This window comes from Drosophila eugracilis, unplaced genomic scaffold (genome assembly GCF_018153835.1).
Source record: "Drosophila eugracilis isolate 14026-0451.02 unplaced genomic scaffold, ASM1815383v1 contig_445, whole genome shotgun sequence".
NCBI classification, from domain to species: Eukaryota; Metazoa; Arthropoda; class Insecta; order Diptera; family Drosophilidae; genus Drosophila; species Drosophila eugracilis.
Window position 1 is genome coordinate 3,264,662 of NW_024573311.1, and position 102,131 is coordinate 3,366,792.

General features: G+C 42.4%; 18 protein-coding genes and 2 non-coding genes across 20 annotated transcripts; 14 read left to right on the top strand and 6 right to left on the bottom strand.

Annotated features, from left to right (window-relative positions):
- Window positions 1-5,070: 5,070 nt before the first annotated feature.
- On the bottom strand, window positions 5,071-5,266 carry LOC121530267. Its single transcript, XR_005993881.1, has one exon. It is a non-coding gene; the product is annotated as a U2 spliceosomal RNA (small nuclear RNA).
- Window positions 5,267-5,545: 279 nt separating this feature from the next.
- On the top strand, window positions 5,546-5,665 carry LOC121530268. The gene has a single exon (XR_005993882.1). It is a non-coding gene; the product is annotated as a U5 spliceosomal RNA (small nuclear RNA).
- Window positions 5,666-7,103: 1,438 nt separating this feature from the next.
- LOC108112411 lies at window positions 7,104-42,820 on the top strand. Its single transcript, XM_017222255.2, has 2 exons — window positions 7,104-7,932; window positions 42,750-42,820. The coding sequence occupies exons 1-2, from the start codon at window positions 7,104-7,106 to the stop codon at window positions 42,818-42,820; spliced, it is 900 nt and encodes a 299-aa protein (XP_017077744.2).
- Window positions 42,821-43,564: 744 nt separating this feature from the next.
- LOC108111304 lies at window positions 43,565-43,742 on the bottom strand. The gene is given in 2 exon segments (XM_017220701.2): window positions 43,565-43,672; window positions 43,674-43,742. Coding segments are annotated over 2 exon segments (177 nt in total).
- Window positions 43,743-46,542: 2,800 nt separating this feature from the next.
- On the bottom strand, window positions 46,543-48,336 carry LOC108111295 (mitochondrial sodium/calcium exchanger protein). Its single transcript, XM_017220689.2, has 5 exons — window positions 48,310-48,336; window positions 48,039-48,256; window positions 47,379-47,985; window positions 46,799-47,326; window positions 46,543-46,743 (listed from the first exon to the last, which is right to left on the bottom strand). The coding sequence occupies exons 1-5, from the start codon at window positions 48,334-48,336 to the stop codon at window positions 46,543-46,545; spliced, it is 1,581 nt and encodes a 526-aa protein (XP_017076178.2).
- Window positions 48,337-49,192: 856 nt separating this feature from the next.
- Window positions 49,193-50,469, top strand: LOC108111378. The gene is given in 3 exon segments (XM_017220814.2): window positions 49,193-49,651; window positions 49,797-50,056; window positions 50,058-50,469. Coding segments are annotated over 3 exon segments (1,035 nt in total). The 5' UTR covers window positions 49,193-49,233; the 3' UTR covers window positions 50,415-50,469.
- A 1,790-nt stretch (window positions 50,470-52,259) lies between these two features.
- On the top strand, window positions 52,260-57,107 carry LOC108112380 (mucin-1). The gene is made up of 3 exons (XM_017222222.2): window positions 52,260-52,331; window positions 54,746-55,833; window positions 55,927-57,107. The coding sequence occupies exons 2-3, from the start codon at window positions 54,747-54,749 to the stop codon at window positions 56,859-56,861; spliced, it is 2,022 nt and encodes a 673-aa protein (XP_017077711.2). The 5' UTR covers window positions 52,260-52,331; window position 54,746; the 3' UTR covers window positions 56,862-57,107.
- A 1,855-nt stretch (window positions 57,108-58,962) lies between these two features.
- Window positions 58,963-60,021, top strand: LOC108111500 (myb-like protein U). Its single transcript, XM_017221016.2, has 2 exons — window positions 58,963-59,574; window positions 59,663-60,021. Exons 1-2 carry the CDS (start codon window positions 59,055-59,057, stop codon window positions 60,019-60,021), a joined length of 879 nt encoding a protein of 292 aa, XP_017076505.2. The 5' UTR covers window positions 58,963-59,054.
- On the top strand, window positions 59,845-61,417 carry LOC121530264 (vitellogenin-like). The gene is made up of 2 exons (XM_041819096.1): window positions 59,845-60,468; window positions 60,751-61,417. Exon 2 carries the CDS (start codon window positions 60,752-60,754, stop codon window positions 61,193-61,195), a length of 444 nt encoding a protein of 147 aa, XP_041675030.1. The 5' UTR covers window positions 59,845-60,468; window position 60,751; the 3' UTR covers window positions 61,196-61,417.
- A 75-nt stretch (window positions 61,418-61,492) lies between these two features.
- On the top strand, window positions 61,493-62,237 carry LOC108111346. Its single transcript, XM_017220781.2, has 2 exons — window positions 61,493-61,657; window positions 61,708-62,237. The coding sequence occupies exons 1-2, from the start codon at window positions 61,516-61,518 to the stop codon at window positions 62,235-62,237; spliced, it is 672 nt and encodes a 223-aa protein (XP_017076270.2). The 5' UTR covers window positions 61,493-61,515.
- A 9-nt stretch (window positions 62,238-62,246) lies between these two features.
- On the bottom strand, window positions 62,247-62,795 carry LOC108111356. The gene has a single exon (XM_017220792.2). It carries the CDS (start codon window positions 62,722-62,724, stop codon window positions 62,341-62,343), a length of 384 nt encoding a protein of 127 aa, XP_017076281.2. The 5' UTR covers window positions 62,725-62,795; the 3' UTR covers window positions 62,247-62,340.
- Window positions 62,796-62,856: 61 nt separating this feature from the next.
- Window positions 62,857-65,147, bottom strand: LOC108111334. Its single transcript, XM_041819092.1, has 5 exons — window positions 64,850-65,147; window positions 63,655-64,781; window positions 63,499-63,603; window positions 63,347-63,443; window positions 62,857-63,290 (listed from the first exon to the last, which is right to left on the bottom strand). The coding sequence occupies exons 1-5, from the start codon at window positions 65,145-65,147 to the stop codon at window positions 62,890-62,892; spliced, it is 2,028 nt and encodes a 675-aa protein (XP_041675026.1). The 3' UTR covers window positions 62,857-62,889.
- Window positions 65,148-65,539: 392 nt separating this feature from the next.
- LOC108112042 (disks large homolog 5) lies at window positions 65,540-74,348 on the top strand. The gene is given in 15 exon segments (XM_017221806.2): window positions 65,540-65,738; window positions 67,191-67,283; window positions 67,344-67,936; window positions 67,938-68,135; window positions 68,137-68,757; window positions 68,759-69,756; window positions 69,758-69,986; window positions 69,988-71,362; window positions 71,419-71,784; window positions 72,135-72,389; window positions 72,450-72,669; window positions 72,725-72,963; window positions 73,021-73,250; window positions 73,308-73,524; window positions 73,591-74,348. Coding segments are annotated over 14 exon segments (5,700 nt in total). The 5' UTR covers window positions 65,540-65,738; window positions 67,191-67,228; the 3' UTR covers window positions 73,695-74,348.
- LOC108112062 (protein spaetzle 4) lies at window positions 74,341-81,331 on the bottom strand. The gene is given in 4 exon segments (XM_017221811.2): window positions 74,341-75,570; window positions 75,629-76,166; window positions 76,169-76,904; window positions 80,927-81,331. Coding segments are annotated over 4 exon segments (1,779 nt in total). The 5' UTR covers window positions 80,978-81,331; the 3' UTR covers window positions 74,341-75,116.
- Window positions 81,332-83,404: 2,073 nt separating this feature from the next.
- LOC121530261 (serine protease grass-like) lies at window positions 83,405-84,406 on the top strand. The gene is made up of 4 exons (XM_041819093.1): window positions 83,405-83,657; window positions 83,707-83,758; window positions 83,821-83,978; window positions 84,033-84,406. Exons 1-4 carry the CDS (start codon window positions 83,405-83,407, stop codon window positions 84,404-84,406), a joined length of 837 nt encoding a protein of 278 aa, XP_041675027.1.
- A 323-nt stretch (window positions 84,407-84,729) lies between these two features.
- On the top strand, window positions 84,730-85,785 carry LOC108111622 (chymotrypsin-2-like). Its single transcript, XM_017221158.2, has 4 exons — window positions 84,730-84,982; window positions 85,047-85,098; window positions 85,153-85,310; window positions 85,388-85,785. The coding sequence occupies exons 1-4, from the start codon at window positions 84,730-84,732 to the stop codon at window positions 85,783-85,785; spliced, it is 861 nt and encodes a 286-aa protein (XP_017076647.2).
- A 235-nt stretch (window positions 85,786-86,020) lies between these two features.
- Window positions 86,021-86,534, top strand: LOC121530262 (conserved oligomeric Golgi complex subunit 8-like). The gene is made up of 3 exons (XM_041819094.1): window positions 86,021-86,114; window positions 86,177-86,482; window positions 86,518-86,534. The coding sequence occupies exons 1-3, from the start codon at window positions 86,042-86,044 to the stop codon at window positions 86,532-86,534; spliced, it is 396 nt and encodes a 131-aa protein (XP_041675028.1). The 5' UTR covers window positions 86,021-86,041.
- A 1,115-nt stretch (window positions 86,535-87,649) lies between these two features.
- Window positions 87,650-88,719, top strand: LOC108111285 (serine protease grass-like). The gene is made up of 4 exons (XM_017220677.2): window positions 87,650-87,902; window positions 87,952-88,003; window positions 88,065-88,222; window positions 88,277-88,719. The coding sequence occupies exons 1-4, from the start codon at window positions 87,650-87,652 to the stop codon at window positions 88,648-88,650; spliced, it is 837 nt and encodes a 278-aa protein (XP_017076166.2). The 3' UTR covers window positions 88,651-88,719.
- A 256-nt stretch (window positions 88,720-88,975) lies between these two features.
- LOC121530263 (granzyme B(G,H)-like) lies at window positions 88,976-90,031 on the top strand. Its single transcript, XM_041819095.1, has 4 exons — window positions 88,976-89,228; window positions 89,293-89,344; window positions 89,399-89,556; window positions 89,664-90,031. The coding sequence occupies exons 1-4, from the start codon at window positions 88,976-88,978 to the stop codon at window positions 90,029-90,031; spliced, it is 831 nt and encodes a 276-aa protein (XP_041675029.1).
- A 196-nt stretch (window positions 90,032-90,227) lies between these two features.
- On the top strand, window positions 90,228-92,328 carry LOC108112457 (conserved oligomeric Golgi complex subunit 8). The gene is made up of 5 exons (XM_017222313.2): window positions 90,228-90,363; window positions 90,426-90,898; window positions 90,952-91,165; window positions 91,231-91,412; window positions 91,475-92,328. Exons 1-5 carry the CDS (start codon window positions 90,291-90,293, stop codon window positions 92,243-92,245), a joined length of 1,713 nt encoding a protein of 570 aa, XP_017077802.2. The 5' UTR covers window positions 90,228-90,290; the 3' UTR covers window positions 92,246-92,328.
- The last annotated feature ends 9,803 nt before the right edge of the window (window positions 92,329-102,131 follow it).

Genomic DNA, 102,131 nt, shown 5'->3' on the forward strand with positions numbered 1-102,131 from the left:
ATATCTTGAAAACTTACATTTATCTATTTGTTTATCCTTAAAGTATACTCCATCATAGAAATAACTTCAAGATATTTACTCCCAACACGTATATTTGTTTTCTAGAAACTAAAATAATCAAAATTTACTACATTTACCTTCCTATTGGCGTTCGAGCGATTTATCTAATAGTTGGCATCACCAGGTCGACCACCTCATGCCCAGGAAGTCCAATCCCACATGTAGACATATCTTAATGCTAACAGACTTGGGGTAGCTACCCCAAGCAGGCAAACAAACAAATTATGTGCTCATTTGAATACACATTCTAATGCGAATCACGTTGACAAAAATTCATTGGAGCGTGCAGGATACGCACACGAGCACAGCCACACGCACACGAACACACACATTGACGCACTGGACGGGCGGATACCTTGACTTTCGAACTCTGGTCTATCCAATCAGGCTGACTGCCCGGATCCCGGTGCCGATAAGGATCGAGGAGGAGTGGCAAATTGTACCCACCTCGGACGCTGACAAGGACATATTTATAAAGCGCTCATTTCGAGCAGAGAACATACATGGATGGAGTGGCATCCCAATATCCAGTTAATCTATCAGGACATGGTGCAATGTGTAGGAAATTAAATGTCCTGGCTAGGACCCCAGACACTAAGAGAAATGGGTTATCTTAAGATTATTAATATATTTTAGTTATAAACTAAGATTTACTATGTACTATATTCTGGATATGAACTATTTCTGTAGACGGCTAACTTTCAAGGTTTCTTACAAGGTTTTACCATCTTAAAGAGAAACAACGAAAGCTATTTAATTTATTCTGATTTTATAAGCCATTTTCTGCCAGTGCTCTTGTATGCCGATGTCCTTGCTGTGTCTGTGTGTGCCATGTAAATGCAAACTAAATATGTACAAACGCCACAGCCAGGCATTAAGTCGATTGCTTCAAGGACTTTCTCGCGCTTAGCCGAGGAAGCCAGGGAAAATCCAGGAGAAAGGGGAGCAGACAAATAGAGAAAGGGAGCCAAAAAGGGAGCGGGAGTAAGAGATTCCTGGCTGCTTTGTCATTCACACCCAGTTGGATGTCTGCCTCCATCGCTCTATTCCGCATTGTCACTGCTAACAGCTCCAGCCCACTTCGCTTTGGTGCCCCCTCAAGTGTAAATGAGTGGCTCCACCATTCCCTGCAATACCAGTCTCTACACCGCCACCACCACCCACCTGGCTATGCATGTGCTATGAAGGCTTTTTAATAAGCAATTTATTTTTAGCTTAACAACGCTCATGTAATGAAAAACGCGGAGCCTCAGTTCCAGCGGCTTACAATTCGCTAGCAATGATTTCGCCACCATCCCAGCCCACTCTTTCACCCTCCTCGCTGAGCCTGTTTGCCAACGATAATTAATTTTTTGGCCTACCCCAAGCAAGAAGCTAAGACCATGAGTTCGTACCGCATTAAAAAGAAATTAAAATGTTGCCATTCTCCTCCGCATTTTCCACCTCGCCAACCTCGAGCACATCTAATGAGATAACTTGGAGACAATTGAGTGTATAAGGAATAATAATGAACAGCGGGAAAGGCTTCTTATAGCCTAGAATATGAAAATTGCATAAAACAGAACCTTAAGGGACCAACTCTGTATAAAAGAATATAAGGAATTAATTTGAAAATATGTCTTAACTGAGCTATAAGATATACCTAGACCAACTAGGAATAAATCGGAACTAAACAATCAAGGATCTATCATCACTTGTCAATGGCTTTGATAAAAACTGCTCTTCGCTTTCATTTGGCCACAAATGGCTGGCATCAACATGGCCAAAATGGCAACATTTCAAGCCTACTCATAAATCAATTTCGTTTTTATTGCGACTGCCGTTTGTCTGTGCTACTTTTACATGGCCATTGCGATTTTTGTGGCCATTTTTATGTCGTTCAGTTAATAAAGCCCCAGCCGAAGGCGAAAAAAGTTGCAAAATTCAGCAAACAGGGAAAAACTCTCGATTTTACTTTTGGCCCGCAAGCGTATAAATATTGTTTTTAAGCCCCAATGAAATATTGCAGGCGTTTTTGACGAATCGCCCATATGTACGTATAGCACTTATAAATAAATAAATATAATCATAAATAAATACAAGACAGCTCGATGGCAAAAACGCACAAAGGAAAATAAATATTACACCAAATTGAAAACTTACTTCAAAGCCGTGACGTCGCTTTTGATTTACATATTTAATTTTATTTGCATAAAAAAAGAGCCATTAAAACACAAAAAAGTTAAGTTAAATTTACTTTTACCTTTGACAGCATTTTATTTTAATTTCAAGTAATCCATGGCAGTTTTTAAAGTCCCTACTTTAAGTTTAAATATGAAATGGCGTCTTGTTTTCCCTCAAAATAATATTTTAAAGCCGTTTGCAATTTTCTAAACCTACCTTTTTATCGTTTTAATCATCCGCGGCTTAGTGGTCCAAAAAGCAACCTGAAAAGAGAAAAGCGAAGGTTTTGAAAAACAACGCAAAAGGGTTTCATATTAGAAATGTATAAAACTTTTCGTTCCATTTTGTTTTGTTTCTCGTTATTCCGTTTTTTTTTTTTTAATATAAAATGGCTTTGGGTGAAAAATTCGGAAAGTGAGAAGAGAAAGGAGAATATGTAAATATGTGTTGGATACGGGATGCGGGATGCTGGATGCCTTTGGAGCCTTCGCAGCAGCATGCTCGGAATTTAAATTTGTAGCTAAGCCTCGAAAAATGCGCGCCGCTTCATTTCGTGAGAGCAGCCTGACCCTTTTGTGGGTGTGTGCGATGTATCTTTGGTGACAAAGGACAATGCCATAGGGCCGCGGGGGCGACAATAAAATTAAATATTCTATTTAATGGCGTCGTAGTATGCCAGACGCGTCGCCCAACTTTTCTTGATGCATTCCTGCAGGCACCCAGGGGCGTGGTTGGAAGACCTTTGACCTCCTTGGCCACTTCATAACTACAGCTTGAACTTCCTGCACTGCTGCTAGCAAGTCCAACCCCTTTGTTTACTGTAAATAAGAAAACTCGCACTGCAATCCAATAAAAGGAGCCATAAACTTTCATTTTAATTCCGTTTCCTCTCTCAGCTCAAATTGCATCCAGTTTATTCGAATTCTGATTGTCCGTTTATTAGCCCAGGGCCCCTTCCGAATCAGCAAACCAAAAATAAAGCCACGTCTCTGTCCTCGCCAAGGGCATGCAAATAAAACAGATTTTATTGGCGGTCCTTGGGTCCTTTTTCTTTTCACCAATTTTTGTTGTCCAAAAATTTCCCTTTTTTTTCCTGGCCTAACGAGAATGAGAGCCTCGAAGACTTATCCGTTTGTTTTTTTGGTTGTAGGGTTGTTGTTTTGCAATTTCGTGTTCCATATAAATTAAGCAGATAATATAAATTAGATGGGATCGAGAGGGGGCTTGTGTGATCAGATACCCGTAGCATATTTAAAGTAAAGCTTGCGCCCAAAATCGATGACACAAATAATGCCTCAATTAAGCTGCAAGGGAAATTTGTCGAGCCAGCGAGGAAAAAGCATAATGAAAAGCAAGCATAATATTTTCATCTCCTGGAGGTCGAGTCCTCAATACAGCCACTCCGCATTTTTCCCCAATAGATATTTAATACTCGGCAGCGTTTTTTTAACGTTTTCCCCACCCTAACCACGAGGGGCAACCACAGCAAACAGAGTCTAAACTTTTTATTCTCCGCTTTTTGGGTCGGAAGACGTAATGAGTGGGTGGATGGATGGCTGGTCGGGGGTCAAAGGTCGGGGGCGTACACAGACTTGGCATTTGTTTGAGCAATATTTTCGTGTATATTTTTCAGCTTTTCCGCACGTTGTTGATGGTTGTTTTTAGTACCCCATGAAATGGCGTCTTTGGGTATTCCGATTTTAGTGTTTCAAATAAAAAGTTGAAATTAATTAATTTATATATTTTTATCTGCTTGATTTCAGTTTATCCTAAAAATCGGAAGGGTTAAATTGCTGATTCTTCAAGGGAAAACATGCATTATTATTGCTTAAAATCACTCTTAATAGGTATCAATTAGTCGGTGATTTGACTTCCACCTTCCTCGACCCGGGTGCAAAGTTTTAAAGGCGTCACAACCTTACAACGAATTACAACTCACTTGCTCCGGCTGGGGGAGGTTTCCAGAAATGGGTTTTCAACTTGGGTTTGGGGGTTGCCTGGTTCCTGTTCGACTCGGCCAGGGTTGCCAGGCCTTTCCGCACCCACTCACACCCTCTGACAGCGCATAATTGCGCCGCGTCTGAGGCAAAATGAAAATATTTGAAGCTGCGAACTTCTCAAGTGTAAAAAATTTAATTTCGAAATGTAGGTTTAACGAACGGAAATTGCTTTCGCTCTCCGCAGAAAAATGGAGTAAGCCCTTGCCGCCCAGGCCGTTTGTTGTTGCTGTTGTTTCTGCTGCCTGATTTTCCTTCAACTTTTCGCCTTCCTGCTTTTCGGCTGGAGAAAAAACAAAGTAAATGCAAAGCCGATGGAATATCTCGCATCCCGGGCGAAAGCGTATCTCATTTGTGTTTTCGTTTGCAATTTGTTTGGCTAACTTTCTGATTGAGCTCGTGGCTCATTGCGGCGCATAACAGGCGCAGAATGGAATTATTTAATTTTTTACATTTGGCCCAAATAGCCCCCCGGCCACCTTAAGTTGGCCCCATTTCCCCGATGGCAGACTGGCCGGCCGGGTAATTGCAATTGATTTGTCGAGCACTTTGCACGCCAATTTGTTTCTGGTCACGGTCAGTTTGGCTGGGGAATGTGGTCAAGGCAGCTGGTGGGGTGCCAGCGGAATGATTTGGCTCCGAGAGGGCAAATATGGAAAGACTTCTTTGATCTTGGGCTGTGGAAACAAAATTAGCACCTTGCAAATTGCTTTGACCTACAAAATTAAGAAAAGCGAGAAAAAACCTTTTTGAGGCCAGCAAAGTAAATTTATCTTAAAAGGAAATCAAATTAAGAGAAATTCACGTATGTAAAACCTCAAAGTATATAAAAATATTACTAAATTTATTTCTTAGTTGGGCCAAAGTCCCAGCGGTACTGCAATACTGGGCCGACCCGTGACAGAGGTGGAGCAAGCTCCTAGCACTTCGTCTGATTCCAAAAATCAGTTTAACATTTGTTGTCCTCCAATGGAGGAACTATCAGATGTTAAGCTGATAAGAACAGATACTACACTTTGATCTTAGCCATAAGGCCGAGAAGCGATAACTCCAGTATGAAAACGATGAGGTCTCCTTGAGAAAACTGCTAGAACCAGTTGAGAATTAGAAGGTATAGAAGGTATGAAAATGCAAAAGTGCAAAGTATTGCCTATTTTAGGGGTTCATCCCTTAAATTGATTTCTCAGGTAGCTTCTGCAAAGAGGATGTCAGCCTATAAAACGAGAAATATCTTAAGGGTAGAATTAACTCAGTAAAGATTCTTATAATTCCCAACAAGTTTAGGCGCATGCTGAGCAGTATATCAAATGATTTGGTGGTGAAAGCTACTCTGGTTTCTCTTCAGTTGTCGAATAAATCTTTCGCCTTTTACTAAAGATTTCCGTGGAGAGGAACACTCAATGAGTCAAAATTTAATTTTTACTGAGCCCAGCTACTTTTGTATGCAGGGCCATAAGGAATAAATGAAACATAGAAATAAAGTTAAAGTGCAATCACTGCAAGCCACATATCATTATAGAGAATTATTGCAATTAACAGAGGAAACAAAAACCTTAAACAACACTTAACTCAGTATTAGTATAAAGCAGCTTACAGGCAAGTGGAAAGGTTGAGACCTAATGCCCAATTTCACAATTCAAGCCCTTCCATCCGAACACTCTGAAAACCGCGCGAAGTCAAAGTGCATTTTGGGAAAGTGCTAAAAGGTTAGAAGCCAGCTGACCTGGCCTCTTCCAACTCGTCCCAACTGAAAAGGCTCACCAAAAATTGTGGCTGAAAGTGTGTAACAAAAACAACACTCTCGGAAAATCCCCAAACACACTCAGGCCAACTTTTTGAAACACCCACGAACTCAAACTTTCGGAAAATATGTTGCCAAAGCATTTTTTTTCGGCCAGTGTTTAGAAATAGAAGTTCTGGCCGAGAGTTCGATCAACTCCCTGGTCACTATATAGAAACATTAATAACATTATCCACACCCAACGCCTGAAAACAAATGCAAAACAAACTAATCAAACTTTTTCCTGGATAACCAAAAGGACACAAAATGTGCAAAACAAATTGCTTTATTTTCTAATTCAGCTAGAAAGCATTTTCCAGACTTTGTTTCCAAGCAGAATGGACGAGCGAGTGGGGGAAAAATCGAAAATCAATTTCTGTTAATGTGCCTGGGCCAAGAGTTCTCTGCCAAGAGACCTTGCCACCCAGCCACCCAGCCACCCAACCAGCCAGCCTCCCGAGCCATGAAAACTCGGCATGCGTTGGCCAGAGAGCATATTTTTGCATAAAGTTTATGCAAACATTTTTACTCGAAACCCGCATAAATTACAGCGCCCGGCTCGGTGCCCTAATAAACCCTATCTGGCGGATGTCTGGGGCTCAGTAAGTGGCCCGGCTGCTCCTGCTCACGGTGTGGTTCCACTGGTTCTGCTGCTTATTTTGCATGTCATTTGCGTCTGAGCACTCTGCGGCCCAGATTCTGCTGGCTACGATGGAGGAGGAGGAGGAGGCTCTGGACCCAACTTGCACTGTTTGTTTCCATTCGCTGTGCGGCATTATAAATCTTCAATATTTATAGGTTCAAAATTACCACACAAATATACATTTTCATTTGCTATCAAAAGTGTAAAAAGCAGCTACCCATGCCTTTACCTTTCTCTAGTCATAATCATTCTCTGCCTCAACCAGTTCACACACAGTTACGAACTCAAGGTGAATACCTCCATATTTCCTCATTTTTTGAAACAATTCTCGCAAAAAAAGTACAAGTTGTGTTTCGGTTATTCGGTATATATTTAACTGCGGATATAAAAAAATCGGTTTTCTATTTTTGATTTTCTTTGTTACGGGTCCAATCGCTACATCAAAGCTATAAATATCAACATGCCACCTGTAGAACCGAAGGTATCCATAATTTTTAAAGATACTGGAGTGACGGTTATCGAGAATCCTCGGAACTTGAGATATTCAAAAACATCTGTGGACAGTGTCTCGTTCGGCAGGCCACGAGATCTTGCCATTGATCAAGGGGAAGCCGCAGGAGTTACTATTGAAATGCGCAATCGGCTTGTTAGTCCCGAGCCCTTTCAAAACTTTCTTCAGGTGATATCCTTGAATCGTGGGACCAAACCCGAGGATAATATTCAGGAAGCTAACGCCAAATGGGCCCTAATGACGCCCACGGAAAAGGAAGCCTACACTGCCGGGAACTATTTCCAGAGACTAATAAACGAGGCAAATCGTGATGCAGTTAGGCCCGTTCAAGGTAATCTATTTGAAGAACTTCTAAATGGTATAACGATTCCGGGTATAGAGGGAAAGAGTGAAAAGGTACAGGAGGAGCCGACCCCTAAGGTGCAAAAGACCGTAAAGCGGCTAGCAACCACGGCACGTGGAGTGTCTCGTACAGAAACTAAGAAAAATGAAAAAAGTGAAGAATCGGCAAAGCCTCGACGTACAAATAGTAGCTACAAAAATTTCTTGCGGGAGTATAAGCGAAATAGTCCCGGTACCCTATCCGTTGAATGTGCTTCCTTATGGCGTAAAATGACAGATTTGGAAAAGGCACCCTATCGAATTGCATCTTCTACTCGCTTGAAGAAACCTTTTCAGAAGATAAACCAGAAAAAGGTGATTAAACCCAAAGCACCAAGTTACCAACCGCAAAATCAGGATGCAGACGTGAACGCCCTGAACTCGTTATTAGCGGATTGTGATGTTAAATCTTGGATGGAAAATGGCCAACTTCAAGTTTGGCCTGTTGAAAATATTTTCAGTTGAAAATAAGAACTGGTGGCTGAAAATCGTCCATGTATTTAAAGGTGTATTTTATTGAAGACCTTTTTTTCCAAATCTTTAATATAAATTTGGATATTTTCTTTTAAATTTTATTTGAAAAAAAAAATAAAACGCCAAAAAAATTTAAATAATCTCTGGTTAATTCCTTTCGTTATTCCTTGGTTATCGGATTCATGAAAGTGTATCTTAGAAGTTAGATGTAACTTTAGTCAGAATTAAACATGGGTTACTGTGAAGTGCACTTGTGTTTGCTACTTGTAGCTCTGCCACCCCAAAAGCCTCCACAATTATTGCCGCTTTGAGGGCGGGACTTGCTACCGCGGTGAGTCAATGGGGCCTTTGTCTACTCTCGACTTTCCTGCATCGGTTCCTGCTCCTGCTTCTGAGCTAACAAATTTCTCGCTATTGTTTACTTGGTTCGGAGTGCGTCGTTCCAGCCGCCTGAACTCTCTCATAGCTGCTTCCGTTTCCGGCTTTGTTTTCGTTTCGATCCGTACCGTTCTGTTCCGTTTCGTGCACCGTCCGTCCGTCCGTCCGCCCATTTGGAAAACCTCGGGGCTAGCCTTCCACATTTGGTGTTTATTTTATTGTACATTTGTTGCCGGCAACTCCGCTGAGCCGTGAACTGTGCGGCGTGTCATCATCAGCTTTGGCTTCAGTTGCAGAACATCAGCATCATCATCAGACCCGGAATCACCACCATTATCATCATCATCATCATCGCCATATGAGAGGTAAATTTCCTCAGTGGCCATAGACACGAGGCGGCAGGAGGAGGAGGTTGGAGGATGTGGTGTTGATGTCTGTGCCTGTTGTTCTGGCTGCTGTTATTGTTGTCTTTTCGGTTTGCTTTTTAACGTGCGCACGCCGTGTTATTTACTTAACAATTTACTGAATAATTTAAACACCTTTTCCACCCAGCAGGCGCTGAAAGTTATCCGAATGGGCATATTGGGCTTGACAAACAGGTGAGGACTAAAGGTAATGGATTGAAAAAGTCAAATGGACTTTAACAATACCAACTGAGAGAAGAGGATGGCCGAATCATCTACTTTAAAAGTAAAATAAGTTCTGATTACTGGTTACTTTCTATTCCAACCCACCCCGGGTAGTTTTTGGCCCACCCTGTACTTTTTCCGTTGCTACTTCGCTTCCTGTTTGCTCCTTGCTGGCCACCACCACGCCCCCGGCTACGTTTTCCTCTGATGGGCGTTGAATTATGAACCTGACTTTCCTTTTGGGGGTTTGAGGCTGTGTGGAAAGTAAAACTTTCACCTGTGCCTGGCTGTGTCGGTGTGTGTATCTGATACGGTGTGGCTGATAGTTGTCCACAGGCTCTCACACACACATTTTCGCTGACAATCAACCGCACACCATCGCCCTCACACTGGGCACACAGTGAAACTTGTGTTTACTTAGTCGAGTCTTTGACTGACATTTAATGCGGTTAACATACATGCACACTATACAGGCTACGTGTGTGTGTGGGTGTTCGCTTCACTGTGTTGATAATGTGCATAATAAGCCTTAATTAATGTTAAATAATGAATTTTCTCATTTGCACGCCGTCAGCGTTGAAAAGGCATTGCCTTCGGCATTTCCTTGTTTCCGTTTTAATTCGAGGCAAACACACGACTTTCTGTGGGCTTCCAAATATTTACAGGTTAACCCCTGGTTGCCTCTTTGCCCCCTGGAAATGTGAAGGTTTCGAACAAATGGGGGAAGGTTTGAGGTCCTTTGTTGTGGTTCTTTCACCTTTCCCTTTTTGAAAATTTAACAAAAGCCACAACACAAACATTTTAAAAATCAGCAAGTTTTACTTTTGGGCACTTTGTGTATTGGCCAATTAAATGACCTTATCAAAGGGGCTTAATCAGGTTTGCCAACCGAATGACAGGCGTAAATTACATGAGTTTAATTGAATGTTGAACAAATTAATGACAATTCCCAAAGGAAATGGCCTGAAAAAATGTCCAATAAATTCCTTTGCAAATCTGTTAGCCAGAACTTGCCATTTTATTATTTTTAGCTCCTGTTCAAAGTTGTAAGAACTCTTTTATGGAGGAATAAACTCTGGCAAAACTTCATTTCCAATCCCCCAAAGAAGTCAATCCTCACAATGGCACAACTTTTCGTGGGCAACTCTTTTAAATCGAGCACTTTTGTTTATTTACAAGCATTTAACCTAATTATACAAGCAACTTTCCGCATAACAAATATCGAACCGGGCCTTTTTCGACCCCAAAACCCAATAAGGGATAAGAAAGGCGAATGGGAGAGAAAAGGTGAGGGAGTTCGAGCATATAAAAAGTTCAAACTGTCAGAACTTTGACAGCAATATTGTTGAGTTTTATGTACAACAAGAGGAATAACTAAAACAGTGCAGAAATTAGAAACAACATACCGAAAATGTCCGAAAAACTTTTTCCTCGACTTTTCCCTGCAACTTTTCCTGCTTTCCTTCCTTCTTATTATGGAAGTTGTTGTTGCCGCGTCTCTGGCTGCTGTTTAGCTGCTGCTGCTACTGATGATGATGATGATGATGTTGCTGTTGTTGTCGCAGGAGAAAATCAATGCCGGCATATTTTATCCTTTTTTCATACGCAGGCACACAAATACAAATACATACGTATATGTATATACAAATAAAAAGACACCACTACACTGACGCGACAAGGGAGTAGGAAATCCAACTGAGATGCCAAAAAAACAGTTGCCCAACTCAGCGTTTTCTTTTTTTTCTTTTTTTTTGGTAATATATATATTTTTTGTGTTACTTTGTTGTAGTTGATTAGCCGCCTGATGCTGTGGATTTTTATTATTATTTTGTTTGATTTTTTTGCTGGCTGGTTTTCCCTTTTATGCGAGCATGTTTTGTGCGGTTTTTATGGGCCTTGATTTGATTGCGTTTTGTTTTTCGAGCCTGTGTGGAATATTTTTTCCTGTTTGAGTTGGCACTTTCGCTGACAGCCCTTGAGGCAATTATTTTTTAGACCCGAAAGTGCTTGAAACGTTTCAATATTTGTTAGCTGTTTGATGGATTTTTGTTAGTGAATATTTCTGTGTGGTTTGTTATTTTCATTGCATGGAATGTTGCTCAAGTTTGTTGTTTGTTTTATTTTTATTTTTCCCCCTTCGGTTACTTTTTTTTTGTCACTTTTCTCGCAGTGGGTGGCATGCGTTGAGTGGCATGTCAATCAAAATCAATCAAAATGTTCGCGTTTTTCGCGCTCGTTAGCGTTTACACGTGTTGTTGTGTCGTCGTCGTAGCTAGTGCCTCAAATTGCGGCAAATGGATTTCAGGATGTTTTCGGTATTTCCCGTCTCACGTTACCCGGCGCACTCGGAAAATTCTGATGGCGGCACGTACTGCCCCCCAGCTCTTCTGCCACTTTCTTCTACTTCTCGGCACTCACATACACCACAAGGAATCTCGGCCAACAAGGGGTTAAATCCGGCTAACTTGACCTACTGGCCACCTACGTCTTCTTGGGTTTTAGCTAATCCTGCTTTGACTTTTGCATCCAACCGGTGGAGTGCTCCACGGGCGGGGCTAAGGATCGGATCGTTTCGTATTGAATCGAATCGGTTCGGAGCGGAACGGAACAGAACAGAACGGAGCGGACTCGAACGGATCGACTGCGGCGTGTCTGTCGCTCACGGCGTACGCTTTTCAACTGCTGCGCCCGCAACGCTCGACGGATTTCCAGGCAGGCAGACGCCTCCGCCAAGTGAAAACCAGGCGGCGTTCGGTGGCGTCCTCGTGCTTCGTTTTTCACTCGGCAAACTGTTATACTCGCTCTCTGGCTGTCAAGAGAGAGCCAAAGAGAGAGTACCTGACAGAGAGAGCTCAAAGGAAAGAAGGCGAGAGAGCGCACCACTTTCACCGGTTTCCCTGCCCGAGAGAGGGGGGAGGGCTGCAGCGGTGAGCTAGTTTATTTATATTCAATATGATTTATACTTCTGTAAACTGCTTAATAAATGGGATTTATCAATTGCATATTAATCCAATTTATAAGTCAATTAAAGATCCTGAGAATAAATCAAAGATATGTTATCTTTACAGATACAAAATACAAGCTAAATCCCAGTTTTAAATCAAAAAGAAAATGATTGCATTTTATACTTTGTGTATTTTAAGTAACATTTGTTACATTTTCTTTTAAAAATAGCAGGGATTTAGTGAAATAACATAACATGAAATACATTTTAAATAGTGAATAATTTATCAAAAATTTTTAATCAATTTAATTTAATTTATGATTTTACCTAACTGTATCTTCGTTGTTATTGTTATTGTTTGCGATATCCTCATTGGCTTTCCACCTATTTTGATAAGCACTATCCAGTGTTATTTTCATTTCAAATAAAACCTCTCCTCAGTATAAGAGCCGAAAACTTACAAGCTGTTCCCACAGAATTTCCCCTTATATAGCTCTCTCCCCATATGACAGATGGTATAACAGAGCCCTCGTTCAGGGAGTCGGCGCCACTCTGGAAATGCAAAGCCCAAAGACAGAAAAGCCAACCTCAACTCGCAGCTGACTGTGAGTGAGCTGGTGGGAAAACTTCACCACGGACTCAGGCGCGAAAACTCCCAAGCTAACGTCCTCAGCTGGCGGAATATGTGGCCGGAATCGGAGGCTCAATGCGGGAGTGCATTTCCACCTAACCCCGCCCAAAATGCCCGTGACACCGGGCGAAACGGGTCCCCCGGGGGAGCCAAAAATCCATTTTGGCCAGAGCCAAAGACAAGAAAAAGTCAAGATGGGGGAAAAAAAGAAAATATAATGGTGGGAGGTAGTGGGCTGAAAGCCAGCAGCGAAAAATATCGATTCGGTTCGATTGTTGTTGCCTGGCCGCCCACAGCGAATTGTATATTGCTTTATAAGCAGCTTCTGTCTTTGGAATAAAAAATACAGAAGAAAACGCGAAGAAAATCAGCAGACCCTGCCCTGCGGTTGCTTATTTGGCTGCTTTAGTTTCGCTGCCATCAAGTGAAGTCCTTTTCGCGATTTCAAAACACAAAAAAGAAAACGAAAATAAATTTTTCGTTTTACGCTGTTTTTCTTGTTTGATGCCGCTGCCTGCTGCCTTCTGTCTCGCCCTTCAATCGAAATGAGTAAATAACCAATGAAGCAGATAGAAATGTTTATTGTTATTCTTGGGGACTTCCCCTGCCGGAGGTTCTTGGTCATTCAAATCAATTCCGTAGGCAGCTTGTAGCTGATTTTCTATCTCCATTTCCATCTGCATTTTTATTTAAATTTACCTTGGGCCGGCATAAAGGACAGGATTGTAGTCTTGCTGAGCCAAACGAGCCATTGCACATTATGAATGTTGGCTTACAATCTATGCTGTACCTCATCCCCGAACCGCCTTAGCCAGGAAGTACAATAATTAAGGCTGCGTTAAGTATACGCACCTTGGCCGCGACGTGCTGCGAAGCTTGTTCATCGTGTTCTAGGATCCACTCCCGCATAGTTTGTGTCGCATTAAAACTATTTAAGTTTTTAATGCCCTAACAGCGATCATCTTGTGCCTGGCATATAAATTACTCATCCGCCTCTTTTGGCCCCCTCCGACCTTTGCATTAAGGGAGCTTCAAAGGCCTCCGCCCTGCCGCATCGCACAGCCACCCATTATGAAGCCACCCAGCTGAACGTCCTTGCCATCGAGCATGGAAAGCACGGAAAGCGCGGAAAGCAGCGAAGCTCCAAGACGTTGAGCACTTTGGCAAAGTTTTTACTTGGCTCGTTGGCAATTTTTACTTTGTTGCTTTATAGGGATTTATGTTTAATCGGCCAAAGGTTACTTCAACTCGCCCGCACACACAATCGCTCTTTCGCACACACACTCTCTGGCAGGCAGACATGTTAAAAGCTCCTTTGTTTCATAGACAGGTTGAAAATCGAAAGGATTGGGGCAGAGGAAGCTGCTACTTGCACTGTCAACATAGAAAGTGGATATTGTTTAGTCTCTTGTGCAGCATTTATGGCAAGCATAAGTAGGCCTTTCACTTGGAAAGAACTAGGCTTTAATTTGGGACCTTAGAGCTAACAAATTACTTAAATTGTAAATAGATATACCTCTCTCTTAAGAACTTAAGTCCTTAAAATGAAATCAGATACCTAAAAGCCTTTCAGCTGGCATCTTTTTAACAATATTATCCCATTAAATACTCGGCAAAGAGAGTCAAATAGATAATCCAGCTGCGAACAGAATTGCATTGGCCCCTCTGCTGCTGGCCGTTCATTAACCCTCTGTGAGCCGTTTATTTACTTGGACAAACTGTTACAATTGTCCCCAGCTCAGGTTCGGTCAATAAGCGAACTTTCTCTCGACTTTAATTGGAGAAGTGGCAGCAGCTGCATGCAAACTAATCTCGGCTAGGAGTTGCACTCCAACAAAATTCGTAAGAAAATGAATAAGAAAAATCAATTAATAAAAAGTATTTAAAATAATAGTATTTCATAATATCTTTAAATATATTATATTTAAAAAGTATAAGAAATTTCAAAATGATAAAAGTTGGCCTTACCATCCGTTTAATTGAAGTTGCCTTGGGGTAGGATGTGGCATGCCATTTTTTGCCAGAGGAAGGTACTATCTGCAGCTAAGGAACCAACATTGATTGGCAGTGCGAGACGTAGTTCTTTGATTTGTGTCTAGACCGATGAGCGCGTGCCTCAGCGTTGGAGGAAAACAGAAAAGCCAAAGCTCGAGGAACGAAAACCAACTTGGCTTTGGAAAATTCATAGCCCGCGCGCGAAAGTTTATTAGATGCTCTTTGCGCTCTGTCTGTCTGTTGGTGTGCCTTTGTCTTTGCTTTTGTTGCCTTTGAAACGCCGCCAGAATTTTAATTTCCGCCCAGAGCGTGTCGCACGTGGCCGCACTGTCAAGGAAGTTGACAAAGCCGGCAGCTCCTTTGAATTACAGCCAAGCACAAGTACCGCCGACCTTTGTGGGCGTTGTGGGCCATCAAGTTGCCAGCCTGTCTGTAATTATGACTCGCTCTAATTAAAAAGTCAAAATAGTTGACCTTGAAGGGTAGCAGGGGAAGCGAAACAAATACTAGTCGTATATCGAGAGAATGGGAAATTGAAAAACAAAAAAATTAACGGACAGGGAATATTCATGGGAAATAGTTGGCGATTGTTTTCGACGCATTCGAGCGTTCAATGCACTCCAAATATTTGTTCAAATATTTGCCAACACGCTCCAGCTTTTCTGCTCTTTCTGTTTCACTTCTGTTCGCCTTGTTAATGCTATTGTTGTACAACTTTTGTGCAAAATATTTTACGCCCCACAATTTCCTGGAAATCTACATTTCTGCCCAGGACTTTTTGGGTTCTCTTTCCTTTTTTAGTTTTCATTTTTTGTTTTTTTTTTTTGGTTTTTGGGGGGCAGTACTACTCGAACACACATATAACACAGCAGAAGGCTGAGTACTGAGACAGACACACATTTATGAGAACGGCTATTGGCATCGAGCCATGGCCCAAAGCCGTGATGCAGTTGGCTCGTTTTGTGCCTTTTCCCAGTCGGTATTTTCAGCTTTTGTTTCGATTCTCAGGCTCCAATGGGCAAATTTCTATTACCGAAACTTTCTATGTACTCTATAGGGATATAAAAATCCTATCAATCGCTAGCCATATCAATTTCCCATCCGTAGGGTTAGCACCTCTGTCGGGGAAGTGTTAAGGATCCCTTGAGGTGCGGCAACACAGTGCCTCTGAACTTTTATGTCACCTTTTAAATGGGAAGTGTATGGGGTTTTCTGTCAGAAAATGGAACTAATTTACAGCTGTTTTAGTTGATGTAATAATAGGAAATTAACAGGAAAGTCCTGGAACCTCTTTTGTTTGAGCTTTTTAAACATAATTTCTGTTTTTCATAAAAGTTTGCTCCAAACATAATTACAAGATAATAAAAATGGGATAAAATCATTATGAAATGTAATATTTCGAAACTAAAAGAGCATCCCTTAGTCGCTCTCATCGGCTTATCGAAGATTTGCTCAAATTAATACTTAAAATGCGCTGCGTTGTCAGGCTGGGATTTGTCTGGCTGCTCTGCCTGCCAAATGGGAAAAATGTTCGCTCCGCCGGTTCTATTTTGGCACGGATTGCATAACAAATGCACAGGCTGGGAAATGGTAATGGAAATGTCAATGCAGCCACCCGGCTTGGGCCCTCCCTTTCAGCCAAGTTTTTATTTTTGGGGCAGGCGGGGCAAGGTGATGCTATAACTCAATTTATGGTGGAAATTCAAGCAATTAAAGCGACTTTCAGCCAGTAAGCAAATGGCTTTAGTAGTTGCAATTGCAATTTGCCTACTATTTTGTGCTGCGCCTCTTCATAAACTGAATCATTTGGAGAGACTAAGGAGCTGGAGAAGCCTCAAGTCGAGTGTGCATTCGGGACTTGAGCCAGACTCGAGCTAGTGCAGCAACTCGAAACGGAAGCTGAAGTGCGCAATTAGCAGTCCTTCGGGCGAAAAGAATAAATGCCAAGCTAAATAGCTCAGGTAAACGCAGAGAGTTCTGGCTAATTGCGGGCCATTGAGACTTTGAGTTGGTTAAAAACTTGCAGCACCTCAAGTGGCCAAACAATCTCGACGACTGAACGACTCACAGATGCAGATTTAGGCACACACTCGAGCCGAGATATAATTTGAAGATGTTCACAAGTGTGGCACAACTGCCAAAAAGACATGAAGGTTAATTGCGTTGCACAATAGCTGTGGGGCAAAGGGATTGTATCTGCATCTCGAGTGTCTGTCTGTGTGTCAAAATAAATTACATTTGTGCTGGCTGCCAAGAAAATTGAAAAATTCTGCTTGGCTGGCAAGCGTTCAGCAGTCACAGCTTCCAGTCACACAAAAATTGTCTCTCTCCCTCCACCTTAATGCATAAAGAAACTTTACATTCCCATACATATGTAGGCTACCTTGTTTGGTTGCAAATTTGCAGTTGCCTTGAGAAACAATTTGTGACTAACTCGAAATATACATTTGCATGGTCGGTGAGAATGTTTTCGATTCAAAACCCTTTGACACACAAAATATAATATTCGGAATATTCAGCATGGAAAACAATTAAAACAATGCTCTGCCATCAGATGTTCACATTTCGGGGGATATAAACAGAATTTAAATTACATTTTCAAGTGCAATCCAGAAACTACAGTTTAGGGCTCTCGTGTAAGACGAACTAATGTCTGTTTATTGAGTTGCACTGAACTGGCATAAAAAATATGCTCTATACTCTGAACATTTTGTATATAAATAAATGCAATAAATGCTTTTTGTACTACCCATTGCTAACATTAAACAGGGAAAGTTTAAACGAATATCAAATTATTTATTTGAGTAAATGGTAAACCGATTTAGGAAAAACAACTTCTTTCTATCTTTTCACAGCAATCGATGTAAGGTATCAAGCCACTAGTATGTTAGCAATATAAAATAAAATATTTTTAAGATAAAAATCGAATAAAGTGTAATGGCCAAGTGGAGTTAAGTGGGCGGCTATTTCAGGCTTGTGCCACCTCCGAACACCTCGTACTTCAAGGCTCTTAATCGATTCTTAAGGATCCCGGGAATTGTTTCGCCCTGGCTACGTGTGTGCCATCGAAATGGATTGCATTGTTCTTTAAGCACCTTCCATGCATTCCACATGCTGCACTATAATTCACACTTAACACTTGCATTTTTTCGTGGAGGGTCGTGGGTTGAGTTGTTAGGGGCCAGGGCCATTCTTGGGGCAACTATTTCGCACTTTGCGGAAAGTTTTTATGCCACTTTTATCTGGCAACACGTAAATATTCGTTAAAAGTTGAAATTTAATTTTATACCCTTAGACCCTTAGCGCAGCGCATCTCGCCGTTGCAGCTGCAGCTCCAGCTCCAGCTGCAAGTGCAACTATTTTGCAGTGTTTCGTCAAGTGCCGGGTGATGGTGGGAAAAATCAGCCAAATAAATTTCACTTGCACCTTTCGCCGGGCGTGGCGCGTCTGTTCTGGGATGCTTGTTAGCATTAAATTTATGTCCCGACATAAATAAAGCTTTTCTAAACAGTTTTGCTGCTCTACGGACGGTCGACGTGAACTCCGAAACTCCCTCGGACCTGGGGATTAGTTCGTCCGGGCGGCGCATCTTCATTTGGTCTGCGGACACGCAATTGAATACCAGATTACGTCGTTTAGATAATTTCATTGAGATAAATCCGAAGCAGCTGTAATGGCATTTAATATTTATTATTATTATTATTATTAATCCGCATGCGCGGGATCGCTTCCTTTTTGTTTGGCTAGGAAGTTGCGTCGTCATCGGTTCAATGACTTCATCTCTGGCCTCCTATTTGCCGACAAATGGCCTTTATTATTGATGTTCTCGCCTTGTTTATGTGTCAACAACAAGCGAATTCGCATAAGCAGAAATTTCATTAAGTTGGAATAATGGAAAGGCCAGTTCTGTATAATGATCCAAGCCGAAAGAGAAATCAATAATTTCTCCTTTTTTCCGCTCTGAAACTTTTCGAATGTGTGCCCATATCGGCTTAATTTGACATTAAGTTCTCTTCAAGTTGGCCATGGCTAGAACTGGAAGATGATGATTGATTGAAAATTCATAACTAAAGGCATTTGTTACGAAATCGATAAAGTATATCAGAAGAAAAACTGTCCTTTAAATATTATTTTCCAAATTTGCAATTAACAAAACTTAACCTGATATAAATTATAATCTCGTGACACTTTTTTAATTTTTCTTAAGATTTACTTCAGCAAAAATGTTCTCCATTTCAAGTTAATTAGAATTCGGACACATGCCGTGTTTATCATTCTGAGAAATTGTCATAATTGATTGTCATTTCGAGGTTAATGGCACGCTCCTCGGCTCAGGTCTCTCCAGAAGTTGTTCATTAGCCATGCCATTCCATTTCCATTGCCATTTCCCATCCCCCGTTTCCCATTACCATTAGCAATTTTCATTTTCAGTGGCATTTCAGATGTCAGAGCAGCATCAGCAACATCAGTTTTTGTTTCGGCCAAGCTCATTAATATTGAAAAACAAGAACGAACGCGTTGTTGGCCAACTGTGTTGGCTGTCAAAACTTGCGCAATTTATATTAAATTACGATCGAGGGAAAATCAATTAGGAAACATTCCATAAAAGCGGCTGCCCACAATTCCCTTTATTTTGGTATTTTTAACGTTCGCTACTTTTTATTTTCATTTGTTTCGCTTTTTATTGCTTAAACCTGAAATATATGAGAGTGGGCAGGGGTTTTCAGCATTTGCAGTGAATTATTCTGAGCTGTTGGAGGTGCAAGGCAGTGCTCAAAGAGCAACAACGCTAACACCAAGGCCGGCAAACAAGTGCAGAAATATTTTTATAATTTACAGTCGACAGGCCAGGACACAAACAACAATGAGGGCAAATGTTTCGAAGAAGCTGGATTCCCCGACCACACCCACAAACACTCAACACCCAACACCCAACGCCCAGCGAACGGCGGGCAGAATAAATAGTTGTGCAGGTGGTGTTAATTGAAAAACTTTTGCAACACTAATTAAAAGTTTCTAAACAAAATGCCACGGCTATGTCGAGCTCTTGGGATTATGGGAGTCTGTAGGAGCTCCTTTTTGGATCAGTTACCAATGCGCCCCGTCAATTGGCTACGAAATGCTTCTTTATCGGGCGAATTATGTGAAATGTCGAGTGTGACAGGCCAAATTGATTGTGGCCCGCTCTGTGTGGGTGTGGGTTAATTAAAAGAGCAAAGCAATACATAATTGATTAGCTAAGAGCAATTGACAAAGTGCAATTTTACCCCAGCCCCGCAAAGTAGGCTACAAACATTTTTTAATTGCTTCTCCGTTGGCTGATTGGTTGGGGAAATTGGAAATCGGTGTGGTTTGGATAAATATTGTATGTTTATGATTGAGATTATAGCTAAGAGGGGATTAATAACGTTTACTAGAAGAGGGTGAGCTGTAAGGATATTAAATAAATCCCTTCTCTCAAATAATATAAAATTCCAAGGTTATTAAGTACTGAAAGGTAGAAATCTCCTTAAATTTCCAAACTGCAAAATCCAAAAACCAATAAAAAAAGCACTTAAAAATAAACTGAAACCTCAAGTGCTTGTCGACAATGAGTTTAATTTCCTCAACATCTTCCTGCATTCGCCTCAGTTCCTGCTCGGTTGCCTCCGCTCATCTGGATGGGATTGCGTTGGTCACTTTCTGGCTGAGTTGTCATATTTTTTGCCCGGACAGGCGGTCGTCAGCTGGGGGATGAGAAGGCACAAAATAATGCCAGCGAAAGCGCAAAGTTGGAGTGAAAAAATGGTGAAAATATTTCATATCAAGTGTCGGCATTGTCCGAAACGAACCACGTTTCAAATTTAAAATAACTTAAACGACTTGAAACAAGTGGCTGTTGTTCGTCGCCGCTGTGTGCTGCCATGCTGACAGGAGCTGTGTCACGCCGGAAGTCTGGGGCAATAATAGAAAACACACCCAATTTACGTAAAAAATAATTCACTGGGCGCAGCACGAGCTGTTCTGCGGCATCAACAAAAGGACCACCTAAAACCAGGACCAGGTGGCTCCGCTTTCAGCCCGCTTCCTGGGAATCCTGCTGCTCTGCGAGAATGTTACCTTTTGGCCCCGATGTCTCGCTGGTTTGTCAACTTTTGTTTCGGCGCGTGCAAGTCACAAAAAGTGAGTGAAAAAAGCCAGGATATTTTTATTTTCCATCTAGAAGAAGAAGTTGAAAAGGGATATGGTTTCGGGGAAATGTTGGGTTGGCTTAGCAAAATATTTTTCAATGAATTTTTGTCTAAGAAGAAATATAAATGCTGAGTCTTTAGTCTTACCAAATCTTTGTTGATCAATAAAATACAAAAAAATTAATTATTTTTTTAAAATATTTCATGAAAAATATATAAAAAATATTTAAAACCAGGATACCCCCTAGTTGATATCCCAACTAAGTTCCAACTTTATTTATTTCGGTCTAGTGCTTGAAGCCTGGCCACCTCAAGCCGAGGCAAACAAACGGGAAAACGTGCCAGATGCGGAATGGGAAAAGGAATTTCCATGCCCGGCTCGAACTTAAGATGATAATCAAGGTAATGGCTAGGCCGTTTCACCGGAAATGACTTAGTGTTTGCTGGGAAATTAGGCGACAGGCGGCGGAAGAAGGTGTAATGAATTTAATTGAAAAGTTCGTGTATGAACGTCATGTTTGGGAAATGTCCAGCGATTGCTGGATGCCCCAAAGTGAATTATGGAAAATTGCGGGCACGCGCCACAAATCGAGGCATTGGGCCACAAATCGCGTTAAATGGCCCACTGGGAGAGATTTTTATTTCTCTTTAGCCATGGCCAAAACGAATAAAACAGTTCAATAATAATTGCTAATACGGTTAGTTGGCCTAAACAAACATACAATTCTGGTTGTTACCGTAATTAATTAGCCAGCAAAGCGATGACAGTTACATGTGCCGATCAAATAGCCAAAAGAGTCCTTCTGGCCCAGATGTAGATACAGATACAGATAGAGATATGGCTGGTGTGTTAGATAAATGTCCTAACAGATAGTTCCCACGAGTGCCGTTTAGCATGTGCGATAAATGGGGACACTCGCCCGTCGACTGGGGCAAAATACATTTGTGTTAATAATAGACATTGGCAGTATCATTTTTCATACACCAAGGGAGCCGGATCCTAGTACGGGGACACAATTGCCTGGAAGGTAAACAAATGGCGGGGCCAGGATGGCTGAAAAATTGCTACAAGCTAGCATCTCTCTCCCGTTGGATATAGGTAAATTATGGTTAGATAAATTATGCAATTTATTGGCATCACAGCACTTGCCTCGATATTTATGCTGGCTAATCTAAGAAGCGAGAAAAATCATAACTCAGACTAGACGCAAGTCTGTGCCCCAGTCAGAACTTTTATTATTTTTTACCAGGCTGCCACAAGTGGAAAATTAGCTGAGTGCATTAGCTATTATATATAATATTCTCGCATGTAAGGGCAATTGAAACTCATCATCTTAAGTTGGCAGCCATAGAGCAGCTCTGACTGCCTTTCAGAGAAGAACCGAACTCACCGGGCCAACATAAATTCAGCCATAAAAGAGCATTTAAGATAAGCTAGCATTTATGGTCGTTAAAATTCAAAATGCCATTTAAGAGGAGACCGAACAAAAATAATAGCTGGCAGGGAGCAGCCCAAAACAGCACGACATCCTGGGGTGGGGTTTTGGTATAGCTGCAGCACAAAGCCAACTTGCAACGGATGCGGCAAGTAAAAAAACGCAAGCCATTTACCTAATACGCTAAATATCCAAAATCACATTGGACTTGGGAATCTCTGGGGGGATGTGGCTGTGGTTCGCTTATGGCCCCGACAACATTTTATGTTTTATTTTATTCTTTTTTCTTTTTTTTTTCCACCAACCTGCTGCAGTTTCCCTGAGTTCAACCCGAAAGCAAACACAGAGTGCCAAGCTTTATGCTGGCAGCGATAGCAGTTTAGTGTCGTTGATGTTAATTTCTGTAGCCAGCCAGGTGATGGGGATTGGCAGGTGGAAAGCAGATCCAGCATCCCCTCAAAGTGGAACCTCATCATCGGGAAGCATTGCATATCGGCAACTGCCTCGATTTCTGCTGACTTTCGCTCGGCATTACGCTCGATTGAGTGCACAATTTCATTAACCGTATGTGCCTCAAAAGGGGTCAGGTCCCCGAGAGATCGAGGCAGTGGCTGTGGATGTGGATGTGTGGATCAGGGGCAAATGCAGTTAGCAAAGTGTCGACAGCTGTGAGATTCGAACAGTCACCCGAGAAACTTCGGCAAGGATGGCATTTGCTCAAAAATAGGACAGGGCTGGCAGGTAAGTACTTGTCAGGCTGAGGTAAAAATGCCGAAATAACCTATCACTAAAAACAAGATTATTGTTCTATAAATAGTTTACCTTTCGTTTTATAAATGCTAAAGTTAAAATTCCAGAATTGAATGGAAACCAACTTTGGCAGCTTAATGAGTAAGCATGACCACCAATTGCCCGGCAAAAAACTCAAATTCATAATGAAGCATCGTGGCAAAGATTGATATATATTTTTTTGTGGCTTTTGCGGTCATATTGCGGAATCGGTTTGTAATTAGTTTCCAGGTCCAGGACCAGGTCCAAATCCGGGTTCGACGACCCGACGACCTGTCACTCACTCGACGAGACCCAGACGTACAAAAAACTTCTGTCGCCGCCCAACTGGCCCGAGTTGATTTCCCACAAAAGTATGCCACACACACTGAATGCCTTTGAAGTGCTTCTCTGAATGAGTGTGAATGTGTGGGTATGGGTGCAAATGCGAATGTGACTGTGAATGTGAATGTGAATGTGAGTGCTTTATTCATGATGGCAATGCCTTTGCTGTTTTGTGGCTTTTGGCATGCCACAGAAGTTATGCACTAACCGAGGCCCGGCACTTTGCAAATTTATGCTCTGTCTGGGCCAGTTCTTCTTTAAATGTATTTCTTGGCAGGCCAAAGACATGCCGGCAATTGAAAACTTGGCCAATAACTTTTTAAACGCCTCCTTGGCCTCCGACTCAATCCACATGCCGGTATCCATCTCGTCAGGCGAAAGAGGCGAAAGTCTTCAAACTACATGTGTCCAAAATAAATAATCCTCGGCCGGCTCATTCGTCTGGCGCAGGCTCTCTCCTTCTGCATGCGAGTGTCTGTGAATCAACACCATTTGTCGTTTGTCAAGTGACAATTGAATGCAATGACTTTTGCCAAATTGATTCTCGACAACGGAACGGAGCAACAATAAAGGCGACAATGAATTCGACTATCGAATGCAAGACACTTCTCCGTCTGCAGTTGCCTTTCCCGGGTATCCTTCAGATGCTAGTATTTATGTGTGTCTTCGATATGGTCGCATCTGTGTGAATGGGTTTCGTTTCATTTCATCTCAGTGGCTTTCGTTTCGTTCGCTTAGCCTTGAGTTTTGCCAAAATAAATGGCATATTAAGTATACGCTCAGTGGCACCTGCGACTTGGTGCCAAACAAACACCGACTGCGCGTCGAGGCCACTCTTAATAATATATAGATGCATATAATGGATAACCATATTAAAAAGAAATGGATGGCCGTTTCAAAAATAGCACAAATTCAAGAAAGTAAACGGAAATATATCATGAGAGGTAATGATATACTGGGTAATGGGGGAGCTATATGTTATGTTAGAAGACCTTTACCATTCCGTTTACCTTGAATCGTCATACTTAAATCACATCCTCTTGAAATTTCCTAATGAAATTAAAGATCTTTACAGCCAGCAGCAGACAGAAAGTTGCAATTGTCTCTCCTCTGGTGGCCCTTGAGAGTTAGTTTACCATAACCATTTCATTAGGGGCATATCATGTGGCCATTGAAGGTTGCCTAGGACCTCGGTAAACACCTCAAGATTTTGAGTCCACACCGGCAGCTGAAATGGCAATCTGCAGCCCTAAGATCCCCCGAGTTGCGACCTTCAAGCAGCCACTTGGCAGTTGCCAACTCGTCATTACCGGTTGCATAAATATTTACAAGGCACATAAAAACACACACACACACACAGTCTGCATACACATGGTAAATGGGAAGTAGTGTAAGTAAGGGGCGGAAGGGTGCTGCAAGGAGCTGGGCTCATAAATTGAGAAGCTGCAAGGTGTTTGGCTTAAACACAAATACGAGTGCAAACAAGGCCTGACATCGACACTGACGACTCTCGACTGGATGACGCCTTCCACTCGGTGGGATTTCCTCTGCTTCCAGCCTCTGAGATTTCCCCCCGCCTTTCTCAAGGGATTCTCCCCTAGCTAGCATCATGTTTAATCGCGTTAATTGCGAGCTGCTTGTTACCTTGGCCAACTAGGAAATTCGACTCTGTTTAATTGCCGCACTGGCTGAGTGGAAAACTTCTGGCAGCCAACTGTCTGTTTTCGGCCACGTCTTAAAACCTAATTGGAGGCGTAATTCCCATCGACTTTTTGACTTTGTCGCGGTTTTTAATTGCACATGTGCTGCCCTCGAGAAGTCACCGGTTATTAATTAATTTGCGGTTTTGGCCAGATTGCAATCACACAGACTTTAAGCTGCACTCTCATGTCAATTATTTAAATCGAAATTATTCTGTTTACTTTCCAGCACCTTCATGGCCTTCAGCTTTAAGTGGCCAGAAACGGTTCACTTAACAAAATTCAGGTAAACTTATCTTGCAAGAAAGTTAAAGTCAAAAAAGTTTATCTTTTAAGAAACTTATTTTTAAAGCTTGGTTTATATTCTTTACTTTAAGTAATCTTTAACTTATTTTCATCCAAGTTAACATCGCATTTCTTCCTGTGTCCCAACTTAAGTCGGAGTTTAAGTTTGGGCTCAAGTGGCCTCGACATTAACCAGAGTTGACAGGCTGCAGCATTTTCCCGGCTTCCATCCCCTGTCCCTCATTAACTTCTCTTGGCCCGCGGCATAAGCTAGTCCGCTCTTGGATCCCCCATCACACTCCCCCTCAAACCACGTCCACTTATTGTTAATCCTCAGCGGCCTAATGTTCAAATGTTGGAAAATTGAGCCGACAGCCACGGCTGGCTGGCAAAAGTGAAAATAAAGCAGTGAAAACCAAAACAAAAACGACAGGGAAAAAGAACGCAACTTTTGAGTGATGCTTGCAGCACGATAAGCACCACCAGCTAACCAGATTGTGAATCCGCTTCGGTGGTGCTGTCCTGGGAAAGGCTTCTCCACTACTACACTGCTCAGCAGGCTAAAAGTTTTCAAAATCAAAGGAATTTATTTATGAATTCTTCATATTTGTATCAAACAAGATGTCTAATCTATCGAAAAGTATTTTAAAATTTTTCAAATTATTATTTTTCCATAACCTTGTTGACCAGTGTTATTAGTAAGCAAGTAAATGAGGTTTAGTCTTTTGGGTGAGATGGTGCTTGAGTGGGTGGATAACAGTACTGGCACGGAGGTCGCGGGGTCAGTGGCGCTTTTGGCTCGGCTTTTGCCTTTGTCGCTGTCCAGGACACAAGAGCGGCACAAAAGTTTGTTTGTTCATTTGATGGTAATTATTGTAAATGGCGGCAGCGGCAGTGGCAGTGGCAGTGGCAGTGGCAGCGACGCAGGTGGAAGTGGAAGTTCGCCGGCTCTTTGATAAAAATGAGCTCTGTCCCAAAGGGGGCAATGGAATTTGTGGGCTGGTGGAACATTGACGGCAAAAGCGCTTTGGGCGCTGATTGAGCAACCAAATAAATGCGCCAAACTTTGACAATGGCTGATGTTGTTGATAATAGCATAAGGATGATGCTCCAACCTCGGCCGCCGCTCCTGCAGGATGCCACTGACGATGGTAATGATGATGACGCCCGACTCCCGCTTGGTGTTTATGGCATTCCAGCTGGCATTCTGGAGCCGAGCTGTTCTCAACTGAACTGAACTGAACTGAGGTGTCCTGTGGATGCCCAGCGGCCAAAATGTGAAAAGTTGTCTCTCCACCAACTAGTTAATGGCATTTGTGTGTTGCTGGATTCCCGAAGGACTTGGCAGCGGTTTGGTGTCCCTCTCTCGCACATTAGCTTTCTCTTTTGACGATCCTGCAGGTGTGGTGGGTGAGTTTTTTATTTGGAAAACGATACGATAGTGCATATAAATATTAGATAATGGTCAAATGAACTTTAACCTAAAGTGATTTTGGTTTAGTATCATAAACATAAACTACGATTTCTAACATCAAAAGCAGATATTCAACAACCAGAGATATCCAATAGCAGATAATCTTCAATATAAATTTTCTAGAAATTTCCTGAGAAAACATGGATTTCCCCTACTCATATCTTCTTCAGAAGTTTCTCAATCGCCTCAGGGAAAATTTCCTGTTTAATTAGATTAGTTGAAGTAAATTGCGAATGCCAGGACAATGTCTTGTGTGTGCAGGCAAACGCAATAAAAAAGGCATAACTTAATAAGCAAATAAATTAATAGATTGACCACACAAAACATACACCGAGCTCCTTGGTGAAATTGCCATTGATTGGTCCCCTGCCATCGATGAACTGACCCGAGAAAAAGGAAATATTTTTCTAATTTTGTGAACATGCCCCTAGCCAAACACAAACAGACAACAACAGCTAGTTGGCAAGGAGTAGAAAGAAGAAGTCCACATACATACATATGCAAAGTAAAGAGCTGGAAAATCATGTTAACATTTCACATTATGGCCATGCTGAAGATGAACGGAAAACTCATTCAATTTTCGTTGCAAAATAAGAGAATAAAGAAATCTTCCATTGGACATTATAATTTTATAAGAAAATTGCAATGTATGTTGCTGGCCGTAAAAGGAGAATGGCCTGGATGGATATTGTGGGCCAATCGAGGCTACAAAAGGTGGGTTGATCAAGAGGAAATGGACCCACAAGGGGAAAAAACTGCAGACTGAACGAAATGGAAAAGGCTGCCTGATTGAGGGGAGCGGATGATGTGTGGTGCTAGTGTCAGTTTTATGGCTTTATACTTTCATTTCCGCCGTACTCGCTCATAAATGCAATATACGACTTCCGCTGAGGTCTCGAAATTTTCGGCTGAATGCAAAGCGCACTTTGAAGGTGAAATGAAAGTTTCACCGACTATGAAAGCGGTCATTGCATTGCAGTTACCCGAGCTCAGTTGCCCAAACAGTCAGACACATCATTCTGGCTTAGCCGTAAATGGTCATGTATATTTTTTCGAGGGTCTCCCTTGTCCCCAGCATGCATTGTCTGCATTTATTTTCCAAGCTGTTGACTTTTGTGAGGGTCTTGCTTTTTTCTAATCTTTCGGTTGGTGGTCAGACATTGAGACAAGTGGAAAAGCAAGGTGTTGACTGTATTTCGACATGCTCGATAATTTTAAGCTCTTAAAAACTAAAAGATTCCCTTTGTAATGAATGCGTGTCGGGATTTCTGAGGTGAACGACTCTCAATTGCTGATTATCTGTGGGTCTCTGAGCTCCCTCTGATAAACTTCAGGAAAAACCAAACTGTTTCAGGTTTAATGAGAGAGTAAATTATTACAAATTGATTGCTAGCAGATAAAACGGCATAAATTGTTGACTAATTAGATGTTGCGTAATCAAAAATGTTAGTTTACCACTAATTTGACATATTTGCACAAATTAATATTAACCAGATAACAATTATTCGCCTGTTTTTATTTTTATCAATAAAAAAAAAAGGTAAATAGCATACAGGAAACTAACTTAAACTATCAGGCTTAGCGGATTGATACATTTTATTTAACAAAAAAATAACAGAGATTATAATTATTTGCAAAATTAACATAAATTAGTTGCAATTTCCCCTTTCCAAGTTGATAAAAAACCAGCACAAATCAAGTGGAATAATTAGTGGAATTATTGCCGCTATAGATAATTAAAAAATTATCTATGTTAATCCGCGTGAATTGAATAATACAAATTGCTTTAAATATGATTACATTTTTTGCCACCTGCAGAGTACATTTTTCCACTTTTTTCTTTCTTTCCTCCACCGAATCTAGTCTATCGATGTGAACATTCAGTGGCCAAGCGGAAAAGGGCAAGTTTTTAATCTGATAAACATGGCCAACATCCAAATACGAAATGAAATTAAAACTTTTCCTTTTTGGGCACAAACAGAAATCGAATCAAGTCCGTTAAAAGGAAGGGGCTGGCAAATAAATGTATTAAATCAATACAAGTTGCCCGGAGAAGAGAGAGTGAGCTTTGGGATGAAGGCTTTGTTGAACTCCCCGAATCAAAAGTGATAAATCTAAGCCGGACGTGTGCGTGTACACTTATAGAAATTGAAAATGGTGAAGGGCATCGGTAGGCGAGAGGGCATGCCAAAGGCATTTCCCGTACATCGGGAAAAACGATTCCTTCTTCTTTCAGCTGCCGAAACTATAAATTTTATTTTCGTTGAGGGGCTGCCAATTTCAATGACACTTTAATTTAAATTCGCTCAAACGCAATTGCTAGCCACGCACCCAGTGACAATCAAAGGGAGCATCGCCTCCACATCTCCACATCCGTGCCACGAGGAGTTCTCCATTGAGCAAGTTGTCAAATTGTTTGAATTTATTTATTGACTTCGTGGGGCGGCGGCGTCGCTGGCATTTGCATTCCAGTCGAAAGACTTTTGACTCAGTGGCTCCGTTGGAGCCTCTTGCACTGCCATCGGCGGCGGATGTGTAAGCTCACGCTGCCTGGCCCTTACCCTTCTCTGCGTTCTAGGGATCCGTATAATGAACGCCAAAGGACTGCAGCTCATCCTGCGGGGCAACCGAAATCGACATTGTCTGGAAGGTACAGTGGTGATGGAGAATGTAACGAAAGCTGTGTTAATCGGCATTTAAATAGTCTGATGAGGAATTACATCTCTTGAATATTTATAAACACTTAACTTCTTTTCGCTCATTTTTTTTATACAAGAATTTAAATGGCGGTGCTGAATTCCATCAGAAATCAGAATTCCATAGCGCTGCCCACCCGCTGTTAACTGATTTCATTATTTTTCCGAATACTTTACAATCAAAGCATTTTATAGCCCACTTTCGGGGGCACTGACGAGAATATCTCAAACTGATTTTCCACTGTGAGCAATTGAATGGCAAGCGGAAAAGCGCACACAGAGTCGCACAGATAGAAAAAGGGTCATTGGAGTGGTGTCCTGGCCACATGTGTAACTATATGTGTAGTCATGTAGTGTGCGTATATATATATATATAAATAGATGTATGTGGAAGAACCTTTTAACTTTATCGCATGCAGCGGATTCGACCCGTAGAATAAGTTAAGTAAGACTTGCTGCTGGAATTTGTGTGTGTGTCACGCACGTCTCACTTGGCCACAGCCCTTTGTTGGTGTGAGTTTCAGTTGACTATTTAATAAATCCCAGTTTTGTGGTCAGCATACCAAATTAATGCGATTTACTTGGCCCAAGTCTTGGACACACATTGAGCTTGGAAAAAGTGTTACCAAAATAGAAAGAAAGAACGGAAAATTCGTTTAATTTATTCTAAAGATTAGCTATTCATTTCACTGTTTTGCTCCTGAAATTTTGTGTCTCAGTCTCTGTCTCTTCCCCTGTCGAAAGAGAATTGTTACACCCACTGGACTCGGTGGCAAGTGCGGAATTTAAATTTGTCTTGACCAGTTAGCAGGTGTGAGAGCGTCTTCGAGTGTGGCTACGAATAAAACTTGCCAACTTCCTCCTGGCACGTGTTTGACTTATGCGCAGGACAAGTACCAAAGTTTAAACTTTGTCCAACAGAATAGAGCCAAAAAATAACAGAAATCTTCAACTCCCCATTTCGACTAGACAGTATCCTAAGCAAAAATAGTTTTGAGAGTTAGGTAAAGTGGTTTTTTATTGATTTAAAAAGTGTTGATAAAAATAACAATGTTGCACTGAATTTCCCTTTTGGTTGTTACTGAAAAAGTTTTCCGTTGCATTTATTATAATAAAATAATTATAAAAATATCATGAATTCCTAGAGAATTGAGAATGAGAACTAGAGAATGTTAATAATAAAAATTAGCCACTTAATCTCATTATTCGATCATTCTCACCTGCTTTAATGGCCACAGGGTAGCGCAGCAGTCTCGAATTCAGAATCACAATGGGCGAAGGGAAAAAAGTTTGTGAGTACAATGCCGGCACCGGACACTAATGCCCGGCAAGTGCCCAAGATCAGGTCGGGTCAGGTCAGGGAGCTGCCGACAGTTGGCCGAAATCGTGGCCCATATGCCACCCGCTCTCTGCGGACACTGGCAGCACCCAGAAATTATGCTAATTTCTTTGCATTCCTTACACATTTATATTATTTATTGTTTTCCTTTTTTTCCCCACTTGGGGGGGGAAAGGTTGTCTCCATTTTTTCTATTCCCGGCGAGTTGAAAAGAAGTATTCAAAAGTATTTAGAGTCTTGACAGTTTTTCGTTTGTTTGTTTGCGTTCTGTGCGGGGTGGTAAGATAGGATTTTGGAACTTTTCTGTGACTTTCATTTATACTCTGCTGAGGGGAAAAGCACAGACTGTTGGTACAAGCTTAATAGGAGTGACATTTATGAGTGAAACACTCATCTCAAAATTACTTAAAATATCATTAGATGTTTAAATAGTAGCCGCAGAACAAGAAGACAAGTTAATTAAGCAGCCAGCGTGTTGTGTCCATCATAGTTCAAGATTTCAGCCAGATGGGGAAATCCAATCTCATGTCTCATCAAGTAGCTCAACCATTTCGCAATCAGGCTGCGGCTTCAAGCACTCAACTAAGCCGTCTGCAGGCAGGATTTGGACCTGGCCAGGACCAGACAAGGCCAAAAGCAGCAGCAAAACAAATCAATTAAAATAATACAGGCACACACACATGCAGCTTAGGCCAAAGTCCACTTCAGTCAAACTATTACATAATTAAATCACAGCAACGCACGCACGCACACAGCCACCAATTCAGCCATACATGCACACACACACACACACACACTCATAATAAATGGAGGATTATGTTAATCAAGCGGAAAAGCAGACACGCAGCCGTAGATAGAATGGCCAAATAAATGAATGAATAAATGAAACATTTTATTAATGGTTTATTTTCTTCTGCCTCGCGCTGTCCTTCAAAGTCACAAAAAAGTAAGTTCAAAAAAGTCTAAAAAAATATAAATAAGTAGACAAAAGGCGGATAAAAAGGCGAGGACAAAAAAGTTATAAGCATTTAGCTTTGTTTTCGTTTGCTTAAATAATTCATTAAATTAAGTGTACCGAACAATCAATCAAGACGCATTTAGTTTTGTCGGCCTGCAGAACGCTAATGAAATCCACAGATTCCTTTCGACTTTGCCCTCATTATAAGGCAAACTTTTCTTTCGCAATCCCGAGTCTTCAAGTCAAGTTTAAGCATATTTTTGCAAGCTGACAATAAATTTATTTTTATTTTTCCTCTGGCTTGGTTTGCGCCTGGGAAATTCGGTTTTCAGTTCAATTATGGTAGAAAAATTTTGTAACTTACAAAAAATTGTTACTACAGATAGGGCCATGGAAAGATGTATAAAGTTATATTATTAGATATAAATATATATAAAATTCCTTAAACTAAAAGAATAAATATACTGAAATTATATAATAATTACTGAATAATATAATCTATTAATACTTTTTTACTGTATTGAGTTCCTTTCCTTCCAGTGCAGGTCCTGTGGCAGACCGGAACCAGACCTCGGGCCAGACTCCTTGAATGCTCCTGCAGCTGAGCGCTCCGAGTGCCACAATAATGCGCATAAAAACTAGCGCATTTTTCTAGATATTTCGTGGACTATCCGTCCCGCAGGAGCTTAGTGCCACGGCCTCCCAATTGTTCGCCCACTAACTCATATGGCTGTCGCGTGGTTGTCGAGTTCTCCGGCTCGTCTCATAAGCAGTTGCAAGTTATTGGCACAAGATTTCCCCTGACGTCCTTTTTTCCTGTTTCAGCGGAAAATTCAAGGCAAGTGCCGACGGCGGCAACATAGTTTTGGTCCTTTTTCGTCACACAGATACTCAGCTACTCAAATACAAACGAAGCACACTCTCACAGTCGAGGGACAGCAACAAATATGCGAAACAAATGTTTGCCTTGTGCTTGCATTTTTAGCAACATATTTTTATAGAAATAATGTGTAGCCCAACAATTTTTTGGGGCCTGGAACGCCTTTGCGCTCGCCTTACTTTCGTTAAGCATCGAGTTTAGTTTAGTTTAGTTTATAAACGTTAACAAATAGTTGCCCATGGTCCATGCCCGGTGCCTGGTGCTTGGTGCTTGGTGATTTTTCAGCAAACTTATTTACTGCGAAAATAGTTGGACTCGTTATAAAGTTAGTTTCTCGAGTGCCAAATAAAATGCCATACCTTGCACTGCTTTCTCTTTTCTGGTATTTCTGGGGCTTGTTTGCTGCTAATTCTTTCTTTTTGTTTCACTTTTACTGCATATACATTTCCCAGAGTTCTGGGCTCTCTTAAATATTTTGCGATTTTGTGGCCTGTGCTGACTTTGAGTGCAAAAGAAGCTGCCGAATAAACATATTTGCTAGAGCAAAGCTATGTAGTTGTAAACAAAGGCAAAAGGTTTGACAGGTGAAAATTGTACCTTCTTCCTAAATGAATTTTCAAAAATGGTTTTCTCTTATTTCCTGTAGAGCTTATTGCATTCATAGTTAAAGTTCTGATGAAATATCCTTTAAAATTGAAAAAGTTTCCATAACATTTTCTTCGCTTAAGCCGACATTAAGTCGAAAACTCCTTATAAGATACTTTAACGCTTAACACGTAGTCAAAAAGTCTTGTTATCTCTCCGCATTTTAAACGCGACTGTCGTGTAATTTTATTGGCTTGCAGTGCGTGATTGCCGCTGGGCAGGCTTTCAATTATTTAAGGTCTTTATAATCGAATAATTAAAAATGAAAAATTAACGCATGAAAAATGCATCCTCAACTGAAATTTACAGTGCCAGGATGTTGAAGGAAAAGCTGGCGGGCGGCAGGCAGGGGAGAATGCCAGCAGAAAGTTTTCATATCTCCTTTATTTGCCAGCCCAGTGGTACTTTTTTTTTTTGGCCGCCTGCTGCCCAAACACTTTGAACTCACACATGGACAAACAAACACGCACACATGCACATGCAATTCACGGGGAAAAATAATTGGAAGATATTTCGCATACTTTATGGTCGATGCCGGGAAGAGAACGAGTCCTGGATGGTCAGTAAGGATGCGGGCCCCAAACACATTTAATGAAAACTGCCTGAGTAATTAAATACATGATGACAAAAGCGGACATGCACGAGCATTCATATGTATTTATAGTTTACTGCTCCAGCAGGAGGGACAGCGAATTTAAGGAACCCTAAAAGTATGCTTTGAACTTTTTAATCTCTTACTATGTCCAAAATATTGATTGAAGGAAAAAAAGGTTGGTTTTTACAATAATTTGTATTTAAATCTCTTAACTAATATATTTCTGAAACCTATAGACACCTATTAATCCATTTTGTTTTTATTAACATTATCTTAAGTCAGCATGTTCATAGTTTAAGACTCTCCACAGCCAAGAGTATTCTGCATTCGCTTTCGACCACTCACAAAGTGTAATTTCATCATTTTTATTTAAAAACACAACGAAATATGCGAATTATTTATGGCTTGCATTGACCAGCGACAAGGAAAAGAGATATCCGGAGATATGAGACGCAGGACCAGGGGCCATTTTCCATGTTCCATACTGACTTGACCCGGCTGTCGTCATTTTCGCGTCCTTTCCCGTCACATTATTGGTGGCCCATTGACAAGAGATATTAAATTAATGCCCATTCGCCACCCTAATGCGTTAAGGAGCCGGGCTTAATGAGACCGCAGCGAGGGGGAAAACTCATGGAAAACCCAAACACAGATGAAGACTCACTCTCACCCGAAAGTCCAACTATTTACGAGTTGCTTGTACTCCGGCGGAAATTATTTGCCGAACTGAGAGACAGGGAAATGTAAAATGTAAAACTCGCCAAGTAGTGTCCGGCACAAAGGCGTAAGAAAAATTCCAAACAAAACTTAATTACTTTGCAGGGAAAATGGGGGAGCAGAAGGAGAAGTTCTGGAGGGGAAACAGGGAAAACAGGAAACGGGAACAGAACAAATTGGCCAAATTTGCTTGACTTGCTAGCAAGTTTGCATTCGTATTTGCCGCTCTTTGTTTATATTAACTGAGCAAGGGTGACATTTTTTCCAGCTTTTCATTTGCTCGGTTTTTGTTCCTCTTTTTTTTTTCTACTTTTACTTTTCAGTTCCTTTAATGAGGGTTTAAGTATTATTTGCCCAAGGGTTGCCTTTGGCCTTTGTTTGACTGGTGAGGTCCCAGTCTCCGTCCCCTTTCCCGACTTTCCTAAGCCGAATACCTTGTCGCCGTAATTTGAGAATGAAATGCCTGGCCGAGCGAAAGGAAAAGGTTTACGTGTAATAATTTTTAATTTTAATTTTTAGTTCGCTGCGGCCAGAAAAAGTTTCATTGGGTTGGCCCGTTTATTTTTTGAGCCACTTAAGCGGACTTAGGGTCAAGTGAAGAAGGTTTTCAGGCCCAAATAAATGTGGCAACAACGAAAGTGACTGTACTTGGCGGATCCAAGATAACCAAATGAGATGTCGCTGGCGGAGTAAATAACCGGCGAAACTTATGACAAAGGCCAAGTCCGAGTCTGATGTCATTTGCAAGATTACTTCCGCCAGTTGTGGGGCAATTTCAATACAAATTTACTTAATTGCTGGGGAAATGTTAGGCGGAAGAGGTTGAACGGGATAATGCTAGCGGTATTTCAGAAATTATTCTTAAGTCAGTTTAATTTGCATGACAAAAGGTCTCTGCAAAGAAAGTATAATAACAATCTGCTCTTATTGAAATATCATCTCTAAGTTAAGAGCATAAAAATCCTTTGGTTTTTGCTAAAGAAGTGTTAAAAGCCGCTTTAACAGTTTACTTTGCAAAAGTCGATCAATAGAACGACAATCAAACGGAGTTGTAAGCCTCTTTCGTTTCTCTTTCCCGGTTTTTTGTTAAAGTAAATAAAGGCTCTTGCCAACAGGATGTTGATCAACAAAGGCTTCAATCAGTCGACGCATTGAAAGCTACTTTGTTTCTCGCCAGGACCTTCCTCTTCCTCCTCGGATGCCGTAATTTGATTGACTGTTTTCGCGTATAAATCACTCTGAGGCAGCCGGCCGCATGGTCAATCGATTATTTCAACAATCTTGGCGAAAACATTTTCGCTCTCGTCTCTGACACTCACTCCATGCAATCATCATTATGATGAGATGCGGAATAATTTGCCAACAAGTGCATGAAAGGACCAAAGATTGTTTGACATTGCCATTCGCAGGACGGACAGGCAGGATGTTGGATGGCGAAAAGGGAGTGCAGGGAGAGTTTTCGACGAGACATATAAAAGTAAATTCCATTTTTATTAATTGTCCGCTTTCTTGTTTGCCCTCGGAATGGCAACTCCATTGAGTTTTCATCTTTAAGCTTCTGGTCTGTTCTGTTCTGCCCCCCGCCACAGATTTTCCCTTCGCTTCCGCGATTTTTCCCCGTCAATGGCACTTGACGACTGGTGAGGCCGCTAAGGACGTGGCAGGGGCGGTCGATGGAATGCCATCTCGAGTGGCATCCATTGAAACACTATCGAGTGGTCGGTCGGTGGTCCTGGCGGATCTGAGGGTCGGCTCAATCTGTTGGGGTCTTTCAATAATTATAATTTGTGTGATTTAATGAGACCCAGGAAATGAGGATGGAAAAAAGGGATCAGCTGCCGCTACTGCATATAAAAATAATATTAAATCAGCTGCATATTTACCCAAAGCCTTATTTGATTTTAATTGATTTTTTCGCCAACGATATTTGCTTTTAATTTGCCCGTCGAAGTCGCAGCTCGTCTGCAGACACGTATTTGCCCATAATTCGACTGTTTGATCTGTCGAAAAAATGTTCGCTTTATACATGTCTATATATATATATATATTCACACACATCGGTACATCGGTGCGTATTTTAATTTTATTTGCTTTTTAAATGAAGCGTCATTGGCCCAAAGCGAGCGCAACTGATTGTGTCTCCGCTCCGGGCGATTGACAATCAGTTGGTTTGGTGGTGACTGCAATCCATCAGGCGAGTGGGTGGTTCAGGCCACCCACTCCAATCACAAACCAATGCTAAAATTAACCTCAATGCAAGTTATGCGTGTGCCAGCAGCGAATAAATAAGAAGTAAACCAGTAAAAAAAACGTAAAGCGAAAATATTAAAGAACTCTGATTACCCTTTGCACTAACTGAGACGATAAAGTTATTAATTATTACAAATATATATATATTATGATTTTATGAATTTATTTAAATTAGAAATTATATATATTGAATTATTTATAAATTTGTAGTCATTGAACATGTCTCTTCGTCGTCAACCTTCACCATCTAGTCAATATAACCACCATAAATATTGTTCAAGAAAAATAAGGGAAAATTTTATTTACTTTGTTTCTTTGCGCGCCTGGAGCTACATAAGTTCTTGGCTTTTCCCCGATTTCCCAGTCTTGTTGTTTTCGTTGCTGTTGTTGTATATCGTAAAATATTTGCGTTATTATGCTAGTAATTTTTCCTCTTTTTTGTTGTTTTGTTGTTCTGCCATCGCCCCTTTGCCAGGTTTTTGTTAGTTTTGTTATTGTTGTTGCCATTGTCGGCTAGTTGGCGGTTGGGTTTGTGACGTTGTCGTCGCAGTTCGGTAGCTCATTTTTATTTCACTAGCCCCCGGGCGAGGATGACAAAATCAGGGCTTGCATGTGAGGGCCGAGCAACGTCGTAGTACGTAGTACGTCCTCTCCAGCAGCTTTTGCAGCTTTTTGCAGCTCGTCATAAAATGCCAAGCATTTTCCAGAAATACAAAGAGCAGCGACAGCAACCAGAGATACTGCCATTAAAACTAAATCAAGCCAGGGAAGCTAGCCCCCCGGATTCCGGTTTCTCAGAAATTTTCAACATCAAGTTTAAACTTTGCTTAAACAAAAAGGTAAAAGGAAAACTTAACAAAAATTCTAGGAAAGCCAGAGCCAATTGCCGAAAGCTCGAAAATCGGATAAGGAACTATGCCGGGACGGAGACTGGCATTTTAATGACCTTCAACTTTGACAACAAGGCATAAATGTGCCAACAATTGGGGCGTTAACGGAAATTGGCTTAAAAAGCTATAAAATTTGCCCAGTAGCTTGGACAGGGAGCGAGCACATTTATTGGTAAATAAAGTTCCGTTCAAGGTATAAAAGTTAATAATAAATTGAAACAATGAGGCGAATTTTGTTGATCTTGGCTAGGACAGGACACAAATCTCAAGCTACAAAAGTCGGCTTTTATGTCTGGCAATAAAATTGGTAATTGGCTGAAGGGCATATGAAATTAGCTACCGAACAGGGAGTGGATTTAATTAAACTCCAGAATGCAAGCTGTTGATTAAATGCCACTTTTCATGGCTTTCTTAACTAGATTGCAAGGGAAGGGTATTTAGTCAATTCCAGTGAACAACTTTTTAAAATATATTTATTGTTAGCCATCCTTCCCCAGAAGTCATTAAGTATCACATTACCTGCAATACCATCAACCCACTTCCCGAGAATTCTTTTACATCTCTTCAGCACCGCTTTCTATCAAAATATCGCGTTAAATTTTTAATTAGCCTCGCGTCGGCGACTGCCTTGAGTGCAGCATAAAAAGAAAAATTATAAATATATTCGCGGAATATTCGACATAATTAAATATTAATAAGGTTTGCCAATTAAGAGGCCACGAAAAATGTTCAAGTACCAAATTTTCACATCTATTCATGTCACCAAATTATCGCATAAAGTGAGAAAGGTAAAAATTCAACAGAAATTGGCCAAGGACTTGGCTAAGGAGGGGTGGGGATAAGTGGCAGAGGACATTTGCCCCTAATAGATGGCAATCTTGGGCGTGTGTATCGTGATTGTAATGCTCCTCGCCTCGCCAGATGAAGACGCAGTGCGCATGTGACATAATTGAAGGCGGCACGGCTGCCTCGTATGAACAGGTGAGCAGGATACACCTGTCCGTCCTGTGTCCCTTGTCCTCTGTCCTCTGTCTTCGGTCCTCCATCTTCCAGCAACCTCCAATCTCCATCCAATAGAAGATTATAATGTACGCGCTGCTTAATTTGAATGGTGCGTGCTGGGCCTACTCCCGCCTCCTACCTTTGAAATGCTGTCAGAGACGCTAAATGAAATTAAAGACCCCCCCTCTTAGTAATTTTTCTTCTCCCCTGCCAAGGCCACAGATAACAGGGCACTCATGTTTTAAAAATTAAACCAAAATAACGAAATTAGCATAAATAAGCAGTTGCTAATAGGATTTCCTTTGTAATTATCAAATTGTCAGGCTGCCAGAAAGAGAAAGGCTCGTATGTAGTACAAGCCATAAATAAAAATTTGTGAAATAAATTAAAGAATCACCTCAGCTTTAAGCATTCCTTTGTGGTTAAACGAGAAACGAGAAAAAAAGTACATTTTATATGGCGTAAATTTACACACATGTTGGCACCTGTTTTTTGGATGCTGATTTCTGTTTTGACGCCTGCGCTTGTTTTGTGGGTAATTTATTGGCCTGCTCGCCAAAATCGATTTCGCATTATTCGCGTCCACCGATGCACTGGCTAATTTGCTTAAAAGCATAATTAACACGGCTCACACAGACGCCAGCACAGACACACGCAGCCGCTTTATGGGTGCACGTGAGTCGTAAAAAATTCGCAAACACGCGAGGTGTAAAGACACGGCAAAAACACATGATGCGAATAAAAAAAAACCAGCTGTAAATCAGACAATGCCAATAACAAAGGTCCGCGCCACACGTCGTATACGTAATGAATATTTCGTATGTTTTGTTTGCCTGTTTTGCGGCTTTTGCATTATTTTTTAGCACAGCAAAAAGGAACACACTAGCAGTTGGTATGAGATTAAACGAGGGCAGGGATTACCTTTTTTAAATCAAATACATTGTTTATTTCTACTTTCATGTAAGGATTTTTGGATATAAGAGAGAGTAATTCCATAAATATTTCCACTACAATGTTGATGTTCTGCCAAGCAAAGCTTACTACTTTCAGTTCCTCTCAACATAAATCCTTTAAATAGCAATAATTTGTATTATTATTGTATTTACCCACCCATTTTAATTGGCATTAATTTAATAATTCAAAATCACGACTTTTATTATATTTACTTGGTAGCTTTTCCGAGTCATAAACTTCTTGGTTACCATAAATATTTGATTCTCCTCAACAAAACAGTTGAATGCTTCAAAAAGAGGACATCATTTAAGTCAAAAAGAGGACTTTTCAAGACTTGTTGGCCCCCAAAAAGGCCTTCCATTGGCATAACTCGCTTTGTGGGCCAATTAAATCTGATTAGTTTCATATTGCTCGCCATTTATATTATTCGTACTGTGCTCAATGCGAGTTTTGTGTTTTCAAAATGGCTAAATGTAGGCAGACCTTTTCTAAATTCTGTGGTAATTAATTAGCCCGCCCATTCAAATTGCCCAGCGGTCCCGGGCACTCGCTTTTCACGGCAATGGAAAAGCTTTTTCGCCAAATGCACGTAAGCGTTTACCTATAATTTTATGACTTTATGAGCAGGGCATGAGGAGGAGTTGGGGGAAAACTGGCGGGGCAAATGGCGAATGGTGGGTCTGGTCTGGTGTTGCCTGTAAACAAAGTTTTTGTTTGGGGCCAAAAACTTTTCTAATTATAATCTACATAACTTAAATTTGCAAATGAGACGCGAGGGCAAAGGCACAAAAGTTTACCGCTGCCAAGGCATGTGAAATTAAATTATGTCGGTGTCTACGCCATGTGTGTGTTTCTCTGTTTCTCTTTTTTGTAAAACCAAAAAACCAGCTGTTCGGCAAAAGAAATGTAAATACGCAGACCCACTCGCAGACTTAAATTCAAAAGTCAAATGCAATGCAGCAAACGAAATTGAAAACTTTCGCAGTTCCAAAAGGAGGTTTTCTTTCAGTTCAGCATTTTATTGATTGCTTCATTTAAATACACATATCCATGCTTAGGGAAATGTACGGAGGAGGCATTTCCCTGGGATACGAAAAGTGCCTACCAACTCTCTGCGTTTATCTTGAAAAATCATCTAATCTTAGCTAGACTTCATATTTTTCGCAACGCTAAGCTGCCTGCCATCCGAATTTGTATTGCTTTCGGGAACGGTTCTGAAACGGGAAAACTCTTCAAATTCACTAGAAATCAGAGAAGTTCTCGAGCGATCTGTTAGCAAAGATTAGAAAAGCAAACTCATTTTATGTTTATATAATCTTTTTCTCTTGATATCCTTGTTATTAAACATACTTCCCTTGCAGGGTTGCACATCCTTCTATAAATTATTAAGTCAAATATCAAATAACTAAAAATGTGATAGAAACTTTCCCATATTCTCCTCCGTTCTCTGCACAAAACTTTTACTCAACATATAGTTTTTCACTGAATATTGATACTCCTTGCATATTATGATTACTTTTTCCCTTAACAAAAGCCAGTAGAGTTTTTTGAGAAATTGGTTTTTAAAACACAATTACCCAGCGGAACAATGTGTGTGTGTGTGTGTGTGAGGCTAGAAGCTCTTAGGTTCCTCTTTCCAAACACCCTTGGGCATATTTTAGAGGCTCATGTGACAAATTGCGCCAGCACGTGTATCGCATGCTCATTTCAGGAATATGGCAGCCAGGTCCGCTGATACGAGTATCTCTTAGTTGCGCACACGCTGACAAATCCAATTCATTCCTTGCCGCCTTACGTGGCGTATACGTAATGGGCCAGCAACTAAAGGTAATGTGATGGGTGCTACCTGCCTTCCACTCTGATTTCATGTTTATGCATGTACAATCCGCAAATTGGCTCTCACTTCAATCATTTCCAGCTGCCTCGTTATACATTTTTTTGCTCTTTATTTTTCGCCCATTTTAGTTTTCCATTTGCTTGTTTCCCCGGCGGTCCATCAAGTGGAAGGCAATCGAAAATTGGCGCTTCGCAACAAAATGCTCAATGTTCAGCAAGAAATGGCCGGACTTCACTTGGCCGGAATGATATTGTTGCAGCGGCACCAACATGGCCATGAACATGGGCATCTGCATCTGCATCAGCACCGGCATCGGCGGTTCGGCATGGGCATCATCCAGCAACTGGCAACAATTACGCGCGCCTTAATTGCCAACACATACGCACACACTCGTTAACAGGAGAATGCTGGGGAAAAAGTCCAACAATAACAACAGAGACGGGCAGCGGAATGGGCTGGCTGGGCATCGGACCTGAAATCAAAATCATTGGTGTGAAAATAAACTAATTGAAGAAAAATTTCATTTGCAACACCGGCAGCAACAGCATCAGCCGAAACAACAACAGCAGCAACAACAGTCGAAGCACCGCATCTTGTTGCATTTGACCCGGGGTCAAGTTGCAGGCAGGCAGGCCACGGCACACACGCCTCACTACGCCACATCCTCGCCTCCCCGGAACAGGAGACAACAACCCTAGAAGGGGGACACCAGAGACACCAGGGAGCCCGATGCGACGTGTGCTTATTTATCAGTTGGACCAATCCCCTTCAGTCGTACACTGGCCACAGCCGTTATATGGCAACAGCACTTTCCGAAACATTTTAATTCGTTTTAAGAGGAATTCGGTTTCCTTTTCATCAGCTTATTGGCTGAAATTAAAAGGAACTCCATTCATTTATTTGAAGTTATAGGATTTGGTCCTGAGGAACATACAACATAGGGTTCTTATAATGTAAAATATTTAATAAAAGTGTTCCTGTAGATCATCCGACTTTTAAAATAGCGAATAAAAATCGAACTAAATCAGTCTTTCTAGGGGTTGGCTTGCACCAGCATCCTTTTAAGGACACTGTGCAAGTTGGAAAGTCCGTTAATGCCTGGCTCACTACGGAGCAGTGTCCTTGTCGGGGCAATATTTTCAGGGAGTTGCCTGCCGCCCGGCTAACTATTGAAATGAATGCATGAAAAACTACGAAACGGTAATGTGCAGTTGCCATGCAGCAGTGGACCAAAAGCTACAGCAGCAGCAGCACCAGCACCAGCAGCAGATGTTGCTGATGGAGCCGCCCTGAGTTGTATGCTACATTTTTTGCACACCACATTCGATGGCATTGATGTGATAGTGTGCATGCATGTGGGCGTGGCACATATCCTTGACTGTTTATTTGCCTCTGCCTACTAGCTGCCAGCGGCTTACGCGTTTCCAATGCTGTTGCAAATGCCAATGTTGTTGCTGTTGCTGCCGTTCAGTTGCCAGCAGCAACAGTTGCATGTAGATAGATGGACAGGCGACTGGCAGACCGTAGATATTGCAGGCTTGTTTGCTCGCGAAAAGGAAACAAAAGCTGAAAAAAAGAAAATTATATACGAAACACACTCGGCTTTTGCCGTTTGCGCTTTCAAATTTTTCCCCTAATTGGCAGCCAGTCAATTGTTTTTCAAATGTGAATTCATCGCATGAATTACAGTTGTTATTGAAACGAATCAATGGTCTATATTGGCTTCATTTTTAATGAGTGCATTCGAGGGTCTGTCGGTGAAATCATTAAAAAGCCAAGCCATGTGGTTGATGGACATGATGTAGAGCACTTCACTGACACAAATTTGATTAAAAGCTGATTTTAAACTTAAAAATCGTAACGTTAGATACTTTTATGGTGATAGTACCTTGAATAAAAAGCCATAAAATTATCATCATGTTAGACCTTTAAAGGTAAATAATCTCTCTCTACTTTATCTAATCAGATCTAATTCAAATTGAATACTGTTCTAGACTTCTGCAGTCAGTTTTCTCAATTTTTTAGCCTAGTCACAAATCAAGTCTGCGATTCCCACGCTCGATAGGAAAGAGGAGCAACTCCCTCGGCAGAACTAATTTCTTTCACACTGCGGTCTGAGTTATGGAGCTTAAATTGGGCTGCCCCCCCAGAGAACCCCTAAAAACCACGAAGGACCGCAAAATTTGCATCTTTGCCAGGCTGCGCCTCCTCCCATCTAGTCTATATCTTTGTGCTTCTGGAAGTGTGGAGGCATCTACATAAATGTGGCTTTTCATTAAAATCTAAAAGCATAAATCTAAAAAGTGAAACCAACAATGCCAGAGCAGACACAGGCGGACATCTGCGGTGTGGACCACCCCTGTTCCCCTGCTCCAATCCACGGGATCTGTGGGCTGACTGCTTTATGCCTTTCTTCCTTCCTGTCTGAATCTGTATATATATAAATCTATATGTGTTGCTGTATCTGTATCTGTGGAGGGCTGTGCCAGTTTGTGAGGGTGTGCGTGGCAAAAACTAATTGAATTTTGAAATTCAAGTCGAAATTAAAAAATTACAAACAGCCGGCCGCATTTGGCAATCGCCGGCCGAAATAAACTGTAAAACGGAAATGTATTCGGCAGGTGGAAATTGAAACTGATTGAATTGTAAAGTGAAGCATAAAATGCTTTTGCCTCCGTTGTTTCTGTTTACAGCTGCTGGCACACCAACCCCCACTGCGTTTTCCCCAGTTGTTTTTATTTCTGTATAATTTATGGTTTTCGATTTTAATTTGCGCACTTAGGCGCTTATTTTATGGGAGTTTTTCATTTTTTTTTTTTGCATATTCCGCTGCGCCTTCTGTGTTTTGTCACAGCAAAATGTGGGAATGATTTAGAACGAGAGTTGATTAAGAAATTTGAGCAGGAGAGTATGCAGGACTTTTCCGATCCAGCAGAATGTTAGTTAACTAAATCAGTGACATTGAAAAACTGAACAGCCTAATTCCATTCTTCTCTCGAGCGGTAAATGTTTGAACTTAACAAATCTATAAATAATAAGTTACAAGCCTGACTAAGTTTCTTATTTATACCACCACTAAAAGGATAACTGCCCTCGCTGTTTGGCACTAAGACATATGCATTATGATTAGCGACCGTAATTGAAGTTTAACTGCGCGTGTAATAAAAGCGATTTTTGGCCATTTGCAACGCATTAAAATCATAAATAATACAAGCCGAAAGTGTGAAAATAAAGACACGCGATATGTTGTGTTCTACGTAGGTTTTCGCCCATTTCTCCAAAGAAATCCGAAATCATTTCTCAAAACAAAACAACAACAACACCAAAGTATATATGGTACAATTTTTGATGAGTTGAGGATTTGGGGCACGCGAAATGGGCGCGAGAAAATGTGCGAAATGCGATATTGTACCGAAGCATTAAGAACGTGCTGGCATTACCAAAACCTAGACCGACTTATATGTGTGTTGGCACCGATGTGGCAATGTTGAATGTGGCTGTGCCGTAGACCGCAAACAAACGACGGCGACTTATTCATTGCGCTTGCCATTAAGGTGGCTCTGACTGCCATTTGGCCATTGCCACTGCCACTGCCAGAGCCACTTCCGCTGGCTTCGCCTTCGCCCTTCTCTTACCAGGGTGATATATAACACGCTCATAATTGGTCATAAATCTGACAAATGTAATTTGTCATCACTCAAGCAGCTAGCGAACCGGGTCCAGCATCACCCCAATCTTCCTCAGCATCGCAAAAAACACAGAAGAGAGTTTTGCGACTAATAGATACCTGGTGTTTAACGTCTCAATTTCTCTTTGGAAAGTATGAAACCATTTTTATGAACTTACACAAATTATACGAGATAATAAGTACAAAAGTATTCTTCATAAATCAAAAACTTTAATGATGCAAAACTTTAGGTAACAATCACTTTGTAAAACTGAAACACCTCTTTGTAGGCGTATAAAATTGTTTTAATATTTATTATTTTTCCGGATTTTATACTCCCACTTGAAAATCACCCTGGTTTCTTCGGCTTATTCCCACTACCGTTTTCCCTTGCCGCTTTTGGCCAAGTTAGAGGACTTGGTCATGCGACTAGTATACTGAAGTGCCAAAATGAAAAAGGTGCTTGACACAAAATGTCAGCTGGATATTTTTTATTACACAATCACAACATACACGGACGCACGCACACTCTGACACCTTCGGATATGCCCAGAAGCAGACTATGCTTTTGTTTTAGTTTCCAGTCGACACCCACACATAGACAAACAATATTTCGGGGCACTCCACACATAAGCCACAAAGTAGTTACTTTTCATGCCACTCACTCTCGCACACACTCATAATCGGACTTGGGGCCCCGATTCTGATTGTTTTCCCCCAGCGCTCACTTGAGCTCGTAAATATTTTACAAGTTTGGTCCGGCCCCGGACCCTTGGAAACTAATTTCCAGCTCTTACAGATGACATACGACGCATTTTTCGAGGCCCATTCAACATCTTCATTTCGTTATAAATGACTTTCAAAAGGCCTAAACATTGTAAATGGAGTAAGTGCGTGTTTCTGGTCACAGCATCGTCATCAGCATTAGGTTTAAATGGGCGACAGCAATCAATAGGCCATGATAATTTATGGCGATTAAGTTGGCCCAAAGCTGAGAAAGTTCTTCAAGTTTATGACTTAATATCAAACTTTGATTTGCTGTTAGTGGAAGGGCGGCAAGTAAACACAATTTGCCAATCTTAGCTTGGGAAATATTTACTATGCTGATAGGAAAATTTTTAATAACTTGTAAGAGTACGATAAAATATATATTTGATGGAATACTAGAACAAATTTATAATGCAAGTCTAAGGCTGAATTTCAGGATAAATCGCTGAAGATAGAATATAGTAGCACACTTTTAGGCAGTCACACTAAATGCATTTTGTTCAAATAAAACCCATCAAATCTATATATTTGGTTTATTTATATTACATCAATATTAACAACCTAAACATGCGTTGTTTTATTATAAAGAGTGGCGATGGGAAAGTATCCAATTAAAGTGAATCATCCATTGGATGGTCACATAAATGACCGTCAATGTCGAGACGTACAAAAACAGTGACACTCGAAACTCATAGCCACTCATGGAAATGTGCAGCAGACTCATGGTCACGATGAGAAAAATGAATTGAACGCCAGTATCCGTCGAAGCTGTGACAATTATCTGGAGTAGGGAATATCAATAGACCTCTTAAATATGAAAAACTTCTTAGACTTACACTGCACCTGGGATTATAGCATCCCTGGTAGTAGAGGAGAGGAAATGCTAAAAAGATCGGATATGTCACCATGCTCATTACGACTCCAAAGGCGGCGTCAAACATCTTTTTCCCTTGCAGACACCTTACGATGACGGCCTCACTGAAGATTTCACCCATTCCGAAGTACATCAAAGCCGTGATATCGGGCATCACATCGAACTGGAGGCTAATATACTGCCAGGCTATATTCTCTATCTCATGACTAAGTATATTCATGGACACCGAACTAACGATTATGCCAAGGAGGGCAAAAATACAGACATTATCGGGTCTCCTAAACGGGTGAGTGGTAATGAAGGTTACAATGCTGAGAGCCCAGCAAGTCTTGAGCAAAATTGCCCAACTGGCAGCTGTGAATCCATTAGATAGGCATAAGAATGGTAGGACAATTAGGCACAAAAAGCAAACATATTTGTTCCAGCCGACCAGAAAGCGATCTTTGGTAATAACCGGGAAAAAGTTAGATACAATAAAATAGAATGGCAACTGTAAAAGAAAGTAGATAATCCAAGTAGTCTACAATAATCGAAGAACCCACCATTAGAACCCTATAAACCACATGGGAATCCTTCATATTTTGAAATCCATTAACCGCCTTTACCCAAAGCTGACGTTTGGAAAAGACTCTTTGTTTCTGGTATTTGCCCAGGATCTCATCCCCGCTATCCATATCCAAAAACGTGTACGATTTCGTATTATCTTTCGGTAAACTCCGTTTAAAAGTGGCATGTGACACGACATAGATCACCAATAAAACCATGACAAAAGTATACAGAAAGACCATCACTCGAAATTTGATTAAATATAAATCCGGATCCGCCGTATGAACATGGTATGATTTCTTGGTAACTATATGCAGATAGCCCATTCCGACTAAGATAAAAGTCATGCAGGACCAAAGGGTAACGCCTTCAGATCGATATCCTTGCTTACTGATCGCCATAATTCCAATCACAAAGTTTCGCATAACGTCTCCCATAATTTTGGCAAAGGACATTGGACTCAGGATATCTCCTCGAGGATCGCACATTGCCCAGACACTGTTGAAATACGATAAAAAAAAACTTGGCCCGAAGAATAGAAAACTGAAACCAAACTTTGTCATGGGTGCGAACTCAATGAGTGTTATCAAATTTGGCATAAAACTGCAAGAAACCGACAATAAATTAAGAACATGATTTGGATTTCTTTTACCCACAAATATTTCGTTAGCATATACAGCAGATTAAAGTACACCAACAATAGAAACGCACTTATCCAGCCGAATATTGATATGTGTGGTAGTTTATAGAAGCAGAAAAAATATGTTAAGTAATTTATAAGATAGACAAATGTTCCACAACTGCTGGTACTCCTTGCAAGATCACAAGTCAGATTGGCCCATCGAAACGTTTCCTTTGGCAAGGAACAGCGTTGCTGGAAAGAAGGCTTATAAGTCACTTAAAATCTGTAACCTCTTTGGTACTTGCCACTGCTGAGAGATCCGCGAAAGACATAATCAAAAGATTATATTAACTATTTAAAAATTCTTATTCGAAATGAAAAAGCATGCAACGATGGCTACGTTTTTTCTTAAATATCTTTAAACTCAACATATATATTATGAGGTTAGTTTGATAGTTTTCACACACATATTTACATGATAGATTTCAGTGGCCTCAAGGTACAGATGCAAATGCAATGCCTTTGAAATGGGTCAGCATAAGGTTCATGAGCGATCGTCGTCATCATCGTCAACGTGACGAGCCCCAAGTACGCCTGATCTTATATATGAGTGCCCAAATCCCAGCGGCTAAAGATTCGAATTCCCGCCATAATGAAACTTGATGCGACACATTTGGCAAATTGCCGTCGTTCCAGAAACTGCAGAGGCATCAACATCGCCCGAGAACATGATTTTTAGCTTTTTTGGGCTTCAAGAGAAAATACGAGCTCGTCTCAATTAGTGGCAATTGAATTATTACACGGCGACACTCATTCAATTTTCAGTGATAGGGGAACATGTCCACGGGCAAGTGTTGTCAGGCTTCTGTTAGACGAGTGCGACGTGAGTATGGCTACGGCTAAATCGAGGACACGTAGGAACCCCCTCCCGAGATTTAAGGCTTTTAATAAGTCCAAAGATATTCGAAGACTGATTATTATTTCATGTATTGTAATAGATATGAGCCATGCGATTTTCTTTTAAAATGCATAAAATCATTTACTAAAATATCTTAAAAGGAAAATAATGTTTCTTAAACATCTTAATATGCCCTTCCTCCGAATCGTAGCGCATCGCTCCACGCATTTGCCACTTCCCGCGGATAAACACGTTGCAAATGGACCGCCTGCCTACAGTTCGTCCGTTCCACTCGATCAGTTAAGATCTATTCAGAAACGTCGCGATCAAGATGAGATCCTGGTACTTGGCACTCAGCTTGCTGCTGCTCGCAGCATCCACATTCCAGCCCACTGAAGCTCGTGGCGGAAGGGGTCGTGGTGGCGGTTCATTCGGCGGACTCTTTGGTGGTTGGCGCAAGTATAAGAAGCCCTCGTCATCTGGAGGTGGAAGGCGGGTGGTGAGCGGATCGCCGGTTCACACGGCAATGACAGTGCCGAAACCCCCGCCGCCGCCACCGGCACCACCAAAACCGATGATGCCGTCCAAGCAACAGATCCCCAGCTATCCGCGACAGCAAATGCCCCCGAGTTACGGATATGGGTCGTATCCGGGACAAGGGAGTGGCACCTACTACGCCAATGCTCAGGCTTTGCCAGCGGGAGCAGTTTACTACGCTCAACCACCTGTGGGAATGAATCGCGGACTGGGTAAGTGTCTGATGAAAAATAAATCCCATCTAGCTTAACTTTTAGTAATTCAGATTCAGCAGGTTATTCCGCCGCTCTGTAAAAATACGAACCAAACTATCTCGATAATTTCTACTTTTTTCTTTCCATTTTCTAAACCACTCAGGAACGGGTGATTTCCTTACTGGAATGCTGGCGGGTCACATGATGAACAACCTGATGTTTGGCCACCGACACCATTCGTTCCACAGAAATCGAGAGGAGGGGCAGTCGCCTGCCCAGGGAAATGGCCGCCAGATCATCATCGTCAATAACGGTCAGCAGGAGGGAGGGTTGCAGAATGAAACCACCATTTCTGGGGAAGCCTCTGACGTAGTTCCTCCCGAAAATCCTCTTCCAGAGGACGAGGAGGAAGAGGAGGGCCAGGGGAGAAGGCGAGGGTGAAAGTGAACCTGCTTCAAGCGAAGAATCCCCAGAATTCGAGGCGACTCCTCAACCCTATCCAGATGGTGGCATAATTTGCTTTCCCATCATGCTAAACGAGACAGACCCCGAAAATTTAGAGGTGATGCGTGAAGTGGAGCGAGTAGTTTGCTTTCCAGCTCCGCCCAACACTCCAGACAACTTCCAACCCATCATAACCACTGAGCCACCCATTGTTGCCGGCGATATTGTAGGTGGTGAAGAGGTTGGTTCAGAGGGAGGTGGAGGTGACGAGGTCAGCATTGAGGTGGCCAACTTTGTAGCTCCGAAGGCCACAAATTTCGAAATGGATTCCATTTAAGTACTCGTCGGATAGAACCTAAGTAAGACAAAGCTAAATAAATATTAATAATTTATTTGCAACTTGCATTTTTTATTTGATTGATGTTTTAAATTTTAAAATTAAATTTAAAATTTAAAGAATGGAAATAATATAGTAAAATTAGCCTTTATTAAACGAAAAACGTCATTCAAAAACCTACCCGCCACTTTAATATTTACATGCCATTCGCACGCAAAAAAATACCAGGAATAGAACTTACTTCAGAGAGTCCTCCGCGCTTCACCACAATATTGACATTTGTTAAACGACCTGTCCAGCTATAAATATAATACAAATGTGAAAACGAAATCTATAAAATGCAAATAAATAAAACGCAATTCTTAAAGTAATAAACATATTTAAAAAACTAAGTGAAAGGAATCCTATAACCAGGAAAAGAACTTTCACCGTTGAGTTCTGTATAAAAACTGATTTTATTTTTCTAAGTCTTCGCTTACGTAGCTAACATGAAATTCTTATAATATACTTATCTATGGTCTACGCAGTGACCACATCTGTTTGCCTGAGCGGGATCCTTATCAACGGTCCTCTGCAAGGCGACTCTTTGTACAGCATGAGAACTATATTTATTGTCAGGCTCAAGTGACCTGTACTTAAGATTACAACTGTTCGGCGCTGCACCCTTGTAGGTTTTATGTTACAGATCATTATTTACGGCTCTTGATAGATTTACATATTGACATGAAGAGAGCTCGTAAAATCTTAAATTTATAACAATTAGTGTTCTTTTTGAACACTAAATTCTTATATTTTTTCTTCCAAAATAGAAAAGTTTTAAAAAATATTGGCGATAAATTTTTTTTTTTAAAAGGTAAAAAAAATGTCTTGATCAGCATGGTGGCTTAAAAAGAGAGCAATAAACTTAGACGTCAAAAATAAGGTTATTTATAGAGTAAATACTATATTTTTTTCTTCTATAGTTATCATAAAATTAATATACCCTCCCAGACAACTAGTAATGGGTATAATCTACGTTAAAAACAAAGCGACACGAGCAGAAAATACCCAAACAACAAGAGCAATGAAGCTCACTTGGCGCTCATTAAATCCACCAACACCTAAAATAAAATGAAAAAACAGCCTTACATGATACAAAAACAAAGTCGGACTATCAAGTAAATTAAGAGAGAGGGTGGCTGAATGGGAAGAGAGAGTGCCGAACGGTTTTGTCAGTCATAAGCTTGGGTTGCTGGCCTATAACATATCATTCACACAGTGATACTATTTAAGCTAAATTAAAAAATAAATATTTGAAAGTAGTGTTTATAACTTTTGTTGAGTTTATTATTATTTCATTTATTGTTTCGTTTTCATTTCATTATCTTGCGCTTATCCTAATCACAAGCCCTCTTAATCCAAGCGTGAATGATTCTATAACAACACAAAGATAAAAGATGATGAATGATATAAGACATTCCCCATGGAGACGCTCGCAGAAATGCTAAAATTAAATATTCAAAACAAACCGCCCAAGAGACCAGAAAGCAACGTCAGAAATGTCAAATTTAAAGAGAAAATGTTGGAGACCAGTGAGTGACTGCACTGAAAAAAAACAATCTATAAGTAGAACAAAAAATGTAAAGTATTTTTACCTGCTCTCTACATTATGCTAACAATATAACAATGCGATGTTGACTTTATTATTTAAACCCAATCTTCCAATTCTTTCTTGCAGTGTACTGACCGCTGTCACTGCTGGTTTTGCTCGCGCGGTCTCTGCTCTGCCACTGCTTTGCTCGCCGCAAACCGCTCTGAAGAAAAAACAAAACGCGGGCGATTTGCTGCCGCAGTTCAGTTGTTCGAGAAACTTTGCCCGAAACAAAGGCGAAAATCGCACGCGGCAGAAACAGCAAGCGGAATATACAGAAAACCAAAGTAAATATCTAATAAATTAAATTTTATTACATTTTTTAATCAAACATTTTTGTGAGTGGTTGATGTAAAAAATTCGTAATTTGAGTTCGCAAAATAACTTGTTTTGAATTGGTGTGTAAGGTCCGTACAGCAATTTCATTAATTTAAGCACTTAATGCGATGGCTGCTGTTTGTTTATTTCTTTTTGCAATGCTTGCCCGACTTGAAGGTCACTTCAAAACAAAAGGAAAACACATTGTATATGAAATTGCGTTCAAATTTAACTCGAGCCAGAAGTATCAAAAGACTATTCCCAATCGAAATCAATTTGGTGTTCTGGACTCTCTCCTCCTAAAATGTTTTTAAATTATTTCATATACGAATATGTCAGCAGATATGTTAGACAAGTTTGAATATATTCAGACTTTATTTTCATTCACAAGATGATTTTGTTTTGGGCACTCAACAGGTTGCTTGAATGTTGGAAAATCCACTTAGCTATCGCAGTGAACGAATATGCAGTTCAGAAGGGAAAACCTGCCCAAGCCAGGAATTAGAATAGGTTCAGTGAAGTGTAACATATAAAAATAGAATGGATGGCGTAGTATAAAAACCCAGTAAATTATATTAGTCACTTAAACCAGTTACTGTCACTTTATGAAAAGAAGAAAGTTTTAAATAAATAATAAGACACTTTTGGAGCAGTTTTAGATCATTTCCATAATGTTTGCCCTATAGAAACAGCTGCCACATCTCATTAGATCTATTGGCAAATACAACTTTACATAAAAAACCTTCGTTTTGAGCCCAGCTGGCCAAATAACCATTAGTGCCAAAATGATTTTCAAGAGTCACCCACTCGAAAACATACATAACTAACCGGCTTTTGACGCCCAATTAACTTTTATTTTTATATCTTTTGTCTTTGGGTCTTCCAATTTCTTTCATATATTATGTAAGACTTGGGCAAACAAAGCTCCCTCGAAGGCTCAGTAAATAAGTGATTCACTTATTATTGAAAAACTCATTTCTATTGAACTGCTTCTCTTGATATGCAAAATAATCTCAAAACGATTTACCTTCTCACACGAACTTTGCGATAAGCCTATGATCTTTTAATGAGTAATATTGGCTTTTTTTTTTTGAAGATTTCAATACTAAAATTCTGTCGTCGAACCCGTGCTAATCTTTAATCACTTTGGCATTTGACCCTAGCGATAAGAAAACGATTTCTAGGCCGAATCTCTCAGAGATTATAAGCCCCAGCTCAGACTCTCGGGTAATTCATGGAAACCAAGAAACAGTGGGAGACAGTAAACAAAGATGAGGTAAGCCAGTTCGTGTTGAGCTATTTCCATTTCCCCATTGACGTCATAGCTGCGCATGCGTTGCAGTCCAACGGTTCCATGACTCACCGAACGAGTCAAACACGTTTTTAGCATCGCTCGCAGTTTTCAGCAATTGCATTTGTCAGTTCAAACGATAAATTGCAGATGAAGCTGTTTGTTTATATAAAATGATGTCAATCTCGTGCTTACATGAGAAAAATTCTAGTGAACTTGTTTTTATAATACTTTTTCCAAGAATTTCCTTTCAAATTGAGTTTTTTTTGCGGTTGTAAATCAAAATATTTTCCTAAATCCAGAGCCACCTTTTTATTGTTGTCCTTAATCACAACATTCACGGCACTTTTAATTTTCGGCTAATTTTTGCAAAGTTTTCTTTAACCTTTTGAGGTAATAAAGAAAACATCCGTTAGCCTCGTAACCCCTGACCTTTAAATTTCTGTGTTTATATGTAGTTCTAGAACTAAGCCAGACTGGGTGTGTTTGGGAGCTGAAGGCAAAAGTCAATGGAGTGCAGCCACGCGACAAGCCGGCCAAATCAGCAAGTTAATTATCATTAAGAGACCGCCCAAGACACGCATAACGCGCTTCTAATTTGGTCAAATAAAAAGGGGGCGGAGCACTCTAAACCTCCTGGCAGCTTGGGCAATCAGGGCGTGACTTCCCTTCGCTCTTCAATAACTTTACTTACAAAGATGCAATCTAATTAAGAAGTTCAATCATAACACTCGAAATGCTAGCAGCCTAGAAAAGCCATCGGGGGAAACTAAGTTTCAGTTGGCTTGCCATAATTTGTGTTTTTTATTTGCATAAATTGAATAAATTGTTTTTTACACAAACATGAAAATGAAAACATGCTGGTTGATGATGACTGACAATGGGGACTAAAATCAGGGTTCAGTAGGGAATGACACAAATACAAACTAAGAGGTTGTCTGCAGTAGTCGAGGGACTTAATACCCTAAAAATAATATTTAGTACCCATAAAGCAGATTGAGACTAGTGTTTATTTCATTTATAGTGTGATCCTTAGATGTCATGTCTATCAAGATATTTAACTCTTAAATTCAAAACCGTATCTACTTTCAGAATGTCCCTTTACCCCAACCGGCTCAATGGTAGCCATTTGGTGGTGGTGCTCCTAATATTGGCCCTAACCACCGAGGATGTTCAAGCCAAGTGGAAGTCCAGCGGAGGTAGTCGCCGCACTTCTTCTTCTGGTTCAGGCAGAAGGACTTCGTACTCACCCTCATCCCATTCATCTCCATCACATTACTCGGCTCCTGCGCACCACTCGGCACCTGCGCACCGCCCGGCTCCTGCGCCCCACGCTGATAATGTCAAGCTGAGCTACGGAGGTGGAACCCACTCACAGCCAAGCAAGGTGAGCAGCTCTCAGACGCACAGTGCGGCTCCATCGGCCCCCGCTTCGCCAATTGGCTGGAATGTACCAGCGAAGCCCCAAGGACCACCGCCGGCGTACTCCGCCTCGAATCCCGTTGGTGGTGCACACACCAACATAAACGAGCGTCCACCGGCCTACAATCCGGCTTACAAGCCAGCACCACCCAGCTATTCGGCCGCCACCCAAACGCACAGCAACACCAATCTGCAGAGCCCATCCCGTCCGGCAGGAGGTGCCAGTTCCGTTTCCAGTTCAAGTTCAGGTTCCCACTACTACGGCGGAACCCACAACACTGGGTATAGAGGTCGAAATAACTCCACGGGTGGATATGGTTCCTCCGGAGGATATCAGCCCATTACGGCCACCAATGCCCACAATGTGCAGTCGAGCTATCCCCGTCAGCAGTTGCCAGCAGGTGCCACCTACCACCCGGCCGGACAAATTCCTGCCGGAGCCACTTATCATCCGGCGGGTCAGTTGCCAGCGGGAGCCTCCTACCACCCAGCAGGTCAGGTGCCTCACGGAGCGACATACTACCCAACGGGTCAGATTCCAGCCGGGGCCACCTACCATCCTTCCGGCGGTTATCCGGCCGGAGCGACGTACCATCCAGTCGGACAAGTGCCGCATGGAGCCACGTACTATCCACAGGCACCTGTTGGTGGAGGTTTGCCTCCAGGAGCCACGTTCCTGCCAGCTGGAGGAGCTCTGCCTGCCGGAGCTGTTTACTATCCACAAGCGCCGCAAAAGTCATCCTCAGGCTTGGGATTGGGTGAGTTTAACACGGCATTTCACACTCCCTTGGAAAGTGGGATAATGGACATTATCGTTTATCTCCTTACTAACTTGTGTTCCTTTTGCACAGGCACTGGACTTATTGCTGGAGCCTTGGGTGGTGCCATCCTGGGTCACGCCCTTACTCCGACCCACACCCGTGTCGTGGAACATTCCAATTCTTACGGCGGCGGCGGTGGAGGTGGTGGCAGCCAGGGTGGCGATGACAAGATCATCATTATCAACAACGGACCTCCCGGATCTGTGACCACCACTGATGTGGGATCGGGCACAACAGTGATAAATGCTGGTGGAAACCAAGCCGCCGCTTCTCCCTCTCTGCCAATTCCTCCGGCCTATGCAGCTCCACCGGCGTCTGTCCCTCAATCTCTTCCTGTGCCACCTACCCCGCCAGTTTCAGGTGCAGCTCCATTGGCTCCTTTGGCTCCTTTGCCACCAACTCCAGCTGATCCATCGGCTCCTGCTCCTGCTCCTGGGACTCCCGTTGCTACTGGAGTTCAAGCTGCTCCTAATCCTGCAGATCCCAATGCCCCAGTTCCTCCTGCACCTGGAGCCCCAGCTGATCCCAACGCACCACCTGCTGGTAACATCATTTGTGTGCCCGTGAAAATTCCTGGACCAGACCCGAAAGATCCAACCAAGACGATTGAACTGGATCAGATAGCCTGCTATCCTGCACCACCACCAGAAGTTGCTCCTCCAGCCAATGGAACGGCACCAGCCGTCGAGGGTCCTGTGCCTCCTCCCGTTTCCGCTCCCGGAACTGTACAATTGGCTCCCTTCGAGGCCACCACTCCCGTGACCATTCCCGAAGGATCTGTTCCGTTGGCTCCCATCATTCCTGGCGGCCAGCCGGATATCATGAAGATGCCTGGTCTGACACAGGCTCGACTGTCGGTGGAATCGGGTCTCAGGGATGCACACAGTATGGCCGAACGGACCTTTGGACACTTTAGCCTCATCTCCACGGTGGTGACCCTGCTCGTGGCCTACTGTCTGCACTAAGTCCCATCGCCACCCAACCCTTTCATCACTCAATGACGCAGTGTCATTGGCAACCGGAAAGCTTTACCTAATTTATTGCCATTCTGAGGGACACGAGATTCAAGTCGATTTATATGTCTAACCCCGACCAAGGGGTACTCTTTATATACTTTGTAAAAACAATCGAATTTTTAAAATATACTCGTAGTTCTGTTAGTCCTCAAAGTACGCCAACAATAAATCTACCAAACGATTAAAATACGGTAATAAAATATGATGTTTTAATACTGGGGCGAAAAGGGAAAAAATTTGCATAACTTTTAAACTTTAATACATTTTGTGAGGATTAATACGTCAACTCAGACAACTAATAACTGGTTATAATACGTTGAGTACTTACTTAAATTTTTGAAATAATTAATGAGAAGTAATATTTTGTTATTTTTATACCCGATAACAGGAAGGAAATATAACAAATTTTTATCAACTAGAATAACTGAAAATGCAAAGATCTCGAAATAAGAGCTACAAAAAATGCTAATGTTCTTATTTGGATTGTTTTGGGGACAATAGAGAAATCATGCAATTCCTCAGTTTGTAACCAGAGATCGTGCTGCGACTATAAGATACCTTACGTTTTTAGAAGTCTTATAATATTATTTTGCTGTAAGAAGTCCGAGGAGGCTAGGTGGTCACTGCCGTGTGAGCCTGTGAGACTGATTTCGTTTATAAACCGAACTCGAGTGTTCCTATTTGAAAATCTGTTCCGTAAATCGATAGATAGGGACAGAAATAAGTAATACAAGTTCTACGAGGCTTTGTTTCTGATATTACCAGAGGCGCATTTTTGCGAATCATGGGCGTAACGGGCCGGTTTTGAACCTTTGTGGCAAGTTGCATGACGTTTAAATACGTGTTCCGAAGCCATTTGTAGCTCTCATAGTTTTGAGATTTTTGCATTTTCAGTTTTTCATTTCGAGGGCTACCACAATTCGATTTGTATCAGCAGCACTTTGTTATTGCGAACTTTCTATCTTTATGCTCCGAGATATAGCTTTTATAGACAACCAATAAATCTTTGGGGACCAAACGATTAAAATAGACGGCAACAAAAGTATACTTTCTGAATTTAATACTGGTTAACTCAATAGTTCCAAAAATTTGCAGTAATTTTAGATTTTATGTGTTTTGGGAAGGGAAACGTTAGAGTCAACTGGCAGGATGCTGTAATAAATTCTGTCCCGGGACCCCAAGAATCTTCATGCTTAATTAAACTTTGCATCTTCTTAAATGGTTTTTGAAATCATTAATGAGAAAATGTAATATTTTGTTCAACTAGTTTTTGGATTAGTTTTGGGGACAATAAATAAGTCATGCAACCCTTTTACGCTACGAGTAACGGGTTAAAAAATCTAAAAATACCCAGAAAAATTGACCAATAATTGCCATATATCATAGGACAAAAGTTTATCACGCCAAATCAATAAAAATATTAATTTTTTGTTTATATTCTCCAAACGGTTGTCTGAGAATGACTCACTTATTTGTTTACTTGTATGCAGAACATTGTGAAAGAAATGTAGAATATTATTTTAATCAAAATTGGTTGACATTAAACATCTTTACTTTTCTTTTCTTCTAATCAAATTTTTGAATTATTTTTATTCAGTCTAGGCATGTGTGTAGTGTCTTAGTTTTGTTTATCAGTGCCAAATGTTGAAATTCATTAAAAAAAAACCCCCAAAAACACTACAAATTCTAAGACATTTGTCATGAGTCACATGGCTCTTATCAGTCTTCAATATTTTTTGACGTCCGTTTGTTTTGGAAATTTCTGAAATCCAAACAAATATGATGGTGAGACTTTTATGGTTTTAGTAACATCTCCTTAAAAGTTTGAATAACGACAGAATAAAAAAGTATGTTATTAAAAACAAATAACTGCGTTAATTGGAATTTAACCTAATATGTAATCCAAATATTATTCATATTATTACATTATTGTAATTCGACTTTCTCAAATTACTAAAGATAAGCTATATTTGTAATGGCTGACTGATAACGACTGTTTTCTGAAATGCCCAAAATTTCTTAAAGACTTTTGAATGCTCCCAGTTGCACTTTCAATCGGACGTCGAACGAGAACAGTTGGAATTTTTAGTCGCCACAAAGTTTTTTTAGAAACAAAAAGAACCGGGTTTGACCAATTTCAGGATGTATTTTTGTCAAAAACGGCACAATGCCGCGCTATTGGCGGTGGTGTTTTTAGTTTTGACCCTAGTCGCCGAAGATGTGGATGCTAAATTTACACTCGGTAAAAGTCGCTGTAGGTCCAGTTCCTCTCGCAGCTGCTCATCAACACGCCGTTCACCGAGACCTGGCTCGCAATCCAAGACCTCTACACATCACCTTAAAAAAAAAACTGATAAAGGCCAATCGAAAGCAATCGAGGTCAGCCGTTCCCAGACGAACAAAAAAAATCCCTCAGCTCCCACCTTACCAATTGGTTGGAATGTCCCAGCCACCCAAATGCATGGCAAAACCAATCACCAGAATCAAACCCCTACGTCAGGAACTACCAGTGGATCTCTGCCCATTTTCCATGCCCACAATGGGCCTTCAAACTATCCCCATCAGCAATCCCACGTAACTGCAACTGTCAACCCTATGCCTGAAGGAATATTTCTACCTGGAGCTAATACCCCGGTTGCAAATAGGTCCTCGAAAAGCTTTAGTAGGTTTTTACGTTTCTAAAGAAATTAGAATTTTAAAAATCTTTTGGAAAACTGCAATGATTGTAATTTTCTTCCCTTTATTTACAGTCAACAAACTCGTTGTTGGAGTGGGTAAGGCCATTGTGAAGCATAACAATAACGATGATCGCAAGCCCAATGTCATTATTATCAACAATGGATCACCCCAAAAAGTGCCCAGCAGTCCTGTTCGAACGAAAGCAACCCAAACAACAGTTTCCTCCCCACGGCCAGTGCTATCAACTTCAACTTCAACTTCCTCACCAAGAAGAAAAGCTCAATCTAATAAATCTCGTACTGGTACTATTATTTGTGTGATGGACAAGACCTTCTGCTATTCAACTTCTACCGGCTCAAAACTTTCACTTGGACACTTTGGCTTTCTTTCTATGGTATTAGTGATGACTCTGGTAGCAGCCCTCCGTTAGTAACAAGAAAACTACTATGATCAGGAGTTAAAGAGAAAAAAATATGCCTTTAAGGAGAGGGAAATATTTACATATATGTACACAGCAATTAAATGATATATATTTTCCTAAGAGTAAACCAATACCTCTTTGACTAAGTTTGTTTAAAAATCATTAAATATAAGCTTTGTACGTCAAAAAAATTATCAATTTAAGCCTGTGAAGACCTTAGATCATTATGATGACCTTCCGCATGTTGGTTCCTATCTCGCAGACGCTGCTCTGCTAATCTCAAGCCAGATAGTATAAAAAGGCAAACGAATTTTTGGCATAGCACAGTTCTTCGAAATACTTCCTCGAAACATAATCAAAAATCGTGCACAAAAGAACATCAAGTAGATTAAAGTAAATAATATTATTTTGAAAACAATTTTTACGACTTCCGAAACAAAAGTTCTTACTAATCAGGTAATGGCTCCTTTAGGCTTTATTCAAATAATAACAGAAAAAATTTTCAAGGATAATAGAAAAAAAGATTACTTCCGAGAATTATTAATGTTAAAATATTATCAAAAAAAAGCATTCTCTGCTCCATTTTTTTTATTCCAATTAAAAACATTTGATTATTGATTACGCACAACCGACTCTTTTGATTAGCTTAGCATTGTTTTATAATTTATGTGGGTTATCTAAAGTTTATTAAATTTACAACGAAGTAAAGTGAGTAACTAAGAGTTGTCTCACTTTCAGTATGTACCAATTCCACTGGCGGCTCAATGGCATCCTGCTGATCGTGGTGATGCTATTGGCTCTGAATATGAGGGATGCATTGGGAAAGTCCAGTAGCAGCAGTCGAAGTAGCAGTAATTCCAGGTCAAGCTTCGGTTCCAGCTCCCGTTCCAGCTCTAGTTCCAGTGGATGGTTCTCTTCACGCTCTTCATCGAACTCACGACCATCCTATAATATACCCTCCTACACTCCTCCCAAGAAGCCACGTTACAGGCCCTGGCCAAGCTCTAGTTATGGAAGTTCATACGCCAGATCTAGCTATAGCTCCGACGAATCCACGGAAAAGTTTATCTGCGGCACTGACATAAAGTATTTGTGCAATGGAGCCACCCATTTTCACACACTCCTGCATGGGTCCATATTCCTAGTTCCCGCTGTTTTATATTTATACTCCCATTTATTCTAAACAACTTAGAATTAATTTGGTTTAATTATTTGAAGGTTGAATACTTATATAAACTGACCTTCAACTTGTTAAATATCTTCCTTCAAATATCTTCTTTACATGGTCATTAATATTTGTAGTTTCCTTACGTGTTATAATTAGTTATAGGACATTATTATTAAATAAAAAATTATATTTTTAACCAAATCCTAAGTTGCTGCCAGCTAACCTGGCAACCCTAAACTAATCGTACTGTCATTAAGTTAGCCTATGGAAACCATGACATTTTTGCTGTCAATCAATTAATACTTAAGAAGCCTTAAAATAGAAACCCTTAAGCGATGGAAAGGAAACCGAATTACAAGCTCTGCGAACGCGACTTGGATATCAGCTCCGATCTGGAGTTCGTGGATAGTTTGCTGAAGGACCTTCGACTGGAAGCGGAGCCACAAGCTCGTGGTGTTATCCTAGATCTGGCTTACAGTAAGTTTAAGAAATAAAATGAAGAAATAGTTTACAAGTGGCTTGTGTAGCTCTGGCTAGGGACAAGCTCCTCGAGGCTCAACGCTTTGCCATCTTGGCGAACCGCACGAACGTGAGTGTCGAGGATCTGGAAATGGCTAATATGGAGCGGACCGAAGAACTTCGAAGGAGACCCTGCCAGCAGCCGTTGAAATCCCGGGTCCCATGTCAGACAACTCTGCCTATGCCGTCTGGAAACCGGGGTCTACTGCTGCCCACATGGCGCCAATGTCAGCTGGGAACGATGGCCGAACTGAAGTCCAAGGGCTCTGAGCCAACCCAACCAAATCCGAGAGTTGGACTGCCCCTAAACCCGGTGGCAACTGCGGTTCCGGGCACTAACATCTTAAGTGTTAATTCGACTTCATTTTTAGGACCTTCGATTCCGAATCGTATTGCTAATCCACGTCCCATGGGCTCTTTGACTCCTGGGACTGCTAACGGAAGATCTGTAATGATGTCTGTACCAGGCTTAGCTGGGAATTCCAGTGCTGGGCCTCCAGGATGCATTCCACCGGCCCAAAAAAAGCCACGAGCTTAAACAAAATAATAATGTTTTGAAAGCTGTAATTGATTAGTTTTTCCATTTTTCAATTTCAGAGACTTCCTCTTTTCTACAAAAATAATTTTGATCTTTGGTAGTACTATTTGTTTGTTCCACCTTTTGGAGCAATAACCACTTCTTGATCGGTGTGGACCAAGTCGTCTATGCTTTGCTGGAGGTCGTTCGAGAAGCGGTTGTAATAGAGGGGTACCTGGACATTCAGTGCGTTGAAGGTCTTTTTGACCGCCTCGTTCCAGGCATCCACCATCGACTCCTGCCAGGGCTTCACCTCCACATCCGGGTCGCAATTCTCACACCGCCAGCAGCAGAATCTGCTCATTAGGTCTTCGGTGGGGGGACCCACCTCCCGCTTAGCATCTTCATATAGGTCCTGTGTGTAGTCGGCACTCTTCCAAATTCCCAGCTCTTTGGTGCCATAGACCGCACCAGCCACCAAAGCCAATCGGATAATAAAGGAAGCCATTGGATCGAAAGTTAAAACTGAATTTTAAGTAGCCAAATATTGTTTGATTATTTTTGAGAAAGTTTGACATAACTTACTAGTCATTTTTAGGGTTCTTAATAAGATACGATCATATCGCCCTTTATCTAGATATTTCCGACATTTTTATTTTCAGGCATGCAAATTTCATTTAGAAAAGGATGCATAGCTTATATCATGAATCCTGTATTCAATTTTGTCGATTTTCCTGAGTAGATTGTCATGCCTTGCCTTCAGCTCTTGTACACAACTTTTCTTCATTTGAATGAAGTTTACTGTATGATCGTAGTCGGCTAGCAATTTGGGATAGCACATGATGCCACCTCTTCGACGGGCTTCCTTGATTTTGGCCAGAAGTTTATTGTGTGTTAGATTATTGGCATATACTTTATCCCGCAACTCCGAATGTCTCTTCTGCTTCACCAGCAGCTCCTCTTTGGCCACCCGAAATTTTCGATTCAGCAATTTTCGCCGACACCTCAGATGCGAAATGGTGTGGATCTTTTTCTTGACCAGGGAATACATTCTCAGCAGGTCAACGTTTCTATCTGTAAGGAAAGAGTTTTATAGCTTAAGTTTAATAATTTTCTTTAAACATATTTACTATTTAGAGTATTGGCTAGCTGCTGAACAATAGTTTCCATAGACAGATACGTATTCATTTTGACTTCCCCAGAAATGGTCTCGGTTTCATCAAGTTTCTGGAAAAGTACTTTTTCAGATATCTAAAACATTTTATTAATAACTTTGACTAACCTGTTTAACGTAAGCTGTGTTGTGCTGTTTAATGATTAAATCAAAGCGTGTCTCGGACATAAGATCGCGCTTTCTTCTCATTTGCCGTAAGATAGCTTCAACTACCTAAAATAAAAGTTATAAAAAGTAATAATGCATCCAAGAGTCTTAACTTACAAATTTAAGTCGATCTGTGTTTTGATTTCGGCCGAGAAGGGTTTTCCTAAATAGATTCTCCATCCCCTCGACTTTCTCAATGTCCTTCGCTTGCATCTGCTCCAGTTCTCCAAGCAAACGTCCCTTCTCCGCCACAAGAAGTTCCTCAGCATTCTGTTCCTGTTTCAGCCAGTTATCCAACTCGTTCAGGGCACTATAGTATCGCCTTCGATTGGACTCTTGGATTGAGGAACTGGTGCTCGGCGTTACCAGGGAATACTTGTAGCGGCGAAGGTAGTAGTCAGTTATGCGTTTTGTTAGATATTCATTCGTGTACCTCTCCGAGTTATTATCGTCGACTTCCTGGATAAGTCGATCCAAAAGCTTATTTTTGTCCAGTTTATTTGCCCTCAAAATATCCCTTTTCTCAAGCTTATCTACGACTTTATCAATAATTCCAATTAGATAGCCCTGGACAACTTGCGCTATGGAGAAAGCGTCATGGACACGAGGCAGAGAGGATTCGGAAGTCCGGAAACCGGATGGATTCTGAATGAATATTGGTATGGGACTGGGGTTGTCTAGCTTTGCTTTCAACTCCCATAGACTGTCGTCATCCGACTCCAACTCTGAACTAGAGATGTCATGCAGACTTCTCACAGCAGGTTCGAGATTTTGAGATAAATCTTCATTATAGAGCTCGGTTGGCACATCGTCGTCCTCGACGGTGGACATGGAATGACGACCCAATGGATCCTTAAACTTTCCGATGTCCAGGTTCTCATCTTCCTTCTTTAGCTCTTTTTTCTCAATCTTCAAAAAACTATCCGGGGTCGCGGTGGCACTTAGTTCGTCACAACTGGGTATGTCCCTGAGCTGGTGGAGTAGCTCATAGCGCATCCTGATGTCCGAGTCAGAGGATAAGCCCAACTGGCTTTCTCGTAAGCTAGTTAGATCAGCCAAAGGGTCAGTCTTCTCGTCTTCAATTCGAGGAAGAATATCCTCTTCCGCTTGGTCATATTCATCATGGTCAGTTTCCGTGGAACTGCTCAATAGCAGATTACTATTGAAGTGTATTACTTCAACCGTTTCGCTCGATTCCGGTCTTTTGATTTTATATAAACGAAATGGCTTCGCTATCCTTGGAACTAATGAAACATTCGACAAACGCGAGCTCCTAACCTTAGCTTTCCCATTACAGATTTCGGCGACTTACTGGAACGGGTTTTGCGCAGTGGGGGGGCAATAGGTCCGGGGGTAGTCCAGCCACTGAGAACGGCCGAAGGACTAACATCGTCGGAATCCTTACTACTAGCTGTGGATAAGCTGCCTAGCGACTTAGTGTAATGCAAAATACTTGGATCTGAAATAAGCTCCAGCTTTTTGGCCACATCTTTAACGACCTTTGAAACATTCTTTTCCTGCAATCGGACCGATTTCTTCAGAGACTTTAAGGCCTGATCAGAAGTACCTTTCTTAACGTCTACCAATTTGGATGTTTTTGTCCTGACCATTTCTCGAAGTGCGTTGAACACGTGCAATACGGCACGATGTAAAATATGTAAAACTACAAAGAAAACAAGAACAGCAAACAAGAAAGAATTAAATATTGTGTAATGATATCATATTTGATTGAAAACTCGCAAGGAAATATGTTTTTTTTCTAATAAAAAGGTTAAAAATAAAATTTTATGTTTTCGGTTAGAGAATGCAGCTGTTCAAATAAATCGTATAAGAGTTTTCACTGGTATAGTTCTTCACTTAGCGGAGTCTCACCCCACATTTACCGAATTCACTCACTTTCAGCGTTGCCATTCTCCACAAATATAATAAATCGATATGAAGCATTGCCAACCTATTGGAAACATCGATACAGTCCAATAGTCATCGACCAATAGTCCAGCACTAGCGGAAAAGTGACGTTTTCGTGAAGTTGTGTTGTTTTTTTTTAATTTTATTTCTTTTTCGTTGGTCATTCGTCATCGCTTTGAACGGTCGTCCTTGGAAAACAGTTTGTGCGCCGAGCGCCGTAGAGTTTAATCTTTTTGCCCGCGTTATTGTGGAACGGAACTTCCGGACGGAATCCGGATGCGCGAGCGAAAACGGTAAAAGTCGCCTGTCCCGTTCATCGTCCGCCTGTTGCATCTCTTTCCCGCTGGCCTGGAATTGGGGTGGAGCGCTCGCCCCCTCTCTTTCGCTCGCCCATTCAGCTGTTGCGCTTGCCAACATGTGTGTGTGTTTGTGTGCGTGAAAGACTTTCGACCAAAAGGAATATAAGCAATGTTTTTTTTTTTTGGTTTTTCGGCCCAATAAGCATGCTAGTTGGCCAAGATAAGTGCCTGCCGAACGAAACTCCAATCCGAAAAGCGTTTATATAATTCGCTTTGCTTTCCACCTTTGTGCGTTTGCCAGCTTTTCTTCTCTTTCATTCGACCAACTTGTTTTGCCCGCACGCAAGTGTGAGTGTGTTGGTGTTTCGGTGAGTGTGTATGTTGGTGTATGTGTATGGGAGTGCGCGTGTGTGCATACATGTTGCTATTAATTTACGCTTTCTGCTCGGCTGCTTCAATTAATTCTTTGGCTTAGTCCCGATGCTCTAACTCGAGTGCTTAATTGCCACACATTTCATTTTCGCAAGCATTTAACCGCTCGAAAAAAGCTCTAAAAACAACAATGAAAAAAACTCAGTAACTTACCCTGCAACTCGCCCTTCCCCCTCTGCTCATACTCCTGCGCCCTCCCCTTTTTCCATCCCACTCTTCGGTTGTATTTAAATTTCATTCGTTCAATTGTGAAAATCGCGGTTTCACAAAAATTGTGAAAGTTTCGTTTTTCCAATGCTTTGGTTTTTCTATTATACAGCAGGGGTCAACATAATAGTAGGCTTTAATTAATGAACAAATGCTGAATAAAAACAAATTAAAAAATGATTTCAATACAAGTTATATTTAATGAAAAAATGTTATGGATATTCAAAGTCTTGAGAATGTGTATTTATTTAAAATTGATAAATTTTATTTATTAAAAAAAAAAACTATTAAATCAAATAATGTTTCATTTAAAATAGATTTTATAAAAAATTCACAACATTTGATTAATTTTTTGATTTTGCCATTACTAGTATTTTGAACGAAACTGTATCGGCTCAGACAAAGATAATTAATGCAGTCATTGCTATTGGTTTTTAACCAATAAGCATAGTGGCATTAGTTTTTGGTACGCTTACGTCTGCACTATCAGCCTGATCAACGGGTACAAGTTACGATTGCGCTTGAATATTAAATATTATTTACAATTTGGCAATTTTAAATTGATACCATTCAAGTATTTAATCTTTACTTCTCGATTATAACTCCAATAAGCGCACTATAAATCTAGGCTGTTATCATGCTAGGATTTGAAGTAGTTCTTGGATAGATAGGACTACAATGTGTATAGAAAAACAGATTGGCTAAGTAGGTTAGGGAGTAGGGTAACAACCCGTGATAATAAATGCAAAAATTTAATTTTAATATTTTCAAAATTAATTCCTTTTGTTTCTAATATAACTATTCTAGCTTAATCTTCATGTTGAGCATTACCTAAATCTGCCGTGATGGCGAAGATGGCATCGGGAGATCTTTCGCTGACCAGCACGAGTAGTCAGGAGGGTGAGTTGGGAGATATCCAACGAAAGATTATCCTCTATAACCTTACATTTTTCATTTCAGAAGAGAGTTCGGAGTATGTGGGCTATGATAACACCCTTCGACCACCATCTAATTCCAGTGGCAGCACCACGGCTGCCAACATGGCCAACAATAATGGGCCCTCGAAGGGTGTCAATAGCGGATTGGGTGTGTCGGGTGTGTCCGGCGGAAATGGAGCAAAGTACGATATACTGCAAGCGCAGTACAAGTCTGCCATCCTGGAACTAACCAACCTGCGCCACCAGCACGTGAGCACCAAGCGGCGATGCGATGAGTTGACCACCGAACTGAGTCTTTACCAGGAGCACTACGTTGCCGATCGCAACAAGTTCACGGATATAGTAGAGGAGAGCGAAAGGCTCAAGCGGCTACTGCAGAGTCAGCAGGCCCAAAATGGGAACAGTCAAGTTCCGCCTGGAGGCAGTGGTAATCCTTACTATTTTGGGAAATCCCAGGTATGCGATGGCAGCTGCATTGAGAAACTGGCCGAGCTGAAGAAGGAGCGCAACATGGTTGCTGTTGAGAGAGAGAAGTACAAAAAGTCCTACATAGAACTCGAGAAGGATCGCATATACTACCGAGAGCGGGCTGACGAAATCCAGACGCTGAAGGTTTCTGCTCTCCAAAGAAACAAAAACCGTGGTCTCCCTCACCGAGGAGCTAAATCAACTTCTTTCAGAGAAAGACAATGTGCTGCAGGAACACCAGAAGATGTCCGACGATCTGGTTCTGGCCAACAAGGAGATCGAACGGCTCAAAAAGGACGAACAGCTTGCCATGAGCGAAATAAAGACACTGCAGCTCGCCAACGCGTGACCTCAAGAAGCGCGATCTCTTAAAATCGCGTGAAAGCTCCTGGTCGAAGGAATTCCCCATCGGAAAAGAACTGGAGAACAACAAGGAACTGGAGAAGTTACGAAAAAGTCTTGAAAAGGCTCTTTCTGAGGTTGAGCGCTCCAGCCAGGATGCAGAGGAGGCGAAGCGAGTTAGAGATTGGGCTATATCGCAACGAGAAAAGATCGTTCAGGAGCGCGACTCAGTAAAGACTCTTTGCGACAAGATGCGCCACGAAAGAGATAAAGCCATCTCCGACTCGCTGTTGGCCATTCGGGATAGTGAGAAGATTAAGAAGCAAAAGGATGAGGCTCAAAAAAAGATTGACCTGCTGAAGGAGCAAATGGAGCAGCAGGAGCGGCACAATCTGGATAGCAATGCATCTGGATCTCGGCGTAGTTTCCGTTTGAGTAGTTACGAGGGTGAAGATCTCCTTGAAATAGAGCTGTCTGGTTATGAGCACACTTCCGATCTGGGCATTATCCTAGATGACAGCAACAAGCGAAAGCTGGTGTGTGGCGTGACAAGCAGTTCTCCCGCTTGTGGAAAGCTCAAAATCAACGATGTCATCTGCAAAGTGAACAACCTAGACTGTCAATCCCTTGTCGAAACGCATTGTTCTAGACGAGATCCGTGCCTGTGCACCCCGTTCCGTCCTTCTGGTTTCCCGTACTCGTCACAGCAAACGACACGCCTATTCTGTTCAGCTAAAAACTAGGGATCGGAATTGCCCTCATGGATTGCAGCTGGACATGGGAGTGTTCATCGCAAAGATTGAGCAGAACTCGCTGGCTTTCTACGAACCGGAGCTGGACGTTGGTGACCGAGTGCTGAGCATTAACAACAAGTCGATGGACTCGGTACAGTCTATCGAGGAGGTTATGCAGGTTCTTAATGATCCTCGGAGCGATGGTCTCAACCTTTTTGCCCTAAAGTACGTGCAGGATCAGTTACCTCCAGGCATGACCACCTCATCGGCACAGACAGACTCCATTGACTCCATGCAGCATGTGTCGAGCGGTGGTGGAGGGGGAGGAAGTGCTGCAAGTAGTGCCAGCAAACATCCGTCCAGATTCGCTGACTTCTTCCTTCGAAAGCTTAAGTTCAGCAAGACGGGCACACCGGATGATAACTTTGAACAGGAGCACGACGACGCAATCGCCGCTCTGGATTCGGTGCTTAGTGAAAACAGCTCAGAGAAGAGCAAGGAGAACTTGTTCAACCGCAAAAAGCGCACTAAAAAGGAAAAGGAGGCTTCCAAGAGCATGGGTACCTGGCCGCGGACCAACATTTCGCACGACAACCCAACGGGCACAATGCGTGGCAATGAGAAGAAACATGCCCTGATGTCGCTTTTCACAGCCGGTCCAATCAACGTAGACAAAGATGATGAAATTGTGGGCGATATTGGAGTGCCGGAGAAGCAGCCGACAGTTCTAATGCAGGAACAGCTGCCTCCACCATTGCCCCCACAAATGTCAAAGCCCTTGGCACACATACGAGGGGCCAACGGGAGCGCCATCAAGGCACATCCCAACCGCAACTCTAATCCGGTGAGCTCGGGAGTCTCAGCCCTTTTTCCTCCCGGTTCCTCTGGAGGGCTATACCACCCATCCCAGGCACTCGCTCTACGGTGAGGAGATTAGCCAAAAGCCGATGCAGAGAGCCCCCCTGATGGGCGCCAATGCGAGGGTAAAAATGCCCTCTCAGGAGCGCTATGGACCCAGGCCGCACAGTAACAATCGTTTATCGCTGAACATCACACCCAGCGGAGATTTTTATCAGCCCAAGACCAGTGGTCAACAGGCGCAGCAGCAGGTGATGAATGCCTTCGTCGGCATCATCGGGCTTTGCATTAGGATCGGGGTCAATGGGTGGAGTCACGGGTCCGGCGGCTGGCGAGTTTCCAGTGCGTAAGCAACAGGTCTTCGACGTCTTCCACCCACCACCACTGCCCAAAAACAGTTCTGGATCCAATCCCAATGCCGTGTTCATGCCGCTTAATCCGCCCAGAGGCAGTCATCCGTTACCAGTTGGCCAACCTCCAGACGTGGTGTCCCTAAAATCACAGAACTCCATAGAGTCCATTCTGTCTGCCAAGAGTCCGGCCACCAGCGAGTACGGTGTGTACGCCAAACGCCATGTGCCCATGCAGGCGGTGAGGCATGTGCCCAAGTACCCAAGCGACAGCGAGAGCATTGGCTCCGGTATTCATGGGGGGGGATACGCAGGCTTTCTTCAGTCAACCCATATCCCGGGAAATAGGCACACGCAGCTTTTTCCGACGTTTGGTCCAGGAGTGAGGGGCAACCGTAGATCCAGTCCACTGACCCTACCCTCCCCACCGCCTCAGCAGCAGTTGCAACAACTTCCTACGGCAGTTGCACCGCTCGACAACGTTGGAATACCTACTGACCTGGACTACCATCCGCACCACCATGCGCAGACCAACCCGCATCCCCATCCACATGCTCCATACCTCGATTATGGACATGGACCCTATCCATACATGGGAGTTGGAGGAGGAGTCTCGGGAGTGGCTGGTGGAATTTATGAGGGTGGAACCTTTCCACGTAAGAAGGACAACCAACGGTTAAGGATTCCATCCAACCCCAGTGTGGCTAGCAAGAGCAGCAGCATGGTCAAGAACAGCTCCGGAAGCATTGACCATCACTATGTCACGAACACGGCGCCAGCTTCTGGAGGGTCTATGTCGGCATCATCCTCGGATCGCGCACCCATCTCCCTGATGAGTTCTAGTATTCACAATAGTTATGGTGCAAATATGGCAGGGGGCAATGGAACTGGATCAGGAGTTGGAGGAGGCGGCGGAGGAGGAAGTGGGCGAGGATCGCCTATGCCGCAAGTCCATGTAGAAGTCCTTAGCCACGGCGGCGGTGGAAGTGGCAAGCGCAACTCCAATGTGCCTGCGGATTTTCTCTGCCCCGGAGACCTTAGAAGAGTCACCATCGACAAGCGTGACAAGTCGCTCGGTATCACGATTCAGTGCAACAACAACGGCGGAGGAATCTTCGTGTCCACCGTCGCCGATAAAAGCACAGCGATGCGTGCCGGTCTCCAAGTGGGCGATCAACTCTTGGAAGTTTGTGGCATCAACATGCGGGCGGCCACACAGGAGATTGCGGCCAACGTGCTGCGGCAGTGCGGTGACTCTTTCACGATGCTCGTGCAGTACAATCCGGAGAGTAAGTTATCTGCCTTTCTTGGTCCATGTCTAAACTAAACCTGTTCCACCTTGCAGAGTTTCCTTCGATGGAATACGAGGGGGCGCACAATCTGGAACCAGAATCTCCCGTCAACCACTCGGGCTCTCCAACTCCGCGCAACTCTCCGCGTCCTCCTGCTCGCAATTCGCTCTTCCCTTTGACATTGCAGCCGCAGGCTCCTTCAACAAGATCTGGTTCGAGAGCTCCGCTTTCGCATCAGTCCATCAAAGACCAGAGCTTCACCGACAGCCTGGAGAATCAGTCGGATATCAGCAGCAGCCAGGATATGCCCTCGTCAGCGGCCACTACCACTACTACGACTGCCTCGGCCACATCGACGGTCTACGATGAGGAACCCAAGCCCGCCTTGCCGCCGCCGCCTACATCCGTTCCGGCAGAGAGTACGTAGCCACAACACTTCACCCACTACTAACCATACTCCCAGGGTAGTAGATTGTTCCCATAGCTCTATCCTTCGACGGAGAAGATAACCGATCAGCAGGAAGCGTTTCCGGCTGTATAAGGTACATATTCTCGGGGTCGAAATCGACAAAGGCTAGGGCTTTAGAAATTTATAAAACAATAAACAGTTCCAACGATCAAGTAAGATAATTCCTGATTCATAAAGGCTGCTTGTGAAAACGATCGGTATTAGTGCTCGATTTTAACTTACCTCAATGCTTTTCCCTACTAACAAATCATTCTATCCTTGGTATCCAGTACATGACATAGCTTAAACATTTTTTTCCAGCTTTGAGGTATGTGACTCTGCATATGGACAAGTCAAAGAACCTGGGCATTAAGTTGTTTGGAGGCAACAAAGTAGGCATCTATGTGCACGACGTGGCGCCTGGATCGCCCTCGGACCATGCAGGAATACGTAAAGGTGACCAGATACTGGAGTACAATGGCGTGGACTTAAGCGGGGTCACCGCAGAGCAGGCAGCCAATGAGATATCAAAACTCACGGATACGGTCACCATGTTGGTGCAGAATAAACTGCACAGTGAGTAGAGCAATAGTGTTTATTCTTCAAGAATAACTTAACGGCTTATATTTCATGCAGCTCTGAAACAAATTAAAGATGAGCCTGGCGACTCCTTTTACATTCGCGTGGGGTTTGACCGGATTGGTGAGTTGAACGAGGACGACTTGCGTTTTGTTAAGGACGAGGTGCTCTATGTGGACAACACGGTCTTTAACGGCACGTTTGGCTTGTGGCGAGCCTGGAAGCTAGATGCCATGGGCCATCGAAAGGAATGCGGTATAATACCCAGTCAAATGAAGTATGTAGCCAGTATTATGAAATATTCGCATATATTGACTTATTTAACTTTGCAGGGTGGAAGAGGAACTGCGTTCGGGGGAAGTGGTGGACTGTGATACGGGAACCGCCAGACGCGGCAGCACTTCGGCCAGAAGATCGTTTTTTCGTCGCAAAAAGAACCAGCGCAGCTCGTCCCGCGACTCCACGGAGATTGCCAGCTTCAGCAATACACAGCTTAGCTTCTTTCCAGACTTAGGCCTGCTGAACGATGATGGTGGAGCCCTAAGCTACCAGAGAGTGGAGCTGTTAGACTGTAAGATTCAATTATGTTAATGAAGAAAACCTAGTTTATGTATTTGCCATCTTTTAGCCCCCATTCGCCGGCCCGTGCTGATCATCGGACCGCTGTCCGAGTGCCTTATGGACCGACTGACCATTGACTTTTCCAACCTCTTTAAGCTGTGTGAGGTAACAGCAATGGACTGCTCGCAGGATGCCATGGAGGAGGGCCTGAAGGAGAACATATTCGTGGACTATCGACGGCGGGGCAACAAGTTTGAGTGCACCACCGTCGAGGCTATCAGCAATGCATGCAAGAATGTAAGTAACTCTTTCGCTTTTCATAGATCATATTTAAACTAAACGTTTCCTTTGCAGGATCGTCGTCACTGCATCCTGGACGTTTCAATCTCCGCCGTAGAGCGTCTGCAGCGTTTACAAATATACCCTATTGTCCTACTGCTGCGCTTTAAATCCGCGAAGCAAATTCGCGATATTCGAGACTTTGGTACCGACAAAATCTCGGCCAAAGCGGCCAAGGAGATGTACGAGCGGGCTATGAAGCTGGAGACCGATTACAAGCAGTACATATCAGGTGAGTTTTTATTTTGCACAGTATTTACCAATATTTCTTCAATATACCTTTCTAATTTTCATTTAGCCGTCATCCCTGGCGTCAGTATCAAGCACATGTGCACCCAAATCAAGGACGCGGTCGACAAAGAACAGGACAAGTTGCTTTGGGTGCCCGTGTCGAGTGCCTGATCCAATCGGATCACCTGGACAACATGATGTGGGGTCTTCCTAGTTTTTAGTTATTAGCACACAACGCGAAACTCACGCCTAGTATTCTTCAACGCGCATCAATAGTATCGAGTTCGTATTTGTTTTGTTTAACGCAGAGTATTCAATTGGCGTCGACTTGCAACTAAGTTGTTTGCATTTAGGGCGCGGTATTTCTACCTGTTTCTTGTCTCTGTCATCTAATTTATGTCTGTAGATGTAGTCTTTGTTCGTGGTTCGTCTGTCCGGTCCGGCAGATAAATTCTGTCAAACTTGATCACAAACAAGGGAATTGTTTCCACAATTTATATATCTTATTTATATATACCGTCTGGAACTAGATTTCCTATTAAGGCGTTATTCTAAGCCGAAAGTCTGTTTGTATGCAATTTATTATTATGTAATTGTAAGTAAAAACATTTATATTCTACGTTGCTTACCTAAACCATTTGATCAACTCGGTGGCAAAAAGAGTTTGGCTTTAAACCTTCAACTGTTCAGCTGTGTATAGTAAATAGTTTCATCTAAACCAATTTTCTTTGAGAACTACTTCTAAATTGAGCTTTACTTACGACTACTTTTCTTGGCAAGTGCCTTTGGCCGATCCTGAAAATAAAAACACGGCTAGTTAAGCAATACTAGAAATTTTATTTAAATGAGTGATTGACAAAAAAGCTATCACTAGCCTTAAGTGGTAAACGGTTAAACTGAAATGAAGTGCCTGAAATGCCTTCAAGTTTCTAAGAAAGGAAACCCTTTTCTACACATAAATACAATTTATAAATCTAATTTATCAAACGTACCCTTCTATGAATTAAAGAGTAAACCGTAATATATATCAACGTATTAAATACAATAAAATCTATTTTATACATACGTAAGCATTCTAAATACATGATCGCATACATTTTTTGCAATAAATATTTTTCTAAAACGCTTCATGCGCTTTATTTCTGGGATGTGTGGTATGAAAAGATTTGGGGTTAATGTTATGGCCACTTTTATGGTTACGCCTACAACTAAGGTCTGAATAAATAAATAAATAACTCTACTAAATACCATTGCACGCAGCTCCATGGCTGCGATGAGTTCGCAAGTATTTCAAGGTACATTCGCTCTGTAAGTTTTCGCCTAAGTCGGGCATTATGTTGGTCTATATTTACAATAACATAATGCCCCCTTCTAAAAATAAACGTAAAGTTAAAGATTACATAGAAGTAACTCATAAAATTAGGTGGATTTTTATCAAATCGGATTGTAGATATTCGAAAGAAGTTTAGTTGAAGACTAGAAGAACGTCGAGACTGATAGCTTAAAAAGACTGATTAAAGAAATATAGATAAGCCTACATCTACAAAATGTAAAACTACTGTACAATTGATCGAAGGAGGGTAAACGGGAAGATTATCCCTCCAAAAAGTCAAACTCATCGCGTGGGCGGTACCACTCGTCCGTAGCATGTTCGTAGATGGCTCTCTGGACCTCCGCCTCCGCAGCCTCAATGGGGTCAGATTTTGGAGCATCGAAGCGACTGTCGGATCTTGGACTACGCGAGGTGGCTCGGAACTCCATTGGTATGTTATAGCACTTGCAGATGCAGCTGGACGGAAATCGGAACCAGTCGGAGAAGATTCCACGGCACTCGTTGTGGGGATCGTAGGCCAGCAATCGGTGTAGGCGGTACTGCTGTTCGCACCTGCATCCATCCCGGCAGAACATCTGCTTGAACTCGTGGGTGCACTTCTCCCAGTGAACGTACTGCTCGAAAGGATAAAGGTTAAGCAGAGCCAGGACCTCACCACGGGTGTTGTTTGCCCAAAAGGGGGCCACCACTTCATCCTTGACGGGACATGCATTCCTGAAAGAGAAACAAGTTTTTACTAATTTGGAAATGTGGAAGATAAACTTGTACTTACACTCCCCGCAAGTTGCTGGCCACGGCTACGGGCTCTTGCTTCATGGCGTCTTGGAAAAGTTGACCCTCCCTCAACAGTCCAGACTTGGTGACGCTGCCAGTGGCTGCCGCTGAGGCTCCTCCTGGCAGTGGAGCTGGTACTGGAGAACTTGTACTACTGGTAGTCAAGGGCCTGCGCAGCTTCTCCGGACTGAAAAGTCCACTAGAGGTGCCGGAGAAGAGCGAGGCAAAGCTGACGGGTGTGGTCACCGATGCTGGTGAGTACTTGGTTACATTGCGGCGGATCAACAAGGTGGCTGTTGTTGAACTTTGAGGCGGAATGGTGCTAGAGGTTTTTGAAGCGGCTGCTGGGGTGGTTGTCTCTACAGGCTTTCTTCGTCTGTTGGGTGAGGCTGTTGAGCTCTTGGGCAGAGATGTGGGCTTTAAGGTTGTAACAGTGGGTGGTTCCTGTGATGCTTTAGCCTCTCCGCTAAGATTACGCAATCCCAGTTGCGGTGAGTCGATGATCTGTATGTTTTCGCCCCCTGAAGAAGGTTTTCAGTGGTCGTGGTTGATGGAGCGGAAGAGGACACCACTTCGTAGACGCTATTCGACTCGGGGCTGGGTTGGATCTCCACAATTTCCGCCTCTACTTCAAGTTGTTCAGGTGGCGGTGGAACAGTAGTAGATCCACTTGCCGTACTTGCAATAGTGGTGTTTCCAGAGGAGTCTGTCACCTCCCTAGGAGTTTTATCCGTAGTGCTACTTATTACTTCGGGAGCAGCTGTGGTTGTTGTCGCCTTGGTCGTACTTGTTGTACTCGTAGAAACTGGTCGAAAGTGTGGCTCCATGAGGACATCGTTGTTCTTGAAGCTCCCGAAATCTTCCCGATCGCGATCTCGATCCCTGCCATTCATCAAATACTTGGCACTCCGCCGTCCTGCATCCTTGCTGTACCGTTCCGCTGCCTCTTCAATGTCGTCCGCATCTACCTCATTGTTCTGAATCTCATCCCGCAGAATGGAAATGTGCCTCACATCGCCATACATACGCTTCATCAGGCCCTGATTCTCGTGGACAAATCGGCGGACAGCGTGCCACGGATATGCGGAACCGGGAAGGTGGCAGAAGGCCTGCTGGCCCAGGTCACAAGGTATTGCAGCCAGCATCTGGGCCCGGCCACGTCGTGACATCTTTCCGTTGGGGCTGCACGAATTGGCCGAGTCAAAGCCAAATCCGGCGGAGGCCAAGGGTAGAGCCACCAGAACGATCACCAGCGAATACCAGAAGACGCCGCTCTATAACAAAATAAGTAAGTTGATGTTTAATAATAAAAAACAATAAACAAAAAAATAATAAAAATCATAAAAAGTAACAGTATAGATAGAATATGCCTAGATACTGAATCTAGTTTTCACTTCTTTGGTATTTTAATAGTTGGTGGATTCATCACTCAATATGTAAGTTTTATTGTTTGACGTTTCCTGCTTTCGGAAAGGCTTTGCTTCCCAGCTGGATGGGTTGAACAAATGACCCCACCAACTAATGGAAAGACTCAGCAGCTCCAGCTGAGCAGAGGAAATCTTAATTGAAACGACAGTCGCTCGCTGATAAGCAAATGGCGTGACGCTAAGACTTCATTTTTTGTGGCAGCAGAGTGGAGTCAAGTGGGCTCAATGCACCTGGGAAAGAAACAAAAAAAAAGGCCGGGTGGCTCTCACTCGGCCAAAACGTATTTAGCCAGAGCCAGAGATACTCAACTGCAGCCGGTAGAAAATCAAATTTTACTTTCACGCAAAGCCAACTGGACAATCACAAGTCATAAAGATGATCGATGTGCATTTGCATGCCACCTCCAGACTGCAGCTCAGAGAGAGAATGGCCGCAATTGCAGCTTCCATTACACTGAGGCAATTTTCAAACTTTTTAAATTTATTTGTTTATAATTATATGAATAAGAATAGTTGGCAATATAAAGTGAAAGTAGCTTCCCAAAACAATAAGAACTAAACAAGTTTTAAATATACGTTTATACCTGTATATCACGTTTTATACGCTGATTTTTCTCTCTCTGCATAAATACCACCACGCCAGACTGGCCGCCGACCGAGCCACAGCTTCCTGCACCACCCTGGCCACCCTCCCCAACAAAGTGGCTCACCGGCAACCGGCAGCTGGCAGCGGACAACTTGCAACTGGCCACCGGCCACTGGCAGCCGGCAAAGTGAAATGCAAAGAGCAATCAAAAGCGAAATGGGTTACCCAAGTAAAAGTAAATTGCGGCGCGCTGGAAAAGCCACGGCATTTCCCGCCGTCTCCTCCCTTGCCGCCACAAGGGCCCTTTCAACTTTCCTTTTCGATTGCACAATTGTTGCCTGAAAGTCGGGAGTTGTGTACTTCAGTCCGGTCCTAATAGGGTATATTTTTGAACCGAATCTTCGCTTTTTCTTGGAGCGGCTCAAACTGAACCGAACCGAACCGGTTGGCCAAAATTGATATGCACTCGGTATTCGGTTATCTTGGCCAACAGCAAGCCCGCAGACACAATCACATATGGGCGCTCACATATCGATCGCTGATGATTCACGAAAAGAAAAGAAAGTGATCGACTCCCTTGGCGGATGTGTGTCCAAAATGTGAGCTCGACACGATTGGCCATGCGGTTAGGTAATATTGATCATTGATCTGCGCCATCTCGCGTTTCTGTCTTTCGGGAAAATTCCAGCCCCATTAGCATACGTAAGCAAGGTCATTGCTCAAGGTATTTCGTAATATTTTCCAGGAAAGTTTTGGATTTTTAAACGTTAAATCTGCCCAAAATAACAATGAAAATGGTAACATATGATGAATGAGAAATCTTTTCAAAGTTTCCTCTGTAAAATCTTTAAATCTAATCAATCATTTACAATGTTACATTAGAAAGAACATAACGTTGAAAGTTTCCTCAGTTTCTTGAGAGAGATTCAGGCAAATGATTCTCATATATTTTGTACACAAATAAAATTTAAATATCAATGACAAGGTGGAATTCCTTCTAGCAATTATTCCCTTTTCACCGATTTGGAAAAGTACTTCAATCAAGTGCTCCACAGCACCCAGACCGTGGCAATTACGAGAAGAAAGTGATCTCGGTCTCAGTCAGAGTCTGAAAACCGAGGATGAGACCGCAACTTGGGTGCGAAACAAATGGCTCTCTGCGAACTAATTTGTGTTGAAAATCAAATCAGGTCAGACCCAGACCGCATGAGAAGAAGCCTGAAATGGAAAGCAGAATTACTTTCGCTTTGTTCGGCAAAAAAATAAATAAGGCGGCTGGCATTAGTGTCGATTGTCATGTGCATCGAGACAATTAAACCGAATCTCATTCATTAACATTGTCATATTTCTTGGAAGCGAAGGAGCCACGGGGAAATTGGAGCAAATGCTGCTGTCAGCGTCCCAAGTCGACGAAACAAATCAATATGTCCAATCAGCCGTGAAAGCTTGCAACTGCTGCAGTCAGTGGTGGCGCAATGGCTGTTTTTCTGAACTCAGCTAGTCTTATTCGCTTTCACAAAAGTTAATAATATGAATTTAGCCAAAGATGATTGTTTTCTTAGAAGCCCACCTTACGATCTAATATCAAAAACTAACTAAATGTTTATTATAGCCGAAATAAATCTGAATGAAGGTGAGTTATTTTTTATTGGCTACTTCTAGCTGCTTCTAGCGGCACATAGTCAACAGCGCTGACTGCAGTGGTGCGGAGTCGATGCTGTGGTGCAGTGCAAATGGGCATTAAGTCAACTCGCATCGAGGAAGACATTTGTCAATCGCAGACGATGCCGAGCTGTCGTCAGAGAAACGTATTGCAACACTTTAATGTGTCAGCGACTTTCTACGAAAACCCAGTCTGTCCGGGGGGTACTAGGGGGATGGGTAGCTCGAGGAGGAGACGTTCCAGTCTATGTCTTCATTTCCCAAATACAAATACAATGTTGCCCGCCGTCCGTCCATCTGCAACTCTCTTGGCGAGTGGCTAGAATGAATTATTTATAAATTCAATTGGCCCTGGAAATGAAGTTGATGTTACACTTAACCAAATTTGGCTATGCGGCTGCTGTTTCTGCTAATTGCCAGGCGAGCAGCTGGTGAGTGGTGAAATTTTCCGCACCAAAACAAAAGACTCAGGCGACAAACTTGACGAGGTTGCAGGCCAACCAAAACAAAAGACTCAACCAACAAACTTGACTTGCTGCCTGCTGCAAGCTCTTCCCAGATCTGAGCAATGCATATTCATGGCGAAATGTTTAATTAAAGGTAAAAATTTCACTGATTGGACGTCGCCGGAAAAGGCCGCGAACTTTGCTTCCCATTTTTGGCAAAGTCAATACATTTTTTGGTCAGCCGATTCGCTTTCGGTTTGGTTTTCAGTTTTGGCTTTGGGCTTGGGCTTGGGCCAAATCCAACGAGTCGATCCCAAGCCAGCGGCTTTGCTCTCGAAGAAAGTGAAACTTTTTATATTATTCCGCTTCTCTCTCTCTTTTTTTCATCTGTTTGGGGCCGGCAAAGCCAACCACAACAGCAAACACAGCGGAAACTTTGAGCATTTTCGTTGTTGGTTATGCTTTTATGATTGCGTAGTCATGCGTTAAAAGAAAACAAAGCCCCCACTCGCAGACCCGAGCCAACAGAAGTTGTTAATATGCATAAAACGCTTAGCCCTATCGGTTTATCGATTTCAACACATTTTGAAAAAATGACGGACAGCAACGTGCGACCATCTTTTAATTACGATTTCATTTTCATCAATGGCTTGCGGCCAAAGGGGACACTAATAACGAAATATTCCGAACTGCTATTGATTTAGGTTGATTGACTGATTTGTGGGATTGAGAGCTTGGATAGATGGGATTTAGTATACAAATGTTAGGAGGATTGACATATTCCTTATACTTAAATTATTTTTATATATAAAACTCAATATATTAGTTAATTTCCCCAATTTAAAGGTACAAAATTAGTGAAAAATATTTTAAAATATTTAAGTAAATGATACCTCATCGTTACATCCCTTTCTATAAGTTTTCATGTCTTATATAGGCTTTTCTACTCTGGGAATATTAATGAAAGTAGTTAAATTTCTTCGCCTTCTTAGTTTTACACTTTTGTTACTATTAACATTTCGCCTGTTTATATAATTTCAATTCATGTATTGAGGTCTAACACCACCTCTATACCCTAGACCCGTTAGCAGATTTACATTTGCTTTGCTGTTGCAATTGTTAAATTTTTGACACTTTATTATGCAAGGCAATGGCCATGGGCCAGCCCCACTCACCGTTATTAGTCTAGTGATCTGCGATCGCCTATCCATTTGGGTGCGCACCATTGTTTACTTTCACTCGATTGACACTCGCGTCGATGGCAAATGCCGAATGCCGAATGCAAAATAGGTGCAAATAGAAATCTGTCGAAAGGATTTGGCAATGTTTCACGCAGATTTCACACTCGCACGCTCACACACACTCGCAGGGCTATGAAAATTAGTGGTAAAGTCCATATTTCAACACAACTGCAAATCGCATGCAGTTTCCGCGACCTCTGGGGTCCCGCTTCTGTTTTTTTTTTTTTGTTAGTTTGGTTTTCCTTGGGCAGGGGGACTTTTCCCACTGCGCCGGAATCGAGGAAATCGAATAGAGCCAACCAGCGAAAAGCCTAAAATCACGTTCACACGCCTCGGACTCACGTTTGCAACTGCGACGCCACCAGCGGCTGATCAAGCTCCAAAGTCCCACGGCAAAACGTCGGCCTCTCTTTTTCTCTTCCTCCACCTCGCACCCAGCTCAAGTACACTCGGAAAAATTAACAAATACTTTATGAAATCTTTATTATATAAATGGTTTAATATTAATATTAATATACAGTTCACACCCTATAAAGTAACAAGAAACCCTTACGTATGGAATAGTTCTTAGATAAATTATAAATATTTTCTATGCTATGATCCCACATTAAGTCATGAAGCTAAGAATGTTTTATAATTTTATTAAGATAAATACTTTTTTCATTTCTATTTCCAGTGCAGAGAGGCAGACAGAGAAAGAGAGAGATACACTACGATCGATCAATGGATCTCAGCTCTGCGCCAGCGAAAACGCTTTTTATTTTTACGGTTCGGCTTGCTTTTGTTTTTGCTTTTTGGTTTGCTTTTGCAGGAAAACTTTTTCTTATTTATTATTCGTCGACAAACGCTGAAAAACGACCCAGCGCAAAAAGGCAGAAAAAATCAAAGTGAAAAAGAGCCAGAAAGCAGAGGAGTAGCGACCGAACCGACGAAGAAAAAGCGCCACACGCAACGAAGAACCCGAAGACAGTCTTCGGGAGCTCGAGAGCTGGAGCCCCCGGTTCTCGTAGTGCTCCAAGCGGATGGTGCGTCTCGCAGTCTTCTTAGTAGGTCAGTGGTGGACCCGAACAGTTGTTGTTGCCCGGTCTTTGTTTTGATTCATTTGCGGCCGAAGTCGAGGATTAGACACCGCTCCGAGAACAGAGCTTGTTTTGGCGCGCATCTTTGGGACTTGATTGCAGGCGCTGCGTTTAGCGAGGGTTGACTGAGCAGTTTGTCAGCAGATTTCAGGAAAACATGTCACTTTTTCTAAATACATATCGATAATGCCACATTTTAGTAAGAAATTTGTAAGAACAAAATATATTATTTATTAATTTATTTAATATATTCTAGTTTATGCGTTCGATTTTTTGCATTATCCTGAGTCGACCCTCGCTACCATCTACGAACTGTTGAAAGCGGTCTGTCGGCCAGGCTAACAGCAGTTTAATTATCGTTGTGTGTTTATTATGTCCTCGCCCGCCCCTCGTTTCTGCCCACCGCCCACCAGGGTCCCATCTCCGCCCACAAGACGCCACACGAACAATATTGTATTACTGCAGTTCCTCATCGTCCGTTTTTTATTGGCTACGAAGATTCCCATTGAGTAAGAATTGCGCCACCAGGTAGCTAAGGTGCTGCGGCGGTGGGTGGGTCGGTGGAGAGAGTTCGGGTCCACCAGTGGAGTGGGTGGTCGCTGATGGACTTTTACGTCCCCAGCCGGCTCCCTTTCCTGACCGTCAAAGCAAAAACTGGTTTTCCTCGGCGATTGCCAAATAATTGCGATTGCGAAATATGTGGAAAAGGTAATGGGTTTACCCAGAAATCATAAAAAATACATATTTGTTGATCGAATTTATGGTTGGCAAGATTAAATTGTAAATAATAAATTAACATTTATTAAACTGTCTCTGTTTTAGTAAATGCTTCGGCTTACTTTTTTAGAGGTGCCCAAAACTCTTTTCGTTATTTGGGTCAGAGCAAGTGAAAGTGCAAAAACAATAACCACCTCTGCGGTTGCGCCTGAGAAGCAGGTTCACTCCAGTTGAACGATTTGATCGGGGGTCTGGGCTACCGGAAAGTAAAGTGCGTATCGAAATGGTAAGAAGTTTAAAAAGAGAATTAAAACCTTTATTAAAAAGGCGGAAAATTGTAGTCACAGGACAGCTAAGTCCAAAATGTAAACAAAATACTTAATCAAGTTAATCTTAACTTTTCATGATTTTTACATTTCATTTCCATTAACTAATTCAATTGAATTAAATAAAAAACAAACGAAATCTATTAGTTTTTGTGATCAAAGGCCTTACGTTATCTCTCATTCATAGGAATTTCGCATTTTACAAGGTGATAAGGGGTAAGCGTATACTCGTATATAGCCGAGAAAGCTATAATATCGGCTTACAGTCGTCGTCGATCTCTGTTCTAATCATGATCATCACTTGCTTCCTAAACTACCTAATCTTGGGGATTCTGGTGATATACTCCCCGCCTGCCAATGGATCCTTCAACGCAGCTGTCAACAACACCTTGATGAATCTCGAATACAATTGCCTTTTGCGGAGGAAGTTGTTTTTGCATGGTGGACGGGATGTGAATTGGAGAGCATCGCCTTGGGTGGCCTTACTCTATCTGCCAGATGACCTCAACCAGTGTCGCTGTGGTGCAACTCTGGTCACTCCGAGTAAGAAACCTTAAATATAGTGATGTTATATAACCTTTCCTTAACTTAGGATTTGTTCTAACCGCTGCGCACTGCTTGGAGATGTGTCCAAGAAGAAATGAGTAAGTGAAATGAAATATGATGATAACCTTTTGTTAAATTATATTTTGGAATTCCTAATCAGGTTAAGAGTTTGCTTTGGAGCTAGCCTTATAACCTCATCGAGCAGCTGCCTGAAGAACTTCGGAATCGAGCAACGCGTTGTGCACGAAGAATTCAGCTGGAGCGAGCAGGTGAATGATATTGCTCTGCTTAAACTCGACGGGATCGTTAATAGCAAAGGTAAGTATTAGTCCTTATTCCATAATTTTTGGTAACAAAAAATTCATATCTTAGGACCAATCGAGCCGGTTTGTCTGCCTATAAGCAGCGCATTGAATGACTTCTATGTAGTTCCGGAGGTAACCTTTATGGCCTATGGCTGGGGAACCACTGAGCTTAGAGTTCACTCCAGGACCCTTCAGAGGATCATAGTAAGGGAGACGCCGTGCGCTTATGACACCGATGGAATGTACTTCTGCACCAGCAGCCACATCGTGGACTCGTGCCACGGAGATTCTGGTGGTCCGTTGGTCGTGGACCGGACACAGTTTGGTATCATCGCCCACGGTAGATATCCTGGTGCATGTGGAGTGGCGGGCGGCGCCTTCAACACAAATGTCTCCTTCTTCATGCCGTGGATCGTCGACAAGCTGTCCATCCACTGGTGATTGATGACTACAGAGATTACAGGTTGCCTCTAACCTTAGAATTTTAATAAAGATTAATCTTAATAAAAACTAGAGCTGCGACGAACAGTACCTCTTAATTTATTAACTCTGTTAACTTTAAAATAAATATGCTAGCAGAATGAAGAAATTTCAATGCACTCATGAATATAAATAAGTATTTCAAAGATTAATTCACCTTTTTTTTTGCGATCAACGACCCACTCTTATCTCCGATTTTCAGGAAATTCGAAATTCACAAGAGCATATATAGTCGATACGATTGTAAGAGATGTTCACACTCGCCGTCAATCTTTGTTTACGACATGATCAAGACTTACCTCCGATGTGCTTTGATCTGGGGGATTCTTGTCCTAAATCCTCCGCCTGCAACCGGATCCTTTAGCGCCGCTCGTATCACGACCTTGATGAATCTCAAATATAATTGTGATATGCATAACAGGCAGTATATGCACGGTGGACAGAATGTATCGTGGAATTTTGCTCCTTATATGGCCTTACTTTATCTGCCAGATGACCTCAACGAGTGCCGATGTGGTGGCAGTCTGGTGACCCGAAGTAAGAATGTTTAATCTGTAACCATAGATCTCAGTTATCAGCGGACCTTTCTTTCTCTACTTAGATTTCATCCTTACCGCTGCGCACTGCTTGGAGATGTGTCCCAGAAAACATGAGTATGGGATTGTATATACATACATCTAATTCGATCTAACTGTATTCGTTAAAAGGTTAAAGGTTTGCCTTGGAGCCAGCCAAATTACATCCCCGAGTAGCTGCATGAAGAACTTTGGAATCGAACAAAGATTTGTGCACGAAGAATTCAGCTGGAGCGAGCAGATTAATGACATTGCACTGCTCAAACTCGACGGCTTGGTAGATAACAGAGGTGAGTCCTTATAATATACAAATCTCTATAAGATAAGATAAGTAGAAGATAATGGTAATTGCACATTCAACTCCTAGGACCAATACTGCCTGTATGTCTACCTGTAGATAGCAGGATGCATTCCTTCACCTCGTTTCCAGGCCAACCATATTTTGCATATGGATGGGGAACCACTGAGCTTGGTACTCACTCTAAAAGCCTTCAGGAGATTATGGTGAATAACAGGCCGTGTGCCTACCACACCGACGGCATGTTCTTTTGCACCACCAGCCGCATCGTGGACTCGTGCCGGGGAGACTCCGGTGGTCCGGTGGTCTCGCAAAGCACCCAATTCGGTATCATTTCCCACGGAAACTATGCATGCGGAATGCAGGGCGGCGCCTTCAACACAAACGTATCCCTCTTCATGCCCTGGATCATGGACAAGTTGCAGAATTACCCGGATTACAACTACCGGGATTTTAGCGAAAGTTAATAAATATTTAACTGAAAAGTATAAATAAAGGTTACATTTTAAATCAAAACAGTTACAATAAGATTTAAATTTGAAAATACGTTAGTTAAGTGGTATATTAGTTATCTTTTGTCAGACCAAAATCCACAGGGTGATTCTGGTGGTAAATTAGTGTGGCCAAGTGGTCTGTTTTTCTTGACCCATCGTCACAGCTGTTTATCGTAGTGAAGCGACAACAAATATAAGTTTATTTTTTCGGAATTTTAACCAAAAACCAATGGATTTTCCGGACAAAATGGACTTGGAGAACGAGAGAGTGTTGAAGTTAATATTTCCGGACGGAGTGCCAGGTGAGTTTGAATCTGAGAATGAGTAAGAAGACCAGAAAACTAATGTTCTGTGTCCCCGCCAGACAATCTGCGTGGCAATCCGGAGTTGGACAATTATCTGGCCAAATTGGGCACTTGCAAGGTGGAACAGTTGAAAAAGGAGCAGACGCGATTGGCAGACGAAACGCGCAGCATCCTAGAGCAGACCCAGGACCTGGCCATCTCCAATTACAGAACCTTCATCACGACGGCTGAAAACTCACGTTCGATCTTCAGTGAGTTCCTCCGCTCGGAGCAGCAACTGGACACGCTGGTGGGCAAGCTTCCAGACCTCAGTGTTCAGTGCGAACGATTCTTGCAGGACTCTGCCGAACTGAATGAGCAAAGACGTCTGAATTCCATCACTTTGCAAAAGAACGCTCAGTTACTGGAGGTGCTTGAACTGCCGCAACTCATGGAACGCTGCATCCGCGAAGGTTGCTACGAGGAGGCCATAGAACTAGCCGCATATGCCACCCGCTTGGGTCAACACCAGGGGCACATTCCCGTCGTCACAGTGAGTTCTTCTTGCGATTTCTTTTCTTCGTAATATTAGCTTATCCTTTACAGAGCATTGTCCGCTCGGTTGAAGCCCTCTGGCACACCATGCTGGTGCAGTTGGTGGCACAGTTGCGAACGGATCCTCAGCTGCCCAAGTGCTTGCAGATTGTAGGCTATCTGCGCCGGATGCAGGCCTTCGGAGACAACGAGCTGCGGCTGAAGTTTCTGCAGGCAAGGGACGCCTGGCTGACTTCATGGTGGAGAGAGTTCGTGTCCACCAGTAGAGTGGGTGGTCGCTGATGGACTTTTACGTCCCCAGCCGGCTCCCTTTCCTGACCGTCAAAGCAAAAACTGGTTTTCCTCGGCGATTGCCAAATAATTGCGATTGCGAAATATGTGGAAAAGGTAATGGGTTTACCCAGAAATCATAAAAAATACATATTTGTTGATCGAATTTATGGTTGGCAAGATTAAATTGTAAATAATAAATTAACATTTATTAAACTGTCTCTGTTTTAGTAAAAGCTTTGGCTTACCCTTTTAGAGGTGCCCAAAACTCTTTTCGTTATTTGGGTCAGAGCAAGTGAAAGTGCAAAAACAATAACTGCCTCTGCGGTTGCGCCTGAGAAGCAGGTTCACTCCAGTTGAACGATTTGATCGGGGGTCTGGGCTACAGGAAAGTAAAGTGCGTATCGAAAGGGTAAGAAGTTTAAAAAGAGAATATATACAAGGCGGAAAATTGTAGTCACAGGAAAGCTAAGTCCAAAATGTAAACAAAATACTCAATCAAGTTAATCTTATCTTTTCATGATTTTTACATTTAATTTCCATTAACTAATTCAAATGAATTAAATAAAAAACGAAATCTTTTAGTTTTTGTGATCAAAGGCCTTGCGTTATCTCTCATTCATAGGAATTTCGCATTTTACAAGGTGATAAGGGGTAAGCGTATACTCGTATATAGCCGAGAAAGCTATAATATCGGCTTACAGTCGTCGTCGATCTCTGTTCTAATCATGATCATCACTTGCTTCCTAAACTATCTAATTTTGGGGATTCTGGTGATCTTCTCCCCGCCTGCCAATGGATCTTTCAACGCAGCTGTCAACAACACCTTGATGAATCTCGAATACAATTGCCTTTTGCGGAGGAAGATGTTTTTGCATGGTGGACGGGATGTGGATTGGAGGGCATCACCTTGGGTGGCCTTACTCTATCTGCCAGATGACCTCAACCAATGTCGCTGTGGTGCCACTCTGGTCACTCCAAGTAAGAAACCTTAAATATAGTGATGTTATATAACTTTTCCTTAACTTAGGATTTGTTCTAACCGCTGCACACTGCTTGGAGATGTGTCCAAGAAGAAATGAGTAAGTGAAATGAAATGCGATGAAGCCTTTCGTTAAACTATATTTTGGGATTCCTAATCAGGTTAAGAGTTTGCTTTGGAGCTAGCCTGATAACCTCATCGAGCAGCTGCCTGAAGAACTTCGGAATCGAGCAACGCGTTGTGCACGAAGAATTCAGCTGGAGCGAGCAGGTGAATGATATTGCTCTGCTTAAACTCGACGGGATCGTGAATAGCAAAGGTTAGTATAAGTACTTATTGCATAATTTTTGGTAACAAAAAATTCATGTCTTAGGACCAATCGAGCCGGTTTGTCTGCCTATAAGCAGCGCATTGAATGACTTCTACGCAGTTCCGGAGGTAACCTTTATGGCCTATGGCTGGGGAACCACTGAGCTTAGAGTTCACTCTAGGACCCTTCAGATGATCATAGTAAAGGAGACGCCGTGCGCTTATGACACCGATGGAATGTACTTCTGCACCAGCAGCCACATCGTGGACTCGTGCCAAGGAGATTCTGGTGGTCCGTTGGTCGTGGACCGGACACAGTTTGGTATCATAGCCCACGGTAGATATCCTGGTGCATGTGGAGTGGCGGGCGGCGCCTTCAACACAAATGTCTCCTACTTCATGCCATGGATCGTCGACAAGCTGTCCATCCATTGGTGATTGATGACTACAGAGATTACAGGTTGCCTCTAACCTTAGAATTTTAATAAAGATTATTCTTAATAAAAACTAGAGCTGCGACGAACAGTACCTCTTAATTTGTTAACTCTGTTAACTTTAAAATAAATATTCTAGCAGCAGAATGAAGTAATTTCAATGCACTCATGAATATAAATAAATACTTCAAAGATTAATTCACTTTTGTTTTGCGATCAACGGCCCACTCTTATCTCCCATTTCCATGAAATTCAAAATTCACAAGAGCATATATAGTCGCTACGACTGTAAGAGAGATTCACACTCGCCGTCAATCTTTGTTTACGACATGATCAAGACTTGCTTTCAATGTGCTTTGATCTGGGGGATTCTTTTCCTAAATCCTGCGCCTGCAACCGGATCCTTTAGCGCCGCTCGTATCACGACCTTGATGAATCTCAAATATAATTGTGATATGCATAACAGGCAGTATATGCACGGTGGACAGAATGTATCGTGGAATTTTGCTCCTTATATGGCCTTACTTTATCTGCCAGATGACCTCAACGAGTGCCGATGTGGTGGCAGTCTGGTGACCCGAAGTAAGAATGTTTAATCTGTAACCATAGATCTCAGTTATCAGCGGACCTTTCTTTCTCTACTTAGATTTCATCCTTACCGCTGCGCACTGCTTGGAGATGTGTCCCAGAAAACATGAGTATGGGATTGTATATACATACATCTAATTCGATCTAACTGTATATGTTAAAAGGTTAAAGGTTTGCCTTGGAGCCAGCCAAATTACATCCCCGAGTAGCTGCATGAAGAACTTTGGAATCGAGCGAAGATTTGTGCACGAAGAATTTAGCTGGAGCGAGCAGATTAATGACGTTGCACTGCTCAAACTCGACGGCTTGGTAGATAACAGAGGTGAGTCCTTATAATATACAAATCTCTATAAGATTAGTTAAGTAGAAGATAACGGAAATTGCACATTTAACTCCTAGGACCAATACTGCCTGTATGTCTACCTGTAGATAGCAGGATGCATCCCTTCACCTCGTTACCAGGCCAAACATATTTTGCATATGGATGGGGAACCACTGAGCTTGGTACTCACTCTAAAAGCCTTCAGGAGATAATTGTGAATAACAGACCGTGTGCCTACCACACCGACGGCATGTTCTTTTGCACCACCAGCCGCATCGTGGACTCGTGCCGGGGAGACTCCGGTGGTCCGGTGGTCTCGCAAAGCACCCAATTCGGTATCATTTCCCACGGAAACTATGCATGCGGAATGCAGGGCGGCGCCTTCAACACAAACGTCTCCCTCTTCATGCCCTGGATCATTGACAAGTTGCAGAATTACCCGGATTACAACTACCGGGACTTAGCCGAAAGTTAAAAAATATTTAACTGAAAAGTATAAATAAAGGTTACATTTTAAATCAAAACAGTTACAATAAGATTTAAATTTTAAAATACGTTAGTTGAGTGGTATATTAGTTATCTTTTGTCAGACCAAAATCCACAGGGTGATTCTGGTGGTAAATAGTGTGGCCAAGTGGTCTGCTTTTTCTGACCCATCGACATATCAGCTGTTTAGCGTAGTGAAGCGACAACAAATATAAGTTTATTTTTTTCGGAATTTTAACCAAAAACCAATGGATTTTCCGGACAAAATGGACTTGGAGAACGAGAGAGTGTTGAAGTTAATATTTCCGGACGGAGTGCCAGGTGAGTTTGAATCTGAGAATGAGTAAGAAGACCAGATAACTAATGTTCTGTGTCCCCGCCAGACAATCTGCGTGGCAATCCGGAGTTGGACAATTATCTGGCCAAATTGGGCACTTGCAAGGTGGAACAGTTGAAAAAGGAGCAGACTCGATTGGCAGACGAAACGCGCAGCATCCTAGAGCAGACCCAGGACCTGGCCATCTCCAATTACAGAACCTTCATCACGACGGCTGAAAACTCACGTTCGATCTTCAGTGAGTTCCTCCGCTCGGAGCAGCAACTGGACACGCTGGTGGGCAAGCTTCCAGACCTCAGTGTTCAGTGCGAACGATTCTTGCAGGACTCTGCCGAACTGAATGAGCAAAGGCGTCTGAATTCCATCACTTTGCAAAAGAACGCTCAGTTACTGGAGGTGCTTGAACTGCCGCAACTCATGGAACGCTGCATCCGCGAAGGTCGCTACGAGGAGGCCCTAGAACTAGCCGCATATGCCACCCGCTTGGGTCAGCACCAGGGGCACATTCCAGTCGTCACAGTGAGTTCTTCTTGCGATTTCTTTTCTTCGTAATATTAGCTTATCCTTTACAGAGCATTGTCCGCTCGGTTGAAGCCCTCTGGCACACCATGCTGGTGCAGTTGGTGGCACAGTTGCGAACGGATCTTCAGCTGCCCAAGTGCTTGCAGATTGTGGGCTATCTGCGCCGGATGCAGGCCTTCGGGGACAACGAGCTACGGCTGAAGTTTCTGCAGGCAAGGGACGCCTGGCTGACTTCATGCCTGGAGGCCATACCCACTGGAGATGGTTCGTTGGCAATGGACTTGTATACGAATTGAAGAACATCAAAATTATTTTCTTTTTCTCCACAGCCCAGCAACACCTATCCAAAACTATTGAAATCACGCGTATTAACCTGTTTAACATCATCACCCAGTACCGGGCTATTTTTCCGGAAGAGGAGGGCTCCTTGAAATCTCAAAGCTCTTTAAGGCCTTTGCAGGGGGTCAGCTGCAATGGAGATCGACTTTTCCAGGCGTGGCTGCACAATAAGGTTTGAACTCCTCGGCTTACTTATTAATATATAAATAATGTTATTTCTGCGTGCTCCTTCAGATCGACGACTTCCTAAAGACTCTGGAGCGAGATCTACAACTCGGAGTGGGCTCCGTGGAGACAGTTCTGGGTCAGTGCATGTACTTTGGGCTATCCTTCAGTCGTGTGGGTGCCGACTTTCGTGCCCTCATGGCACCCATTTTCGTGGGAGTAATTCGACGACGCTTTGAGACCAGTGTAGAGCAAGTGAATGAACAGTTCGATCGGGAGCTTGAGAGATTCACGCTGATTAACAAGGTGGCGCTGCACTCGCACGCTCGTAAGCAGGTGGATCCTGAGCAGGAGTCCTTTGCTCCGCCGGAAACTCTGTTGGATTTCTATCCCCTAGCCGCTTTGTGCAATGGTTATTTGAGTGCTTTAAACGATCTACGATTGTGTGCTCCCTTGGCTTTGGCCACGGATGTGACTCGGTGCCTGCAGCACTCTCTGCAACTGGCCGCCCAACGAGTCCTTGCCTTCTATCGGCAGGAACAGCAGGCTTTCGCCGGCAGTGAACGCGAGGCGTTTATTCGGCTCTGCTCATGCTTGGCCTATGATCTGGTTCCCTATGTTCAGCGTTGCGTCCACGGCGTCTTCCCTCCGCAGTCGCTGACCGTTCACTTGGGGATTAGCCTGCTTCAGCTGGAGCAGCAGCAGCTCACCTATTTCGACCAGACACGGATACTAGAACCCCTGAAGCACCTTCTACCAACTAAGGCGCTGGTGCAGCCGCAAGAGTCTGCCAAGGAAAAGAAGCCAAGTGTAGGATTACCAATTACTGCCGAGGGGTAATACAAGCCAAATCAAAAACTTCTTTGCAAATAATGTAAAAATATATTAGTTGTAATATATATTCCAATCTTTATGCAACTTTAAACTGTTAGGATATTTATTAATGTAAACCTATTAAAATCAAAATTATGCTTATAACTGAAACGATCTTTGATCTTTGAACATAAGATTTATAAACTAGTAAGACTTATACATTGATAGCCATGACGATAACAGACTTTTCCTCTCCCAATATATGCCCACTCAACCTTTTTACCATAATACATTACTTCCCCGACCATTTAGGCCAAGTTTTGTTAGAGCTTTTAGCGGTGTTTCCACTCAATCGTTTTGTTAATTTTGCAGCATTTTCCGTCAAATAAATTCGGGATGATTTTATAGGAGGAAGACGGTTTTACTCTGCGTTGTGTGCTGGCCCACTGGGAAAACCCCTTTTACGAGGGGCCGCGAGAGTGTAATAATATTTTTACTTGGGCGGCGGACGATCAAAAAGCGGCCCGCTGCGGTTGTCCAACCGCCAAAGCCAAAGCCAAAGAGTTGCAATCAGCTGCACTCACTCCCTTCCATCTGCATTTGGCCTAACTAAAGCGTCGACATGGCAGGTCAGATTGGGTGGCCCCGGAAAACTGGGGAAATGGCAGGGGAGTCGTCGGCGAGGGCCGCGTTTATAAGCAATTTCGCGAACAATGACTAAATTTCGGGAAAAGCGAGCGACGTTTGTTGCTGTTGTTCTACTGCTGTTGCATCTGAACGAATCTGAATGCAACGCAGTGCGCCGAAAATTGGAAAACATGGCAGCTGAATGGACAACTGGCGGAGGGTGGGGCAGGGGCAGATCGCAAACGAATGCACTGGGAAAAGTCAAAGAAAGTAATATTCTTTATAATGCCAAAAATCTCCTTTCAGGAAGAAACTATATATTTTTGTAGCAAAGTTTTAGTCTCACTTAGTGATTTAAACTCAGCAAGGTTTGTCAGAGAAATAATTATAATCAAGTATTATTTCCAGTGTTTGGCTACATGAACAGGACATGGAAATAGGCATAGACTGTTCGGCATTCAGCGGCGACTCATCGTTCAACGTCAGCGCCGGATGCGTTTGTGGCCACGGCCTTTGTGGGAGTCCCGCTTTTAGGGGGAGGTGAAACTAGGAGCTTAGAGCAAAAGGGGTAGTGGAACGGGGAGCCCTCTGTATTTTTAAGTCCACCACTAAATACAAACGAAAGCACTCAAGCACAAGTTGGCCACGATTTCCCAATCGCAGTCTCTACCAATCTCCGGCCTACTCCCACACACACACATGCACATACGCACAAACAGTCCGTACGGCTGTAGTGGCAGTCGTAGTCCAAAGCCCGTACGCCATAGTCCGGACTCGTCATAGTACAAATGGAATTTGGGATTTTGATTGCGAATCGAAATAGATTTTGTGGTATTTGGCAAGCAGTGCGAAACAAGCGGCTAACAACCTGAGTCTGTGTGTGTATGAGTCTGTGTTTGTGTGCTACACACTCATGCATGTGTGTGTGGGCTATGCGCTGGTGTGTGTTCATTTGTTACTTTGGCATGGACAACACTGCGTATACGCGCTTTATACCATCCGTTGATTGATTGAGTTTGCGAGGCCTTTTACACGCTCGGTGGCTTCGTTTTTGCCAGCCCTTCGTTTATTTTGCATTTTTCCAAAGCCCCTATACTCCACCCCCAACCCAACTTCTGTTTGCACTTGTGCCTGTTTTTGCTGGCCGCTCGCTTTTCGGTTCGCTTTAATTCGTTACCAAGTTGATTTTGTTAACCTGAAAAGCCGATTTTTCACACCTGAAATGTGTTGCCAGCAAAAACTGACCAATGGGTAAAAAAGTATATTTGGTAGCGATTTTTACGGGAATAGTCATAAAAATATTTACCAAGATCTTAATAAAAGTATGCATTTAACAAGATCTGGCATATTATTGAGAATTGCAACCGCTCTCATCCATGCCAACTTAGATACAGGTATTATAGCTAGGTTAAACCGCATAAAATCGGCCACGCAATTGAAATCGTAATTCGAAGACTTAACTTACCCATTGGGCCAACCCTTGTTCATTTCCCAAAAATAAAAGAGGACGTGGAGGGTCAGTGTGGGTGGTTGGATGGCGACGCGACGCTGCTGTGCCATTGTCCGGCTGCTAATTTATCGGGATAATTGCCAAATGACCAAATGGGGAGTTTTATTACAGTTGCAAGGAGTGGAAAAGGGGCCAGGAACAGGATCAGGACTGATGAGCAAAGCACAAAAATGGCCAGACAACGATAGCCGAGGGTAAGCACCCCCCGAAAAGGGCGGACACATGTGGCCTGGCTCTCTGCCCTCTGCCCTTGGCGCATTTTTAATTGTAATTCATAAATTACATTATTTACCGACTCCGGGGCAGGTTAGTTAATGATGTAGCCATTTGGGGACTGCTCATGCCTCTCCGCCCACGACAATAGCTGGAAATCGATATGTGGCAGTGTCTGAAAACCGCCACAAAAATGGCGGCGTCTCATAAATGTCAACTTGGAGCTGTAAACTGCCAGCGAAATTGAATTTGCCACTTAACACCACCGCCACCTGCCTGTGCTCCACTCCCTGGGCGGATTCCATTCTGCACTGATTCAATTTGGATACTTTTACTTATTCAACTTATTCGTTATGCAAAATTATTGCCTCAGCGTATATTGAGTGGTGTAAGTTGCGAAGAAAGCCAAGAAAGCGGGGAGCTGTTCAACGAGTTGGAAAACACCCTGGGAGTTCGGGGGTATGGAGTCGACGGGTGTGTGTATATATATGTAAATTCGCAAACAAATCACTCGAGCTTGCGAAATACCCTTAGGGGAATCCTTTAGTTATCCTTTAGCGATTTTTCAAATAAACATGCAACACATTTTTTAGAAATCCATACCCCTCCAGTCAGCCAGCGGCTGCCAAAGTTTGACGCGTTTTTCGGGCCAGTATCAGATTTCCCCTTTTGTTAACAACAGTGTTGGCAACAATTTAGAAAGGGTAAAAATAGCTATAAAAAGAAACTCTTATTTTTGGAAAGTTAACAAAAAGGTTTTATTAATGTAAAGAATGGGACCCTAAAATATAAAATTTCTTGTCATACTTAAAGGAAGTTCTAATCTTGAACCTTTCGATTCAAACTTTGCCCTAATAAAAGACATCTGCTTAGTAAAATAAAGCCAAATTTGACTTGTATATATCCGAGTTTGCATCTCAGTTCCCTTCGTCCTGGCTTGTGAAATGATGATGATGCTGATACTCCTGTGGATACCGATAGCGATGACAACAGGCGGAGTGCGCCTCGAGGACTTTCGGCTAACATGTGTGGGCGCTTTTATAGGCTAATGGCCTGCGATGGCTGCCGCGGGCCAAAAGCCTGTGACTTTGACGGATTTTCAAAGCAAATTTCGTTAGGCTTGCCTGATTAGCTTCTGGGGAATTTACATACGCATCTCTAGTGGGCTGCGGGGGATTTCTCACTTGTCATATCATTTCAGCTGAGCGATGTTTAGTAAAATGTTTTTATCCAAACTTTCGTTATGGAAATCCATATCAAGGAACAAGTGCAATAGGAGCTCCTTTTAGATGGTTTCTACCTATAAACAAATTTGCGTAACATTGGCCAATCCACCATTCAGATAAAACTAATCTATACTATATAATTTTATTAAAAACTACCTCTGTTTTCATAAATTATAAACTAAAATTACTTTCAGTGTCTTTGGTTGGACGAAAGGACATGCCATGACTTAATTAGCGAATGGCGAGCTGGCAGAAAGGGATCCTGCAATCCACAGCCAAGTGCACAGGAATGCGCGTCATTATGACAATGGCGTCCACCCACATTCGCCCACCCACCACTTATTCAGCCTCGGGGGCATACCGAAAAAAAAATGTCGCGTTGCAACAAAGTTGAGTTAAAATCTGCCCTCTCAGTCCGCGCATTTCCAATAGTTTTCTATGGCTTCTTCAGTTCAGTTTTTTCTCAGCATTTTCCGCTTTTTCCTTTCATTTCACAATTTTTATTTCACATATCCACGGGTCTGTGTGTGGGTGGTTGGGTGTGTGTGTGTGTGTATATTATATTACTGCAACGCGAACCAATAACCATCGAGCGGGCAGCTGGAGACGCTGACGCTATAGAATGCCATTGGCTCCGGGTCTCATCCTCCTGCCCATTCCCAGCGGCCCCGATGACCTGATTCACCTGTCCGCACCCGAGTATCTTACGGATACCAACGGCGGATGCTTTTTCTTCTATTTTTTGTTGTATTTGCTGGTTGTTGTTGTTTGCCCACCCAATTTCTTTGTATTGTGGTTATGATAGCGAAGCTGGTCCAGGCCACAACCCTCCACGACCACCAGCCAGCCAACCCCCTCCTAACTTTTGACCCCGCCGCCTCTTCTGGTTGCCTTTCTGTGGTCCAGAAGCAATATAATTTATTGAAGTTCTGGCATTTTTCAAAATGAAATTCTTTTTAACGATGATTGAACTACGTACGTGAGTGTGTGTGTGTGCTTGTGTATCGCATCCTGGAGCTCCAGGAGCTTGGGCTAAGGGAGTGGTGGTCCTTTGTTTGGGTTTAGCACGTTTGGCCTGTCCATTGAACGCCATATTATTGGTCGATTGAAAAGTAAAACATTTTTTATTATCCGCACGTGTGCCAGCTCCCATTCGATCCTCCTTGCACCCTGCTTTTTATGACTACAAAACAAAAAAAAAAAAACGGAAAAACCCGAGAAAAATATGTAAGAGACAGGGTGACGGGAAAGGGGCCAGTGGCTTGGTGGGCGTGCTCTGACCACCTGTCGTGGCATCGGGCATCCATAAAACTTTCGACCCAACTACCCCAGGTGAGCTCATGGCTTTTATGATGCCAACGCCCAGCGCCAAACCGCCCAACCGCCCCACCACCCAAAACCTCGACCCACTTTCGGTTCCTTCATATTTGATAAGCAAGTTGGCGTTTCTTTTTTCCATGGCTTCCTTTTACTGTTGCGCCCCATCAATATCCTTCAGCTACCCGTCTCGTTCTCTCCCTCTTTCTCTTTGCCATCTCTCTCTCTCTTGCTCTATATTTTTTCCCTCTATTTCCTGTATGTGTGTGTGTGTGGTTATAAAAATATTTCATTCAATTTTTTATTCCTGTTGGCGCTCGCTGCCTCTCTTTCTATCTTGCCCAGCTCGTCTTTGCCCTCTCTTTTCCACTTCGGGTCCTGAAACTTTCGTCTTCTGGCCCTTCTTCTGTCTCGCTTGCACTCACTGGCCTTTATGTCCAGCGATTTATTTTGCCGAGCCAGCGGACCACACGGTTTCTCATTTTTTTCCAGTGTGTGTGAGTGTGTGTGTGCTGTGCTTCTCCTTTTGTTATTCTGTTGTCCTTTGCTCAGGTCGACGGTGTCCTGTACACTCGGCCACCCGCCGAGCCACCCATTGACCAAGACACCCACCCACATCCGCAACTTCTTCGCCCACCACCCACATCTTCAGCTTCATAATTTCCCGCTTTCCTGGCTCGCTCTCTCCACCATCTAACTTTCTCGCTTGCACAGTGATGCTAAGTACTTAGGTAGTTGAATTTGGGTACAAATTCGAGTATAGGTAGAAAACCTTTATATAATATACGTTCAGAAACTTGTACCTATACCTAATAATGAAAATATTACTTGTAATTGTATAAGGTAATGTACCCTAATCAAATGTTGTACCTTTCGCATCTCTGGAGGGTGGTGCCGGATAAAAATTGCGCGTTTCCTCCTCGAATATTTTTGCGGCCAGTGCTCCTGAATCGTAGCTCCTCGCTCTGGTCAAGCTGTGGACTCGTTTCACGTCGCCTCCGCCCAGTTTAGCTAAATTCTCTTCTCGGTTTCGGCCCTACAGCCACCCTATAGGCCACCCCATGCCGGCCATGTTTGTTTGCACTTTTATAACAATGTTGGCCAGTCCGGGCTTAGGCCGTGTCGTGTGGTTTTCCTTTTGGGCAGAGCGATGACTTGGTGCAGGGGTGGTGAGGAGTGGTGGACCCTAAAATATGATGTCATACTTCAACAGTTTGGGGTGTTGCTTAGCATTGAGAGCGATATATACTTCGTGTTCCGAAAGTAGTTTCTGGCCCTATAAAAGATATTGCTTGCCAAGTAAACCGAAAACGGTTTAGCCTAGGTACTTTCTTTCAGATATCTATTTTGAGATAGTAAACATAATCTAATAAGGAACTTTGTCTTCCCCAAAGATAACTCCATTAAATGGCACCAGATCAGCTGGGATATAAAACTTGAACTGGATATGAAATAGCAACCTGAAACTAATTAAGCTTAGGGCTAAATTGAATCGGGAAAATGGAAGCTAGTCAAATATATATAAGCATATATAGCTTGATATATGGTATATCCATTTGTGGGAATGTGTTTATGGCAGACAAAGAAACACAGAAACTTTTACATCTACTCACGAGAGGGAGTGTGTGTGTGTGTGTGAGTGCTCTAGATTCCGTCTTGGGCCATTCTGTGCTCCGGGCTAGTTCTGGCCAATTTATTTGAGCCATTAAAATTGTATGATAAAGCGAGTCCATTAATTGTGTTGCTTAATTTTCGTTTTAACGCATTTTATCAAGCCAAACAGCCAACGTCGTATCCTTGGTTCTCTTCTGCCTCCACCGCCCTTCCCCCTCCTCTTCATAAATGAGGTTCTTAGCTGGTCTAATGTGTTTTTATTTGCCGCTAAGGGAAATCGATGGAGTCCAGTCGCGGAGGCGCTGACATGCCAAATGCCACAAGGAAAATGCCAACTGTAGGTTAGATTACTTAGTGATCTGTAAAGGACATACTAGAGGTTCTTATTAGGAATTAAAAGTCACTTCAGATATTAAAGTAAATAATAACTTAAAGTTCTCAAAATATACCCGTACTTACTTATTTAAGACTTTACAGAAGGCATTGACCATCGACTGTCCATATTCCATATAAGAAAGCATGAAATGGGGGAGGGCCATTCTGTATTCCTTGTGGACGCTCATATCTTAACGGTTTTCGTTTATTTTCATATAAACCCACATACACACAGCGATGGAGGGAGGCTGGTAAAAGTGGGTGGTGGGGTCCATGAGTATATATGATTTTTATTGTTATTGTTTTGTCCTTTTTATGATGTTGCACGTATCGCAGTAACTTCGCCCCAATGCTCGTGCGTACGTGTGCGAGTATCTTGCGAGTCTTGGCTGTACGAGTATATCCCACATAAATACAAACACACTCGCAGGCACGTATATAAATAGAAGAAAAGTCGAAGGGAAAACGAGAAAAATGAAACAATAACAAAGCGAACAGCTCAAATAAGCCACCCATTCCACCCACAGACGTACAGACTTACCCATACGGTTATAATTGGGTGGCATTGAGGGTGCTGCCGCCCGACTTGCTACGAGTATTTCACCCCCAAAAATCGCTTCCTTTTCCGCCTTTTCCCCCTCTTTTGTTGACTTAAGCGAAATATGGTGGTGGTGGTGGTGTGTGTGTGTATGTGGCGTGCGTTTGTGTGTTCTAAGGGCTGTTTCCACCACCCCCTTTCGCCTCATTTCCGTTGTGTTTGTGGTTGTAATTTGAAGCCAGCAACCAGATAGCCTTGTAGGTTTTTCTTTTTTGCCCTCTGCGAGGGTGTATTGCAAGTTATGGATTTATGATATATACACACATAACTTTATGCAATAAGCGCAGGTTCACAATGCCTTTCCTGTGGTTGGCTGACCTCTGAGGGGGCGTGCTTTTCCGATTGGCTGAGAGTCGGAAACAAATTCATAATTCCTGCGGTCACTTTCATAATTCCCCACCCAAATGGCGTCCTCGCACATTGCGTATGCGCAATATTCTCCAGGGGTTGGAGAGAAGTAAACTTCTGGCTGGACTCTAGGTGAGGTCATCCCATTTCCACTTTCATCTTCGGGTTATCTGATCCAAAGGGGGGACATAATATTTCCCATTTGACAGGCTGCTCTTCCTATTTCCTGGTACTCCCATTTAATTTTTATTGCTTCACTTCGCTTCGGTTTGCCTTGTATCCTTTTTTTTCACTTGCTCCAGCGGATTATCCCAGCTTCCCCTTCCTGCATCCCCATCGCCGTTATTGGTTTCCACTTTTTATTCCCTTTGAACTGGACACGGCTACGTTCTGCCCTTTCGTCTCTCTCACATGAACATGAATTTTTGTATTAAATTCTCTTCTTTTTGGCTTTTTATTTGACGAGTCTCCCAGTCAGTTTTTCGTTTTTCTGTTTTCATAAAAAAAGTAGATTTATTACAGATATTTTATAGTTATATATGTAGTCCAGAACTCGAGAAATGTTAAAAGAAAATCTCGCCACCGGCACGTCCCTTGAGAAAATGCTAGACGAGCTTGATCTGATCTTTATTTTGAAACCTTATATATAATATTATTTTTATATCATTTTATACACCTTTTATAGAAATTTAGAAGGCGTAGACACGGCTTTAAATGCAATTTTGAAGACACAACTTTGGTAAATTTCTAACTGTGTATTGGGGTTCCGTTTTGCAGTCTCAGGTGAATGGAATATTTTTATGCCATTTTTATTTGTCCGCCAGTTTCTTGCTGCTTCTCATGGCTTTTTTATTCCGTTTTTATTTTGTTGCAAATTTCCTTTTTTTGCACATTTTTATGGCGCAAATTGCTAGAAGAAAAAGCTGCGAGAAAAGTGAGCGACGCAAAAACAAATTCGCCGCAAACTAAATGTGTTTGTGGTGTTTGATAGCGTCAGCAATGTTGCCGCTCGGGTGGGTCACCCTTTTGGGCCCACTCTCCCACCCCACACTCATTTCCAAGCCACTTTTCCATTCTTGTTCTTCTCGAAGGAAAAACAACGCGAGTGGGTGAAAGGCAGCAGGTAAAGTAAATGGCCAAAAAGGAGAAAAATTAATTTTATCCTTTCCATTTCCGTTGTTGCGTTTATCAGTGTGTGTGGTTTTCCTTCTCGCTCTTTCCACGAGTGTGTATGTGTGGGTGGGTGTCTTTTCCCGCATTTTTTTTTTTTAGTTTTCCTCAGCTTTTTGCATTATTTCAACGTGTGCTTTTTCCTCCCACCCTTGCCATTATATTTTTTTTCTTTCGTTATAAATCTTGAGGTTGAGCACTCGACTGGACGCCATTTTTTATTTTTACCTTCAACCTTCACCCTCCCGTCCACCTGAAAGCCCCAACCCCACACATTTTCCCACCCATTTCCCTCAGTCGGACGTCGCTTATTTTTCAATTCTGTCAGTTGCGTTGGTCAGAAAATGTCGCTGGGGAGCGGTCGACAGCAGCCTTTTCTCCGATTGCAAAAGTTGAGATTGGGCGTGGGACATCCCCACCCACCGGAGTATATACGAGTATATGCTATCTGCGAAATAATTTATAGAAGACTCAACCCGAGTGGACAGGGCAAAGGGTTCCGTTTCCTTATTTATCCTGTTTTTCCTTGTGGCTCGGTTATTTCATTTTAGATACTGAAATTTGAGCGGGGACTTAATATGGTGGGGAGATGTGTGACTCTTGAAAGGGTTGGAGATAACAAATCCAATCACTTTTATAAATCAAATCAAGACGTAATATTAACCAATATGTATAAGGAATATGTATTGGAAAGTTCGATTCTTACTGTTCTTTTAGAGCAATGCAGTCTTGGATATTTTAAACTTGGATCTTTTAAAAAACTGTTCTTGTTTAAATGCACTTTTATTTCTCCATCTAGTATACATATTATTGTAAACTCAAAGTACAAGAAATTTACAAATCTCCGATCTAGTGCCTGCGATGTTCGTGGTGCACGCGGTGCCCGTGGTGTTCATGATGTTCGTGGTGATGTTC

Excerpts from the sequence above, each read along its gene's own strand:
- LOC108112411 (XM_017222255.2), top strand. The coding sequence starts at position 7,104 with ATGCCACCTGTAGAACCGAAGGTATCCATAATTTTTAAAGATACTGGA. Across the intron at positions 7,933-42,749 it reads GAACTCGTTATTAGCGGATT|CAGTGGACCAAAAGCTACAG; the intron begins GTGATGTTAAAT and ends GTTGCCATGCAG.
- LOC108111295 (XM_017220689.2), bottom strand. The coding sequence starts at position 48,336 with ATGTCTTTCGCGGATCTCTCAGCAGTG. Across the intron at positions 47,327-47,378 it reads TGGTTTATAGGGTTCTAATG|TTGCCATTCTATTTTATTGT; the intron begins GTGGGTTCTTCG and ends TTTCTTTTACAG. Across the intron at positions 46,744-46,798 it reads GCTATAATCCCAGGTGCAGT|ATAATTGTCACAGCTTCGAC; the intron begins GTAAGTCTAAGA and ends TCCCTACTCCAG.
- LOC108112380 (XM_017222222.2), top strand. The coding sequence starts at position 54,747 with ATGTCCCTTTACCCCAACCGGCTCAATGGTAGCCATTTGGTGGTGGTG. Across the intron at positions 55,834-55,926 it reads ATCCTCAGGCTTGGGATTGG|GCACTGGACTTATTGCTGGA; the intron begins GTGAGTTTAACA and ends CCTTTTGCACAG.
- LOC108111500 (XM_017221016.2), top strand. The coding sequence starts at position 59,055 with ATGTATTTTTGTCAAAAACGGCACAATGCCGCGCTATTGGCGGTGGTG. Across the intron at positions 59,575-59,662 it reads TAGGTCCTCGAAAAGCTTTA|TCAACAAACTCGTTGTTGGA; the intron begins GTAGGTTTTTAC and ends CTTTATTTACAG.
- LOC121530264 (XM_041819096.1), top strand. The coding sequence starts at position 60,752 with ATGTACCAATTCCACTGGCGGCTCAATGGCATCCTGCTGATCGTGGTG.
- LOC108111346 (XM_017220781.2), top strand. The coding sequence starts at position 61,516 with ATGGAAAGGAAACCGAATTACAAGCTCTGCGAACGCGACTTGGATATC. Across the intron at positions 61,658-61,707 it reads TATCCTAGATCTGGCTTACA|CTCTGGCTAGGGACAAGCTC; the intron begins GTAAGTTTAAGA and ends TGGCTTGTGTAG.
- LOC108111356 (XM_017220792.2), bottom strand. The coding sequence starts at position 62,724 with ATGGCTTCCTTTATTATCCGATTGGCTTTGGTGGCTGGTGCGGTCTAT.
- LOC108111334 (XM_041819092.1), bottom strand. The coding sequence starts at position 65,147 with ATGGTCAGGACAAAAACATCCAAATTGGTAGACGTTAAGAAAGGTACT. Across the intron at positions 63,604-63,654 it reads ACACAGATCGACTTAAATTT|GTAGTTGAAGCTATCTTACG; the intron begins GTAAGTTAAGAC and ends CTTTTATTTTAG. Across the intron at positions 63,444-63,498 it reads ACACAGCTTACGTTAAACAG|AAACTTGATGAAACCGAGAC; the intron begins GTTAGTCAAAGT and ends GTACTTTTCCAG.
- LOC121530261 (XM_041819093.1), top strand. The coding sequence starts at position 83,405 with ATGATCATCACTTGCTTCCTAAACTACCTAATCTTGGGGATTCTGGTG. Across the intron at positions 83,658-83,706 it reads TGCAACTCTGGTCACTCCGA|GATTTGTTCTAACCGCTGCG; the intron begins GTAAGAAACCTT and ends TCCTTAACTTAG. Across the intron at positions 83,759-83,820 it reads ATGTGTCCAAGAAGAAATGA|GTTAAGAGTTTGCTTTGGAG; the intron begins GTAAGTGAAATG and ends ATTCCTAATCAG.
- LOC108111622 (XM_017221158.2), top strand. The coding sequence starts at position 84,730 with ATGATCAAGACTTACCTCCGATGTGCTTTGATCTGGGGGATTCTTGTC. Across the intron at positions 84,983-85,046 it reads TGGCAGTCTGGTGACCCGAA|ATTTCATCCTTACCGCTGCG; the intron begins GTAAGAATGTTT and ends TTCTCTACTTAG. Across the intron at positions 85,099-85,152 it reads ATGTGTCCCAGAAAACATGA|GTTAAAGGTTTGCCTTGGAG; the intron begins GTATGGGATTGT and ends ATTCGTTAAAAG.
- LOC121530262 (XM_041819094.1), top strand. The coding sequence starts at position 86,042 with ATGGATTTTCCGGACAAAATGGACTTGGAGAACGAGAGAGTGTTGAAG. Across the intron at positions 86,115-86,176 it reads ATTTCCGGACGGAGTGCCAG|ACAATCTGCGTGGCAATCCG; the intron begins GTGAGTTTGAAT and ends TGTCCCCGCCAG.
- LOC108111285 (XM_017220677.2), top strand. The coding sequence starts at position 87,650 with ATGATCATCACTTGCTTCCTAAACTATCTAATTTTGGGGATTCTGGTG. Across the intron at positions 88,004-88,064 it reads ATGTGTCCAAGAAGAAATGA|GTTAAGAGTTTGCTTTGGAG; the intron begins GTAAGTGAAATG and ends ATTCCTAATCAG. Across the intron at positions 88,223-88,276 it reads CGGGATCGTGAATAGCAAAG|GACCAATCGAGCCGGTTTGT; the intron begins GTTAGTATAAGT and ends TTCATGTCTTAG.
- LOC121530263 (XM_041819095.1), top strand. The coding sequence starts at position 88,976 with ATGATCAAGACTTGCTTTCAATGTGCTTTGATCTGGGGGATTCTTTTC. Across the intron at positions 89,229-89,292 it reads TGGCAGTCTGGTGACCCGAA|ATTTCATCCTTACCGCTGCG; the intron begins GTAAGAATGTTT and ends TTCTCTACTTAG. Across the intron at positions 89,557-89,663 it reads CGGCTTGGTAGATAACAGAG|ATAGCAGGATGCATCCCTTC; the intron begins GTGAGTCCTTAT and ends GTCTACCTGTAG.
- LOC108112457 (XM_017222313.2), top strand. The coding sequence starts at position 90,291 with ATGGATTTTCCGGACAAAATGGACTTGGAGAACGAGAGAGTGTTGAAG. Across the intron at positions 90,364-90,425 it reads ATTTCCGGACGGAGTGCCAG|ACAATCTGCGTGGCAATCCG; the intron begins GTGAGTTTGAAT and ends TGTCCCCGCCAG. Across the intron at positions 91,166-91,230 it reads GGCCATACCCACTGGAGATG|CCCAGCAACACCTATCCAAA; the intron begins GTTCGTTGGCAA and ends TTTTCTCCACAG.